This window comes from Nelumbo lutea, chromosome 1 (genome assembly GCF_056320005.1).
Source record: "Nelumbo lutea isolate HS-2025 chromosome 1, American lotus-T2T, whole genome shotgun sequence".
In the NCBI taxonomy this organism is placed as follows: Eukaryota; Viridiplantae; Streptophyta; class Magnoliopsida; order Proteales; family Nelumbonaceae; genus Nelumbo; species Nelumbo lutea.
Window position 1 is genome coordinate 8,592,327 of NC_142684.1, and position 134,474 is coordinate 8,726,800.

The following is a 134,474-nucleotide window of genomic DNA, read 5'->3' on the forward strand; positions in this document are numbered from 1 at the left end:
AGAGCAAGGATGCCGTATTTCGCTATTAGCTATTGTATGGTGGTGAGTGTTTTACTTTTATACTTCATTTCCTTGTTCGCTTTTTAAGGGTACTTACCTCTGCTTTCTTTTTGCTAGGTGAACTCAGGAAGCCGAGGAGAATGCTCAAAAACTTTACTGCAAGCTGGACTTAGCTGAGGGTGATGTTCTTCAGGCTAAGAAAGGGGCTCAAAGTTAATAGAAGCTTATCCTGGCACTGACTAAGGAGAAGGAGAAGCTCCAATGCGAGAACGAAAACCTCGATGCGATGATCAAAGAGTGCACCGAGATTTTTGAGACCGCTATTCAAAAGGCGCGAGCTGAGGAGGGAAAGCGTGCCATCGAAAGCTTAAAGGAGTCTCCGGAGTTCCACAATCTCTAGGTCAACTACGGATCGAGCACATACCGGTCTGGCTTCAAGCTATGCAAATATCTGATGCGGTAGAAGTTTACCGAACTAGACCTCGGAGTTGTTTCGAGGTTTGACCTCACTCTCGAAACGGTGAAGGCTGCCAATGAAGAACCCGGCTCCTCCGAAGAGGAAAGCAATGATGAAGTCCCTGAGGTGGGCCCATCAGGTCAAGAGGATGCAGAGGAGGATCGCATGGAGACCGACTTGCTCGGTAGTTTGAATGCATGATTTTTGCTTCTCTTTTTGGACCTTTATGATGTACACCCCGAGCCTCTGAAATCGGTTCATAGTGAAAGTTTCTCTTTTTTCTTCTCTTTTTTTTTGTACTCAAAACTTTACATCAATGAAATACAAGTATTTTGGCTATCTCTGTGCAAAAATTTTTTAAGTGTAAATAACTCCCAAACTAGCAAATTATACCAAAAATAAGAGTAAACTTTTTTAAGTATTGGTTACCCCGAACTATCAAGCTAACTAGTTGGACTACGAGTAGGGGTAACTTCACATGATTGTATACCGAGGTGGGTGGACACTGTAGGGTATATACCTGACCTGTCTGCACATGGCCTACTCGCTCAGGTGTTGGTTATCCCTTAGTGCCGAGCCATTGGGCCCGACTTCAAAGGCGATTAACTTGTCGTTATATGCCGAGGTGGGCTAGACATAGTAGAGTTTGTACCCGAACTGTCTATGCCTTAGGCATGAGAACTGATTTGCCTATTCCTGCACCACTTCCTTATTGGTTGGACGAGCCATCGACATCGAGAACCCAGGGCTCCTCATCCCAGATTGGACCTGCTCTGATCGGGACCAGAGCCACACTGGTTGATGCTTCCATCATCTGTTCAAGCTCGATCAACTCGGGAGTTGCGGTACTGAACGTGCATTCTTCCACAAAGTCGGCCAAGGCTTAGGCTTTGATAGCCATCCGAGGTTCATACCAAATGTTGTACTCAATCAGTTCAGTAGCCCACTTTGTTAATCTGTCAGACACCTCAGGTTTGAGAAGGATCTGTCTCAGAGGCTTGTTGGTGAGGACGACGATGGTGTGGACTTGGAAGTGTGGACAAAGCTTGCGAGCTACTATGATTAGCACGTATACTAGTTCCTCGATCTCCAGGTACTTGGTTTCTGTGTCTTACAAAACTTTGTTAAAATAGTAGATGGGTCATTAGACCTGATCTACCTCTTTGATTAGTACTGAGCTGACCACCTCGCCACTCGCAAAGAGGTACAACTTTAATACATTCCCTTCCTCGGGTTGGGTCAAAACTGGGGTGCTAGCTAAGTATCTTTTTAGCTCATCGAAGGTGAGCTAATACTCTGCAGTCCACTCGAAGTCTCTACTCCTTTTTATGGCATTTTTAAAAAAGGGTAGGTAGTGCTCTGCCGATTTAGACATAAAACGGTTTAGGGCGGCTATCTGGCCATTTAGCCTTTGAACCTCTTTTAGTTTGCGGAGTTGTCTCATATCTAAGATGGCCTTTATTTTTTTCGGGTTGGCTTCGATGCCACGTCGGTTGACTATATAGCTCAAAAATTTACCCGAGGTGACCCCGAAGACACACTTGTTAGGATTTAATTTCATATTATATTTTCATAAAATTTGAAAAACACTTTGCAAATCATCTAGAAAAAAATTGAATACTGGGTCTTCATGACCATGTCATCAACATAGCATTCGACTTTATTGTCGATTAATGGCTCAAAAATTTTGTTTAGAAGTCTTTGAAAAGTTGCCCCGGCATTTTTTATTCTAAAGGGCATGACCTTGTTGCAATACAAGTCGAGCTCAGTTACAAAGGCAGTATTTTCTTCATCGACAGGGTCCATCCTAATTTGGTTGAAACCGAAATAGGCATTCAGGAAGTTTAGCAACTCATGCCCTGAGGTCACGTCCACTAGGCGATCAATCTTGGGTAGCTGGAAGTTGTCTTTCAAGCAGGTTCTATTTAGGTCGGTGTAATCAACGCACATGCGTCATTTGCCGTTGGCCTTTTTAACCAGAACTGGGTTAACTACCCAGCTCAAGTAATGGACTTCCCTGATTAAATCAGCTGCTAAGAGCTTCCCGACCTCTTCATCGACTATCCTCCAGCATTCTAGGGTGAGGTTGCGTTTTTTTCTGTCTAACTGGCTTGACTAAGGGATCGCTGATGAAGCATACCAAGGGAGTATCTATCGGCTTTAGATCGCTTTTCTAGAGCTGCAGCTTGTCGAAGGTGTCCTTGAACAATATGTCTGCCGAGCTACCTGAGTCCACCAGGATGCGCTTGACTTCGAAGTCATTGAGTCTCAGTTTTATCACCAAAGCATCATCATTAGGATACTGTATCCCGTGCGCATCATCCTCTGTGAAGTAAATTGGGTCTTCAAGTCGGGATCCCTTTGGTGAATTCTCCTCTTCATTTTCTAGTTCGTGGATTGAGGTTCATCCGATTGCTGAAGTACACCCTATGATGATGGACCCTCCAGTAATCATATTGATTACCCCGCGGGTCAGTCTCTCCTCAGGTAACTACCGTAGCGGCTATTCGTTCTGCTTGTTGCTGGACTTAGGGGCATTCCTTCTCTAGTCCCCCTACTGATCTGCTTGTCGGTCTACCTAGTTTCTTTATTCTTGTTGTACAAAGTTTTTCAAGTACTTGTGGCAGATGAACTCTTCTATCTCGTCGCAGAGGTTTCTGCAGTTTTCTGTACTATGCCCTTGGTCTCTGTCGAAATGATAGTAGACGTTCTGATTTCTTGTTGCCACCTAACAAAGGAGGAGTCTTTGATGGCCATTAAGATTTCTCCTCGCTTAGCATTGAGAGGTGTATAGTTCGTCCTTTCAATAGGTGGTGTCCTAGAGTGCCGACCTGACTTGCGAGATCGCGAAGGAGATCGGCTCTCAGACTTGTTTCCTCCCCTGCTCGAGGAGTTACTATCTCTTCTTTTGTGCTCATCATTACCTACGTTGTCATTGTCTCTTTTTCTTTTTTCTGTCGGGTTGTTCATCTTCCGATTCATTTCCTCTTCGGTTCCAATGAACTCGTTATCTAGCTTGAGGAATTCTGTGATGTCCTTAGGTTTATTAGCCACCACATGCCATTTGAACTCTTTGTGAGTTATTCCTTTCTTGGATGCCGTGAGTCTTACCGCCCGGTCTAAGTCGGGGATCTATAGGCAGGTGTCGTTGAAGCGCTTGATGTAGCTTCTAATCGACTCCCCTTCTCTCTGAACCATGTTGAAGAGGCTCTCCTACGACCTCGGGCACTTCTTGATGGTAGACCTATTCATGGGCCAGGCCAGGCTGGGCTTTCACTCTGTATTAACAGAATTTTCTAAGGCTTGAGCTCGAGCCCAGCCTAACCATCAGGCCTACAACTTGAAACCAAGCCCAGAACTCATAAAAAGCCTAAAGCCCGAGCCAGAAATTTAGCCCATTTTGTTACTACTAGTGAAGCAGCTGAATAGAGAGAGAGAAATTATAAAGAAAATAATAAAAAATGTATATATTAAATTATAAATATATATTTTAATAAATATTATATTATTTATATATTTTATATAATATACAAAATATATATTAGATATTTTATGAAATATATAGTGTTGAGTCAAACTGGGCCGGGCTTTTTTGACAAAGCCTAAGCCCAGCCCAAAACATTGTTGGGCGTACTGTGTTTGGCCCGAGGTTAGGCCTGCAGGCCTAATTACATGACCAAGCCCGACCAGGGTGCCGGCCAGGCCATCAGGCTACCCGGCCCATGAATAGGTCTACTTGCTGGTGATGAAATGCAAGGTAAACAACTCTGCAAACTACGCCCAACTTTTGATTGACCTTGTGTCATTGGGGTTGGTACATTTATATAGTTGAGCCCTCGCGGGTTTTGCGGATCAGTTTTGGGATCTTCGTCTTGACGGGATCCATTTCCACTTTAATTGGGGGGTAATGTTATCAACTAATAAAGATTATCAATTCCACCCGATCTGGGTGGGAGAGGATTAGGCCCGCCATTTTGCAGCGTGATCCTGTGAGGTTCAGAGTTTGTTGGAGAGACTTTCGGGATTGTTACGTGGTGGTCTGGGTCAGTAGCCCCAAGTTGATACTTCAATCTTTTAGTTCCAAAATGGATTGAATGGCAAAGTGGCTTGATACCGAGGTGACTCTATGCCGAGGTGATTGAATACCCGAATTCAATTATTGCGAACTTAGATTTATCGGGTTGAGTTGTCATCTCTTAGTCACGCTAAATCACCTTTCATTATTAGTAAATACGTGCAACATGGAAAATGGTCCACAGGCTGCGTCATCATTATGTCCTCGACAAACATTTAAGGCTTCTTTCTCGTATATATTGTTCTTTACATTGATGATTAACAAACAAAAAAGCAGAAAAAAGCATCTACATTGGCAACGAAACTCGAAAGGAAAGAAGAAAACAAATAAAATAATTTATTTTTTGCGGTGAATTCTCTCACCAGGCAAGCTGGCTTTTTCAGGATGACAAAATGAAAGATAATCAATCAAATGGATTGAGTAGTTATCTTTTCTTTTCATCAATTGAACTTTTATTATTAGATTAATTTAATCTAAAGGCCCATTTGGTCAGGGGTCTAGAATTTTTTAATTTTAAATGTTTGATTGGGTAGAATCAGAATCTCATTTCCATTTCTGTTGGAATGACAATTTCCATTTGACTATTTGAGTCAATGGGTATTTTCTTTTCCCTCTCCCTTAGAACGAAATTCTATTCCAACTGATTTCAATTCCCATTTGATTCCTGTATAAATCAAACAGACTATAAACCAAACAGACCCTCAACATAAGATTACTAAACAAATAACTTTTCTTTTGACTGATAATCATTGCATATGTCTGTATGGAATTCATCCCAATTTTTGGCACACATAAAATTGAAGGAAGAGTTGATGGATCGGTCAAATGCCCAGCCAAGGAAGTTGCAGATCCAAACGATCCATCAAAGTGTAATCAGAGTGTAATCAGAGGCTCGGTTCATGGCACAGGCCCGGGCTGTGCCATTCCATGAGCTGGATTGGCCCGTGGGCTGAGACTTGTGTCAGGTTGGATAGTAGACCAGGCCAATCCATGAGAGGTATATTTTTTAAAAAGTTTAAAAAATAAGGAAAATTTAAAAATAGATAAAAAGATGAAATAAAAACTTATTTTTTTTATTTTATATGAATTTTGATGTATACAATTGTTTATATATGAAATAATAAAATGAATTTAAAAAAATATATAATACAATTGGAATAAAATAGTATAATAAAATTGAAAATTAAAATTATATATATGGGTCAGGTTGGGTTGTGTCGGGTCATATCGGCATGCAGGCCACAAATGGCACAATCCACTCGGTCATGCCATGCCATGCCAGCCCATGGGTTTGGAAATCCAAGCCCGGCACGACCTATACATTTGTGTTGTGCCCGACATAGACCGCATGTCGTCTTTCTAGAACATGCCAAGCCCAGACTAAAACTGTGCCTTAACCACAACATCAATTGTATGGAAAGCTCTCAAGCATGCCTTTACATCTCCATCACTTGTACGGATTTTATAGTTTAGTTTTCAGCTTATGTACCGTCTTGGACGGTACATATACGTTAACATGTCTCTCCTTTGAGGGAAGCTATCAATTAATTTTCTCATTTTTTTTTGTATTTTTATTTTATTTTGTTTTAAAATATAAAAAGTAATAATTGCCTATATTAATTAGATCAATAAAGCTTCACACTATTATAATGAGAGAGAGACATTTGGGTTTTCAATGGCCTCTTATTTTAATGCATATCATTATTATATTTAAAAAAGACATTTAAGAGAGAGAAAGAGAAAGGGAGGGAGGGAGTAGCAATAATAATTACTATATTTTAAAATTTCCAGTATTAATAATACTTACAATATTTTTAATAATTAATAAAAATTTTATTAATTAATAGTATTAATCATATTTGTTAAAAATAAGATATTTATTAATTAACAATATTTTAAGTCATTAACAATATTTATTCATAAAAATTATTAAATAATGTATTTATTAATTAATATAACATAAGCTAAAATTTATTAAAAACAATATTAACAACTACAATTTTTACTCATTGATAGTAATTAAATAATTACAGTATTATTAATTCATTAAAATTATTTTTAATAATTACAATATTAATAACTATCAATATTTTACAATATTTTAAATAATTTCAGTATTATTAATTACAGTATTTATTGATTAATGATGTTGCGTAGTCCGGTCACTCCTAGCTGGCGACGGTGAAAGAATGGTAGGATCCATCTAATGGATGCCATGAAGGGTGCGGAATGGGTGGGCGAATTTCAAAAAAATTTCCTACCTTCTTCCAACTAGGAATCATATTCCCTAAATTTAGAATACATTATTCAAGGATTCTACTTAAACCATAATCAAACCAGATCTGAACCAAAAGGAAGTAGGAAAGATAATACCTGATCCGAAGAAACAATATCTCCCAAAGTTGGTGTTCACGCCCAAAGAAGAAACCAAGATCCGCTCCTGTTGAAGATGACACAGCTGTGGATGGAATGGAACCAGCAGGGTGCGTCCTACAAACTGGATTCTTCGCAAGAATCCCCTAGAAACCTTGAACACCGAATCTTTTGGTCTTTCTTGCAAGACTATTGTCAAGAACTAATTTCTTGACTTCCTGTTGCTGCAAAGATCCAATCTTCCAACAAGGAATGGCGGCAACTGGAGGAGGAGAAATCCAGGGATGAAGAGGGTAGAACTGTCTCTTCTCTCTGGAGTCTGTGAGAGATCAAGTCTCAATTTGCAGGAGGTGTCTCTTGCATACACAAAACCCCTAGTTCGAAATCTGATATTTCTGTTAGGGTTTTTCTCTTCTTTCTTCTTGATTAAGAAACCTCCCAATATTTTGGGAGTTATCCCAATCCAAATCAGTATTTGGATAGGGGATAATCTTAATCCTATTTGCATATTGAGTTAGTTAACTCCTGATCTTATCAGAAGGTTACCAGATTCAAATCTAATTTGAATTTGGTCTCTTAGAGTGGATAAGGTTAAAGACCCAATCCTTTTACTAACATTAATCTCAGATTCGCACCATGAACAGGTGATCATATCAGCCCAGTTCGAAATGGGCTTTTGGCCCATTAAGTGTTCAGTGTTTAACCAGTTTCCAATCTGCTGCCCAGTTGGGCTTCTTTGTATGGCGTGGGACCCAAGCATTGATCTACACACCAGCCACATGGGTTTGGCCCAGCCATTATTACAAGGCCCAGCCGAATTCACTGAAAGACTCAGTGACCCCCTTGAGCCCATCACATGGATCCTATGGGCCCAACACTTACATTAAGTGGTCCTTGGGCCAAGCCATCTTATAAAAACCTAGGGACTGTGGGCAGGTGCAAGATTAGCCCATCAGGTATTACCCTAAATGGTCTTACACTTAACCTCTCAGCCCTTAATGATCAAGCACTGCCCGACAAGAGAAGACCTCTCCCTCGGCTGCAAGGAACAGTGCCGCACTCTCCACTCACATGGATCTCGGGAATTAAAACGTTTTGCAAATCTTTTGAAACCGTACATATACATATATATATTAATTTTGCAAAACAAAATTCCAACGATTGAAATCAACTGTCGGCAGTTTGGTTTCCATCAGAGAGAGTGTATTCCCAATCATTACCATTGTTCGACAAAGGGGCTGATCCTGTCACTATGACCACTCACTCAGATGAATTCTCAGACTACCCCAACATGTCCAGGTTTTGACCCCCACTAAGGATCTCACTGATTGACACATCAAAGGTAGCCCGATCCGACACCTAGTGATGTGTCATAATCGAGTCTAGGGGTCAGGTGTAACTTTCCAGTTTTTCCCATTTGTCTCCAAGGTCTAAGGCAATACTGGAAATCTGGTCTGGTTCAAGGGTTCAAGCAATCCCATACTGCATGTGCCTTGGGTCTTACCCTGATGGCCGAAACAAGCCATCCCAACACTTGGTGGCACATCAGTATCAGCCTTGGCAGGATAAATCTCCCCAGACTTATCCAATGGCTGTGAACATTTAAAACTAACACAAGTTTCTATAAGTGTCCAGTTTTAGGGTCTTACACAGAATTATACCAAACAACATGAATCAAACATGCACTTTAATTTATTTCCACTAAATAACAAAAGTACATCAAATCCGATTGAAGCTAAGGGCATACAAGACTATCTAATAGAAGGATGGTACCTGAGGTGAAGAAGATGGTGAAGGATTCCCGAGGAGCTCGCCCGGCGGGAACACTCCGATGCTTAAGTTAGATCTTAGAGAAGAAAATAGAGAATGCAAGTAGCTAAGAGTGCATATAGCGCAAATACCATTACCTTCACCCCTGGGAGTTGGGGCTCTTTTATATTGGAGCTCTGTCAAATCAGGCGTAACCGCCTCTGTCAAGTCAGGCGTAACAGCCTCTGCCTCTCTACCATAGCCGTTACTACCAGTGCTAAGTGGTGGGCACAGGCGGCCGTTGTAGGGTATGGACCTACCAGGCATGAGACACCTTTCAGAGATGGCAGGCACGACGCCGCCTAACGAGAGAAGTGGGCACAGCCTCCAGATTCGGCAGGTACTGTTGTTAGGCAGATCTTTCTTGTAGGTTGCCGAGCTACCTTACACCGAGATGTTGGGGATGCGCCGAGGTACTTATGCTTGAAGCGGGCCTTAGGCAAAGTATGAAGTGTTAATGGTGCTGAATCGAAGTGTTTCCACTCCGGGATACTTAGCTGTGGGTTAGGGTGTTCCCTTCTTAGGAAGAGCTCGGGGCTCAATAGGAGGAGCTCGGGTCCCTTCACTGGGGGGGAGCTCGTTTCGCTCCACCCTTGGAGAGAATTTGGGGTGAACTAGATGCTATCTCTCGACGAGTTGCCTTGTCTGCCGAGCTATTAGGCTAGGCTCCAATGAGTTCATTATGCCGAGTTATGCCCAAGTTGTCACAATGAGTTGTCACTTATGCCAGGTCATGTCCATGTGCCCCCATGCTATGAGGTCGGGTCAAATCGCCCTCCTTCAATTGCCCCCACTCCCCGTGTTAAGGGTCCTGACCCAGTGCGGGGAGTTCACGGGATGACGGGTGGATTTGACCCGTAGCTCAGGCCGTCCAGCTAGATAACTCATTGGTCGGACCAGTTCGCTGCTCGACTCAATCAAGGGTAACCCGGAACGCGTACAGTTCATGCGTGGACGTTAGGCGAATTATGGACTTCGTGGACGTCAAAAAATGTGCTAAACTGATTTCACGTCGGGGTTGCGTAGCTGGTTTTCTCGAGAGCCGTCAGATCATCTTGATCTTGACCATTGATGCCCGAGCATAGCGGCTATAAATAGTGGGGGTCCTGGTCATTTTTCCCTTGCCATAAGTTCTTAGCATTTGTCTTGAGCTCGCATCTAAGGTCTTCAGCTCGGGTCAATTTTCTCCTGTTCGGTTGCTTTTCCTTGGTGAGTCCCCTTAGCTTTTCTCAGTTTCCATATTTCTTCCAGTTTGTTTCTCCCTTTATGTCTGGTTTTGATAGCCAACTGGTTGAGCTCGAGGTGGGTACCTCGGCTCAGGGTGGCCCTACCGAAGTTTAGTCTCACGAGGTGTGAATGACCTCGGGTAATCTGGCGTCCACCTCTCACCGAGGTTGGATGCCGGATAGGTTCGGTCCTTCCACCATGATCTTGGAGAGGCTCCGACACCTCATCCAATAGTATAACTTACCTAGGGAGTGCACCTACAGTCTGCCTGCGGGTAACTTCCCGTGGGAGCATGGTCCTGACGAGATTGTGATCTTCTGGGCATAGCTGGGCTCCGCCTTCCTCTCCATCCCTTTATCATAGTGGTTTTGAATCAATTTAACGTCACAATAGACCAGCTCCACCTGAACTCCATTCGTAATATGGTTGGGACCATTTCCCCCTACTTTGATTATGCCCTCCCTTTAGACTTAGATATTTTTTGTTCAATTCTGTCAATAAAGAAGAGCGCTTCAAGTGTTCTCCCCGAGCATAGGCGGGCCTACTACTTGTCCCCTCGCCCGGGTTTCAACCTACTACACAAGCTTCCTAGCAAAGTCCCAGCCTGGAAGCAGGACTACTTTGTAGTCCGAAACACCGCGGGGTGGCCCTTTCCCACTCATTGGAGGGCGGCTATTCAGGACCCCGACGTCATATTGGACAAGGAGACAAGAGAGACGCTCTAGTCCTGGGTGGAGCTCGGGTTCAATTACAAAGATTATATTGCTGAGAAGAAGCTCATCCAAGCCGGCTTAAGCCCGGGTAGGTCATCTTACTTACTACCTTAGTACCTTAGTACCTTAGTCACTTGGCTTGTACTTTCTAAGTTTACTGATGCCGAGCTCTGTTGCAGGTCCCATGGAAGCAAAGAAGCTTAAGGGGGAGAAGCTTTTTAGCCACATGAAGAGGAGGAAGAAGCAAGCTGGCAAGAGGGCTCGCGTCTAGCCTCCACAGGCCCCCACCTCGGAGCTCGAGCTTCCGTAGGCCCCTACCTCTGAGCCTGAGCTCCTCGGTGTACCTCCAATCATCGACTTGGAGGAGACCTTGCCACCTCGAGAGCCCGAGACGTCGGCAGAGCTTGTTCCAAAGGCAGCCCGAGATCACCACCAAGGCCACTAATGCAACAGTTGAAGCTCCCGCCAAGCCCATTCGCACAACCAAGATGGCAATTTCAAGCTTGGGGAGTCAAGAGGGAGCCCAGAGCATCATGATCCCTCAGTGCAGCCTTCGAAAGAGCAAGGGGGCTGTCTACACCGAAGAGGTCACCGATTGGGCTGACCTCACTTCTGCTCAGCTCGGAGCCCGAGCTACCACCCACTCAATGGTGATAAGTTTTTTTTTTTTTTGGTGGCTACTACCTCTCCGGTGCTAACCAACCTCCTCTTATTAGGTGAACTCCGTTGTACATGCCCTGACCCTGCAGTCCGAGAGGCTACTGAAATGGGCTCTGGCTGCCGAGGACTTGGCTCGCGTAGCCCACACCAACCTAAGGGCAACTCGCGGTCAAATCCATCGGCTGGAGAGTGATGTCGAGGCTTAGAAGAACGTCATTGAGGCATTGATGGTGGAGAAGGAGGAGCTGGCCCGCAAGAGGGATGAGCTAAGGAGCGAGGTGAATGCCCTTAAGGCGGAAAAAGAGGCTTTGGAGCTCAGGGTGAAACACAAGGAGGCCTTGGAGCTCGAGGTAAAAAGTCTTAAGGCGGATAAGGTGTCCCTGGAGTGTGAGGTGGTGTACCTGAAAGATGGGGTCAAGGAGTAGACCGAGATCTTCAACCAAGCTATTATGGACACCAAGGTCAAGGCTATAAGGACTATGTCGAGCCAGACAAGTTCGATGTCGTGCTAGGGGGGCTACCACAAGGGTTTCAAACTCAGCAGGTGGCTGATAAGGCACACATACTCCGACCTCGACACAAGTGCCATCACTACCTCTCGGATCACGAATGACATAGCTCATCAAGCCACGGAAGATCCGGACTCCGAAGAGGAGGGAGACGAGGAGGTTGATGCCGCTGACCTGACTGAAGCTTCTGAGAAAGCCCCTAGCAACGAGCCCCCAAAGTGACTTTGTACCTTGAGCCTACGAGCTCAGTATTAGTTTTTTTTTTTTTTTTTTACTGAGCTTATTTGTACAAAACTTTTATCAATGAAATTTTCCTTTTTTCGCTAAGTGTTATGTTCTTTTGTCGAAGTGATTGCTTTACCCGAGCTATTAAAGTTAAGTGCCCGAAGTAAGGTTTCCCAACTATCGTCACCCTGAACTGACTCCAATACTTAGTAGGGGTGACTTCACAACGTACACCAAGGTGAGCAACATAGTAGGGCGTATGCTCAACCTGTCTATGCTTGGGTTACTTAAATTGATGTTGGTTGTCCCTCGCGGGTCCAACCTATTGTGTATCAAGGCTAGCTATGCATTTGTAGGGTTCGAACCCGAGTTGCCTACGCCTTTGATATTATACTTGGCCTATGTTGACGAGGTGATTAGGTCTTGTATGGTGCTGAGGTCCTTAGTTAGCTCGGTATTTTATCCCTTAGGATGAGGGAGTGACTTACAGTCCACTCCTAGAGTTTGCCCATGCCATAGAGGCGATTGGGTCTTATGGTGCCGAGGTCATTGTTAGCTCAGCACTTCGGCCCCTAGGCTCTGGGGGCAACTCGGTTTACCCCCTTTCGGAGTTCACCCATGCCATAATGGCGACTAGATCTTATTGTGCTGAGGTCTTTTGTTAGCTCGGAATTTTGGCCCTTAGGCTTGAAGAGCGACTTACAGTCCACTCAGCTCGGTGATTACAGGTGATATTGTCTCAAGTTGACAATATTCCATGCCCGAGGTACTTGCTTCCTTTCTAGGGTTTCTAGCTCGTATGTTCCTTCCCCGAGTACCCGCTTTACTCGGTAGGGTTCCTTCCAATTTGGGCTGAGTTTACCAACACTAGGCTCAGGTACCATAACTTTACGAAGAACCAGGTCTCTGACGCGGAGGTTCCTCTTCTTGACCATGGCGTTATAGTACTGGGCTACCCTCTGCTGCTAGGTCGCGGTCGTTATGTATGCGAGGTCCTGTACCTCGTCAAGTAGGTCGAGGTTGGTGCATAGTTCATCTTCGTTTGCCTTATTGTCATATGCTTCTAGGCATAATGTGGGGACCTTGATCTCGGCTGGGATGACTGCTTCGGTGCCATATGTGAGGTTGAAGGGAGTCTCTCCTGTCGTGGTCTTCACTGTGGTCTGATAAGCCCATAATACACTAGGTAGCTTGTCTGCCCATAGTCCTTTAGCTCGGCCCAAGTGTGCCTTCAGTCTGTGGAGAATGGCTCTGTTCGTAACTTCCGCCTTACCTTTTTCTTGGGGGTGTGCTACCAAGGTGAAGTTTTGGTGTATCCCCATGTCCTTGCACCAGTTCTGGAATTTGATGTTCTCGAAATGTTTACCATTATTGGAGATCAGTACTTGGGGTAGTCCGAAACGGCATACTATACTCTTCTAGAAGAAGTTTTGCACATTCTGAGTTGTGATCATTGCGAGGGGTTCAGCATCAACCCACTTAGTAAAATAGTCGACTGCCACCACTAAGAACTTTCTCTGCCCTATTGCTGGTGGGAATGGTCCGAGTATGTCGACCCCCTACTACTCGAAGGGCCACGGGCTGGTAAGATATTTCAGATCGGCGGTAGGCTGGTGGTGGATGTTGGCATGCTTCTAACACTTGTCACATCATCTGATGAGCTCGATCGCATCTGCCTTCATCGTTGGCCAGTAATACCCCTATTGCAGTGCTTTCTGGGCGAAAGCTCTGCCCCCCAAGTGTCCGCTGCATAGGCCCTCATGAGTATCGTGGAGGACGAGCTCGACCTCAGAGGGTTGTAGGCAGCGTAGATAGGGGAGCGTGTAGGATCTTTGGTACAACCGTCCATCTATCATGACGTATTTAGTTGCCTGACGCTCTACCCTTCTAGCAGCATTATGATTTGCAGGGAGGGTTCCGTGTAGTATGAAGCTCACGAGCGGATCGATCCAGCTTGGCTCTACTTGAACGACGAGAGCGACCTCCTCTGCCCCCCTGAGAATGCTAGGCCGAGGTAAGTTCTCTATATACATGGTCCTCATGGTGTTATCACTGGTGCTAGCTAACCGGGATAGGGCATCAGCCTCAACGTTCTCTGCTCTTGGGATCTGTTGGATGAAATATGACCGGAAGTTGAGCAGAGCCTCTTTTACTTTGGCCAAATAAGCGATCATGGTTGGCTCACAAGCTTCGTATTCACCCGTAACTTGGTTGACCACGAGTTGGGAATCACTACAGATGACGATATGCTTGACTTTCACTTCCTTGGCTAGAGCCAGGCTAGCTATTAACTCCTCGTATTCCGCCTCATTGTTGGATGCCGTAAACTCGAAGCGTAGTGCGTACTCTAGTTTTGTACCGCTTGGACCGTACTGAACGATTCTGGCTCCGCTGCCCTACTGGTTTGATGAGCCATCTACGTGAAGGATCCAGGGATCCTCATCCCAGTTCTCACTTGGCCTAACTAGGAGAGATGCCACACTGGTTGCTACTTCACGGTGCTCGAGCTCAACCGGCCTAGGAACTTCGGGCTCACACGAGCTAGAGGCGTCGTGTTCGACCGGCCTGGGACTTCAGAGCTGAAAGTGCATTCCGCGATGAAGTTTGCTAAGGCTTGGGCCTTGATAGCAGTTCGCGGTTTGTATTGGAGATCGTTCTCGTTGAGCTTGATGGCCCACTTTGTCAGCCTACCGAAGACCTCGAGCTTGAGCAGAACTTTCCTCAGAGGTTTGTTGGTAAGGATGATGACAGTGTGAGCTTGGAAGTACGGACGAAGCTTCCGGGCTGCAATAACTAGTGCATAGGCCAGCTTTTCTATCTCTGGATATCTCATCTCTGCTCCTTGCAACACTTTGCTAACATAGTAGATAGGTCGTTGGACCCGATCTACCTCTTTTATCAGTACCGAGTTGACCACCTCGTCATTTGCCGAGAGGTACAACTCTAAAATATCACCCTCCCCGGGCTGAGTTAAGATTGGTATACTAGTGAAGTACATTTTGAGCTCGTCGAACGCGAGCTGGCACTCTTCGGTCCATTCAAAACCTTTGCTTTTAATTGCCTTAAAGAAAGGCAAGCAGCGATCTGCCGACTTGGACATGAAGCGGCTCAGAGCGACTATTCGGCCATTCAGCCTCTGAGCATCCTTCAGTTTCTGGGGTGGTCTCATATCCAGGATGGCTTTAATTTTATCCGAGTTGGCCTCAATGCCATGCCGGTTGACGATGTACCCTAGGAATTTTCCCGAGGTGACACCGAAGACACACTTGCTCGGATTTAACTTCATATTAAACTTACACAGAATCTCAAAAATAGAGTGCAAGTCTTGTATTAATTCATGCAAAATTTGGGTTTTGACGACCTTGTCGTCTACATAACATTCTATCTTTCTACCAATCAATGGCTCAAATAATTTATTTACAAGTCTCTGAAAGGTTGCCCCGACATTTTTTAATCCAAAGGGCATGACCTTGTAACAGTACAGGCCGAGCTCGGTTATGAAGGCAGTCTTTTCTTCGTCAATTGGGTCCATCCTAATCTGATTGTAGCCCGAATAGGCATCTAAGAAACTCAGCAACTCATGCCCTGAGGTAGCGTCCACCAGACGATCGATCTTGGTGAGTGGGAAACAGTCCTTTGGGCAAGCTCGGTTCAGATCGATATAATCGACACACATGCGCCATTTACCGTTGGCCTTTTTTACCAAAATGGGGTTGCCCACCCAGCTCGGGTAATGGACTTCTCTTATAAAGTTGGCTGCGATGAGCTTCCCGACCTCTTTGTCGGCTGCTCTCCATCACTCTAGGGCTAAGTTGCGTTTCTTCTATCTAACGGGCCTAACTACAAGATCAGTATTAAGCTTGTGAGTTATGATGCTAGGGTCAGTTCACCATGCCCCTCACCACGGATAGAGTTCCTACCTTGAGGGCACCTTATTGCATGGCATCGGTGATTGCTCCACTCCCTTCGCCGATAGAGGCAACCTTCGCAGAGCCTTCTTTCCCCCTAGTGGCTGGAACGAACCAACTCGAAGATCTGATGAGCTGCATGTGGGCCATACAGGGTGAACTGACCAATGCAAACTGAGGGGAGCTGAAGTCATTCTCTGAAGGTATTTCGGTTGGCACTTCATCCGACATTGCTAGAGGAAGCCATTGGAGTTTCTGCTGGAAGTTGCAGAGTTGAGCAAAGGAAGGCTTCTCGAAGTGTTTCCCACAGACAACACCAAATGATGGTGCGCAATCCGGTCACTCCTAGCTGGTGGTGACTTGGCTCCTAGCTGGCGGCGGACGGTACCTAAGGTGAAGAAGATGGTGAAGGATTCCCGGGGAACTCGCACGGTGGGAACACTCTGATGCTTAAGTTAGATCTCTGAGAAGAAAATAGAGAATGCAAGTAGCTAAGAGTGCAGATAGAGCAAATACCATTACCTTCACCCCTAGGGGTTAGGGATCTTTTATACTAGAGCTCTGTCAAATCAGGCGTAACCGCCTCTGTCAAGTTAGGCGTAACCGCCTCTGCCTCTCTGCCACAACCATTATTGCCAGTGCTGAGGTGGTGGGTGCAGGCGGCTGTTGTAGGGTATGAACCTGCCAGGCGTGAGACACCTTTTAGAGATGGAAAGCACGATGCCGCCTGACGAGAGAAGTGGGCGCAACCTCCAGATTTGGTAGGTACTATTGTCAGGCAGATCTTTCCTGTAGGTTGCCGACCTACTTTGCACCGAGCTACCTTACACTGAGATGCCGGGGATACGCCGAGGTACTTATGCTTGAAGCGGGCCTTAGGAAAAGTATGGAGTGTTAATGGTGCTGACCCGAAGTGTTTCCACTCTGGGATACTTAGCCCGTGCGTTGGGGTGTTCCCTTCTTAGGAAGAGCTCGGGGCTCAATGGGAGGAGCTCGGGTCCCCTCGCTGGGGTAAGCTCGGCTCGCTCCACCCTTGGAGAGAATTTGGGGTGAAGTGGATGTTATCTCCCGGCAAGTTGCCTCATCCACCAAGCTGTCAGGCCGGGCTCCAGTGAGTTCGTTACGCCGAGTTATGGCTAGGCTGTCACGCTGAGTTGTCACTTATGCCAGGTCATGTCCACATGTCCTCATGCTACGAGGTCGGGCCAAATCACCCTCCATCAGTTAACAATGTTTATTAAAATATTTTATTTATTAAAAAATATTAATATTTTTTATTAGTTCATTAATTAAAATTTTTTAAATTGTTAATTAATGTAAGTATAATTTAAATTATATTTTAAATATCATTTCTGCTATAAATAACAAAAATTACATTTAATGAATACAAATTAGCCAAGAAAATAACCAAAATATAACATACCAATAACTTTTTCATAATTACAAAAGAATATCCAAGAAATTACCAAAAATGGATTAACATGATTTCTAATAAATATGATAAATTAGCAAAAATTAAAATATATAACCAATAAAATTACTTTTTTGAGAGAAGCTATTTATCTATTTTTTCATTTTTTTTTGCATTTCTCCTATTTTCTTTTGTTTTAAAATATAAAAATGTAATCATTGCTTATATTGATTAGATTAATAAAGCTTCATACTATTAGAGAGAGAAACCTTTAGGTTTTCCAAGGCCTCTTATTTTATTGCATGTTATTATTACATTTAAAAAACATTTAAGAGAGAGAGAAAGGGAGGGGGAGGGAGTACTAATAATAATTACTATATTTTAAAATTTACAGTATGAATAATAATTACAATATTTTTAATAATTAACACTAGTTTTATTAATTAACAGTATTTGTTCAAAATCAGTATTAAATAATGTATTTATTAATTCATATAATGTAAGATATATTTTATTAAAATATAGTATTAACAATTACAGTATTTATTAAAAAACAGTAATTAAATAATTATAGTGATTTATTAAATAATAGTATTAACTGTACTTTTAATTAATACAGTATTTTCAGTAATTGCAGTATTATTAATTACAATATTTATTAATTAATAGTGTTTATTATTGTACTGTATTTATTAAGAAATATTAATATTTTTTATTAATTCGTTATTTAACAAATTTTTAAATTGTTAGTTAATGTAAGTTATAATTTATATTGTATTTAAAATATTATCTAAATTATATTTGAACCTAAAAGTAATATAATTAAATTTTAAACTGTAATGAAATTTATTTATATTTAAATTATTTAATGAACAGAAATTAGCCAAAAAAGTAACCAAAATTAAATTACAAATAGTTTTGTCATAATTAAAATATTGTAATTTTCAAAGTCCTTGGACTTAATGCATCACTCAACGAGTGCCCTTTTCCACGTTAATCCATTTTTGGGGAACAACCCAAAAATGTTTTAATTGTCCAGGAGCTAGTGCCTATTCCCACGTTAAGGTGAGCCTGAATTCACCACTCAACGAGTTGGGTTCTTGGGGAACGATCCAATCCTGCAAATAAACTAGACCTGGAAATTGGGTTGGGTGGGTCAGGTTCGGGTTGGGCCAAGACCATTTGGGTTGATTTTGGGTCGGGTTGAATTTTGAGTTGGGTTATCAAATGCTAGACCCTAACCTTAAATGCTCGGATTAGGGTTGATCCATGGGTCAATTCGAGCCAACTCAAAAAATAACTAAAATTAAAAAAAAAATAAAGAAAAGCTACATAAAAATGTCAAAATTAAAAGAATTAACCTTAAAATTCCAAATATAAAATAAAAAATTTGAACATTTAACAATTGAAAGAGTAAACAATAAAGAGTAAGACTAAATAGAAAAAAATTAAAGAGTAAAAACTTTTAACAATATATAAATAGTCCAAATTAGACTTGACAATCGGGTCAATAGGTTGACCGATGACCCAACCCAATTTTTTCCAGATTAGGTCATATTGGGTCATTCTCATATTCAGATAACTAAATATGAGACCCTAATCCTGTTTTCTCAGATTGAGTTGGGTCGAGTTCGCAGGTTGGATCAACTTTTTGCCAGGTCTATGGAAATCTTCTTTCAGCCCGTCGATGTAGCCCATCGGGAATGCCATGGTTTGGCCATCCACTACATTCTCAAATAGTAAGCTTGGAATGATTTTCCATCGCCTTGCCTTAACTTCATTAACTCTGACGGAATTGGTCGACACGCTTTGTTCTATGGTAGGCCTGGATGAAGGCAAATTTGATGTACTCCCAACTGAGAGACAGTTTCAGCTCGATATTAAGGTTGTACTAAAGAAAAGCCTCATTGTCGAGGGTAACAAGGAAGGTTTTCATCATCATGTAGATAAACCGTGCATTTGTTTATGTGGCTGCCAAAACCAGTGGAGTTATTATCTAAATTTTTGGAAAATGGAAATTTAGAAAAATCTAAGATCTTTTAAGGAAAATAATTTGTTTTCTGGGTGATTTATTATCAAATGGGATAGAGATTCTTAGGGTTTGGAGACAAAGGTTCGGTACAAGAAGGTGTTAGGTATCCTATATGTGTCTAATTAAATCAACCTCTACTTCACCAATGTTCTAAGGAATATTTAATAATTTTATAGTCTTTTTATATTAGAAATAACACACACTAAAACTAGTAATCAAAAGGAATAACAATTCTAACTATTCAACTTATTAACTAAGAAAAGGAACATGTAATAACGAAGAGATGGCAATACTAAAGAGAGAATAATTTAGTAATAAATAATGCAAGCAAGATATGATTTTCTAACAAATGAATTAATCTATTGAATTTGGAATGAATATGGGATACATGAACCTAAGTGATGTGTTTGAATGCCCTTAAATTCTTTGTTACGAACTTGAAAGAATTGATTTGATTTCCTAAAAGAGAAAAAGATGATAAAATGGATTGCCTAGACGGAAAATTTAGGCTACTGTAGATACAATTGTAATGTTAGATTTATGTATGTTATGACAAGAGGATTAGAACAAGAAATGGATGCATGGAACTATGCTTAGTACATTGAACAAAACACTTGCTGAAACGATGGTAGAAAAAATGCCTAGGTGGGTGGTGGTTTTGTCAAATGGACCGGACATTCAAGTGGAATTCAGGGCTAAGAGCAAAATCTCCCTGCGAGTGGTGTGGTAAGGTTAAGTGTGGTGGTCTCTTTAAAGGGCTAAGGAAGACTGGAAGCAAGGATAAGTTAAGAGCTTCTATCGATAGAGTCGTGCGTTCGTTATGATTCATGCCTCCTTTTATAGGGAAAAATCCCAGGGTCCTAAAAGGAATGAGCCAAAAGAATTTGATTCCCATGTTGAAATGATGTCTTTGATTCGGTGTTACTTGTCAAGAGAACATTGTAAAGGGTTTTCCATGTGTCTTATGAAATCTCTCCAAGACAATTTTTTTTCATCTAGGAATTCTCATAATTCACGTTACTTCTTTTTGCGGGTCTTCTGTACTGACGTGGCATGGATGATGTCAATGCTAATATAATGTGTCCTTAATCCTACTAGGTGTCTTGTCACAAGCAATATTAGGTGGTCATTGTATTTTCATTCATCATCAATTTGTGATAGCTTTGAGCTTATCTCAGGTTTGTAATGGATTTAAGCTCATCGTAGGTTTGTGGTTACCTCGAATTTGTCATAGGTTTGTGGTGACTTTGAACTCATCACAAGTCTATATTGGCTTTGAGCTCATTGCAAATCTATGGTGGCTTTGTACTCATCACAAATTCATGCCAAATTGTAAAGTGTCTTTTATAGTATTGTTTTAGTACCTTAATTACCATTGCAATTGTAGTAAATAACATGTCCCTACACTCCCTTAAACATTAATTAATTAACGGCTATAATACAGCTTTCTAGATGTATCCTAATGTTCTAAATGTGATTGTAATGCATAAAACCATGTGTGAATTTCTACGGAGAATAAGGTGAGGTATATTGTGAAAATGTGGAAAAGAAATTGGGCTGGATGAGTGAGTAATCAACATGTGCTTTAAATGATGCCAACAATAAAATAGTGAACAGAATTAGAGAACTGAGATCCTAATCATGGAGAGGGAATCGGACTAATGAGTTTAAGATTAACTAAATGCAACAATGTTATTATTCATTAACCAAGGAATAAGTGAATAAAAAAAATGGGAGTGCAGTGGTATCAATTGATACATGGTGATGCAAGGATCATGCTGAAGATTGAAGTTAGGTGAAGGTTAAGAGAGATGGTATTATTAAAAACTAAAAATGATGATAATGCAATCTTACTTTAACTAATTAGTTTAGCATGAAGACTAACTGAAGTTAACATTATGCAAGTGAATAGCTGATATGGCTCAAATTTATAATTAGAAGTTGCTAAACGAATAGTCAGAGGATGTCCTAAGATTTTTTTCTAAAATTTCTTCTCCTCAAGCATGTGTTCTTCAACAACACCTTATTACTTGCTTAGAGACTCTCCTAGGCACGAACTTCAGCCCCCCTTTAGTTGTTTTCGATGATGGTATGAAGCCCGAGCAGCTGTATGGAAACTTGTTGGATGCCTTTCTAATTTTCTGCTATAGTAGTTGGACTTCAAGCAAGATTCAACCTCCTTCCTTTGACTATAGGATCGGTTCTAAAGAAGAAGATGGGCTTTCAATGCTTGTGGATGAAATGGAAATATGTTGGGGTTGTGGGTTGCAATTCCTTGGCACCTAAGACATGTGGGATGGGTGGGTTGTAACGACCTACAAGTAAACACTGACCTGTTATAAATTACAACAATATCATAGATGGATTTAGTGAATATTTGGACATGGTAGAAGTATTTTTATGAGGTTGGGTGTGGGTAAGAGTACGCTGGAGTTGCTTTGGACGTAAAGGGGGTAATGTCTGGGCTAATAGGTGTAGAGTTTTCTTCCTAGGCCAGAAATGTGTGTTTTGTGTGAGAAAGGATGGGTATTTATAGAGTTTTGGGGAGGATTCAGAAGGGAATGGATGGTTAAAGTTTAAAATGTTTTTGGATGGAAATCAAATGTGAGAAAGGGCTGGTATGATAGCTTTGTGAGAAATGTTCTCAATCAATTAAGACAATATATGGTATGCCTTACAAATTTGCCTAAATTGAATATTCTAAGTTTAAATGATTAGAGATCTCTACCTAGTTAAATTTAAATTTAAAGATGATTCTAGAGGTTGAGAATAAGATCTGGTTGTATGGGTCCCTAGGTTCAAAGTTGTAGTGAAGAAGATTCTAAACAGAGGGTCTAATCAAGTCTCTAGCTTTGGGTCTCAAGATTGAGATGTTAATGATGTTGGAATTGACGATCTTGATGATATTGAACTTGGAGTTTTGAGCTTTATGCATCTAGAGGGATGGAATAGATGTGAAATAAGTAGCGCCAAGGTATTAGTGATGAATGGAAAGTATATATTCGCAGGTTCAGGTGAAAGTGACAAGAAGAGGGGGGGGGGGGGGGGGGGGGGGAAAGTAGGGGTGTCAATTGGATTGGATGTGATCCAATCCTATCCAGCCCAGTGTGAGTCCATTACAAATGGACCAGGTCCAATCCAACTCAATGAATATTTTGGACCATCTTGGACCGGTTCAATTCAATGTCCAGACCATCCTATCTGTTCAAATTCATTTTAATTTAGATTGATTTCAACCCAAACCCAGTCCACTGACACCTATATTCTTATCTTATATCAATGGACCGGATACTGACTTAATCCAATCGAATTCAATATAAATTTATTACGGATGGATCAAGTCTAATCCAATCTAATAAATATGTTGAACCGAATTGGTCCAATCCAATATATCTTGTTAGTCCGTCCAATCCATCCAAATTGATTTTGGTGACACCCTTAGTAAAAAACCACAAGGTGTTAGTCATGTTGAGGTGAAACTGCCATTTGCCCTCTAAATATTTGTAAAGTCTACACGTACAAAAATTAACATGTAGATTAACAAAGAAGAAAATTGGACATAAGACCACTGTTACGGTTTATCACATCTAGCAGTAAGATATGGCCTCTTAATTATTTGGTCATACTAAGGTTTAAAAGTATTCTTATCTCTTATGATCATGGTTATTGGTTATTAAAACAAATGTTACTACTTTCAGTACTCAATTTTTGTTGGATTTATCCTTCACATCCTTAAAAAATCCAGAAACCAAGATTTGATTTAAAATCCACCAAATTCCCCTATCTACACTTCAAATACAGTATTACACCAGCAGTCCTAGAATGATCGAATACTAAATGATACTGAATCTTAAACCCAAACACCCGAATGCCTCGTTCACTTTTTGGAAGTTATTTATTCCAGTAAATGCATTTATTTGGGTAAGTGTTTTTTGAGAAATAATTATTTACGTAAGTGTGTTTATCCATGTTCTTTTATTTCTGGAAAATACCTATTTAGGTAAGTACTTTTGTCCATGTTCTTCTATTTCTCAAGTAAATAAGAAAATGACTATTTTAGCTATAAAAAGTCGTTACACTAAAAGGGTAATTTTGTCCCATCCAATTGTTGACAGCTTTCTCCCAAGGTGCTAAAGTTAATTACTCCACATAGATCTAAGAAAATAACATAGGTATCTTAGTCAATTGAAACCAAAATCCCATTAACCAACTTTTTCCCTTTTGAAAATCCAAAAAAAAAAAAAAGAATGACCCTAAATTTATTATTAAACTGGCCTAATCTCAATCCAATGGCCCGCCAAACACCACAAATATTTTCCTATAAAATTTCATTAAAAGTATCCATCTGATCCAACAACATTAAATCAAGTTTCTATTCTGAGATGATACAATCTATAAGTGACAAAAAACGAAACCACATTTCTAAACCTTAAATGTTTGCTTTCGCACTTTTAAAAGACCCTTCCAACACGAAACAGAACCAAACAAAACTTCGATCCTGCCACATTAACAAACAAAAAATCCACCATCCAAACATTGTGTTAAAAATCAAACTTCAACATGTCATCCATAATATCCCAAAACCCCTAACCATTCCCAGTTACCTATGAAAACCCCACTACCATCTAATCGGTAAAGATTCTTTTCTAAACCGATGCAAAATTTATTACTTCTTTTTATTCTGTACCCTCCATAATATGACATGAACCACTTTTGTTCATTTTTATTACGATAAAAAACTTGAGCCTCCCTGTTAAATGATGTCATCGGATAAAAACCTCTCCTCTGTTTGGAATCTGTTACAATCCGGTTGCATGTGACCTCACATACGGATAAACTTTTAGAAAAACCCAATATTGCCTTTGTTGGTGCTCATCTATGAAGTCATTTTCCGGGGTTATTTACAATCAGCGTGATATGATCCTTAAAAGGGTTTCCAGTGAGTTGATGTTTAGCGACAGATTTTGTGGTGGTTTGAACTTAGTAGAGCAAAATTGCATTACAGCTCGCAAATATGTTAATTCAAGGTTTTCAAAATTTTTTGGTCCATGGCGGAGGTTCCAAGCCTTCACTTGTAACAAAAGGATGGAATGGCAGAGTTTGAGGACCTGGTTTCAAATCCATCTTTGCCTTTTGTTGGGAAAATAGTTACAGCCAAAATTATAATTTAATTTTTGTAAATATTACTTTTCACATTACTTATTATAGACATTTAAATATTAAATTAAAGAAAAATTTTCTCTTAAGTGGATCAATGGTTAAGTGAGACCATGGTCTTTACAACCATGACTGCTTATGCTCAAATCTTCACATTGTCAAAATATTTTGGAAATTATTTTAGAGAAAGTCCAGTTCCAAATCTGGTTCCACCAAGTTCAACCAAGGCTAGTGCCACTCAAGTTGCCGGTTATCTAGGTCGGTTCGGGTAGGGTAAACCCCCTCCTTGGAATTGGCCTGAGTGATGATTAATTCGAAGAATTTGAAACCAAACCCTTTTCATTAGTAGATTCAGTAGAATCGGTTCAAGGCTAGTTCAAGATTGGTTCCATTCGATTATGGGTAGAACTTGCCCTTTTTTTGGGGAGTTATTTTAAAAAAAGTCCAATTCCAAGATTGGTTCCACCAAGGTCAACCAAGGTTAGTGCCACCCAAGCCAACTAATTCCGGTTATCTAGGTCAGTTCGGTAGGGTAAACCCCCTCCCTAGAATTCACCTGAGTGAGGATTAATTCCAAGAATTTGGAACCAAACCCTATTTATTATCAAATTGGATAGAGTATAATCAATTCAAGGCTTGTTCAAGATTGATTCCATTCAGTTATGGGTAGAACCTACCCATTTGCTCACCCCTACATATATGACACTATTTATTTGAATAATATGTCCACAAATTTTTAAAGTATTTACATGGCATCAGAGGATGGCCTAGTGGTATTTGGTTATGCACTTATGCCCAATGATTAAAATATCAATAAAATATGCCTGATACTAGGTGTATTGTATCAGTTTTGATCATGGTTTTTGAACCATCATTGACTTAGATAGTAGAACCATTTGCCTTGGAAACTGGTTAGGAGATTGGTTCTATATTTACCCCAAACTGCTTTTTGCCCAAAATCCATTGAATTGGTCAGCAACCCATTGACTCGTGTGGCCAAACCATTCGACCTAGACAACGACTTTTGGGCATTTCTATTTTAATTATATATATTTTTTACTTTTTACTTTTAAAATTGTCACAAGCTGATCCATTCAAATTGGGCAATTGAACCACTGACCCAGAAACTAGTTGCCAAAATGGTTCTAATTCCTAATCAATTTCTAAAACATTGGTATTGGCACCGATGCAGATTTTTTTGAACATTTAAAGCATCTTAGCCCTATTCCCCAACCCCCTGATTATTACAAAATAAAAAAGATAAAGAAAAAATAAAAGGTGAGGATCAATCATATCGATGCACATCAATACCCATATACCCATATTTGAGTATACGGCATATGGATATTATAATCCGGGGTACCTCTAATCTAAAAGGACCCTATTTCAATTCATGCTAAAAGCGAGATGAAATTTTGTAGACCATATTTAATAAGACAATAAACAGAAATAAATGACAATTAATATTATAATTAATGGGCTTAATTTGAAAGTGAAAAAATGCCATAATTAATATATGATTAACTAGAAGAACTTTGACAAATCAAAACAAAAGAAAAAAAAAATGAAAAAGTAGAGACAGGTTAAACGCAGATTTCTGATTTTCATTACAGAGCTATAAATATTTAAAATGTCAATAACCCACACTCTATACATCAATTCTGCCCATGAATTAGCATCAATTCTGAACTGGCACCTACCCCAACAGTATTTTGGACTTAGAAATTATGACCCTGGTCTGAACCTCAATTCTCCCAAAAATATGAGAATTTCGATAATACCCACTGACTACCAGTTTAGACATCAGTTGATTGATCGTAAGTTTTTTAAATAATATCATCATAGTGAGACCATTTGGCTGTATTTGTCGAATATGTAACAATTCAAATAAAAAACCATGTCGCATCACAAGTTTGAATTGAATCAATCAAGAGGCTGCTTATAACAGAATATAGTATCTATACATATCAAACCATATCATATGATACGTATCAGTCAGTTTTCAGGGTCACCGATACATAAAATACATGGAGTTTGGGATTTTTAATAATAATAATAATAACATATTTGTAAATTATCAAACTAAAAAAGAAAAAAAATAAGATATGGGTATTGATCTTACAAGACATGATATATAAACTACCCGAAACGAAAAGCTTCATAAAATCCACCCAAGGTTTAAAACTGGAACTTATCATAGCATTTATTCCTGCCATATTTCTTGCGGTAGCCATCATCCTTGTGTCCAGAAAATGTACCAAGTAGCATTTGTTTTTTGAATTGCTGATGGTAGCAAAAATTAAGTTCCAAAAACCATTTTTCTCCTTATGATAAAGGATAATCAACTTTAAAATCGTATTATGTTATGTCCATAAGAAAAAGAAAAAAAAAAGAAAAATAGAACTTCTAAAATCATATTCATTATTTCATTTCCACCGTCAAATATCAAAACTTCAAAAGCAATATTAGAACTTGTGGCATTGTCATTTATGTATGTTTATTCTTTTCCCATGCAATAAATTTACAGCAGAAACAAAAGCTTCATTTTCATCAACTGCTGCAAAGAATCATTAATGTTTCTCATGTGACCTGATTGCACAGCATCTGAGCTGAGTAATAAATCCCAGGTATGCTGCCATAACACCTCGAAGACTATTCATTGATACAAAGCATCCGAAGCGACCAGGTAAAATGTAGACACTCTAGAACATCATGCAATTCTGCCTCTTAACATAATGAGTCAAAACTCAAAAATAAAGCATATACAATTTTGAATATTTTAATATCTAAGTTCTTCCTGCTTCTGTTGTATTGGCATCCTCTGCACGACTGCCTAATTTGACAATGTCCTCAACGAGAATCATTCCTTCTGTTGTGAGAAATTTTAGGTTACATACTTCATAAGGTAATAAGTATTGGTTGAATTCAATAAGCAAAGAAAACAAGAATGTGAAATGAGCAAATCCATCAGTCCTAGTGCAGTACCACATTTGAGCTCATGGTGAAAAACCCATCATTCATGGTGTAGATAAGAGATCTCATAACATAAAATTCTTACGAAAGCTTAGCCTTGAATTATTTTTATCTTCTTACCTTCTATTTATCAACATTTTAAGAAAATGCAACAAATTAGATAATTTGACTTGGCTCAAGAGATCTCTTGGTTGTAAAAAGACATATATTCAGTAAACAAGAAAAGGAATCAGATTACAGCAGGAAAGAATATTAAGTGACCAACCTCTATCTTTTGAAAGGTTGTTTATAAGCTCTTCAATCCCATCCTTGCCTAACGTGTCCTTGAGGTATAAAGCTGCAGCAGCCACCTCCTCTGGAGTAACTTTCCCATCACGATCCCTGCATCATATAGATGAAGTCAATGAGATACTCTGATAAGTTTTTGTCTATATGCTGAATGAAATGAATTGCATAAGAAATAGGTGTTCATTAACACCAATTGTCTCACTATATTCAGACTTCCAAGTACATAAATTCCAACAAATTTTATAAAATCTGGACGCATTGCTCAAAAACACAAACTAAGGACCACTAAAATTTCAATATCAAAATTACATCATATTTGTAATAAATTAACTGAACCACTGATTTGATAAAGAGAAAGAACATAAAATAGAAAAGGAGAAAAGGAATAGAAAGAAATTGGTGGAGAGAAAAAAGATCAGTTTCCATATGCTGGTTGCCAACCAATTACAACATAAAATACCAGTCACTACTGAGCAGTCGAGCTGTGTATATGTAAGCAAGGGCAAAAATACCTTTCTGCCTACACAAGGACATTCCAACATAATTTCTAATACTCCTAACCAGATCAATAATATAAAGATCAATTAATTGTGTCCCTCATATGATCAAGTTTCAAGCTGATAATTTACATGCTTTACATGATTTATGCAGTTGTTTGGACATGATAGTTATCTGATATATTACTTGGAATACCACTTGGACATTTACAAGGTGTATTGTCTATATATTACAACAAATTATACTACATATAATTTGTCAATTCTACCAGTTTAATTAAATTAGGCAGGACATCAGAACTTTAATTATTTAGTAATTGTTAGAATGCTCGAGTCAGGGGTATTTTGGTCATTTTGGTGTATCTTTTTGAAAGTGAAAGGTCCAGTGTATCTGAGTTTAATTTATGTGTCCCATCTTCTATGAGAGACAAAATTGTCTTTCTTGTAACTCTAAGTTTTATGAATAAAATTCAAGTGGATCGGCTAGGAGAGTGATTTTTTATATTCTCTCTTCTAGTCTGGCCGAATATTCTTCTTCTCTCCTTCTTCTTTCTCTTTTCTTTCTTCTTTCTTCTTCTCTACTTTGACCTAGAATCAACTAGGGTTTATTCACATGGTATCAGAGCAATAAGGTCTTGTGTTTTCTTGCTGCTGTCTTCTTCTTGGGTTCGCCGCCAGCTTCACAGTAGGCTTCATCATCCTACAGCTGACCTGATTGAAGACTTGATAAAGGGCTGAAAAGGAGTTGCCGTTTTGAGGGCCTAGAGGTGAGAATGCCTCTAGCCGGTGCTGTGGTGGTCGTTGAAGTGGTATATTAGACCCTCTATTCAGTGTACGAAGAGGGCTGGACGTATATAGGTATGGACACTGCTGTCGTGTGTTCAGAAATGAACTGTGAATGCTAATTTTTGTGCTTCAAAAGTTAGTTGTTGTGGTGCTGGGTGAAACTGATACACATATCAGTCATTTTCCTTTGTTTTCTTGCTCGCATGTGTGCTGAAAGAAGAGTATTAGGCTGCTGATGTCAACGACAACAGTGGTGTGGTGATGGTTGTGTTGTGGTGGCTGACATATCTATGATTCTAAATGCTTAAAAGTGAACCCCTAGACCTTGTGTGTAATCACTTCTGCAGTATGAAGAACAGGTGTTCGATGAAATGACTAAGTAATTTCAGCCATGGTGTGTTGATGGTAAATGATCCTGCAGTGTGCAGTCCAAGTGTTTGATGTGTTGACTGAATGATTTCAGCTTTAGAGTGTTGTGTGTAATGTGCAATTGAAGAAGGTGGAGTTGGTGGTATCATAAGTGAGATAAGTCTTGTGAAGAGTGTGAGATTGTGGTGTATATTCAAAGGTGAAATAATTGAGATGGCTTCATCTGTAGATGGGAATGACAACAAAACCGGCATCATGCTTTCTCCAGATTATCTAAGTGTTCAAATGACATCCATCAGGTTGAATGGTGAGAACTATGTACCATGGGCAAAATCTGTGGAGGTGTTCTTGAAGGCCAAGAGGAAAGTAAAACATGTGAGGGAGGAGAAACCTCCCTCTGATTCCCCTGGGTTCAGTGATTGGGAACAAGATGATGCATAGATAATGACATGGCTTTGGAACAGCATGGAACCAAAGATTAGTGTGAACTTCATGTTCCTAGATACAGCCAAAGAGATCTGGGATCATGCTAAAAAGTTGTACTGTGGACAAGACAATACAACTAGGGTATATCAGTTATACCAAGAGTATTTCAATTTGAAGCAAGGAAGTCAAAGCTTAGAAGAGTATTATGCAAGTTTGAGGAACATCCACAATGAGCTAAATGTGTATCACCCTCTAACATATGTCCATATCCAACAACAGCAACATGAACAGCTTAATGTGACTAGGTTTCTTGTGAGCTTGAAGGCTGAGTATGAGCCTGTCAGAGCATAGATATTGGGGGGATCAACTCTCCCCTCACTTGAAGAAGTTTTTGCCCATCTTAAGAGGACATCCATTGAGCCGGTGGAACATTCTTCCTTCTCTGATAGATCTGGTTTGGTAGTGACTAAAGGGAGTGGCCGTGGAAGTAGAAGTGGTGGTAGCAGCAGTGGCCCTCCAAGCAACTGTGGTGGATACATGTTTAACCGGGCTAGTGGCCGGATTGGAGGCCGAGAGTCAGGGGGAGGCCGTGGAAAAGGAAGGAGTAATGCTCAGAGAAAATGTACACATTGTGGCTTAGAGGGGCACACAGTTAATGTCTGTTATGATTTGCGTGATCCACCCAACACTTGGGCTAACAATGCTACATCTAAGAGTAGTAGCACAATTACTGAAATTTCCTACATGGTGATCTTGTTGAGTAGGTGTTTATGGAGCAACCACCAGGGTTTATTGCTCGGGGGGAGGCTAGTAAGGTGTGCAGGCTCAAAAAGGCAATCTATGGACAGAAACAATCTCCACGTGCATGGTTTGGCGGTGAAGGCCTTTGGGGTGAAACAGTGTCAGGTTGATCATTCTATGTTCAGCTATAACTCAAAGGATGGGAAAATCTTGCTAGTCGTGTATGTGGATGATATTTTCATAACTGAAAGTGACAGCAATGGAATTGACAGGCTGAAAAAATTCTTACAGGACCACTTCAATACAAAAGATCTGGGGATGCTAAAGTATTTCCTAGGAATAGAGGTTGCAAGGTCAAAACAGGGGATCAACCTATGTCAAAGAAAATATGTTCTTGATCTACTTGAAGAAACAAGGTTGTTAGGTGCTAAACCAGCAGAGACTCCTATGGAACTCAATGCCAAGTTAAGTGTGGATGCAGGTGAAGAGTTTGATGATCCCGGAAGATACAGAAGGTTGGTGGGAAAGTTGAACTACCTGACCATTACCCGACCAGATATATCATTTGCTGTGAGTGTGGTGAGTCAGTTTATGCAACATCCCCGGGTTCCTCACTGGGAAGTTGTTCAGAGAACTTTTAGGTACCTAAAGAGTGCTCCAGGTCGTGGTTTGTTATACCAAAAGGGAGGAACTCTTGAGATAGTAGGGTGCACAGATGCTGACTGGCATGGCTCTATATCAGACAGGAGGTCAACGACAGGGTGTTGTACCTTCCTAGGTGGCAATCTTGTAACTTGGAAGAACTACAAGCAAACAGTGGTGGCAAGAAGTAGTGCAGAAGTAGGTGCAGGGCTATGGCCCATACCACATGTGAACTAGTATGGCTGAAGAACTTACTATAGGAGATGGGTTTCTCAATTGACAAACCCATGAAACTATACTGTGATAATCAAGCCATTGTTCACATCTCATCCAATCCCGTCTTCCATGAAAGAACTAAACATATTGAAGTGGATTGTCACTTTTTGAGAGAGAAAGTGTTAAGCGGGGTAATAACTACATTTCATGTGAGCTCAGGAAATCAGTGGGCAGATCTCTTCACAAAAGGATTGTCTCGGGGAAGAATAGATTACATTTGTAACAAGCTGGGACTATATGATATATACTCTCTAGCTTGAGGGGGAGTGTTAGAATGCTCGAGTCAGGGGTATTTTGGTCATTTTGGTGTATCTTCTTGAAAGTGAAAGGTGTATTGTATCTGAGTTTAAGTTATGTGTCCCATCTTCTATGAGGGACAAAATTGTCTTTCTTGTAACTCTAAGTTTTTTGAATAAAATTCAAGTGGGTTGGCTAGGAGAGTGATTTTTTATATTCTCTCTTCTAGTTTGGCCGAATACTCTTCTTCTCTCCTTCTTCTTCTTTCTCTTTTCTTTCTTCTTTCTTCTTCTCTACTTTGACCTAGAATCAACTAGGGTTTATTCACAGTAATCAACTAGGCAAACTGCAGGAATTTTGGACCCCCTTAAAACTAGTAAAGAGGACAGAATTTAGAAGATCCCTACTAGTTTATTGACTGATATATGCTTTTGGCCTTTCAAGATACAGAATCATGTTTTTATTTGTGCAATTAATGTTCCATCCTCCATATCGTATATCCCCTCACATGTTAATAGCCCCCTATTAGCGTTTTTCTCTAATTGTGGTGTTAATTCTGTCATCATATTAAACAGGGCATTCATATCTATATGTGTAATATAGATCTCAAGAAATATAGACATGGTCAGATATAGTATAATTTAATGCAATAATGCATCTTGGAAAAAGTGGAGACCATTCAGGTACCAATGCCAATATATGCTTGCTGAGTGATATACCTCTAGAGCAATATCAACTGATAAAAATATTGGGATTTATTTTAATACCTTCAATAAATACTGCTAGTTATTGTTCATACAAACGAAACAAATGAAATCATCAAATGTAGCATGGAAAGGACAAGGCATGGCGATTAAGCTACAAAATGAATCTCCACCTGTAAATCATGACTTCCACCAGAGGAATGAACAATAAGACTTATCAATGTGATCACTTGTGTCAACTATATTTATCCAAAGCGGCTCCTCCAGATTATAGATAGGGCCCAATAGAGGTGCACCAGTCGCTTTTTTCATGCTTATTCTCATCGGAAGTAATCATAAAATCATCCAAGGCCCACAACATTAAGCATGCTTACAGGGAACAAAAGACATTACTAGAAAATGCAAGTTGCTATGGGAAACTGTTCTGAGCCCAGCCTATAAGTTCCGGGCCTAAGGACTAGACCTATGTTTTCATACTGGCCTACTTGAGCCCACATACAAGACAGTTTGGCCTTGAACCTAAAACTTCAAGGCCAAGCCCATGATCACTCCTAGAATTTACACAAGATTAATTGACAATATATAGTTGGGAGGGGGTAAATGGCTCAGATGATGATGATGAGGACATGACCACAATGATGTCTGACCATGCATGTCTCTTCTAGAAGGTTGTATAATCTTTCTACTAGAATTCTTATTTCTTTACGGAACTGAAACTATGGTAAAAGAAGATAATACCTTATATTAGATTATTATTGATTTTAGATTCCCATACCAGCCCTGAATGAGAAACCAAAGGGGCCATTGTTTAGGCCTATAAATTGGTTAAAAGTCTTGAGGGTGGGCCTTGGTGCAACGGTTGGGTTGCTCCATTGCGATCTGCTGCCCTTTATAGGAGTCTCGTGTACTGGCTGCCCTTTATAGGTTGGGTTCCCTGCATTAGCAGGAGTCTCGCGTACTGCATGCCCTTTATAGGTTAAAAGTCTTGTTCAAGTCTATCATTAAGCCCATAACTAGGTGTGAGAGGGTGGAGTCAGTCTTGTTCCTGGAAGACCTGCATCACGTGAGCCCCTGATTAAGACCTTCATGCAGCAGAAACATGGAGACCAGGGAAATCATGTGGGATAGACCTCGTATCTCTGGACACATGTCTCTACCGGGATGACTCCCATGAACGTCTGCAATTGGTACAATGGTCCCCCAGACAACCTTTTTCCTTTACTGAGGAAAGTGGGATGTGTTCCCCACTTTCTCACAAAGTAGAGAATGTTCTAGAACAGTTTCAGCTGTGCATGGTAGCATGGCGAGCTTCCTCTATAAATAGAGGACTTGGGCTCCTGCTGAAGGACTTTTGGGAGGCTTATTTGGGGGGCAGGGAATTGAACTTCTGCTGCTCTTCTCTGTTCAAGCAATGTTGTGTTACAGACATTGGAACCATGTCCATACTCCACCCAAGATCATGAATAGTACCATTATCCAAACTATATCCAAACAAATACCCAAAAATTATTTCCATACCAAGATCAATAACTCATTTTTCGAATTTGTAAACCTTGAAATCATTAATTAGGAAGTGAATGCAGTGTAGTGTTGGTGTTTTGGTATTAGAAGTGTAGATAAGGCATATTTCTTGGAATTAAAATAAGGAATAGAGAAAGACAGCATTAATTCAAAGTGATGTGCGGTCAAGTACATGGTCACAAAGAAATGTATGGAAAGTTGTAGTTTTCTAGGAATATTAGTTAAGAAGTAAAACTTGAGCTCTAATACTAGTTTCCTTGTGGCAAGATTGGTCTATCATGTGAATTTGCTCGTTTTCTGTGATCAATTGAGTGAATGACAATTGTTTTTAGCACTTTGTTCTTTGATGATGCCACTCCAACTATCTCAAGATGTATGATATGTGAAGAAACTCCCTGATGTACCATTTTATTGTAGTCCTTATTGTATTGCCCTAGAAGGGCCTCCTTGTAAATTCTCTAAATTGTGTTTCCCTAGAAGGGCCTCTTTGTAATTTCTGTAACTTTCACTTTCTATATAAAAGACCTTGGGGTAGGGTCGAAACATCTGTTCTTCATCCCAGAATTTTGTATTCTTCTCTGGGTCTGTTGACATGGTATCAAAGCAGGCCGCTCTGTAATCAGCTCTTGCTTTATACTCTTTCTCTGATATCTCAAAGGCTGCTGGCGTCTGGGTGCTTTGTCTGAAGATAGGGCTGTTCTGATCAATCCTAATCCTTTCTCTCTGTTCTGAGATTTCTGCAAGAGAGGTCTTCATGGAATTCTCTTGGAATGCCTCTGTTTGTAAAGAAACCTGATTGATTGCGTTGCCCTGGTCTGTTCTTCTAACTCAGAAGCTTTTTTCGAGATTGGTCAAGCTTTGGAGGAGTTCTGGTCTTCTCTCTAGGGCGGCAGCAGTTTTCTTCTTCTTCTGGTCTTCTCTGAAGGGCGGCAGCAGTTTTCCCTTGGACTGCTTTATTCTCAGGCCTTCTCCAAACTTCCAACATTTCGTTCTTGACTAATGGTGCTTCAGATTGAAGGGTTTCAACAGACTTCTTCATTCCCTTCAATCTGCTTATCTGAATCCTATTGGTGGCTGATTTGAACTGCATACATCAGGTTGGTGAATCTCTCTTGTAACCCTAGTTTTCTTTGTGCTGTCCTAGGGCTACTTGGTAGGAGCTGTGTTCAGTACTGAGGGCATTCACTCCTCTCCTTAGTTCAACAGTCCTGGAACCATCAGGTTGGACTGTCAACACAACTAGTTGGAGTTGTTCTGGATAAATTTCTTGGAGGATTTTGATTCCTCTACAGGGTAGCAAATCTGTATAAAAAATATTTGACTATATTTCTCTTTCAGACCAGATTTATTGCTGTTTGTCTGAACTGTTTGCTGCAACCTTGATTGAACTGTTGACTTAAACTGCTATTGAATTAAGTGAAGTGGTTAACATCCCTGAACTTCGAATTTCGGTGCTACTACTTTTCTTCCTGGGTTGCCTTTATTTATTCTTGATGGTTGACAAAGTAGATTTTCTCCCTGTAAAATTTGATGGAACTAATTACAATATGTGGAAGTTCCATTTTGATTTCTATGTTGAGGGAAAGGGACTTGAAGGTTACTTGAATGGGACTGTAAGTACACCTGATGAGGATGAAGCTGATAGTAAAGCCTATACACAATGGAAGCTTGACAACAGAAAGTTAGTCTCATGGATTTTGAGCTCCATTGCGCCTCACATTAGTGTTCCTATGAGAAGACTAAGGACTTCCTATTAGATGTATGCCTACTTGAAAAAGGTGTATTATCAGTCCAATATGTCACAGCAATACCGGATTGAATCTGAAATCTTTGCTTATTGCTGGGGGGACAAAAAGATTCAAGAATACCATTCAGGCTTTATTGATCTTTGGGCTAAATATGAACTTGTTCATACTGAACCCTCTGATCCTGTTGAATGTGTCAATTATTTGCAGAAACATTTTGAAAATAGGAAAGTTAACCAATTTCTCATGAGGCTGAGACCTAAGTATGAAATAATCAGGTCAAATATTTTGAGTAGAGGAACTCTTCCAGACTTAGACTCTGTAATGGGAGAATTGTTGAGGAAAGAAACTAGACTCCTAACTACTGCAAACATAGAAGGGAAACATCCTGATTCAGGGAGGTCTTTCTTGCACGAGGGAATAAGAAATCTGGTGGAAAGGACCATTCTAGATTGCCCAATTTGTCCACCCAAGGGACCCATGAAGAAGAATCAGCCACATGATTATCAAGTGTCTGGTCCAATACCCCCATTTCCAAGGGAGAATCCTTTGCTTCCATGAATAAAGAAGAGATACAACAACTGGTATCTTCTGCCATCTCATCTACCTTTTCTGCTATTGGCCTATCTGGTGAGTTCTCCAGTTATTGCTATTCTCCCGTTTGGATAATTGATTCTACTGCTACAAATCATATACCGGGGCCTATCCTAAACCTTCAAACAGATTGTCTGAAACCAACCATAGACACATTGTCACTGCTAATGGTGAAAAACTTGACATCATTAGGAGTGATAACTTGTGTATCAAACTTTCTCCCTCAAAGTCCTTTTCCCTTGCTAAAACCTTCATTGTTCCTAATCTTACTGCCAACCTTATTTCAGTTAGTCAATTAGTTGATGAAGGTCATATTTTAACCTTTTCTTCTGATGGTTGTTTGATTCAAGACCAGTGCACTGGGAAGGTGAAAGGGAAGGGGCGTAGGATGGGCCACTTGTTTGCATTGGAGTTTAAGAAATCTCCATCAGCATCATCCTCTGCTTTTTTGAGCTCTTCTACATTGAGTCCTATTTTGAGTTAGAGAAACTATGTTTGGGATTTATGGCATAAACACTTGGGCCACCCAAATTTTGATAAACTTAAATACTTGTTTGAGTCTGGTTTTATTAAAACTAAAATTCCTTCTATGAAATCCTTTGATACATCTTGTGTTTCTTGTTGTTTGAGTAAGAGTCATATTTTACCATTCACTCACCGAGCTGAGCATGCTACTTCACCTTTTGAAATTATTCATAGTGATGTTGGGACTTCTTCTGTTGTCTCTCAGATGGGAAACATGTATTTTGTGCTATTTATTGATGATTGTACCAGGTACACTTGGATCTACTTTCTCAAACACAAATCAGAAGTGTTTTCAACCTTTAGGTTGTTTCATAACATGTTTCGAGTTCATTTCAAGTGAATGTACAATGACGGAGATTTTTTGGCTTACCTGAAACATCTTGGCATACAAGTCCAACAATGCTGCCCAGACACTCCTTAGCAAAATGGTGTGGTGGAGAGAAAGAATGGCACATTCTCAATGTTTTAATGACTCTCCTACAAGAATCACATGCACCTCCCACATTCTGGGTTGAGACCACTAGCATTGCAGTATATCTGATCAATTGTATCCCATCACCTGTGCTTGCTAACATTTCTCTTCATCAAAAGATGTTTGGATCCCCCCAAGATCTTTCTCGTCTTCATATCTTTGGGTGTCTATACTTTGTTCATCTTCCTCCTCGTGAACGTTCAAAGCTTTCAGCTCAGTCTGTCATGTGTGCTTTTGTAGGGTATAGCCCAAGCCACAAGGGATTCATTTGTTACGATCCCTCATCACGTCAAATTCGTATCTCTCGAAATGTGATTTTTCTTGAGCATATCTCTTTTTTTTTTTTAGGAATTGCCATGTTATTTGCACCCTTTGTTTCAGTTTTGAATGATTTTGAACAACAGGTTCTCCATCACCACTGCTAAGAAGGAAATTCTTGTCTTCTCTTGCAAGCGGGTTCATAGTCCAGCTCTTATGCCTACGACCCCTCTTCCTCCTGGTCTGGATCCCTCGCCCATCACAGACCACCTTGTAAGTGATGCTCCAGCTTTAGATTCCTCAATTATTCCTCCTATTCCTTAATGTCGTTTTGCTTGTATCTCCAAACCACCTGACCGCTATGGGTTTCCTTCAAACCATAGCTCCTTCTCTACTGTTTTGACCTCTACAGATATTCCCCGCTCTTACCAGTAGGCTAGTAGCAGCCCTCAGTGGCAAGAAGCCATGGATGTAGAGATTCAAGCTTTGCATGAGAATGACACCTGGGACCTTATCCCAGCACCTTCAAATGGCTATATTATTGGGAGAAAATGGGTCTATTCCATCAAGTTGAAATCTGATGGGTCTCTAGACCGTTACAAAGCTAGGCTTGTGGCACAAGGATATAAGCAGGAGCATGGAATTGACTATGAAGAGACTTTTGCTCCAGTAGCCAAGATTACTACAGTCTGTGTTCTTTTAGCTCTCTACTACTCACTCTTGGACAATCTTTCAACTGGATGTGAAAAATGCCTTTTTACATCGGCATCTAAAGGAAACAATATATATGAAACCTCCTCCAGGGTACTGCAGTGATCCCTCCCTTGTTTGTCGACTAAAGAAGTCCATCTATGGGCTTAAACAAGCCCTTCGAGCTTGGTTTGAAAAATTCAGAGATGTTGTCGTGCAAGCCGGATATAGCCAAAGTGCATCGGACTACTCTCTCTTTGTTCGAAAAAGACCCCAAGGCCTTACCATTCTCTTATTGTATGTGGAAGACATACTATTGACTGGAGATGATATAGATGGAATCCAAGACCTCAAGTCTCTTCTCCATAGTTCCTTCCACATGAAGGATCTCGGCCCTCTTAACTATTTCTTGGGACTTGAAGTGCAACAGAGCTCCCGAGGTTATTTTGTCTGCCAACACAAGTTTGCCTTTGGTCTCGTTAAGTTGGCCAACCTTAGTGATAATAAATAGGTTGATACTCCCTTGGAGTTGAATGTCAAATTATCCAAATCAGAAGGATCCCTGCTTCCTAATGCTTCCCTCTATTGGCAACTTGTAGGATCTCTCATCAATTTGACCATGACTTGTCCTAATGTCTCACATGCAGTTTGGGTTGTTAGTCAGTTTGTCTCTGCACCTAGTCAACCTCATTTGACTGCGGTTCATCGAATTATCCACTATATTCAAGGTTCTTTATCATAGGGTCTTTTCTTCTCTTCATCTTCTTCTATCCAACTGAAAGCCTATGCTGATGTAGATTGGGTTGGATGCCCCGACACATGACGCTCCACTACCGGATGGTGTGTCTTCATGGGTGACTCTCTAATATCATGGAAGTGCAAGAAACAACAGACTGTTTCCAAGTCCTCTACGGAAGAAGAATACAGGGCAATGTATCTGTTTGTATTGAAGTTCTTTGGCTTCAATCTTTATTTCAGGAGTTGGAACATTCCTCTCCTATGCCCATTCCTCTAAATGCGGATAACACTAGTGCTATTAAAATTGCTTCTAATCTTGTCTTTCATGAAAGGACAAAGTGTATTGAGGTGGACTGCCACTTTATCCGTGATCTGTTTCTTGCGAACTCAATCTCTCTCCCTCATGTTGCCTCTGATATGCAAGTTGCTGACATCTTCACAAAGGCCATGAAGAGATCCAAACACTTATTTCTTGTAAGCAAGCTGATGCTCATGCCTTTGCGTCAGTTTGAGGGGGAGTGTGAAGAAACTCCCTGATGTACCATTTTATTGTAGTCCTTATTGTATTATTTTCTTATTTCTTATTATTTTCACTTCAGCCCTGCAAGGGCCTCCTTGTAAATTCTCTAAATTGTGTTGCCCTAGAAGGGCCTCTTTGTAATTTCTGTAACTTTCACTTTCTATGTAAGGGACCCTTAGGGTAGGGTTGAAGCATCCATTCTTCATCCCAGAATTTTGTATTCTGCTCTGGGTCTGTTGACATGATATTCACTGAATGATTAATACCAGTCCAATCTTGAATTGTTTCAAGTTAAGATATTGAAGATTCTTGCTTAAAGCTGTGTTACTGATGCTACTATCCCTCTCTTTTCTAAATGCTTCCCCACATCCAACCATTCTTAGCTACTCACCTAAGCCTCTTATCTTACTGCATCATTTTGGTAGTAGAACTCTTGGTTCATGCTACGCACTTAGATAATATCTATATCTATCTGTATCTGGATCATTTTGTGTGTATACAAGAAATCATTTCTACCTAGTTGTGGTTATTGAAGGATCTAATCAATCACCTAGATAAAAGCAAGTACTAGTTGCTCATTGAATGAGAGATTACTTGCCTTACCAATACTCAAAATTAAAATCCATGAATTTTAAAGCAGAATATCAAGAATATCATTAGTAAATTTAACAGTTTGGTCTATAACAGAAGCAATGGCCATGAGTAAAGCAATGATATATGCGAGACAAATATAAAAGTACGCCCCAAAAGCACTAACCTGTCAAGTAGTCTCCAACGGTCACCAATTTTGGCATCCACATCATCAATTTCCTTTTCAAGCTTTTGAAGCATTGCATCAACCTGAAATCCAAGAGCATGGCTAAGGTACACAAGGAGAGTACCACAATCAATAAGCTAAACAACAAAATATGCATATATGAAGAATAGAAACTCGATATTGTACAAAAGGTTTCAAATTTTTTGAGAATCTCTTACCCTTTCTATAAGAGCTGAAGAAACTTTGTCACCTAATGCCCTTTCAGCAGCATGGTCACTCTCCTCCCTGGCAGCTCTATATGCCCTTTTAGCTTCTTCTTCACCATCTGTTCCCTCTTTCTCCACCATGCTATTGTACAGTTCTATCTGCGAGGAAAAACATTATAGAATTAGATTTCAACAAAATACAACTTGTTACAAAATATAAATTAGGTACTTCACATTTTAATTTTCAGAAGCGAAACACATATATAACTAAAATAGGAAAAGCATTAGATCTGTCTAAAATTTTGGTTTTGAATGTACCAGTCACATGTATGGCACAAAAATTGAATTGTTACTGAGAAGAAGTGGCTCAGGTTGTCAGAACCTTAATGGTAGTCATTGTGTTTGTTAGTGTTACGAAATTATAGGCTGTAAATATGTAGTATTAGCCCAATTAGGAATAGCTTGATTATAGGAATTATTCTTTCTTTGATTTTCTTCCTATTTTAGTATCTACAAGGCTGTATGATTTTCTTCCTTTTTTGTATCTGCAAGGCTGTATGATTTTCTTCCTTTTTTGTATCTACAAGGTTGTATATATATGTACTACTTTCTCAATAGAAAGACATCAATTTCTTCTAATTCTTGTTCTATCACATGGTATCAGAGCTGGAGACACCAATTCCAGTCTGAAACTAATTTCTGCTTTTCTTCCCTCTGCTGCCCAAGTGAGCAGCTTTGAATTCTTTACGTTGCCCAAGTGAGCAGCAGCTGCAATCTCTGGGTCACCCATTCCGAGTGACATCTGCATCTCACCGCCCCTACCAGTGGAAGCGGAATCCCAGATCGGCCTACCCACCTTCACCCATCTCTTCTTCACTTCGATCGGGAGAGGGCTTTCAAGTCTGCAACAGGTCGGAGAGTAGCACAGCAGCCTCGGTGTTACTGCTGTGGTGTTTGTTTGCCCATCAGGAAAGTCTTTCTTCTTTGTTCTTTTTATACAGTTGATATTTCGGTGCTGCCAGTTGTGGTTTCTTGCTGTTTGGGTGTTGCATCTGCTGCCAATTCTGTTTTATTGGCTTTGCTGGTTGTTAAAAGTTTATTTTCCTGTGTTTATGATGGCGGTTGAACAAAAGAACTTGGCTATGCCTAGTGTTATCCCCATTCTGTCTAAGATCACTGAACAAAAACTAAACGGAACTAATTATTTAGACTGGAGTAAGATTGTTCGTTTGTATTTACGGAGTATCTCTAAGGACAACCATCTGACTAAGGACCCTCCTACTGATGAGACCCGCATTGAATGGCTAAGGATTGACGCTCAATTGTTTTTGCAAATCCGCAATTCTATTGAGAATGAGTACGTCGGTCATGTCTCTCATTGTGAGTTTGTAAAAGAACTAATGGAATATTTGGCTTTTCTGTTCTCTGGTAAAGAAAATATTTCCCGTATTTTTTATGTTTGCAAGACATTTTATCGGGCTGAACAACAGGATCAATCTCTTCAGACCTATTTCATGAATTTCAAGCGCACTTATGAAGAATTGAACGCCTTGTTACCTTTCAGTACTGATATCAAAGTTCAGTAGACTCAACGTGAACAGATGGCTATTATGAGTTTTTTGGCTGGCCTTAATCCTCAATTTGATGGTGCTAAGTCATAGATTTTGTCTAATCCTGAGATTACCTCTTTAAAAGAGGTCTTTAGTAGGGTCCTTCGTACAGATACTGGTTCCCATACCTCACCTGTACAACAACCTAGTGCACTTGTCAGTCAGAATAGTGGATCAACTGGCCGGTCTCATTCTCAGGATAGTAGCAGAGGTGGCAGTAATTGTGGTTGGAATGCTGGAATAGTTTGCTACTATTGTCATGAACCAGGACACACTAAAAGGACTTGCTAGAAATTGCTAAAGAAAAACCAGAAGTCTTCTGGGTCTCAGTCAGCTCATGTTGTAACTACGAGTGATGCTCCTCATCCATCGTCAAATCAGACCATTACAATTTCTGTAGATGAGTATGCGAAATTTACCCAGTATCAAGAGGCATTAAAGAACTCATCTCAGCCCATCACTGCCCTTGCTAAGTCAGGTAAAACCAATACATGTCTTCTTTCTTCTTCCTCTCAGTGGGTCATTAATTCTGGTGCAACAGATCATATGACAGGTAATCCTAGTCTCTTTTCCACTTTCCAATCACACACTTTTCCTTCTTCAGTCACTTTAGCAGATGGTTCTATTTCTTTTGTCCTTGGTTCTAGCACTATCAATCCCACACCAACACTTTCTTTGTCATCTGTATTGAGTTTACCAAAATTTTCTTTTAATTTGGTATTTGTTAGCAAATCCACTCGTACTCTTAACTGTTGTATCTCATTCTTTCCTGATCATTATCTGTTTCAGGATCTTATGACGAAGAGGATTATTGGTAAAGGACGAGAATCAGGAGGTCTGTACATTTTGGATACCCAGGAACCTCTGACCATTGCCTGTTCCAGTACTTTATCTCCTTTTGAAGCTCATTGTCGGTTGGGGCATCCATCTTTACCTTTGTTAAAGAAGTTATCTCCTCAGTTTCATGATGTATCTTCTTTAGATTGTGAGTCTTGTCAGTTTGCAAAACATCATCGTCTATCGTCTGTTTCTCGAGTTAATAAAAGGGCTAGTCATGCTTTGGAGTTAGTACATTCAGATGTTTGGGGACCTTGTCCTATTATGTCTAAGACTGGATTTGGATATTTTGTTACCTTTGTGGATGATTTTTCTCGTATGACTTGGCTTTATTTAATGAAATCTCGTTCTGAGTTGCTTTCACATTTTAAAACCTTTTGTGCTGAAATAAAAACCCAGTTTGATGTGTTTGTACAAACATTGCGAAGTGATAATGCCAAAGAATATTTCTCTGATTCCTTCCAGACTTACATGACTCAAAATGGAATTCTCCATCAATCATCTTGTGTTGATACTCCATCTCAAAATGGAGTGGCTGAGAGAAAAAATAGACATCTTCTTGAAACTGCCAGGGCTCTTTTATTTCAAACACATGTTCCTTAACAGTTTTGGGTTGATGCTGTTTCTACAGCGTGTTTTTTGATTAATCGCATGCCTTCCACTGTTCTAAATGATCAGATCCCTTATAAGATTTTGTTTCCTAATAAATCCATGTTTCCTGTTGAACCTCGTATCTTTGGATGTTCTTGTTTTGTTCGTGATGTTCGTCCGCAGGTTTCCAAATTGGACCCCAAGTCATTAAAATGTGTCTTCCTGGGATACTCTCGTCTCCAAAAAGGGTACAGGTGTTTTTCTACTCTCTTGAACAGGTACCTTGTGTCAGCTGATGTTACATTCCATGAACATCTTCCTTTCTTTACTACTCCATCTACACCTGTGTGTCCACAAGAGGATGATGATCTACTAGTGTATCATGCCACCGGTCCAGACGCTAGTGTTGTTCCAATACCCCCACCACCACCTTCTCAACCAAAACTACCTATTACTCAAGTCTATTCTCGACGACTTAATCCTCCTATGACAAGTCCGGCACCGGTCTCTTCTTCGTCATCAGATCCAATGCCTAGTGATATTGATCTACCCATTGCTCTTCGGAAAGGTAAACGTCAATGTACTTATCCAATTTCCTCTTATGTTACCTATGATCGTTTGTCCTCTACTTCTTGTTCGTTTGTTGCCTCTCTTGATTCTGTAGGGATTCCCAAAACTGTTCACCAGGCTTTATCCCATCCTGGGTGGCGTGATGCCATGCTTGAGGAAATGAATGCCTTGACTAAGAATGGTACTTGGGATCTGGTCGATTTACCTACTGGTAAGAAAGCGGTTGGATGGAAGTGGGTCTTTGTAGTCAAATTTAATTTTGATGGATCAGTGGCTCGCCTAAAGGCTTGCCTAGTGGCCAAAGGCTATGCACAGACATATGGAGTGGACTATTCTGATACTTTCTCCCTTGGCAGCTACATATGATTTATTTATTTCTCTGGCAGCTACATATGATTGGCCACTTTACCAGCTTGATATTAAAAATTCTTTCCTGCATGGAGTTCTTCAAGAGGAGGTTTATATGAAGCAACAACCTCGGTTTGTTGCTCAGGGGGAGTTTGGGAAAGTTTGTCGTCTTCAAAAATCATTGTATGGACTAAAACAGAGTCCTTGAGCTTGGTTTGGAAAATTCAGTCAGGTAGTAGAGAGGTTTGGGATGAGGAAGTGCAAATCTGACCATACTGCTTTCTATAAGCAGTCCACATTGGCATCATTCTACTTGTTGTATATGTAGACGATATTGTTATCACTGGGAGTGACACGAAGGGAATCTCATCCTTGAAATCTTTCTTGCAGAGCTAGTTCAATACTAAAGATTTGGGCCACCTAAAATACTTCTTGGGGATTGAGGTGGCAAGGAGTAAAAGAGGCATTTTCCTGTCTCAGAGGAAGTATGTTTTGGACCTATTAACAGAAACTGGGAAACTGGGAGTCAAACCATGTAGTACTCCAATGCTTCCTAACCAGCAACTCACAAAGGATGGAGATGCTTTTGATGATCCTGAACGATATAGAAGATTAGTTGGAAAGTTGAACTATCTCACAGTGACTCGTCCAGACATTGCTTACTCAGTTAGTATTGTAAGCCAATTTATGTCCTCTCCTACAGTGCATCATTGGGCAACCTTAGAACAAATCTTGTGTTACTTGAAAGGAGCTCCTGGACGGGGGATACTGTATCGGAATCATGGTCACAGTAACATTGAGTGTTTTTCTGATGTGGACTGGGCAAGTTCCAAGATTGATCGAAGGTCCACTACTGGCTATTGTGTTTTCGTTAGTGGTAATCTGGTTTCGTGGAAGAGTAAGAAGCAAAATGTGGTGTCGCGATCTAGTGCAGAATCTGAGTATAGAGCAACGACACAAGCTTCATGTGAGGTTATGTGGGTTTCTCAACTCTTAACTGAGGTCGGTCTTAAAGTCTTAGTTCCAGCGAAGCTATGGTGCGATAATCAAGCTGCGATTCATATTGCTTCGAATCCAGTTTTTCATGAACGAACTAAACATATCGAGATAGACTGTCATTTCGTTCGTGAGAAAATTCAACAAAACTTGATCTCTACAGCAATGTGAAGACTGGAGAGCAGTTAGGAGATATCTTTACAAAAACTCTTAATGGAGCTTGGATTTCTTATATTTGTAACAAGCTGGGCATGATTGACATCTATGCTCCATCTTGAGGCGGAGTGTTACAAAATTATAGGCTGTAAATATGTAGTATTAGCCCAATTAGGAATAGCTTGATTATAGGAATTATTCTTTCTTTGATTTTCTTCCTATTTTAGTATCTACAAGGCTGTATGATTTTCTTCCTTTTTTGTATCTACAAGGCTGTATGATTTTCTTCCTTTTTTGTATCTGCAATGCTGTATGATTTTCCTCCTTTTTAGTATCTACAAGGTTGTATATATATGTACTACTTTCTCAATAGAAAGACATCAATTTCTTCTAATTCTTGTTCTATCACAGTTAGCATTGTATACAAGAACATAAAGTAATAATAAAAATAAAATAATAATAATAATAATAATAATAACACAAACTACAACAAATAGCAAAGAAGTATTCTACCATAGAAACTGTTTTATACATGTAGTACAGTCATTGAAGATGTTTTGGAGCAGCTATAGTAATCCGAACCAGTGAAGAAGGAAGAAGATGAGGAAGGATACAAGAGAAAGAGAGAACATGAAGGTTTAGTCGAAACTGATTAGTTTCCCATTCAGTCGACCCCCTTATGTTTATTAAGTTCTAATTACACTTACAAAGAATAAACTGCCCTCACTTAAGTGTGGGGCAGAGTACTCTAATAAAACAGCCACATAAGCAAAGTACTTAACTGACATGAGATTACTAAACTACCCCTATTCGGCTCACTCTAACACTCCCCCTCAAGTTGGAGAATATATGTCATATAATCCCAACTTGTTACATAGATGGTTCACTTTTCGTGAGTTTAGAGATTTTGTAAACAAATCTGCCCATTGATCATTCGAGCCCACATGTTCTGTGTTTATCTCTCTAGCAAGGACCTTCTCCCTCACAAAGTGGCAATCAACCTCTATGTGCTTTGTTCTCTCATGAAATACAGGATTGGATGAGTTATGGAGTGCAGCTTGGTTGTCACAATACAGTCTCATAGGTTTATCCATGTGAAATCCAATTTCTTGTAGAAGATTCCTCAACCACATTAACTCACAGGTAGTATGTGCCATGGCCCTATACTCAGCTTCAACACTACTTCTGGCCACAACCGTCTGCTTTTTACTCTTCCACGTCACAAGATTTCCTCCAAGAAATGTGCAATAGCCCATAGTAGATCTTCTATCATTCACTGAGCCTGCCCAGTCTGCATTTGTATACCCCACTACTTCAAGTTTTCCTCCTAGTTTATACAATAGTCCACGGACTGGAGCTCCTTTCAGATACCTCACAATTCTAAGAATTGCATCCCAGTGAGGTATACGAGGGTTCTGCATGAATTGGCTCACCACACTGACTGCAAAGGATATGTCGGGTCTCATGATAGTCAGATAGTTCAGCTTCCCCACTAGTCGTCTATACCTTCCAGGATCTTCAAATACTTCTCCTGTATCACTGCAACTTAACATTTGGTTCCATAGGGGTCTCAGCCGGTTTTGCACCTAACAGTCCTGTTTCTTCCAATAGATCAAGAACATATTTTCTTTGGCACAGATTTACACCTTGTTTTGACCTGGCAACCTCTATTCCCAATAAATATTTCAATGTTCCAAGATCTTTTGTTTGGAAATGATTTTGCAGAAATACCTTTAATTTGCCAATCCCCAATTTATCACTGCCAGTAATGACAATATCATCCACATAGACCACTAATAGAATCTTCCCAGCTTTTGAGTCATAGCTGAACACTGAGTGATCTACCTGGCACTGCTTCATTTCAAAACTCTTCACCACTTTACTAAACTTCCCAAACCAAGCACGCAACGATTGTTTCAGCCCATAAATTGCCTTCTTCAATCTGCATACCTTACCATCCTCCCCCTGAGCAACAAACCCAGGTGGCTGCTCCATATATACCTCCTCCACAAGATCACCATGGAGAAAGGCATTCTTTATATCAAGCTGAAACAGAGGCCAATCATACATAACTGCCAGGGAAATTAGTACATGAACAGAACCAATCTTAGCCACCGGAGAGAATGTCTCCATGTAGTCCACTCCATACAACTGTGAGTAACCTTTAGCAACAAGTCTGGCCTTCAGACGCTCCACACTACCATCTGGCAAGTATTTCACAGTATACACCCATTTACATCCCACGGCATGCTTACCAGGTGGGAGAGTAGTAAGTTCCCACGTTTGAGTATGTTGAAGAACAGAAAGTTCCTCCTCCATTGCCCGCTGCCAATCAGGTGAACTGAGAGTTTCTTGAACATTGTAAGGTATGGAAATAGAGGATAAAAGGGAAACAAACTGGTGATGTGATGTAGAAAGACGAGATAATGAAACAAAATTGGAAATGGGATGGAGGGTAGAACTACATTTACCTTTCCGTAAGGCAATGGGTAGGTTAAGGTCTGAAGGTTCAACAATAGAAGCCATGGGAGGATCCGCAGATGAGGTAGAAGCTGGAGGAGGGGTCGGTGTCGTTCAACGTGTATACACTTGCCGGATTGGTGGACGTTCGGTGGTGATCTGAACGGGATGAGGTGATGAGTCTACTCCAACAACAACTCTGGAACTGGATCACTAAAAGGGAGAGGAAGAGGAAGTGCGGGTGGAGACGAAGGCGCTTCAGGACTTAAGAAGAAGGGGACTGACTCAAAAAAGGTGACATCAGGGCAGACATAGCACTTCCGGGTAATGGGATTATAACACTTGTACCCTTTTTGAGTCCGTGAGTAGCCAAGGAAGACACATTTAATTGAGCGTGCATCTAGCTTGTCTATTCTAGGGCTCAGATTGTGGACAAAGCACACACAACCAAAGACACGAGGAATTAATGGGAAGGGAGATAAAGTGGGAAACAAGATAGAGAAGGGGGACTGACCATGAAGGATGAAGGAGGGCATTCGATTAATGAGAAAACATGCAGTGAGTACAACATCACTCCAAAAACGTTTAGGAACATTCATGTTGTGAAGAATAGACCGAGCAGTTTCAAGAAGCTGACGGTTCTTCCATTCAGCTACCCCATTTTGTTGAGGGGTGTATGCACATGATGTCTGATGAATAATGCCATGCTGTTCTAAATATTGTTGAAATGAAGTAAGAAAGTATTCATGACCATTATCTGAACGGAGAATTTTGATTGGAACACCAAATTGTGTGCGTATTTCAGCATGGAATTTTTGAAAAATGGAAAACAATTCACTTCTTTCTTTCATTAAGTAAATCCATGTCATTCTTGAACAATCATCAATAAAGGAGACAAAATACTTGTACCCATTATAAGACTCTATTTTGATTAGACCCCAAACATCTGAATGAACCAAAGAAAAATGACTCAACATACGACTCTCAACTCTTGGACTGAAGGACACACGACGATGTTTCCCAAACTGACATGACTCACATTGCAAAGCTGACACATGACTCAATGACGGGACCAAAATCTTGAGAGCCTTGAGAGATGGATGTCCCAGTCGGCAATGCCATTGTAGAGGAGTAAGTGAAGTCTGAAGAGCAATTGAAGATCCACCACCGTCAAGATAATACAGTCCACCAACTTCATGCCCCCCACCAATCTTCCTCCCCATCTTGAGATCCTGAAAAACACAAGTGGAAGGATAGAAGGTAACAGAACAGTTAAGAGCTTTGGTTATTTTACTAACAGACATAAGATTGAATGGAAACTTAGGGACATATAAAACAGATGATAAGGGCACAGAAGCCATGTCAACATTACCAACACCACATATGGGAGATGAGGACCCATTGGCAAGTGTAACAGTTTGTGATGTGGAGGTTTTAGAAAGAGAAGAGAACACACCTGGAGTCCCGGCCATATGATCTGAGACTCCAGAGTCAATAATCCAGGGAGAGGTTTTAGATGACATGCAAGCAATACCTGATTGGGCAAGTCTGGCAGTGGTATGCTGTGAAGTAGTTTGAAGGAACCGTTCATACTCATCATGCGGTACGCTCACCATTTCCCTCCCAGAGGTAGAGGTAGATGTAGATGTGGGAGGAGTTCGGTCTGCTGGTTTACTGTCACTGATATCAACCTCACCTGCTATAGCATGATTAGCCCATTTAGAGGGAGGGCCATGTAGATCATAAGAAAAATTCACTGTGTCCCTCTCTACCACAATGAGTACATTTCCTTGTAGAGTTATTCTTCACTCTGCCACGGCCTCCCCCTGAGTCACGACCACCCTGACTAATAATGGAACTGCCACGGCCTCCCCCTGAGTCACGATCACCCCGACTAATAACGGAACTGCCACGGCCTCCTCGAGGAGCATGACCTCCCCCTCTTGTACTATGTCCAACCCCTCTAGCTGTCACAAGTGCTGATCTATCAGACTGTGTAGAGTTCTCTGTCTATCCTAAAGAAATTCTACGAACCTTTGAGAATACTTCCTCAAGTGTAGGAAGAGTAGAGCCCCCCTAATATTTGGGCTCTAACTGGTTAATATTCCAACTTCAGCCCCACTAAAAATCTTGTAACATCTAGTTGCTCCCTTTGCTATTGCTGAACTTTAATATCTGGAGTAAGGGGGTGATAGACATTGAGTTCATTCCTTATATTCTTCATGCTGGCATAGTACTCATCTAGTGTTTTGGTTCCTTGTTGTAAATCAAAATACTCCTGATAAAGCTGATACACTCTTGTTGTGTTATCTTGTCCAGAATATAGCTTCTTAGCATGCTCCCATATATCCTTAACCGTATCTAGGAACATGAAGTTGGCACTAATTTTGGGTTCCATACTATTCCACAGCCAAGTCATGATTTGAGCATCTTCTTGCTCCCAATCATCAAACCCTGGAGAGTCCTCTGGTGGCTTCTCATCTCTTACATGCTTTACTTTCTTCTTTGCCTTGAGAAACACTTCCACTGATTTAGCCCATGGAACATAGTTCTCCCCATTCAACTTAATTGAGGTCATTTGTACCCCTAGGTAGTCGGAGAAAATTACCACATTAGGTTTCTGATCATTGTAGCCATCTCCTATTGCTGCCATTGTACTCTTTCACAGTTGCCTCTAACTTTACTTCTCAGCTACAAGCTGATTGATGTTGTTCACAGTTTGATACTTCAGCACCTATTGCAGCCCCTAAACACAACAGTGGGAGCACACACTTGTTCTTCTTCACACTACTGCTGACTTCACACACCTACAACCCACATAAGCATCACAAGCACCACAACACAACAGTAGGCCCTCTTACAACCACTCAATAAAAAAAATTGTACATCACAAGCACCACAACACAGTCAAACTGCTACACCTAGTTCAGATTTGTTTAACACACTTAAGAGGGCACTACACAACCACAAGGAGCTTGGCAAGGTCACTGCATTCCACCTTACACCACTCGGCCACCTACAGCAGCCTTAACACCACTCAACAACTCACAGCAGCCCTACACCATTCGGCTACTGCACACACAGCCCTTCGTAGGGCAACAATGAACCTAGTTCTCTAGGTTCTAATCAGTACTAACTGATTCTTGAAGGGTTCCCACCCAGAAACACTAGCAACACAAGAGGACTAAATAACCAACCTTCCTTTGAGAGTATCAACCAACCATTCACTGCTGAAATCACCTTCCTTGATGAAGAAAACTGTGCGCAGCAGAGAGCAACAAGCTGTGATGTCTCAGACCTAGGGCAAACCAGCTCTCTCCATTAACTAACCAGAAACGAAGAAGAGGGTGTCACGAACACAGCTGAGATGCTTTGCAAGCAGAAGCAGGTCAGAAAACTCGCTCTGATACCATGTTTTGGAGCAGCTACAGTAATCCGAACCAGTGAAGAAGGAAGAAGAAGATGAGGAAGAATGCAAGAGAAAGAGAGAACAGGAGGGTTTAGTGGAAACTGATTAGTCTCCCATTCAGTCGACCCCCTTATGTTTATTAGGTTCTAATTACACTTACAAAGACTAAACTGCCCTCACTTAAGTGTGGGGCAGAGTACTCTAACAGAAGACTAATCGGCTCACTCTAACAGAAGACTAATCAGATGAATTCCCCTTAGAACATCTCCAAAAGAAAACAGAGACATGATTATTTAATAACCATCTAATAGTGAATTTTTACTATTCTATGACAGCAACAATAGACTGACCACCACAGAAAAAGAAGAAAAAAAGGAAAAAAGAAAAATAAGTAACAGAGTAAGAAAGAAATGTAGAATTCAGAGGGTTCCATATTGGTAATGCATATTTTGCAGTCCACAAGACACCTATTAGATTTGCCTCCAATGAGAAAAATGCCCTAATTGTGAACAAAGGAGGAGAAAATGAAAAAAGAATAAATATGGATAATTATCAAATTTTAAGGTGAGCCCTATGCAGTAACCTCCAATGACCATGATTTTCTTGAGTTACCAGGATCTAGACTAAAATTTCACATGCACAAGGAAGATAACAAATATAAGAAATGCACTTTAGCATACCTCCTTATTGACCAAACTCAAAAACTCTTCACGTTCCCTGCTTACTGACTGCACAGTTTAGAAACAAAAAGAAACATTTAAGATTTACGACAGATGGAAGGAACATCAGGCCAACATAATTTGACAGAATCTTCAAAAGAAATAAGTGCTCTTAGAGTCAAAGTCCTTACAGATACAGAAGCTAGAACAGCCAATGCACGGCTAAGCTCACAGAGCTGTTCTTGCTTCTCCAATGTTTGTGCTATTGCCTGCTGTTGTGCTTCTCTTGCTGTTGATAAAGCCATCTCCTTCAAAGCCACATCTTCATGACTAATTGCAGATTCCTTCATCCTGGCTTGCTCTTGTTCCTCTTTCACTTCTTCCTCCTATAATTTATTTATTCAGAACCACCATTTAGAATGCCATTTCTCACTAATCAAACATCACATTAGAAAACTATGAAACTAGAAACTCATATGAGTGTATCTCTAAAATTGGGCCATCCATTCAAAAGCATAGATCATGTGGAAGAGACAAAACTTGGTTGTTATCTAACAACTAGCAGATTAGTCATATTAAAATACTTCTCAAATGTTTAGTGTATTACATTTCAGCCCAAGTTCTATGTCAATCAAAAGACAGGCATTGTTATCAGTTACTAGTAACCCACATGAAAGAGCACAAGGCATGGGATGCAAATATGCAACAGACAGTAAATTTGTCACGGTCTTCTAAGATGCCTGCACAATGAAGGACTTGAAGAAAAGACATACTATCAAATATTTTGCAAATATACCCTCTTGTTGATATTTTATAAGAAAAATATGATATATTGATAAGACATTACACATCAAAGAAACCAAAAACAGAAGCACCAGATAATCAAGACAAAACTCCTAACATGATACAAGGCAGAAATTCTATCAACCTTAATAAGTTCTTCTTGCATTTCTAGGAACTCCAATTTCCTCCTCCGTTCAGAAACAGAATCTTCAGATGGCAAAGCTGTTACACCAACAGTATCCACAACCTCATCTGGAAGAGAGGATATTGTAGCTTGAACAGCCTCCTCTGGCCTTATCTTTCCAGCAACAGTGAAGGCTCTGCAGATTTTATGGACCACAATGATAAAAGCTACATTGACCAAAATGTTGAAGAAATGAACTAAGAAGGTATCTTTACCTAGAAAGGATCAGCAAAGAAGATGGCACTGAGTGGTTAAGAGATAAATCAAGCCAATCATGGAGCTGCAAAGAGAAATTACTAATTAATTGTCACTAATTTTCCTACTTCCACAACAAAGGAATTGGCAATATATTAAAACTTTAATATTTCAAATAAAGTTTTTAACTTTTTCTCTTTTGATGATTTCTAAATGCATAAACGAGTACATAACTCAGGAAAATGTTTTGAATCGTAATAATTCTTATTAATTCAAATTAAACATAGCCACTATAATAGATATATCCCCACCCTTTGAAAATTACACCTACAGTAATTCAGATAATGCAAGAAAAGAGGAAAAGAGAGAAAGAGAAAGAAGAAAAGAAGGGAAGAGAGAAAAGAAGAATTCGAGCCTCTCTCTCTAGCCCCCTTTCATCACTTTTATTAACAATTCTAAGTCTGAGACTCTAATTATAATTACTTGGATGCCCTTAATGGGGCGGCCATCACTAAAGAAATAATTAAAGAAAATAAAAGAATGCCCAGAACGCCCATAACTAAGAAACATAACTTTTAAATACTACTTAAAAGAAATAAAAACACTAAGGTTCATTCAGCCCATTCTCACTACACTCCCCCTCAAGCTGAGCATAGATGTCAATCATGCCCAGCTTGCTTACATAATGTAGAAGCATTGCCTTTGGGACTCTCTTAGTTAGAACATCTGCTAGCTGCTCTTCTGAGGCAACGACAGGTAGGCACACCTCTCTTGAAGCCACTCTCTCCCACATAAAGTGTTTGTCTACTTCAATGTGCTTAGTTCTATCATGCTGAACTGGGTTGTGAGCAATGTTAATAGCAGCTTGGTTATCACAATACAACATCAGTGGCTCATCACATGAAACACCTATCTCATTAAGGAGAGATCTAAGCCATAACAACTCAGAAACACCATGGGCCATAGCTCTATACTTTACCTTAGCTAAAGATCTAGCAACCACTAATTGCTTTTTGCTTCTCTAGGAAAAAATATTTTCGGCTACCATAACACAATATCCTGATCTGAATCTCCTGTCTTCAACATTTCCTACCCAATCAGCATCTGTATATGCTTCTACCTTCATGTGTCCATGTTTAGCAAATAATATATGTTGTAAAGCTTAATTGTTCTTTATAACTGCTGTTAGTAGGACAGTTTCAGCGACTAGCCTTTTTTTTCTTTCTTTTCTTATTGTTCTTATCCTAGGATATGCCGCCAGGGGCATACTTGTAATTGAATCTCTTTTATAAAGATTAATATAAATAGAAAACTGGCGGCAGCCAGTACTGATTTTTTCTCCTCTCATCTGTACCTCTCTTTCTTTCTCTCTCTCTCTCTCTCTCTCTCTCTCAATCACCACAAGTGACCACATGGTATTAGAGCAGGCTTTCTGGGTTGGAGGAGACCTACGATCCTAGCTTCAGCCTTTCTAAAAGTGATTGGACGTGGCTACCTTTACAGAAACCCTAGCGGCAGCTTGTTTTCAGTCCTCTCTGGTGGCTGTATCTGCTGAAACCCTAGTGGTCCCTAGCGGCGGTTTTCTGAGAAACCCTACCAGTTTCTGGCCGTAGGGTGGTGCTGGTGCAATGAAACCCTAATCGAAGAAGGGTGTTGATGGTGCAAACTCCTCGGTTATCCAGTGCTGAACAGGTGTGTTTTTGTTTCAGTTTCTCAGTACTCTTTATCCAATGGTGCGTAGGGCTCATGCCTTGATTATATGATTACTAGTTTGGACATTGGATGGTTAGAGTGGGGGAACCACATTCAGACTGACAGTAATGTTTGTATTGGTGGTGCTGAACCGATGACCGGACTGTTTACTATTCTGTTTGGACGTTGTATTGACTGAACCCTTATTCTCAGCAGTAGTCCCTGTGTTCTCAGCAATTTTCAATAATTTGTTGCTCACATTCTAGGAGCAAACCCTGAGTTGCCACATACTAGTTGTGGCGGCTGTGCTGTTGGGTGGCATTTGGACTGGTTTTTTTGTAGTATTCAATGGCAAGTCATGAATTAACCTCAATGGGGAATACGCCAACCCGCAACACAGCAGGTATGGGAGGTGAAAACATGGTTTTTCCCATGCCAATTACCCCCTTGAATGGTCTGAACTACCTGGAGTGGACTAAGAGTGTAAAACTCTATGTAATAGCAAGGGGTAAGGCTGGTTACATCAATGGAAGGGTGAAAGAACCCAACGTGAGACGGCCAAACATGATAGGTGGGACCAAGAAAACAGTATGGTGATGTCTTGGCTCATCGCAGCCATGGAACCTGATGTGAAAAAGAATTTTATGTGGGCAGACACCGCTAGTGAGATCTGGGAACAGGCCAGAATTACCTCTTCTGAGCAAAGGTATTATGCCAAGGTTTACCAATTGCAAGCTGAGTCCTCAACATGTAAACAGGGAAACCGTAGCTTGTCCTCATATTATTCAGCCCTTACCTCCATATGGAAGGAGTTGGACCATTATCAAGCCATAGAGTGGAAGCACGATGATGATGCTAAGTCCTACAGGAAGCTGGTCTCTCAGCAACGAGTGTTTGCTTTCTTGTTAGGGCTGAACCCTGTATATGAACCATCGAGGGTGCAGATCCTAGGAAGCAAAGAATTGCCTTCGGTACACGAAGTATACTCCCTTGTCCAATCTGAAGAAAGCAGGCGGAGTGTGATGGTTACAGCTGAGGGGGAGCAACAAATTGCCTTGGCTGCGATGAATAATAGCTCAACAGGAAAGAAAGGTGATCCTAAGAAGGCAGATGATAAAGATAAACTATTTTGTACCCATTGTAGATGGTCATGACATACACTTGACACTGGTTGGGACATCCACGGGAAACCCAAGTGGGCAACAAAGAATCAAGAACAAGGTAAAGGTCATTTGAAAAGAACAAGCACAGCACATGTGGCAACTCAGGACACTCAAGTTGCTGGTAGTACCTGGGACCCCCCAATAAGCCAGACCCCAAGGAGGATATAATGAATTCATTCAGAGAGCACCTGGAATCTTATGGTAGGGCATTGCGGCAGGGAATGAGGTCCGGAATAGTCTCAGGGGAACTCTGCATTCCTTATACTCCTTCCAAGATGCAGATTGCAGATGTGCTAACAAAAGGGCTCGCTTGAACAAAATTCTTGGACTTACTTGGCAAGCTAAAATGACTGACATCCATGCTTAGCTTGAGAGGAAGTGTTGGTTCGGCTGATTTAATGTATATGTTAGTCACTGTTGGGTCTTAAGTCATTAGTTATTGGGCCTAAACTTGTTTAATGTTTTATTTGTCTAGGTGTCCCATCACTAATCAGGGGCATTCTAGTCCATTCATGTAACACTATGTGATAAACATATATGTAAGATAGTAGGGTCGGATGAAAGGTTTTGAACCGCCATTCTCAAACTTTCTCCTCTTCTTCTTCTCTTCTTCTTCTTTGGCTACTGTGTTCCAGCAAACATGCACAATACTTGATAGTGAAAACCCACTTGCTGTCAATAGGTTTCTTCCTAGCTGGCAAGTCAACAATATCCCGGGTATTGTCTTTATGAAGGGCTTCTATTTCAGTACTCATAGCATCCCTCCAATCTGGTGTGGCTAAGGCTTCTGAAACAGACTTTGGGATGGATTGAAAGGAAATGGAGGCGAGAAAGGCATAGTAGGAAGGGGACAAGCTATAGGAAAGGTGTTTGGAAATACAATGAGTTGTACATTTCCTCTTACCTTTTCTCAAAGCAATGGGTAGGTCAAGGTCTAGAAACGAGGGTGCTAGTGAAGGAGGAAATGGATATGTCCTCTCTTCACTAATTGGGAGAGCCTGAGACTCAATTGGAGCTATGGGATCAACCTGTATTTCCCTTAGCCTTTGCCACTAGTACCACCTCTAGAGAATAGGATGAGTGGAAAAAACTAGAGGACTAGCAGGAGGAGAGGGAGGAGCAGGTGCGGAAGACCTCAAATGAGAGGATCCCTCTACAGAAATGAGGGTAACTGTGGAGAGCTTGACACAAGACTCAACTATGGTTAGCAAAGGAAGGGATGAAGAAAACAAATCGAGAGATCTTTCTCCTTCAGAATGATGGCTACAAAAAGGAACCAACTCTGCAAAGGTGACATCAATGGAAACAAACCGGGTGGCACTAATGGGGTCAAAACAATAGTACCCTTCCTATGTGGAGGCATAAACAAGGATGATACACTTTTGAGACTTGGGGTCAAACTTGTGTCTATTGGAACAAGGAATGTGGACATAACAAGAGCAACCAAAGACCCTCAAAGGAATAGAGAGAATCTCAACATCAGGAAAGAGGATTCCAAAGAAAGATTTTAACCCCAAGACTCGAGAAAGCATGCAGTTAATAAGGTATGTAGCTGTTAAAACTACATAACCCCAAAACTTCACATGAACATGGGTAGCAAAAAGGTTACTCCTTGCAACTTCCACGATGTGTTTATTTTTCCTCTCCACTACTCCATTTCGTTGTGGAGTGCAGGCACAAGAACTCTGATGAATAACCCCAAACTTCTCAAGATAGGAGGTAAGGTCCTTCTCAAAATATTCCTTAGCATTGTCTGACCAGAATATTTTGATGCGAGTATTAAACTGAGTATGTGTTCATGGAACTGTTGCACAAGTTTAGGCACTTCAGCCCGAGAGCGCATAAGGTAAATCCAAGTATATCATGAAAAATCATCAATAAACAAGATGAAATATTTATACCCACCCATACATGGTAAATGGTAAGGCCCCCACACATCAGAGTGAGCAATATTAAAAGGAAAAGTTGATCTTTATTACTTGAAGGATAAGTGCTCTTACAATGCTTTGAGAACTCACAAGACTCACAATGAAGACTCGATTGAATAATTCCTTTAAAAAACTCTGGAAGCAAGTGACTCAATGAAGAAAAGGAGAAATGACCCAAACGACTATGACATAACATAATATGATTAGTGGGCTCAGAAACAAATGCAATTCTCTTAAGTTGTACTTGGCTCTACTCAGGCATGTCTAACAAATAGATACCATTCGCCTCATGGCCACTCCCAATCATCTTCTGAGATTCCATGTCCTGAAACCCACAATATGAAGGAAAAAAGGTGACACTGCAATTAAGGGATTGTCAAATTACTAACTGAAAGCAAATTAGTATTAAGCTTAGGTACATGAAGAACATATTATAAGGTCAGGGCATTAGAGGTCTTAATGTCTCCCTTTCCTGTGATAGGGGCTAGGGAGCCATTAGCAAGGGATATCTTATCCCGACCAGAAAGAAGTTGGTAAGAGGTGAATAACTATGAAACACTAGTCATATGGTCAGAAGCACCAGAATCAATTATCCAAGGGGTTTTATGTGTACCTGAGATAGAAGCATGATGTGTAGTGGCACGAATACTTGAGTGAGCATATGCAGAGGAAGGAACAGTCTCTGAAGGATCTGTAGCAGTGGACTCCAAGTGACTGATGATTCGTCCATACTTCTCATATTCAGCCCTGGCAGCTACAAGCTGTTCTCCCACTAACATCTCTCCACCCTATCCTTGTTCACTTTGTGAAGAGGTGGCTACATTTGCATTAACACCTTTTCCAGTTTCAACCCTTTTTCCACCATTTTCTTTCTTGAATCTGGTAGGAACAAGCTCTAGATGCAGCTTCCAACATGTGTCTTTAGTGTGTTTAGGCTTCTTGTAGTATTTATAGATAACATCTTTCTTCCCAATGCTAACCTTCGGCTTCATCCCAACATTAGCATAGTGATCAACCTACGGCTCAACAGACTGAACCTATCTTCTGCTCTCCTCACTGCTCACCGTAGCATATGCCTAAGACAAAGTCACCTAATCCTTTTCTAAAACATTCTGCCTCACAATATCATACTCCTAGTTGAGTCCGGTGAGGAACTCAAAGACCCAATTTCTCTCCACCGACCTCCTATATGTTTCTGCATCCTTTGTGCAACCCCAAACAACAGTCTCCATCAAATCAATCTCTTGCCAAAGAGATTTTAGCATAGAGAAATAAATTGCTAAGGGCTTCTCCCCCTATCTAAGATTATTCGCATCATGCTTCAAATTGTAAGCCCGAGCAACATTAAGCTTTTGGGAATAGGTCTTTGTGACACTATCCCACACTTCTTTTGCAGTTTCCATCCATAGGTAATGTTGAGTAATGTGTGGTTGCATAGAATTCATTAACCAACCCACTGCTGTGTAGTTGTCCTGCATCCACCTTTCATAGGTAGGATCATCCTCCTCTAGTTTCTTCTTGCTCCCGGTAATATAACCCCATTTTCCTCTACTACACAAATGTATCTTAATAGATTGAGACCAAGCTAAATAATTGGTTCCATCTAGCTTCACAATAGTCACAGCTCCAAAAAGATTCTCTATTGACCCCCCATATCGAAACCTAGAATTTGCGGAATATTTGGTCTCTCCTCTAGTTTTCTCCATTGAGTAAATGGATGCAAATGAAAATCAAATTAGGGTTTTACTAAGTTAGATTTACTGTTCTAAGAAAAGAACAACCTTTCAACCCCCAAAATTAGGATTTCACAGGGTCTTACAGAATGGGGAGAAAGAGAGAAACTTCAACCGTCCCTTCCAGAGGTTCCAAAATTTAATCCACCCAAAACTGCCCCTAATAGAAATCAAAAGGCTTACCTCTGATCCCCAAGTGCCTAGTTCAAATTGTCTGCACAACCTATAACAAGGTTTCTCTAGTTATCCAGGGTTTTCAGGAAAAATCTCCAAGAACCTGCCTTGGGCTTCAACTAAGGATGAAAAACCTCCACAAAACTCTCCAAAAACCTTCCTAACTGGGATGCATATGTAGATGATTAATCAACCAAACAGTTCTCCATACACAATATGTATGGGCAAAGAAAGGACAAAAAAGTCGAAAGTGAAAACCCACTCTAAAACCAAGTTGAAAATTACACTTACAGTAATTCAAATAATGGAAGAAAAGAAGAAAAGAGAGAAAGAGAAAGAAGAAAAAAGAAGTTTCAGCAATAGGCTGTGGAAGAAGAAAAGAAGGGAAGAGATAAAAGAAGAATTTGAACCTCTCTTCTGCCCCCCTTTCATCACTTTTATTAATAATTCTAAGTCTGAGTACAATTACTTGGATGCCCTTAATGGGGCAGCCAGCACTACAGAAACAATTAAAGAAAATAAAAGAAGGCCCATAACTAAGAAACATAACTTTTAAATACTACATAAAGAAATAAAGAACACTAAGGCCCACTCGGCCCATTCTCACTACAAAAGGGTTTGAGGTAGTGCCCAAATCTGAAATTGTGGTCCATATATAAAGGGGTTTGTTTTGTGATTTTTGTCATAATTCATTCTATTTTAGGATTAGGTATCAGATATTAGTTGCATTATTGTTTCTTCATTAGAAATTTTGCTAATTGAGATCGTATTTGTAAGAAATAAGATTTCATGTATTTAAAAAGATCTTTGTTTTAGTTTATTTTGAAAGTTAATAGAGCATTACTAGTGTACAAATAACAGAATTTAGAATTTGTTAAGCCCTTCCATGGGTGTGAAACACATAAGAATCTACAAAACATAAGAGCTCCAAATTCCAGCTATGGGGCCTTTCTCCCCAAAGCCAAGCCACTTTCCAGCCAACATATCCAGGAACCCTTGAAGGATTATCAATGCTACACAAGAAGGCCAACTATCACTATACCTATATTTAAAACATTTCAGATGATTGACATAATAATATCATTGAAATCATTCCCGCAATGTAGATTATCTAATATGGAATGATTGCAATTTGAAATTCGTTAATGAGAAAAAGGATAAGTAAATAAAGTTTAAGCTCAAAGAAAAACCTGTTGGTGCATTTCTTCAGTGGACAGCATTCCAAGTAAGCCTCGATCCCTACAAGCCTGACGAAGTTCAGCTTCTGAAAGGGACTCAATACCCTCTGCTTGAATCATTCTATCATCATTCTTGATCCTAATAACAGAAAAATAAATCCCCTTATAATGACTAATGTACAACCAACATGCAACTCAATTACATAGATGTTCAGATATGATAAAGTCAAAAAATTCTAAAGCAGTCATAACGTGATTCTATGAACTTTTGCTAAGGAGATTCTACATTGTTTGGTTGTCCAAATGCATTTATAGAAAGAGCCACCAAAAGAAAAGTAATTGAGAGAGAGAGAGAGGATCAACACATTAATAGGGTTTAGAAAATTATATTGAAGTAATGAACAACAGAAATGTAAATGGATGTCTAAATCTTTGGTTTTCCTGTTAGCTTCGTGCTTCATGAATTCATAGGAATAATCAAAATTTGGGAAGAAAGAAAGGAAAAAGATGGAAACTTAGAGAAATTCCATTCTCTATGACATACATATCAAAATTTTAATAGGTCCTAAGGTGAGGACCTTCTGTTTAAAAGTATACCACTTGGAAATTAACACTTATGAGACACATCAAAGAAAAACACCAGGTTGGTGTTTATCTCCTCACATCCACATCCTTTTTTAGTTTTTGATCAGTAACAATCAAGGAGTTTATTAATACCTATAAAACAGAAATTCCAAAGAGGCAATTCTTGTAAACTAATAACCACTATCTATCCCAATTAATCCTTATATCAGGCTCCACTCAAAACTTCACCCTGAAATAATTTTGCTCCATTTACCCCTTGTCTTGCTAAGGCATCAGCTATGCTGTTAGCACATCTAGGAACCCATGAAAGTTGAAATTGTAGATCCCACCTACAATAATCTGAAATAAAATAGTAAATAGAAGGGAAGAAGAAGATTGAAGAAGATGGAAGAGAAAGAAACAATGGAGAAAGAAGATTGAAGAAAGGGAAGAAGTAAGAGAGTAGTTGGATGCTCTCTCCTGTCCCCAAAGTTATCTTTTATTCTTTAATTGTAATATGAGCACAATTACATGAATACTATAGTAGGGCGGCCAGCACTAAAACAGTTATAAAAAAAAAGGAAACAGACCCATAACTAAGGCCCACTACTCATAAACATAAAACATAAACATAACTAAATAAAAGAAAGAAACTAAGGCCCATTCAGCCCATTATCTATATACTCCTCAAGCTCAGCATAGATACCAATCATGCCCAGTTTGCTTACATAGTGTTGTAACTTTCTCTCAGGGACATCCTTGGTTATAACATCTACTAATTGTTGCTTTGAGCCAATGAAGGAAGAAAAACTTCTTCGGAAGCCACCCTTTCTCTTATGAAATGCTGGTCTACTTCAATTTGATTTGTTCTATCATGCTAAACTGGATTGTGAGCTATGTTAATGGCAGCCTGGTTATCACAGTACAATATTTAGGGTTTATTATATGCAATACCATCTCCTCTAGAAGTGACCTGAGACATAACAACCTTGAAACTCCATGTCCCATTGCCATGTACTCTACCTCATCTAAAGATCTGGCTACTACTACTAGCCCAATTGACATCTATATAAGCCTCTAGCTTTATATGTCCATGCCTAAAGAAGAGGATACCCTTTCTCAAACCCTAATGGTTGCTCCATGTAAACTTCTTCCAGAAGATCACCATGTAGAAGTACATTTTTAATGTCAAGCTGAAAGAATACACAATCATACATAGTTTCTATTGACATCGAAATACGAATTGAACTAATCTTAGCAATAGGAGAGAAGGTTTTCATATAGTCTACTCCATACAATTAAGAATAACCCTTAGCAACCAGCCAGGCTTTTAATCGCTCCACCCTACCACCTGGTAAGTATTTAACAATATACACAAATTTAGAACCTAAAACATGCTTACCTAGAGGAAGAATGATGAACTCCCACGTATAATTGTGTTTAAGAGCAGAGAGTTGCTCTTCCATGGCTTGACACCACCCTATTTAGGTAAGAGCTTCTTGGATATACTTAGATACCTCATAAATATAGAGGACAAGAGAGAAACATAACGGTGATGTCAAGTAGAAAGGTGAGAAACAAAAACAAAACTGGATAAGTACAACTACGTTTACCTTTCTACAATGCAATGGGAAGGTCAAGCTTAGAAAAAGGCAACATTGGGGTAGGAACAACTATGGGATCCACAAACGAAGTAGAAGCTGGAGGGGCCGGTGTCTATCGATGAGTATATACTTGTCGGATCAATGATCATTCAGTACGAATCTGCACTAGAGGTAAGAATGAGTCACAATAGGAACAACCAGATGGGATCGTCAACTGGAATTGGAAGAAGGACCACTAGAGAAGAGTATTATTGAAATGAAGTAAGAAAGTATTCTCCTCCATTATCTGAACGAAAAACTTTTATTTGAATACCAAATTGCATTCATATTTCAGCATGAAATTTTTTGAAAATAGAGAATAATTCACTTCTTTCTTTCATTAAATAAATCCAAGTCATCCTTGAACAGTCATCAACAAAATTGACAAAATACTCGTAATCATTATAGATAGGCCTCAATTCTACTCAGACAAACATCTAAATGGACTAAAGCAAAAGGACTCAACATAAGAATATTAACACTAGGACTAAAGGAAACCCGATGGTGTTTCCCATACTGGCACGACTCACACTACAAAGACGAAAGACAACTTAATGAAGGGACAAGTAGCTTGAGAGCCTTGAGAGATGGACGACCAAGCCTGCAATGCCGCTGGAGAGGAGTCAAAGCAAAGGAAGAGCAAGAGAGTGATGGGCGAAAATCACTTATTGCCACCTAAGGTAGTATTATTTATATGTTCAACATAACATTAGGTAAAAGGACAAAAATGCCCTACTACCTACAATAGTACAAGTAAGCAAGCATAAAGGACAAAAATGACCTGCTACCTACAATAAGAAATAAAAACTGAACTTATGGGACCACATAAACAAGGAACATCATGTCTGGTCCATTGTATCACTGCACTCCCCCTCAAGTTGGGAATATCTATTCATCATTCCCAACTTGCACAAGTTTGGTTCCAATTTGACTTTAGTGACTGCTTTGTTGAAGAGATCAGCAAGTTGTATATCAGAGGCAACATAGGGCAAACAAACATCTTGAGAAGCAACTTTCTCACGGATGAAATGATGGTCAACCTCAATATGTTTAGTTTTGTCATGCTGGATGAGATTATGAGCAATATTGATAGAGCTTCGTTATTACAATACAACCTCAACGGTTTCTCATACTCAACCCCTAGTTCCTCGAGAAGAGGTCTCATCCATAACACTTCAGCCACACCATGGGCCATGAACCTGTATTCTGCCTCAGCAATTGAACAGGCAACAACATTTTGCTTCTTACTACGCTATGACACAAGGTTACCTCCAACAAAAGCACAATATCCTGAAGTCAATCTTCTATCATCAACACATTCGGCCTAATCAGCATCAGTATACACCTTGATTTTCATATGACCATTATTTTTAAAGAGTATTCCCCAACCTGGACATTTCTTTAAGTAAGCAAGGATTCTTTCCACAACCAATAGATGAATGGTTCTAGGAGTGCATGTATTGGCTGACAACACTAACAACATAAGAGATGTTAGGGCGAGTAAGACATAGATAAAGGACCCCAGTTTCCCAGTGTCCTTCCCAGCGCTTATCTTATGACTCAACTCAATAGGTGTGTCTGTGGGTTTAACCCCTAGTTTCCCAGTGTCCTCAAGAATATCAAGGGCATATTTCCTCTGTAAAAATAAAGATACCATGTCTAGAGCGGGCCACTTCAATTCCCAAGAAATAGCATAGACGACCAAGGTCTTCCACTTCAAATTCCGCATGAAGGAATTGTTTGAGAGAATCAATTTCATCAGGATCACAACCAGTCACAACAATGTCCTCAACATACACTACAAGAAGGGAGAGAGAGAAGCACCATTTGTCTTAATGAAAAGAGTATGATTGGAGTGGGCCTGTACATAGCCAAACCTTTCAAGAGCCAATCTAAATCTGTCAAACCAGGCTCCTGGAGATTGCTTTAAACCATAATAAAGCCTTTTTCAATTCGCAAACTTTCTTTCCTATAGCAGCATCATAAAAACCAGGAGGAAGTTCCATATACACCTCTTCCTGCAAGTCTCCATTAAGGAAAGCATTCTTGACACCAAGTTGGAACAGAGGCCATGAGAAATTTGCTGCAAGGGATAATAGAACTCTAATGGTATTCATCTTGGCAACAGGTGTAAAGGTTTCTAGGTTTCTAGGTAGTCAATGCCACAAGTCTAAGTATACCCCTTTGCCACCAGTTGAGCTTTATACCTTTCAACTGAGCCATCTGCATTACACTTCACAGTGAACACCCATCTGCACCCAACTGGTTTTTCTTTCCTTCTGGCTTGTCAATTAGCTCCCAAGTCTTATTTTTAATGAGAGCACCCATCTCTTCTTCCATTGCATTCTTCTACTCAAGTACTACAAGAGCTTACTGTAGAAACCCAGGAATAGGTATAGCAGAGATAGATGCCAAGAAGGACCAATAGGATGGTGAAAGATGATCATAGGTGATAAACTAATATATGCAATGAGCGGTAGATGAAGTGCATGACGCTTTCCCTTGCAGACTGCAATGGGAAGATCAAGATCATCTAGAGGGGGTAGAGGATCAAAAGATGAGGGTAATGTATCAACAGGCAAGGAGGGAGAAGTACTTGAATCTGGAACTGCAGAGGAGAGAGGAACTGGCCTGGACTGATTATGAGCACCAAAATCAACTTGCCTCCACCTCCTGTGGTAAACTCTCAACTCCTTACACTTCTGACAAGCACCTTCATTACAACACTCTCCTTTAAGAATAGGGATAGGTAGAGGAACTCCAAGACAATGACGATCCTTCTCATTATTCTCCCCTTGAGAAGAAACACCTAGGTAATAGGGGACATCCTCAAAAAATGTAACATCCATGGATACAAACCGAGAACCAAAACTAGGATTATAGCAGTAATATCCCTTTTGATTCTGTGCATAGCCAAGGAATATACATTTAGCAGCTTTAGGATCAAACTTAGAACGATGGGGTTCTAGAATTTGAACAAAACAAGTGCACCCAAAAACTTTAAGAGGGATGGTGTACAAAACTTTCTCAAGATACAATAATGAAAAAGGAGTTTTCATATCCAGAACACGGGAAGGGTTTCGATTGATGGGGTACACGGTTGTATTAATAACATCCCCCCAAAAACGAAAGGCAACATGAGAATTCAACATAATACTTCTTGAAACTTCCAAGATATGCTTATTTTTTCTCTTAGCTACCCCATTTTGCTGAGGTGTATGAGGACAAGTACTCTGATGAACAACCCCATACTCAAGAAGATATGAATTCAAATGTTTAGTGAAATATTCTTTGGCATTATCAGATCTGAAACTTTTGATTCTGATTTCAAATTGAGTGAGAACCATTTGATGGAAGGCACGGGTTAAGTTAGGAATCTCATCTCAAGAACGCATAAGATAAACCTATGAGAAACGGGAGTAATCATCAACAAACAATAAAAAATACTTGTACCCCCCCCCCCATAGAAAGAATATGATATGGCCCCCATGCATCAGTATGCACAATTTCAAAAGGAGTATTGCTTCTTTTATTACTCAAAAAATAGGAAGATCTACAATGTTTTACAAGTTCACAACTCTTACACTTCAAAAAAGGCATCTGAGCTAACTTAAACAAAGTAGGAAACAAGTTTTCAAAGACCCAAAAGACAAATGACCTAAACGATTATGCCAAAGCATAATTTGACTCACAGACTGAGAAATAAAAGACTTTGCAACTCCTTTATCACTTCCAGGGGGTGCTCAAACAGGTAGGTTCCATTCATCTAATGGCCGGTCCCAATCACCTTCCTTGTCACCAGATCCTAGAAAATACAATGGTCAGGAAAGAATGTTATTGGGCAATTTTGGCTTTTTGTAAGGCTACTAATTGAAAATAGATTAGTACTAAGCTTAGGTACATAAAAAGTTGAGGATAAAGTAATGGCATCAGAGATTCTGATGTTTCCCTTGTCAGAAATGGGAACAAGGGAGCCATCAACTATGGATACTTTATCCCTGCCTGAAGACAAGTTGTAAGAAGTAAATAATGAAGACAAACTTGTCATATGATCTAATGCACCAGAGTATATAATCCAAGTAGGGTTAGTGTTACCTGGAATAAAGGCATAAAAAGTAGTGGCTCTTGTACCTGAGTGGGCAAATGCTGATGTGGAGGAAGGAGGTGCAATAGTAGTAGAGATAGACTGAGATGATCCTACAAGCCTAACTTCATTCAACAACTGAGTCAATGCTGCCCCGAATGCAGCTATGGCCTCCAAAGAAGTGGATCGAGGCCCCTGAAGGGAAGAACCATTTGATGTAACAACAACATTTGCATTTCCTTTTGTTAGTGTCGAGTATGTAGGGGTATTTCTGTCTTTATACTTATGTTGAGGTTGCTGATGTGTAATATTATGTTAGAACTAGTGTCCCTCACTTAAGTAGGGGCACATGTGTCTTTTCAATTATGTTAGTAATATAAAACATATCTGGCTGAATGAGAGAGGTAATTTTTCTCTCATTCGAACCAGACTTTTCTTCTCTCCTTTTCCTCCTCCTTTCTCTCTCTTTCTTTCTTCTTTCTTCTTCTCTCTTCTTGGTTGTTATCAGATTAACAAAACTCAAGGGTAGGCCAAATCATAATATGGCATCAAAGCACAACTAAGCAACTCGGATCTGCCCAGATTTCTGTTTTCTACACACCCAGTCTAGGGTTTTCTCTTGGTTTCTTTGCCATCGGTTGGAAATAAGGGAAAGGGCTGAAAAGGAGTGGTTGCCCTCTTCCCTTGGAGGTCTCTATGCCTCCAGTTGTGCTGTTCGTGGTTGGTTGCTGTGGTTTTTAAGAAACCCTCCCCTAATCAATGAGGAGAAGAAGGCCGATTCGTGTGGTGCAGTGGGTGTCTTGTATGGTCTGATTTTTGTGTAGTTAGATTTTCGGGTGACGAGGTAAGAGATTTTTATGCATTTTTTTTGTTATGAATCAAATAAGAAGTATGTTTCAGATCGTATGGTGGGATTTTAGACTGTAGTGTGCTAGGGTTTATGCTGTTTTCAGTGTGATTTGAATGGGGAGTGGTCCTCATATAGTGTGGTGAGATTTCAGGTAGTTATGGGGTCGGGTTTGTGGTGTAAGTGCAATCTTCAGCAATAACAAGTGCTGAAACCAGTGTAATCAGTGTGTGGTGTGGTCTAGTGCGTAGTGTGCCAAATTCAGCAATAACAGAATTCAGCAATGGGAGATAGCAGTGATAGCAAATCTAATGTGATGATACCTACTGACTACCTAAATGTTCAAATGACCTCCATTAAACTGAATGGAGAGTGTTTGCTGAAATAGATCTGTCGAATGAGAGAAGAAGAAGAAGAAGAAGAAGAAGATATGAGATGGGCGACAGAATTGTCCTCAGCCAGCCCTAATCTATTATATGTAAGAACATTACATAATGTTACATAAATAGACAAGAATGCCCCTGATTAGTGATGTGACACCTAGTCAAAATAAACACTAAATAAGATTAGGCCCAGTAACTAAGGCCCAATAACTAATGACTTAAGACCCAATAAAGATAAACATACAAATTAAGACAGCCGAACCAACACTCCCCCTCAAGCTAAGTATGGATGTCAATCATGTTTAGCTTGCCAAGTAAGTCCACAAATTTCACTGTAGCTAGCCCTTTAGTCAGAACATCTGCAATCTGCATCTCAGAGGGAGTATAAGGAATGCAGAGTTCTCCTGAGACAATTCTTTCTCTAACAAAGTGACGGTCTATCTCAATATGTTTCGTTCTATCATGTTGCACTAGGTTATTTGCAATGTTGATGGCAGCCTTGTTGTCACAATACAACCTGAGAGGACACTCAATCTTTCACAATTTGTGGAACTTCATCTCGAAATCGCATAGGATAAACCCAAGTGTATCGAGAATAATCATCAATCAGCGTAACAAAATACTTATAGCCAGCCGCAGTAGGAAGAGTAACAGGGCCCCAAACATCAGAATAAACAATATGAAAGGGAAATTCAGATCTTTTATTTCTTAAAGGTAAAGAGCTTCTACAATGCTTACTCAACTAACAAGTTTGACACTGTAACTGACTTACTGACAAGGACTCAAACAACTTTGGGAACATAACTTTTAACGACGCAAAAGAAAGATGACCTAAACGACTATGCCATAAATAGGCCTGACTCTCACTCGACGAACTTGTGGACTCAGTCGCCACTAGACCAGCATTATTCTCCAACACGTAGAGACCATCCACCATGCTTCCTCTACCAATCGTCTTCACCGAGGTCAAATCCTGAAACACACATGAAGACGGAAAAAAGGTGACTGAGCAGTTCAAAGAGTGAGTAATACTACTAATGGACAACAAATTAATAGGTAATTTCGGAACATGCAGGACATTTGGAAGAGTAAGGCCAAGTGGGAGAGATATGGTGCCTCGGCCAGCTATGGTAGAAAAAGAACCATCAGCCAGTCTTACCTTATCTCTCCCAGAGAGAAGGTTATATGTCTGGAACAAATTTGACTTACCGGTCATGTGATTTGAGGCTCTGGAGTCAATAATCCAAGGTGAATTAGTAGTATGAGATGCATTACCTGATGTAGACGCAAATGAGGTAGGAGTAGGCCTAGAATCCACCTGGCGGAGAGTCCTACCATACAATTCCAAATGTTCACGGAAGGAATTGATAATATCTTCCTTAGGGTCAGAACTGGGATGTCTCTCCTGAGTTACGGAAGGACTAGTCTCTATCGATGCCAGATTAGCTAAGTTATACCTTCTTTGATTCTGCTGGCCTAGTTTCTTGCCCTTATCCGGTGTTGACTTCTTACCCAAATCCTGTGCCCATTTAGGTTTTCCATGGAGATCCCAGCATGTATCTTTAGTGTGTCGTGTCTTCTGGTGGTGAGTGCACCAAAGCTTGCTTTTATCTTCTGTTTTTTTCTGAGTGTCACCCCTTTTAAAACCACTTCCGACATTTGTATCTGAATTTCCCCGGACTGCTAGGGCAACTGACTCCCCTTCTACACCATTCATCACACTTCTTCTGCTTTCTTCTGACTGCACCAAGGCATACACCTCCTGAACTGATGGCAAGTCTTTACTACCCAAGATCTGTACCCTGATGGACTCATATGACTGATTCAGCCCTAGGAGAAAGGCAAACACGCGTTGCTGTGATACAGGTGACTTATAGGCTTTTGCATCTTCATCACACTTCCAATTCACGTTCTGATAGTGATCAAGTTCTTTCCATATTGATGTCAAATCAGAATAGTACATCGAGAGACTCCTCTCCCCCTGCTTGCAAGTAGAAGATTCAGCTTGTAGTTGATATATCTTGGCATAGTGTCTCTGTTCTGAATAAGTGGACTTCGCTTGTTCCCATATCTCACAAGCAGTTTCAGCCCACATAAAGGTCTTCCTTACTTGTGGCAGCATTGAAACCAAGAGCCAAGACATCACCATAATGTTCTCTTGGTCCCACCTATCATGCTCAGCACTTCCATACTTCGGTTCCTTTACTCTCCCATTGATGTATCCTATTCGCCCCCTAGCAGTGATGTAGAGTTTTATCCCCCTAGACCACTCATGGTAATTCAGACCATCAAAGGGAATGACAGCCATGGGAAAGCTCATATCCATTCCCCCACTCACTCCATTGTGGCTCCCTGAGATTTCTAAAGTAGCAGAATTCTCAGTCGACATGGTCAAGCAGTTACTCAGTCCCACACACTGGATTTAGGACCCCTCCTTACTCCACAAAGCAATGCTCCACTCAGTTCACACCCACACACTAGGGTTTACCAACCAGATTGTGCACAAACTGTACCAAATTCTGGACAAAACTGAGGTAGTTTCAGACCTGCCTATCAGAATTCTAGAATAGCTAACAGTCACTAATCAGCAGGAGAGATCCTTCTTGCTTATGGTCAACTCAAACCATTGAGAAGACAGGTCAGCATTGACCTACAGGTGTCTTAACACACCAACAGGATCACACGATCCAAGACAATTAGGGTTACACAGGTTTGATAGCATTCAGCCGCCCCAGATTCATAGGGTTTTCACTCGGCCCATGATCAAGGAGAGTAAAGAGGAGAAAATTAGAGGGAGAACTATACCAGTCGTAGCTATTCTGTAGTCCAGAATCAGATTTCCTTTCTGCTAGTCTGTTCGACCTATTCTTTGGGTTGACCGATCTTCGGTCTGCTCTCTTTTAATCAGTATTCCCGCTCTGATACCATCTTGATAGTGTAGCCGGCCAGAGATAGGTGAAAGAGGAGAGAAGAGAAGAAAAGAGAAGAGAGGAGAAAAGAGAGGGTTTGCAATGCAACAGTACTGGCGGCGCCAGTGTTTATTTAATATATATAGGGCGACAAAAAATAACAAGGGAAAAGACCCTTGTGCCCCTGAGTACAATAACAGACATAACAGAAATAAAAAACGAAATAAAAAACACTAATTTGGACAAACAGGCCCTAACAACTGCAAATAAGTTATTCTGACATTATTCCAACAGTTATCATTCCCAGTAATAACAATATCATCTACATACACCACCAAGAGTATTTTTCCTCCCGGAGAGTCATGACTAAATACAGAATGGTCAACCTTGCACTGTTTCATGCCAAACTTCTTTACCACCTCACTGAACCTACCAAACCATGCTCGAGGAGACTGTTTAAGCCCATATATAGCCTTCCTTAGTCTGCACACCTTACCATCCTCCCCCTGAGCAACAAACCCTGGAGGTTGCTCCATGTAGACCTCCTCGAGTAAGTCACCATGCAAAAAGGCTTTCTTGATATCAAGCTGATATCGTGGCCACTCATACATGGCTGCAAGAGAGATCACAACACGAACTGACCCTATCTTAGCAACTGGTGAGAAGGTCTCTGTGTAGTCAATGCCATAGGTTTGGGAGTACCCTTGCAACTAATCGTGCTTTCAGGTGTTCAACACTACCATCAGGCAGGTACTTAACCATATAAACCCACTTACAACCAACAGCTTGCTTCCCAGGAGGAAGAGCAGCGAGGTCCCAAGTATGATTATGATGAAGGGCTAAGAGTTCTTCTTCCAAGGCACGGCACCACCCTGGAGAGGCAAGGGCTTCCTGGACATCTTTAGGAACAATAACTGATGATAACAAGGTAACAAACTGGCGATGGGAAGCGGAAAGATGAGTAAGAGAAACATAATTAGAAATGGGATGAAGGGTGCAAGTACGTTTACCTTTCCGCAAAGCAATGGGTAGATCAATCTCAGATGCCAAGGGAGTTCTGGTGCCGGATCCGTTGACGGAGATGTAGCCGGAGGAGTTGTAGCCGGTGCACGTGGGCGATGTGTATACACATGACGGATAGGTGGGCGTTCAACAGTTGGTGGCACCGGAGGCAAGGATTTGGTCACAACTGGAACAAACTGAGGATCGGCAACGGAAAGTGGAAAGGGAGGAGGTGATGAGGAGGAAGAAGCATCACCAGACCCCAAAAAGAATGGAGTAGACTCAAAGAAACTGACATCAGCACACACAAAGGACCGTCGAGAACCAGGATGGTAACACCTATACCCTTTTTGGGTCTAAGAATAGCCAAGGAAGATGCACTTGAGAGAGCGGGCATCAAACTTGTCGTTCCCAAGACCCAGATTATGGACAAAACAGACACACCCAAAAACTCTCGGCGTAAGAGGGAACGGAGACAAAGAGGGAAACAAGACTTGAAACGGAGACTGACCATCAAGGATGAACGTGGGCATCCGATTAATCAGAAAACAAGAGGTAAGCACTGCATCACTCCAAAAGCGTTTGGGAACATGCATGTGATGCATTAGGGATCTTGCTGTTTCAAGGAGATGGCGATTCTTTCTCTCAGCCACCCCGTTTTGTTGTGGGGTGTAGGTACACGAGGTATGATGTATAATGCCGTGTTGGTCCAAGTATTCCTGAAATAATGAGGATAAATATTCGCGGCCATTATCAGAACGAAAAACTTTGATGTGGGTACCAAATTGGTTATGAATTTCAGCATAAAATTTTTGGAAAATGGTAAACAATTCACTTCTTTCTTTCATTAAATAGAGCCACGTCATCCTTGAAAAATCATCCACAAAAATGACAAAATATCTGTATCCATTATATGACATTACTTTATAAGGACCCCAAACATCTGAATGAACTAAAGAAAAAGGACTCGACACACGGTTATCAACCCTAGAACTAAAGGGAACACGATGGTGTTTCCCAAACTGACACGACTCACAATCCAAAACAGAAAGTTGACTCCAGGACGGAACCAAGGACTTCAAGACTTTGAGTGACGGGTGACCAAATCGGCAGTGCCACTAGAGAGGAGAAAGAGATGACTGGAGAGCTGTTGAAGTTCTACCACCACCACCGTCAAGATAATACAATCCACCTGCTTCATGCCCTCCACCAATCTTCATCCCCGTCTTGAGATCCTGAAAGACACACATAGAAGGATAAAAGGCAAGGGAGCAGTTAAGTGATTTGATCAGCTTACTAACAGACATAAGGTTAAAAGGCAATTTAGGAACATACAGAACTGATGAGAGGGATACAGGATCTAGGTCAACATTACCAACAACACAAATTGAGGATGTGGAACCATTAGCAAGGGTGACAGATTGTGATGTTGAGCAATGAGATAAGGAGGAAAACACACCTGGAGTTCCAGTCATGTGATCGGAGGCTCCAGAGTCAATGATCCAGGGATTGGGTGTAGATGCCAGACAAGCCATACCTGAGTGAGCAAAAGTTGTCGTGTTCTACTGTGATTGGATAAACATCTCATATTCATCACGGGGAACACTCACCATCTCCTTCATGGGACCATCTGTGGATGTAGGAGGCAATTGGTCAGATGAATGATTCTCCTGTTTAAAGCTGGAACTTGAGTCACCAATCACGGCATGATTGGCCCAGGTTGAGGGAGGACCATGTAAATCATAACAATAGTTGATGGTATGTCCATCCATACCACAATGAGTGCACTTCCTCGGGCCTGAGCTACGTCCTCTACCACAGGCTCCCCCTGAATCACTGCTCCCAGTACGACCACCACCACGATTATAAGTAGACCCACCATTGCCACTTCGGCCATATGCAGAACCACTACCAACACCACGGCCAGACTGAGCTCCTCGAGCTCCACCTCTACCACCACGGCCCCTCGATGCAGCAAAGGCAGATCTATCTGAGATATTAGAGTTCTCAATAGATCCGATAGAAATCCTCCGAAGTTGAGCAAATACCTCTTCTAGGGACGGAAGAGCTGATCCCCCTAATATCTGAGCCCGTACTGGTTCATATTCAAACTTTAGTCCCACCAAAAATCTAGTCACATCAAGCTGCTCTCTCTGTTATTGCTGAATCTTGACATCAGAAGTGAGAGGATGATAGACATTCAACTCATTATGTATGTTCCTCATGTTGGCATAGTACTCCTCAAGACTCTGATTGCCCTGTTGCAGATTAAAGTACTCTTGATAAAGCTGATAAACTTTGGTTGTATTGTCCTGCCCCAAATACAATTTTTTCGCATGGTCCCACACGTCTTTGGCAGTATCAAGGAACATAAAGTTCACACTAATCCTGGGTTCCATACTGTTCCACAACCATGTGATGATCTAAGCGTCCTCTTGCTCCCAATCTTCATACTTGTGAGAGTCAGAGGAGGGTTTCTCCTCTCTGATATGTTTTACCTTCTTCTTTGCCTTTAGAAAGACTTCAACGGATTTAGCCCAAGGCACATTATTCTCTCCATTTAACTTAATGGAGGTCATCTGAACATTCAGGTAGCCTGTAGGCACCATCACACTAGGTTTATAATCATTACTGTCTCCCATTATGTTATCACCAATTCTGCACACTTGCTGAATTCTATTATCACTGAGATCTGCACACTACACACCACTAGGTCACACCTGTCACACTGATTGCAGCACTAATTGTTGCTGGAATGTGTGCTCTTTACACCACAAACCCTGCTCCTACAACTACCTGAAATCTCACCACTATATGATCATATTTCTTCCTTCAACATGCACAAAGAAATCAGCATAAACCCTAGCTCTTACTGGCCAAAACACTAGCAAATGATCTGAAACACACCTCCTATTTAATCCATAACTGATATCAAGAACTGAAATCTCTTACATTATCGCTGAAGTAACACCCATGCGAGCAGGAGAGCAGTCCACACACAACAGCCGCTTCACACACAACAGCCACACAGTTCGGCCCTCTATTCTTCCTCTACTAGGAGAGGGTGATCTCAGAAATCACAGCAACCGACCACATACGACCTGATTGGAGGCATAGAGACCCCCAAGGGAAGAGGGTGATCACTCCTTTTCAGCCCTTTCCCTTATCTCCAATCGAACACAAAAAAAAAAAAAAGAGGAAAACCCTAGATAGGGTGCACAGAGAATGAGCCCTAGGCAAGCAGAAATCTAGGCAGATTTAACCTGCTCTGATACCATGTTAGAATTCAGGTCTGCCTTAGAGTTCGGTCTGACTAAGTTCAGTTATGTAGAAGAAGAAAGAGTGATAGAGAAAGAGAGAAAGAGAGAAAGAGAGAAAGAGAGAAGAGAGAATTCTGGTTCGAACTGAAAGAGTCAACTTAACTTCTCCCAATCGGCCAGTAAGTATTTATATTATTATTAAAACATAACTGAAAAGACCTATGTGCCCTTACTTATGTTAAGAGCACATATTTCAACACAACATTACAGATCAGCAACATCAATCAAGGTATAAAGACAGAAATACCCCTACGCTAACAACCCTCTTTGGACCTTGCAACTTCAATCCCAAGAAAGTATCTCAGTTGGCCCAGGTCTTTGATCTCAAATTCAGCAACCAAAACCTCCTTTAGTCTTTTAATCTCTTCCTAATCATCCCCTGTAATTACCATATCATCTGCATAGACAATAAGTGTCATAAGTTTGCCATTTCTCTTCCTTATGAATAGGGTATGATCTGCCCCACTTTGAGTGTAACCCCCTTTCTTCATGACCCCACATAGCTTCTCAAACCAAGCTCGAGGGGACTGCTTAAGGCCGTATAGGGCTTTTCTCAGTCTACATACCTTCTTGCCAAAACCATAACCTGGTGGAGGATCCATGAACACCTCTTCATGCAGGTCGCCATTCAAGAAAGCATTCTTCACGTCCAACTGATGTAGCTCCCATGAGAAATTTGCAGCTAATGATAATAGAACTCGGATTGTGTTGAGTTTTGCCACTGGAGCAAAGGTTTCTTTGTAGTCAATCCCTTCTTTTTGAGTAAACACTTTTGCTACCAGTCTAGCCTTGTACCTCTCAATGGACCCGTCCTCCCTATGCTTCACAGTGAACACCCACTTGCATCCAACAGTGCCTTTCCCTTCTGGTAGATCCACTAATTCCCAAGTCCTTGCTTTCATTAAGGCCTTCATTTCTTTGTCCATAACCTCTTTCCATTTTGGGTCAGATACTGCCTCAGAATACCTGGTAGGAACATGCACAAAAGAGAGAGCAGACACAAAAGAACAATAACGAGGAGACAAATGTGAGCAAGACACAAAATTAGCAATGGGGTGTCTGATAGTACACGAACGACTAGACTTACGAAGGGCAATAGGAAGATCCAAGTCAGAGGAACTGATAGGATTACCTTGAGTTTCTGAGACAGGTTGATCCGAGTCTAATTGGTTGCTGTCATGAGTTAGAGGACCCTTCTTCCTTCTGTTGTAGGTGATTCTGATATCTCTTTGCAGCCTGCTGGAGTCTTCAGTAATATTTGCAACATCACTAGTAGTAGCTAGTACAATGGGAGCCTCACTAGATTCACCCAAGATACCACAACTAGGTGGATTAGGAGGAGAAGATGGAAGGCCTGAGGTAGAGAGAGGTACAAAGAATGGGGGAACAGAAGAATCCTCTTCCATCCCACTAGTTTCCCCCTGAAGAGGATTCTGGGAAGAATGAAAATAGGATTGAGACTCAAAGAATACCACATACTTTGTGACATACTTTTTCTTGGTGACTGGATCATAACACTTGTATCCCTTCTGAGTAGGGGAGTACCCCAAAAAGATTCCCTTTGTAGCCTTAGGATCCAATTTGGTCTTCTTCGGATCCTTGATATGTATAAAGCATACACAACCAAAGACTCTCGGTGGAAGAGAAAAGTCAAGAAGATGAGGGCAAAGAACAGAGAAAGGAGTTTTCATCCCCAATACCTTGGATGGCATTCGATTTATCAGATATGATGCAGTAAGGATTGCTTGAGACCAATAGTTTTTTGGAACTTTGTGCTGAAATAGTAAGGCTCGAGCAGTCTCCAATAGGTGCCTATTCTTGCGCTCAGCAACCCCATTCTGTTGGGGGGTACTAGCACAAGATGACTGATGAATCATTCCAGCATCCTCCATAAACAGATTCAAGGACCTTTCAAAGTATTCTATAGCATTATCTGACCTGAATTGTTTGACCTTCGTACCAAATTGTGTTTCAATCATTTTGCAAAATGTCATGGTTACCCGCAGCACTTCTTCTCGTGCTTTTAATAAGTAGATACATGTGCATCGAGAATAGTGATCAATAAAACTGATAAAGTATCGAAAGCCATCAACAGAAATAATGGGAGAGGGGCCCCAAACATCAGAGTGGACTAAGTCAAAAGAAGCTCAAATTTCATTACTCGAAGTTGAATAAACAGTTCTACATTGCTTTGATAGTTGACAGACTTCACAAATTAACTCTTGACTTGAAACACCTTTGAATAATTCTGGAAACAACACTTCCAAGATGAAAAAGGTAAATGACCTAGCCTAGCATGCCACAGATGTAACCTAGCTATTGACTCCACATTGGACTGACTACAAGTAGCAGATGTTTGCAAGGTCGAACTGATGTCTGCATCAAGGTAGTAGACACCTCCACACTCATGACCGCTCCCAATCGTTCTCTTCGTCAGTCTGTCGTGAAAGACACAATGAGTAGGAAAAAAGGTTATGCTACAATTCAAATTTTTGGTAAGCTTTGAAACAGATAAGAGATTTGAAGAAAGATTGGGAACATGCAAGATAGATTTGAGTGAGAGGTCCTTGCTTAGGTCAACCACTCCTTTCCCAGAGATGGTAGGGAGAGAACCATCAGCAGCCCTCATTTTATCTTGGCCAGACATTAAATGATAGGAAGAAAATAGAGAAGACATGTGTGTCATGTGGTCAGTTGCACCAGAATCAATAATCCAAGAGGCAGGATCAATAGTACTAGTTGCACTAAAGGGAGAGACAATACCTGATCTGGCAAGGGAGGAGGATGGAAGAGAATTGGTCTTTAGACGGGCTAGGCCCCGGCTAAGTACCTCTACCTCATCGGCAGTAAAACCCAAGGACCCGGTTCGAGGGGAATTAGTAGTCTGTCCCATGGAAGAGGAAGTAACTGTAGATGAGTGTTTTGAACCATCATCACTTTGACCCGTAGCCAGATTCACACTTGCAGATTGACCCTTCAGATGCTTCTTATCTTTCCTCAATGCACCTGGCTTCAGATGCAGATGGAGAACCCAACAGGTCTCTTTCACATGCCTTTCCCCTCCACAGTGGGTGCACTTCAGATGTCTCTTGTCAGAGTGACTGTTTCCCCTTTGATTTGTAGAGATTAGGGCCGAATGTTCCACAGACTGTTCAGCTAGTTTTGTTTGAGTATCAACCTGCATCTCTTTTCTTCTCACCTCTTCATTCCTCACAAGGTAGTAAACATGATGTAAGTCTGGCACTTCATCCCTTCCCAGAATTTGGGACCTTATGCTCTCATATACAGGATCTAGGCCAGCCAGAAAATGCTTTTCCTTGTCTCCAGCACTCTCCCAATCAATAATAAGGTGGTGATCTAACTCTTCCCATAGTCCTTCTAGTGTAGCAAAATATGTTGCAACACTCATATCTCCTTGCCTCAAGGCAGCAATGTCTTGATTCAGTCTGTAAATTCTGGCATTATTCTTTTTCTGCCCATAGGTTCTAGAAACTTTTTCCCATATCTTGGCAGCCGTGGAGAAATGTTGAACAGTCCTACCTACTCTTGGAGTCATTGAGGCAAGTAGCCAGGACATAACTGTAGCATTCTCCTTGCGCCAAGCTGCATATTCAGCACTCCCCACTTCTGGTTCCTTCTTCTACCCGTCCAAGTAACCAGTGAGTTCTTGGGATGTGATGAAAAGCATGGCTGAGACAGACCATTCTCTGAAGTTGTACTCATCCAACAACACACTTGTGATCTGTAGGCTGTGCAGATTTGGATTCTCCAGATTAGGAGACCTCCCACAAGCCCTAACATCTCTAGAAGACACTTCCCCAGATATGGAAGACATCTTCACTTACTCGTAAATGTCAAGACTGTAAACGCAATATATAGTGAACTATTTCACACTTACGGAACTTGCTGCACTGTAAACTCAGTCCTGAGAACCCGACACAGAGCTGAAACACCGAGTACTACACTGCACACTGTGCCCTAATTACTGCTGTCACAGATTATACTCTGTTGTGCTACCTTCTGCTGTGTTCTAATCACTGTTGCCGCAGCCTGCAACTTGCTATGTTGCTTCTACTGTGTGCTAAGCACTGCTATCGCAGGTTATAACCTCACCCACGAACAGTTCTAGGACTGCTGAGATTAGTCCTTCTGCCTATATCTGTTCTACACAAATCTATCTTAGCCAAATGGCTACAGTCTGCTATACTGCGTCTATTACGGCATCAGCCTCTGGGTCTAACTCCCCTTGGGCCCTACAACCAAGGGAAACCCTAGATGTAGGTCTAGTTGTGTTCTACGACCAACCCTAGGGGTTCTTTGCAGCAACCAAGAAAAAAAAAGATGAGAGAGTTAACTACGAGTAGAAGAAGAGGTGGCTGTTGTAACCAGTCGAAAGATTAGTGCTCTGATACCATGTTTGCTGAAATAGGGCTGTCGAATGAGAGAAGAAGAAGAAGAAGAAGAAGATATGAGATGGGCGGCAGAATCGTCCTCAGCCAGCCCTAATCTATTATATATAAGAACATTACATAATGTTACATAAATAGACAAGAATGCCCCTGATTAGTGATGGGACACCTAGTCAAAATAAACACTAAATAAGATTAGGCCCAGTAACTAAGGCCCAATAACTAATGACTTAAGACCCAACAAAGATAAACAAACAAATTAAGACAGCCGAACCAACAGAGAGAATTATGTACCTTGGGCTAAACCTATAGAAGTTTTTCTAAAGGCAAAGAAGAAGGTGAAACACATAAGGTAGGAAAAACCCTCCACTGATTCTCATGAGTATGATGACTGGGAACAAGAGGATGCACAGATTATCACGTGGTTATGGAACAATATGGAACCCAAGATTAGTGTAAATTTCATGTTTCTTGACACTGCCAAAGATGTGTGGAATCATGCTAAGAAGTTGTATTCTGGTCAAGACAATACAACCAGAGTATATCAACTATATCAGGAATACTTTAATCTGCAATAGGGTAATCAAAGTCTGGAGGAGTACTATGCTAGTATGAGAAACATTCGTAATGAGTTGAATGTTTATCACCCCCTCACTTCTGATGTCAAAATTCACTAACAGCAGAGAGAACAACTTGATGTAAACTCGATTTTTGGTGGGGCTGAAGGGCTCAGATACTAGGAGGGTCAGTTCTCCCTTCCTTAGAAGAGGTGTTTGCTCGACTTTGGAGGATTTCCATTGGATCTACTGAGAAATCTAATGTTTCCGATAGATCAGCCTTTCAGAATCGAGGGACTGTGGTGTTAGAGGTGGAGCTCAGTCTTGCCATAGTAGTAGCAGTGGTCTGGTATATGGCCGGAGTGGTGGTTGTACTGGAGGTAGAGATTCAAGGGGAGCCCATGGCAAAGGACGTGGTTCGGGTCCGAGGAGGTGTACTCATTGTGGTATGGATGGACATACCATTAATTATTGCTATGACTTGCATGGTTCACCCTCAACTTGGGCCAATCATGCCATGACTAGTGATAGCAGTTTCAGACAGGAGAGTCATTCAGTTGATCAGATGCTTCCTACATCCACAAATGTTCCCGGGAAGAAGATGATGAGTGTCCCCCGTAATGAGTATGAGAGGTTTGTCCAATCCACATCTCAGCAGAACACAACTACTCTCGCACACTCAAGTATGGCTTGTTTGGCATCCACACCCAATCCCTGGATTATTGACTCTGGAGCCTCCGATCACATGACTGGAACTCTAGGTGTCTTTTCTTCCATCTCTCATTGCTCAACATCATAATTTGTTATCCTTGCTAATGGTTCTACATCCTTCATTTGTGGTATTGGCAATGTTAACATGACCCCCTTATCTTTATCCTCAATTTTGTATGTCCCTAAATTTCCGTTTAACCTTATATCTATTAGTAAGTTGACCAAGTCACCCAATTGCTCTATTATTTTTTACCCTTCTTCGTGTGTTTTTCAGGATCTCAAGACGGGGATGAAGATTGGTGGAGGGCATGAAGCTGGTGGATTGTATTATTTTGACGGTAGTGGAAGAACATCAACAGCTCTCCAGTCATCTCTCTCTCCTCTCCAGTGGCACTGTCAATTTGGTCATCCTTCGCTGAAAGTTTTAAAGTCTTTGATTCCTTCGTTGAGTCAACTTTCTATTTTAGATTGTGAGTCATGTCAGTTGGGGAAACATCATGGTATTCCCTTTAGTCCTAGGGTTGATAACCGTGTGTCAAATCCTTTTTCTTTGGTTCATTCAGAGTGATGGCATACAATGGATATAGATATTTTGTCATTTTTGTTGATGATTATTCAAGGATGACGTGACTCTATTTAATGAAAGAAAGGAGTGGATTGTTTACCATCTTCCAAAAATTTTATGTTGAGATTCGCAACCAATTTGGTGTTAACATTAAAATTTTTCATTCCGATAATGGTCGTGAATATTTCTCTTCATCATTTCCAGAATACTAGGACCAACATGGCATTATACATCAGACCTCATGTACCTACACCCCACAACAAAATGGGTGGCTGAGAGAAAGAATCGTCATCTTTTGGAAACAACTCGATCCCTCATGCATCACATGAATGTTCCCAAACCCTTTTGGAGTGATGCGGTGCTTACTTCTTGCTTCTTTATTAATTGGATGTCCACATCTATCCTTGGTGGTCATTCCCCATTCACTATCTTGTTTCCCACCTTATCTCCATTTCCTCTTTCTCCTCAAGTTTTTGGGTGTGTCTGCTTCGTCCATAATCTGGGCCCTGGGAAGGACAAGTTAGATGTACACTCCATTAAGTGCATCTTCCTTAGCTATTCCCAGACCAAGAAAGGGTATAAGTATTATCATCCTAGTTCTCGACGTTCCTTTGTGTGTGCTGATGTTACCTTCTTTGAGTCTACTCCGTTTATCTTGGGGTCCGGCGATGTTTCTTCCTCCTCATCACCTCTTCCTCTTCCTCTTCCAGTTGCGGATTTTGTTCCTCTTGTTCCAGCTGTGACCAAGTCCTTGCCTCCAGTGCCACCACCTGTTGAACGGCCACCCATCCGTCAAGTGTATACACATCGCCCACATGTACCGACTGCTCCTCCAGCTCCATCAACATCGACAAATCTGGCAATTGTCTCTGCACCATCCACAAACCTAGTATTTGATCTTGATCTTCCCATTGCCTTGCAGAAAGGTAAACGCACTTGTACCCTTCATCCTATTTCTAATTATGCTTCACTCACTCACCTTTCCACTTCCCATCGCCAGTTTATCTCTTTGTTATTCTCTGTTGTTGACCCTAAGGATGTCCAGGAAGCCCTTGCCTCTCTAGGATGGTGTCGTGCAATGGAAGAAGAACTCTCAGCTCTAACTCATATTCATACTTGGGACCTCACCACTCTTCTTCCTGGGAAGCAGGCTGTCAGTTCTAAGTGGGTTTATACTGTTAAGTATTTACCTGATGGTAGTGTAGAGCGACTGAAAGCTAGATTGGTTGCAAAAGGGTACTCCCAAACCTATGGTATTGACTACACAGAGACCTTTTCCCTAGTTGCTAAGATAGGTTCGGTTCGTGTTGTGATCTCTCTTGCTGCTATGTATGGTTAACCCCTCTATCAGCTTGATATCAAGAATGCTTTCTTGCATGGTGATTTGCTCGAGGAGGTCTATATGGAGCAACCACCGGAGTTTGTTGCTCAGGGGAGGATGGTAAGGTATGCAGACTAAAGAAGGCTATTTATGGGCTTAAATAGTCTCCTCGAGCATTGTTTGGTAGGTTCAGTGAGGTGGTAAAGAAGTTTGGTATGAAATAGTGCCAAGTTGATCATTCAGTCTTCAGTCATGACTCTCAGGCAGGAAAAATCCTATTGGTGATGTATGTAGATGATATTATTATTACCAGGAATGATAAAATAGGCATTGATAGGTTGAAGACTTTTCTGTAGGAACATTTTCAAACAAAGGACCTTGGTAAATTGAAATATTTCTTGGGGATAGAAGTAGTAAGATCTAAGCATGGTATTAATTTGTGTCAGAGGAAATATGTGCTTGATTTGCAAGAGGAAACAGGTTTGTTAGGTGCTAAACCAGCTGAAACACCTATGGAAACAAATACTAAGTTGAGTAGTAATATGGGTGAAGTGTTTGAAGACCCTGGCAGATACCAGTGACTTGTAGGTAAACTGAACTACCTAACCATTACTCGGCCAGATATTTCTTTTGCGGTTAGTGTGGTAAGTCGGTTCATGCAGAAATCTCTGGTTCCTCATTGGGATGCGGTTCTAAGAACTGTGAAGTATTTAAAAGGGGCTCCTAGTCATGGTTTGAAATACAAAAGTGGTGGAAAACTTGAAATAAAAAGATATACTGATGCTGATTGGGCCGGTTCTATGTCTAATAGGAGATCTACCACAGGTTATTGCACTTTTCTTGGGGGTAATCTGGTGACATGGAAAAGTAAAAAGCAAACAATCGTGGAGAGAAGTAGTGCAGAGGCAAAATATAGAGCCATGGCACATACTACTTGTGAATTAGTGTGCCTAAGGAACCTTCTACAAGAGATAGGATACAATGTTAACACTCCAATGAAACTCTACTGTGACAATCAGGCTGCAGTTCATATTTCTTCTAATTTGGTGTTTCATGAAAGAACCAAGCACATAGAGGTTGACTGCCACTTTGTGAGAGAGAAGGTGCTAAGTGGAGTGATAGACACAACATATGTTAACACAGGGAACCAGTGGGCAGACTTATTTACTAAAGGGTTGAGTCGGGGAAGAGTGGAATACATATGTAACAAGTTGGGATTATATGATATATACTCACCAGCTTGAGGGGGAGTGTTAGTGTCGAGTATGTAGGGGTATTTCTATCTTTATACTTGTGTTGAGGTTGCTAATGTGTAATATTATGTTAGAACTAGTCTCCCTCACTTAATTAGGGGCACATGTGTCTTTTCCGTTAATATAAAACATATTTGGCCGAATGGGAGAGATAATTTTTCTCTCATTCCAACCAGACATTTCTTCTCTCCTTTTCTCCTCCTTTCTCTCTCTCTCTTTCTTTCTTCTTTCTTCTTCTCTCTTCTTGGATGTTATCAAACTAATAGAACTCAAGGGCAAGCCGAATCATAATACCTTTCTTATTCCTGAGTCTTTCCGATACAAGATTTTGGCGAAGCTTCCAACAAGTGTCTTTTGTATGCCTATGTTTCTTGCAATACTGACAAAACACACCCTTCATTCCTTCATTCTTCATCTCTTTCTCCCTCTCACCACTATACTTGTGTCTTGTAGCAGCTAATGCCACTTCCATCTGAGAATTTTGAAGCATAACCTTCCTTGTACTCTCTTCACTATGTACTAGAGAGTAGGCTTGAGAAAAGGTAACACTTTCCCTAGTGAGAAGCTGTTGTCTAACAATGTCAAAATCAGAATTCAGACCCGCAAGAAATTCAAAAACTCTATTTCTTTCAACCAACTTGTTAAAGGTTGTTGCATCTTTATTACTATCCCACTCGATTGTTTCAAGATGATCTATCTCATGCCATAGGGATTTCATAGTGGAGTAATAAACTGATACGGGTTTCTCACCCTGCTTCAAATTGTTAACTTCAAATTTCAACTCAAAAGCCCTATGTTAGGAAGTAGAAGATTGACTCTCTAATTGATTCTCCATAATGTTAGGTCCATCAGTTTAGGGTTCAGGTAACCCTGGAAGGCAGTGAACAGCATTCCATAAGTAAGTTTTATTTAGTTTCCAGAGACTGCTATCAGTCGAGATAGGTTGGACCTATCTAGAAGGAGAGGCCGAACTGCTTTCAAGTTTTTTTCTTTAATCTAGGGCTTGACTGTTGGGCCGAACCCCCTTCTCTCAGAGGTGATCAGTTTTAGGGTTTCATATTGGCCCTACGACAGGTCCTAACTGTACGGACTGCTTGGAGAGTGCGGCTGAGCACTTATTTCAGACCTACGATTGAAACCCTAATTCTGCTCCTGCATCTCAGATTGCTCTCTAAGCTGGTTTCAGAAAATAGCATCTCAGATTGCTCTTCTAGGGGATAAAAAACTTGACAGACTGCCTGGTACTGTGCTTGCCGATTGATTTCAGATCAGATTGGCATTGGTTTCATGCATATACTGTGATTACAGATTGGTTTCAGATCAGACCTGCATTGATTTCATACTGTTTTCTGGTTGTGACCGATTGTCCAAGTGCTATTTTCTGGTGTAGTGGCTCTAATAGTTTGTAGCTACTGATTCTTGACCAAAGATGAGTTTAAAAATCAGGGAGAAAGTAGTTTTGGAAACAACAGTTATGGTAGTGTATCTGAAACTGGGTTTCAAATTACAACTGTGAGATTTGATGGGTCAAATTACTTGGAATGGTCTCAATCAGCCATGATGGCTATTGGAGGAAGGGGAAAACTGGGTTACCTCTTGGGAGATGTGAAAGAACCTTCCAAGGAGGGCCCAACATACACCAAGTGGGTTCAAGAGAACTATTTGGTTATGGCATGGCTGTGTAATTCTATGCAGCCACATATCAGTTGAAATTACTTGTGGGAAAAGACAGCCAAGGAGATATGGGATGTTGTGAAAGAAACTTATTCCCAACCCCTTAATGTTGCCAGAGCCTATGAACTGAAGTGTGAGGTGAACAGCCTTAAACAAGGAGAGAAGCCAGTTTCGGTCTACTTCTCTACCTTGAAATCCTTGTGGCATGAGATTGACCATCTAGAGACCCTTGAGTGGGAGAGTCCCGAAGATGCACAGACTCACAGAAAGCAAGTCGAGACAAATAGGGTGTTTGAGTTTCTGGCTGGCTTGAATTCAGAATATGACATTGTGCGGCAATAGATACTGACCAGAGATAGTGTGACCCTCTCTCAAGCATACTCCCCGGTGCATAGTGAAGAGACCAGGAGAAAAGTCATGATGTAGCCTCAACCCCCTTTCTCGGCCCTGACAGCTATTAAACCTAAGTCAGGGGGTGATCCAGAAAGGGACCGGAAGAAGGAAGATAAATGGGACCTGGTATGTGAACATTGCAAGAAACCCAAGCACACAAAAAATACTTGTTGGAAGTTACATCCTCACTTGGTCCCAGCAAAACTAAGAAATAAGAAGGGCAATGCTCATGTGGCCGTGAACACTGATTCAGCATTCTCATCAGGCACATCCCTAGAGACCTTAGCCGTTGTTCGGGTTGCCCTCATACAGTTGGAAAAGGAAATTGGGAGTTCAGCTCAACCGTCTCAGTCATCATCAGCTCCGACCACATCTGCGTTTGCACATTCAAGTACTCGAGCCTCAGCTTACCATGCCTCATCTCCAGGTAATACTGACCACTACTGGGTAATAGATTCAGGTGCATCCGACCATATGACTAGCTTGCCATCATTGTTCACTTCTTATCACTTGTCCTCTGGCTGAGATAGAGTATCCATTGTTGATGGCTCTCTTGTTCCCATTTCGGGCAAGGGTGACATCAAGCTATCGGATACTATCTCTTTATTTTCTGTCTTACATGTTCCTAAGCTTGATACTAACCTGCTTTCAGTCGGTAGTATTACCAAACACATGAACTGTTCAGTAACCTTTTTCCCTGACCGATGTGTTTTTCAGGAATTGGAGATGAGGAAGGTGATTGGGACTGGCTGTGAGACGAATGGGATCTATCTGCTTGGAGAGAGTTCTCATCGGGAGGAGTCAGTGGATAAGAAGTCTTTTGTTTCTCAGTCTGTGAGTTCGGTTATGCTTTGGCATAATCGATTAGGCCATTTGTCTTTCAGGTCTTTGAAGAGTTTGTTTCCTGCTTTATTTGAGTCTGTTGAGTTATAAAAGTTGAGGTGTGAGAGTTGTGAGTTTGCCAAACATTGTAGAACTTCTTATTCTTTGAGTAATAAAAGGAGTAATTCTTCTTTTGATATTGTGCATACTAATGTTTGGGGGCCATATCACATCTCTTCTATGGGTGGGTATAGATATTTTCTACTATTTGTTGATGATCATGCCCGCTTTTCTTGGGTCTATCTTATGCGTTCTCGGGATGAGGTTTCTGCTATGACCCAAAACTTCCATTAGACAATTCTCACTCAGTTTGGGGCCAAAATCAAAGTCCTTAGATCTGATAATGCAAAGGAATACTTTGCTAAGCCATTGACCTCCTACCTTCTTAGCCATGGAATTCACCAGAGCACTTGCCCTCATACACCGCAGCAGAACGGCGTTATCGAAAGGAAGAATAGGCACATCTTGGAGGTGGCTAGAAGCATTATGCTTACTTCCAATGCACCTATTCGCTTCTGGGGTGATGCTATCCTCACGGAAGTATATCTCATTAATCGGGTTCCTTCCCGGGTTCTTGATATAAAAACCCCTTTTTCCCTTCTATACCCAGACGAGGAGTTGTTCATTGTTCCCCTTAAAACCTTTGGTTGTACCTGTTTCGTTCAGCTTCTCAAGCCTCATCATTCCAAGTTTGAACCTAAGGCCTCCAAATGCATTTTCCTCGGTTATGCACAAACTCAAAAGGGTTATTGCTGCTATGATCCGGTTTCAGGGAAAAGGTTTGTCTCCATGGATGTCACCTTCTTTGAGGAGACACCCTATTATCCTAGGGTTTCTCCTTAGGGGGAGAGCAGTGAGAGTGGGATTTTGAGTCTCTTTCCTCAAGGGGAGCGCAGTGGGAGGGGCTATTCGCGGTGGGAGTGGGGCTGTTCCTTTACCTATTCCACTGGGTGATGAAGGTTGTAGTGGTGAGGGTGGTCAAAGGGATCAGGAGTTGAGAGTCTATCACAAGCGATGCAGGCAAGTTGATCCTAGTCATCGGCAGTCCCGGCCAGCTCCAGTTCCTTCTGCAGCTCCAGATCCAAAGCCTACTAAGACACCTTCCACTGTTGCCACTTCCCCTCCTGTGGATGATCTTGATCTCCCTATTGTCGTCTGCAAAGGGAAACGGCATTGCACCACATCTACAGCTCACAGCATCTCACAATTCTTATCCTATGATCGCTTATCTCCCTCTTACCGGTCCTATCTCACTTCCATTGCCAATGTCCAAGAACATTGCAAGAAGCCTTATCAATTCCAGAATGGAAAGATGCAATGCAAGTTGAAATGGATGCCCTGTTGAAGAATAATACTTGGGCACTGGTTGACCTACCAAAAGGAAAGAAACCGGTTGGATGTAGATGGGTATTCACTGCGAAGCATAATGCTAATGGCTCTATTGAAAGTTACAAAGCCCGACTGGTCGCAAAGGGGTTCACCCAGACTTATGGTATAGACTACTTGGAGACCTTTGCCCCAGTAGCCAAGATGACCACCATCCAAGTTCTATTATCCCTCGCAGCAAATCATTATTGGCCCTTGCTCCAGATGGATGTTAAAAATGCCTTTCTAAATGGAGAGTTATAGGAAGAGGTCTACATGCAGTTGCCTCCTAGATTCTACGATACAGAGACAGGTAAGAAGGTTTGTCGACTGAACAAGGCATTGTATGGTTTGAAGCAGTCACCTAGAGCCTGGTTTGATAGGTTCAGATTAGCCCTTGGAAAGTTCGGTTATGTACAGGCCCAGTCAGATCATACACTGTTCATCAAGAGGGTGGAGTCCTCTTTGACACTATTTGCAGTATATGTTGATGATATTGTGGTGACAGGAAATGATAGCCATGAGATTGAGTCCCTCAAACAGCTCCTTCATCAAGAGTTTGAGGTGAAAGATCTTGGTGCACTATAGTATTTTTTGGGTATTGAGGTTGCTAGATCTAAGCAGGGGATTTTTATCTCTTAGAGAAAATATGTTCTAGATCTGTTGGCGGAAACTGGAAAGTTGGGTGTTAAGTCTGCTGATACACCCATCGAACAAAATCACAAGATTAGTGCAGAGGGCGAGGAGCCTCTTGAAGACAAAGTTATGTTCCAACGGTTGGTTGGAAAGCTCCTATATCTCTGCCTCACTCGGTCAGATATCAGTTATGCAATTAGTGTTGTTAGCCAGTACATGCAGTCCCCTAGAACTTCTCATCTCCTTGTGGCAAAGAGAATATTAGCATACTTGAAGAGATGTCCGGGTAGAGGTATACTGCTCAAGAACAATAATCACATGAAGGTGGAGGTCTATACAGATGCCGATTGGGCTGGGAGTGTTGATGACAGAAGGTCTACCTCCGGATATTGTGCCCTTGTGGGAGGTAACCTTGTCTCTTGGAGGAGTAAGAAGCAGAATGTTGTTTCCCACTCTAGTGCTGAAGCGGAATACAGGTCAATGGCTAACGGAGTGGCTGAGATCACTACTTGAAGAGTTGGGTATTGACTATGAAAAGCCCTTAATGTTGTATTGTGATAATCAGGCAGCTATTAATATAGCCCACAACCCAGTGTAGCATGACAGAACTAAACATATCAAAGTTGATCAACATTTTGTGTGAGAGGGTCACATCACAAGAAGTGTGTCTACCGTATATCACATCTAATATGCAGCTCACGGATATCCTCACCAAGGTTGTACCAAGGAAGAAGTTAGAGACAGACCTATCCAAGTTGGGAATGATAAATATCTACTCCCAACTTGAGGGGGAGTGTAGAGAACACTGATGTGGGCCCCACAGCAGTGGTCCCCACTGTGTTCGTAGGACAGCATGTGTACTTATTTGTTTCAGTCATAGTAGTGTCAGTTGGGATCAGTTTGTTATTTCAGCTGTTGTTTATTTCAGTTATTTACTTTATTTGTCATGTAAGTACTAAGGGCAGATCTGTCCTTTCCTCTATGTACTGAACATAACCTATAAATACTAAAGAGAGTGGCGGCGGCAGATGAGTTAGAATCTGTCCCTCCTTTCAAACCCTTGTGTTCTCCTGTTTCTCGTCTCTTCCTTCTCCTTTCTCTCACTTTTCTTTTGCTTTCCTTAACCTAAAATCTATTAGGGTTCAAGACTGATTGCAGTCTTGATCTTCTACTGTATTAGAGCTGGTCACAACCTAATCTACACATAGTATCTCTTTGGTCATCTTTGCTGTTGCTGGTTCAAGAACTCTCTAACAGTATTTGGGAGGTTCTTGAGTGTCCTTGATTCTTCTTCGAGATCAGCTATAGATCTGAACTCTACAATTTTTTCTTCTTCTGGACTGCTGCACCATCGGATTCATCCTTTTTCTTGGATCTCTTTGTAGAGACATCGGATCAGTCTGAAATCTTAGATCTTCTACTGTATAAGAGCTGGTCACAACCTAATCTACACAAAGTATCTCTTCGGTCATCTTTGCTGTTGCTGGTTCAAGAACTCTCTAACAGTATTTGGGAGGTTCTTGAGTGTCCTTGATTCTTCTTCGAGATCAGCTATAGATCTGAGCTCTACATTTTTTTCTTCTTCTGGACTGCTGCGCCATCGGATTCATCCTTTTTCTTGGATCTCTTTGTAGAGACATCGGATCAGTCTGAAATCTTAGATCTGGTGTTGCCCAGAGCAGATTTACTGAACTCTACATTTTCGATCCACTCTTCAGTTTGGCAGAGCATTACACCCGCCCAATATGTTAGAAGCCCACCATATCAAAATGAATTGATTGTACTGTCTTGGAAGGAGCATATACACAGCTTTATATAGAATTACAAAGCTAACTTACAGGGTGATAAAATAGGAAACTAACTTTTCCTAGAAAACTAATTTCTATATCAGTGGGATTCTCCAATTAATATCCCATGATTCTAGGAAACTAACTTATGTATGTTTCCTTAACTGATGGACCTAAAACTATGGAGAATCTATCAGAGAGTCAATCTTCTACTTTCCAACACTCCCCCCTCAAGGTGGTGAATATGCATCTTTCATTCCCAGCTTGGAGATAAGTCCTTGGAATGCCACACTGCAAAGCCCTTTTGTCAGCACATCTGCCAGTTGACCATTCGTTGAGACATATGGAGTGCAAATTAATCCGCTATCCAGCTTTTCCTTTATGAAATGCCTATCTATCTCAATGTGCTTTGTCTTGTCATGTTGGACGGGATTGTGAACAATGTTAATAGCTGACTTGTTGTCGCAGAATAATCTCACTGGACCTTCCCATCTGATCTTTAGGTATTCCAAAATTATCTTGAGCCATAGTAATTCACATATTCCTTGAGCCATTGCACTGAATTCTACCTCCGCACTTGATCTAGCTACCACATTCTGCTTCTTACTCCTCCATGTCACAAGATTTCCTCCAAGGAACATACAATAACCTGTAGTGGACCGCCTATCCACGGGAAAGCCTGCATAATCTGCATCTGTGTATGCCTCTAGGGCTAACCCAGTATTTCTTTTAAACAAGATTCCTTTTCCAGGATTAGCCTTTAGATAATGTAGTATCCTATAGACCGCCTATAGGTGAACCTCTTTCGGGTTGTGCATAAACTGGCTAACCACGCTCACGGAATACGCTATGTTTGGCCTTGTGTGGGCAAGATATATAAGTTTTCCTACTAATCTTTGGTACATTTCCCTATTCATGGCTGGATCTTCATTTGCTTCTCCCAATTTGTGATTTGGCTCAATCGGTGTGGAGGATGGTTTGCATGCTAACTTTCCTATCTCTCTTAAAAGATCTGTTACATATTTCTATTGTGAGATAAAGATGCCTTCTCTAGAATGAGCTACTTCAATCCCTAGAAAATACTTCAATCTCCCAAGTTCTTTTATTTCGAATTCTCTGACTAGGCATCTTCTCAAGGCTTCCTTCTCCTTTTCATCATTTCTTGTCACAATTATGTCATCGACATATACAAGAAGAGTCGTGACTCCCCCTGCATCCGGATGCTTTATAAAGAGTGTATGATCTCCCTGACTTTGTTTGTATCCGATGGCAAGCATAACTTTAGTAAATCTTCCAAACCACGCCCTAGGTGATTGCTTGAGACCATATAGTGCTTTCTTCAACTTGCAAACTTTATTTCCTTTTAGATTTCCTTTGAAGCCCGGAGGAATATCCATGTATATCTCCTCCTCTAAATTACCATGAAGAAAAGCATTCTTTACATCAAATTTCTCCAAGTACTAGTTGAAGTTAGTTGCTAGTGACAACAAAATTCTTACCGTATTCATCTTAGTCGTTGGAGTGAATGTCTCCTGATAGTCAACACCATAGGTTTGTGTATATCCCTTTGCCACGAGTCTTGCCTTGTATCTTTCTAGAGAGCCATCTGACTTGTACTTTACTATGAAAACCCACTTGCAGCCCACGAGTTTCTTTCCTGGTGGTAGGTCAACAATTTCCCATGTTTGACTCTTATCTAGAGCCTGCATCTCTTCTTCATAGCATCTTTCCATTTCTCATCAGATAATGCCTCAGATAAAGTATTAGGAATATGAATGGTGTTTAGACTAACTAGGAAACTCCTATGTGATGGTGAGAATTTTTTAAAGGACACAAAATTTGCTAAGGGATATAAGGGATGTTTAGTGCATTCTCTTGTGCCTTTCCTAAGGGCAATAGGAAGATCTTGGTTAGATGCTAATTCAGAAGAAATTTCTAGAACTGTATTTACCTCATTCTCAGGATTAGGAGTTGAATCTTGAACCTGCACAAGATTAGGATCCTGGTCTCTTCTTCTTGAATATACCTGCAATCTCATAGAGACAAAGTTCATCATTATCTTCCATGGGTCTAGTATGAATGGGTGAAGAAGTTGGTTTGGTTTGAGGTGGTTCGATAGGTGCAGACACAAATTGAACTGGTATAGATGCTTAGTTTGGGTGTTGAGAAACTATAGGTAGACCAAGCGGGAACAAATCTCTATCCTTATCTTCAATGAATGACAAGGACTCCCCCTAAAGATAAGGTTGAGTGAAATATGGTGTTTTTTCTTCAAAAGTGACATCAATAGAGACAGAATTTTTTGGTAGGTGTGTGGTAACACTTATAACCCTTTTGGGTGGATGAATAACACACAAAAATACACTTGACGGCTCTTCGATCTAACTTCCCTCTATTATGGCTATGGACATGGATAAAAGCAGTGCATCCAAAAATTCTTGGGGTGAGATTATTTGTTGTACGTAGATCGGGATAAAATTGAGAAAGTGTTCCATTGGTGTTTTAAATCCCAACACCCTCGAAGGTAATCAATTTATAAGGTATACGGCTGTAAGCACAGCTTCCCCCCAATAGGTTTTTGGAACATGCTGGTGGAAAAGTAAGGCTTGGGTTGTAGCTAGTAGATGACCATTCTTCCTTTCTGCTACTCCGTTTTGTTGTGGAGTATTAATGCAGGAGGATTCATGGATAATCCTTTCTTTTTGAAAATATGGGGATAAAGTTTGGTTGAAATAATCCTGTGCATTATCCGATCTAAATCTTTTGATTCTGACCCCAAACTGATTTTGAATCATGTTATGGAAATTTGGGAGTACACTACTTACATCTGATTTAGATTTAAGAAGAAAGATCCAAGAGACCCTAGTGCAATCATCAATAAAAGAGATGAACCATCGTGAGCCAAACACATTTGGAACTGTGGAGGGTCCCCATATATCACTATGGGTCAAAAAGAATGGGACTGAACTTCTCTTGTTACTGATTGGAAACGGCACGCGCTTGAGTTTTGCAAATTCACACACATCATAATGAAAATATTCAACACTCAATCCTTTAAACAAGGAGGGAAACATAGTTTTCAGAATTCCAAAAGATGGATGTCCTAGTCTAAAGTGGTGAAGCCAAATGGTGTCTTTGTTGGGCGATGAAAGGAATGGCAGAGATAACTTATCCTGGACAATATTTGATTTGCATGATTCTTCAAGATAGTAGAGTCCATTCTTCTCCCTAGCAAGTCCAATCCTCTTCCCCGAATCCTGGTCCTGAAATATACAGTAAGAAGGATAGAAAAACACATTACAGTTCATGTCATGGGTGAGTTTTTGGATGGATGCCAGGTTAGTGGACAATTTGGGAACATTAAGGACATTTTTTAGTGTAAGTGATGGATTAATATGGATATCCCCAAGGCCAGCTCCGGTAGTAAGGAAACCGTCTGCAATGGCTATTTTTCGATTGCTTGGGCAGGGGGTATAAGTGCTAAAATGTAGTGAGGAGTGAGTCATGTGATCTGTGGCTCCTGAGTCAATAACCCATAAATCCTTAATAGATTCATCTGAGACATTTAGTCCGTGAGGAGTAGAAAACTTACCCTAAGATTGCAAGAGAGCCTGCACCACTAGGTTTCTCCAACGATCCCAGAAGCCCCCTTAACTTTTCGATCTCCTCCTTATTGAACTCAATCTTTTGGAGGCTTTTCTTGGCTCGGATGATTCGTGGTAAAGTTAGCTTGATTTCGACTCTTCTGTTGTCCTCCTCGGTAGCCCCATTACCTGTTCGACAGTTTACCATTCAGCTTCCAACACTTCTCTTTGGAGTGCCTTGGTTTCTTGCAATAGGTACACCAAATAGACTACTTGTTGTCCTGTGCAAAGGACAAATTTGTCTTCATTCCTTCTAGTATTTTCGGTTGTTCCATCCTTGTAGCCATGGCTGAACCTTCTAGTAGTCGGGGTTCAAGCATAACCCCCCTACGGCTTTCTTCAACACGAATCAGAGAAATAGTCTCATTTAGAGATGGTACCTCTTCTTTGGCGAGAATCTGGACCCTAACTTGATCAAATTCTGTGTTGAGTCCTGCAAGAAAGTCATAAACGCGATCTTTTTCGATAAAACTCCTTAGGATTGCCGCATCCGCTGCACATTTAGTCTCAATGCACCGATAATGATCGAGTTCTTGCCACAGGTTCTGCAGTAAATTTGCGTACTCAGTAACTGTCTTGCTGCCTTGTTTAGTCGCTCCAGTCTTGACTTTAATTTCCTCAACTTGTGCTGCATCATGTGCCTTTGAATATGTTTGTCGGATGGCATCCAGATCTCTTTAGCCGTGGATAAAAACATACATGTGCCGCTGATTTCAGGGTTCATTGAATTCCATAACCATGACATGATCATGGAGTCAAATTTGTCCCATGCATCAAATCTTGGATCTCCTTCCTTCGGTCCCGTCCCTAAGAGATGGCTAAGCTTTCCTTTTTCCTTTGAATATGTTCGAACCAACTGAGACCACTTCAAATAACTTTTCCCGTTCAACCTATATGCTGCCTGAATGTTTTGCAGGTCGCCAGATGCTTGATGGGAGGAGACTTCTTCTGATTGTGCAGTGGTATTTGATACGGTGTATATTAGGTCATGACCAGCTCTGATACCATGAGAGAATTTGAGAAAAAGTGATTTGATTGTACTGTCTTGGAAGGAGCATATACACAGCTTTATATAGAATTACAGAGCTAACTTACAAGGCGATAAAATAGGAAACTAACTTTTCCTAGAAAACTAATTTCTATATCAATGGGATTCTCCAATTAATATCTCATGATTCTAGGATGTCCCATGATTCTAGGAAACTAACTTATGTATGTTTCCTAAACTGATGGACCTAAAATTATGGAGAATCAATCAGAGAGTCAATCTTCTACTTTCCAACAATAAGAAATAAAAATTAAACTTATGGGACCACATAAACATGGAACATCATGTCTGGTCCACTGTATCACTACAAAGATAATATAATGCACCAGCTTCATGCCCTCCACCAATCTTCTCCTCCATCTTAAGATCCCAAAAAATACAAGATGAAGGGTAAAAAGTGATAGAATAATTAAGGGACTTGCCGACTTGGGTTAATTTGCCAATAGACATAAGATTGAATGGAAATTTTGATATATATAAAATAGATTTTAAAGAAAGAGAAGCAAGATCAACATTACCAACACCACAAATAGGAGAGGTAGAACAATTGGCTAAAGTAACACTTTGTGATATGGAGGATTAAGAAAGGAAAGAAAACACACCTAAAGCCCCAGTCATATGATCAGAGGCTCTAGAATTGATAATCCAATGGGAAGGTTTGGATGTCAAACAAGCCATACCTGAATGAGCACTTGTGGTAGTATCTGTTGTAAGGGTGTTTGATCATTCTACTGATTATTAGCCACTTCACCACCAACAATAACAGCATGGTTAGCCCATGGGAAGGTGGTCCATGTAGATCATAACAGAAGTTAACTGTATGTCCCTTCATTCCACAATAAGTACACTTCCTAGGAGTGCTACCTCATCCTCTACCATGGCCTCCCCCTGAATCACGACCTCCACTACTTTGACTACCATGATCAAACATGGTGGTACCACGACCTCCTTGAACTCCATGACCTCCACCTCTATTCCCACAACACCCTGTTGCTACAACAAACATTGATCTGTCAAAAGTAGTAGTACTCTTTGTAGGTCCTAGAGAAATCCTACAGAGTCGAGCAAACACTAACTCAAGAGTAGGAAGAGAAGATCCACCCAATATTTGTGCTCTAACTGGTCCAAACTCTGACTTTAACCCCACCAAGAACCTAGTTACATCAAGTTGTTCCCTCATTTATTGCTTAATTTTGACATCTAAAGTTAAGGGATGATAGACATTGAGTTAAATTGCTGAATTCCTGAGATTTCTCATACTGGATTAGTACTGTTCAAGGGTCTGATTTCCCTACTACAAACTAAAAAGGTCCTAGTAGAGCTAATATGCTCTTGTAGTGTTGTCTTGTCCAGAGTAAAGTTTCTTAGCATGATCTCATATTTCCTTGGTTGTATCTAACAACATAAAGTTTACATTTATCTTGGGTTCCATATTATTCCATAGCCATATCATAATTTGAGCATCCTCTTTCTCCTAATCACTAAACCTTGGAGATTTAGATCTTTTTCTCCTCCTTCATTTGTTAGCTTGTACTGCATCACAAATCCAATGTCTTTTTCTCCAAAACCAAAACAGAAAAAAAAGTATAACTACATATGGAGATTTATATTTGTAAAAGCACTAAAATTATAATAAGATGATAAAATTAAAAGAAATCAGAGAATAAATGAATTAATATACTTAGAATGTACATATAGATCATACCAACGAAGTCTCTTACGTAGCATGTAACGTAGGTATGCATCTGTTCCATAAGGGTTGATTCCCATATATTTGCACATGTTTACCAGTCGGGACCTAAAAGCGACAAAATGTTACCTTGAATGCAAATAGTGATGTTAAATCAATGCGAATGGCTAGATGAGCAAAGATGCATCAAAATGGTAAATTCTTTTATAAACATAGAGGTAATAATAGCAATTCTAACCTTCTGACATTATCCAATGTAAGCTCATCATTAAACAATTTAGCAAATCCCAAAATCTCCTCATTAGAAACACGACCTCCAGTCCTAACCTATTTGAAGGTACAAAAATTAACAATGTATATTAAATAGAAATATCAATCTAAAGGAAGAAAAGGAACTACCATCTTCAAAAAAATTAAAAAAAAAAGAAAAAAAAAGGAAAAAAATAGAAACTACTAAAAAAATACAGCAACAAAAAGTACCTTGTTTAAAAATTCATCAAGATCTTCAGCTGTTTTCTTAATTTCTCCACTTCGTGAGTTCTGGACTTCCTTGGCCATTTCTTTAACTGTGTCTTGAAGAAACTTTGCATACTGTATTCTCACAATAAGCCTCCTTTTCAATGCTTCCTAGAAGTCAAATATCTAAAGTAAGGGAATCAAAGAAACTCCAAGGGGGAATCATCACCTAAGCATATAAACACAATGATATTGAATACCCAAAACAAATAAATGAATAAACACAAAGATGCTAGAGGTGCCAATAGTATAGGATCTAATTTTTGCAACCCACTGTTGACCAAGCCAGTCAGACTGTTCAATAATAATCAGAAAAAAAAATGTTTGTTTGACCACCCAAACTTAGAAATCTTTGTTGAGTTATTGGGCCGATGTTAAGTTATTAGGCCCAGCTTTGTTTTATTTTTATTTACTTTATTTAGTTAGGAAGTTATTGGGCCTTAGGCCCGTCAGTTTATGTTAGTTTAAGTTATGTCTTTTCAACTACTTACTAGTAGCCGACCTACTAAGGGTATTCTTGCATTTGTACATTCTTTTTTTAAAAAGTATATAAATCAAAGGAAGGGGGCAGCAGAACCAATTATTTTTGGCTACCTCTCATTCTCTTCTACTTCTTCTTCTCTTTCTTTCTTTCTAGCTGAAACCTTTCAGTATCTTCTTCTTTTCTTCACAAAGTTTACATTAAAAACAACTATCAGCTTTTCTAATTAGTATCAGAGCTAACTGAAGGTTACTTGAGCTGCTCCATCATGCAGCCCTAGATCAGCCGACTACATGGTGAGGTGAGAGGCTGATCGAAGACCTCAGGTAAGCCCAGTTGTTAGATTTTTTGGTGGATCTGCATTGCCTTGTAGCTAGTCTAGGGTTTTTCACCAAAATCAGGAAGAACTGGAGAAAGGGAAAGAGTCATATTTTTGTAGGACTTCATTTTTGACCTAGGAAGTGGTGCCCTAGTTTTTTAGTGTTCCTTAAAGATTTTTTAAGGGAGCGATTCAAGTCCCACCTGTTTTAGAGGACTCTGGAGGGAGCGGCTACTTCTCTTTCTTCTCCTGCTCCCATGAAAAAGGAATCTTTGGATAGAGGAGCTTCTACGGTACCAAAAGGGTGTTTTTGGTGCCTGAAGGAGATACATACCTTTTTTTCATCTCAAAATGATTTTTAACCCTCTTTTGAGAATAATGGAGGGCCACGAACTTGAAAACAAACCAGGTAGTGAGATGGGACAAGGAAGATGAGGTGTTGGAGACCTTTTCGAGGCAAGGACCATCACTACAGTTAAGTTAGATGGTACAAACTATTTACAATGGTCACGATCTGCAAAGATGGCCATTCTTACTCGTGGGAAGTTGGGGTATGTCACTGGTGAGAAATTGAAACCCAAGACCAACTCCCGATGGGTACAGAAGAACTATATGGTAATGACTTGGTTGTGCAATTCTATGCTGCCCCATGTAAGTAAAATCTTTTTATGGGCTAACACAGCTAAGGAGATTTGGGATGGGGTTGCAGAAACCTATTCACAGAGTGAGAATGTTGCTAGAGCCTACAACTTCATAGGGAGGTTGATTCCACAGCAAAAGAACCCACATCACTTCTTATCAACTCCTCGGAGACTCTAGATTCGACGGACACTAACCCAGGTATGCCTCTTTCTTCCTCTGATGTTCTAGTTCCTATTGATTCCACTAACCCCATTGCAGATGACCTTGACCTTCCTATTGCACTCAAAAAAGGGAAGAGAAAGTGTACTGCTCATTGTATCTCACACTATCTCTCCTATAGTGGACTTTCACCTTCTCACTGAGCCTTCCTTTCTTCCCTCGATTTCATGTCTATACCCAAGGGTGTCAGTGAGGCTCTCTCCAAACCTAAGTGGAAGACAGCTATGCAGAAAGAAATGGAAACTTTGATTAAGAATCAGACTTGGGAGATTGTGGATCTACCAAAGGGCAAGGAGACAGTTGGATGCAGATGGGTTTATACAGTGAAATACAAGGCAGATGGAAGTATAGAAAGGTATAAGGCAAGGCTGGTTGCAAAAGGGTACACTCAAACCTATGGCATAGATTACCTAGAGACCTTTGCACCAGTTGCAAAAATGAACTCAGTTCGGATCCTTCTCTCTCTTGCTGCTACATACTCTTGGCCCCTCTTCCGACTTGATGTGAAAAATAATTTTCTCAATGGGGACCTACAAGAAGAGCTATATATGGATCTTCCTATTGGTTTCTACAATGATACAAAAAAGGGAAAGGTATGCAGATTAAAGAAGTCCCTATATGGTTTCAAACAATCACCCAGAGCGTGGTTTGATAGGTTTAGAAAAGCCTTGGCTGCATTTGGCTATACTCAGACTCAACCAGATCATACTTTGTTTGTGAAGCGGAGGGATTCCCTAGTGTCAGTTCTGATATTATATGTGGATGATATTGTAGTTATAGGAAATGATCTGAGTGAGATTGATAGCTTGAAGAAGAATCTGCATAGAGAATTTGAAATTAAGGATCTTGGGGAGCTAAGATATTTCTTGGGCATTGAAGTGGCAAGATCAAAGCATGGAATCTTCATCTCACAGAGGAAGTATGTTTTGGATCTTTTACAAGAGACAGAGAAACTTGGGACAAAGGCAGCTAATACACCTATTGATTAGAATCACAGGATAAATGCTTCAGAAGGTAAACTCATGAAGGATGTTGGGAGATATCAAAGACTAGTGGGGCAGTTGTTATATTTATGTATGACAAGACCAGACATCTCTTATGCAGTGGGTGTGGTGAGTCAATACATTCATGCCCCACAGAATCATAGGATAAATGCTTCAGAAGGTGAACTGGTGAAGGATGTTGGGAGATATCAGAGACAAGTGGGGCGGTTGTTATATTTATATATGACAAGACCAGACATCTCTTATGCGGTGAATGTGGTAAGTCAATACATGCATGCCCCACGAGTTCAGCAATGGGAGGTCGTTGACAGGATACTTGCTTATTTGAAGGGACACCTCGGTAGAGGCATACTATTTGCTAACCATGGACAATTGAAGCTAGAGGCTTACATAGATGTTGATTGGGCAAAATGCTTAGATGATAGGAGATCTACATCAGGAGTTTGCACTCTTGTTGGAGGTAATCTAGTTTCATGGAAAAGTAAGAAACAAAAGTCGTGGCAAAGTCAAGTGTAAAAGCTAAATACAGAGCCATGGCATAGGGAGTTTCAAAGCTCCTTTGGATCCATTCCTTGTTAGGAGAAATCAGGATTGAGGCAGAAGAACCTATGATGCTATACTGTGACAATCAAGCAGCAATTAACATTTCACACAACCTGGTTCAGCATGATAGGACAAAGCACAATGAAGTGGACAGACATTTTATAAGCGAAAAGGTGACTTCAGGGGAAGTTTTCTTACCATATGTTGCATCTGATTTGCAGCTTGCTGATGTTCTTACAAAACGTGTTGCAAGAAACAAACTGGAGCATGATCTACGCAAGTTGAGAATGTGTGACATTTATTCCCAACTTGAGGAGGAGTGTTGAGTTATTGGGCCGATGTTAAGTTATTAGGCCCAGCTTTGTTATATTTTTATTTACTTTATTTAGTTAGGAAGTTATTGGGCCTTAGGCCCATCAGTTTATGTTAGTTTAAGTTTTGTCTTTTCAGCTACTTACTAGTAGCCAACCTACTAAGGGTATTCTTGTCCTTTCAGCTACTTACTAGTAGCTACCTCTCATTCTCTTCTACTTCTTCTCTTTCTTTCTTTATAGCTGAAACATTTCAGCATCTTCTTATTTTCTTCACAAAGTTTACATTAAAAACAACTCAGCTTTTCTACTATCTTTAAAAAAACATTGAAAAAATAGTAAATACAGAGAAAACTGAGAAGGTAGAGAGAAAAAGAGATTCAGCCAATAGCATAAGGGGAGAGAAAAAAATAGAGAGATCGAGTTAGTTAACAGCATGGGAGCAATGGTATTTTGTTGGCATGCCAACAACATAGAGAAAGGAGGAGGGACATACCTATGAATTGGACAAAAAAAGAAAAAAACTGATAGCAACATAGGACAGCAATGGTGGTAGGTCCCACCACTTCTTCTCTGGTCTCTCTTTCTTTGTACAAACTAAATAACCAAAGGTATAAAATATTTAAAATAAACTTAGTAATCCTATCCAATGACCAAAATAGATTAATGGTCTGACCCATTCTAGATAGTCAAACCAATGAACTGTCACCTAAACAGAAAACCAGTTCAACCAGACAACCTGTAGATCTTAGTAAAAAAAAAAAAAAAAAAAAAAAAAAAAAAAAAAAAAAAAAAAGAAAAGAAAACTGTTTGAATCCAGATATACTGAATTACTAATACCTGAGTAGGCTGGACAGGTCCATGCCATAGGAGACTCGAGCCCAACCCACCAAATAAAAAGTCCCATATAAGGTAAATGGTATTGATGAACACTTGTAAAATAAAAAATAAAAGAAATATGAAACCTGAATTCTTAGTAGCCAATTAGTCATGTAAAAGGAGAAAAAATATGCAAAGTTTAGTGATAATATCATTTACCCAGGTTCAAAGTGTCACTGCAGTTTGAAACAGATAAACTGAACAGATTTGTGGCGTGTCTAACTGAATAGACCACACCAAGAGAAAGATATTTATATTAATGAAGAGTAAAAGGACAAATATGTCCCTAGTATACAAGATGTATAATACACAGTGAAAGAATAAAGAAATATGTACAACAACAAATAAACTTACAAAATTAACCCTCATTGTCCCTGTCTCTACACTCCCCCTAAAGTTGATGTAGAATAACATCAGTTTTCTCATAAGAACGGAATATCTTGCTCTAGTCATAGCTTTGGTGAGGATGTCCACCAGTTGAAGATTGGAAGATACATGAGGAAGTGAGATGCGGCCAAGATTGTCAGAAAATAGGGGCACTGGAGATGACTGATCAAGATGGAGATCATGTAGGAGAGATTGAAGCGAAATGATTTCACTGCATGCTGAGCACATGGCTCAATATTCTGCCTCTGTGGATGATTTAGAAACTATCTATTGCTTCTTACATTTCCAGGAGATGAGAGACTCCCCCATAAAGATGCACCATCCTGTAGTGGACCATCTAGTATCTAGACAGCCAGCTCAGTTAGCATCAGCATAGGCTGACAACTGAAGAGGTGAGGAGGAAGGAAAGAATATGCCATAAGAAGCAGTCCTCCTAACATAACGAATGATATGGTGTACAGCTGTCATATGAGATTGATGAGGAGTCAAAACAAACTGGCTGACCATTTGGAAAGCATAAGAGATATCTAGGTGAGTCATTGTGAGGTAAACAAGACTCCCCAGAAGTTGACGGTAGAAAGTGGCATCCTCTAAGAGTGGACCGTCATCCTTACTCAACTTCAAATTGACTTCAAACAGTGTATAAACTGTCTTGGTTTCAATAAGATGAGCAAGCCACTAGAATTGTGGTGCACTTCCAATTCTAGAAAGTATGTAGCTGGTCCAAGATCATTTCATTTTGAAGGATTGACTAAGGATTGACCAAGGTGCACTTCCAATTCTCATCCCAGTGATGAGAATATCAACATGAAGTAGCAACAGTGTGATACCTTGAGGGCCCTATGAGGTGAAAAGAGAGTAGTCTGAGGAGCTTTGAGTGAAACCAGCATCAGTAATAACAGATCTAAATCTATCAAACTAGGCACAGAAAGCCTGTTTGAGACCATAAAGGGACTTGAGTTGCCAAACAAGATGTGGATCATCACAGTAGCCTGGAGGGGGTTTCATACAAACTGTCTCCTTCAAATATCCATGTAGGAAAGCATTTTTGGCATCCATCTTATGGATAACCCAACCTTTCATAGCTGAAATAGAAAGGAGAAGACAAATTGTGGTCATCTTGGCAACTATAGCAAATGTTCATCATGTCCAACTCCATACTCTTGCTTGTACACCTATGCAACCAATCTAGCCTTATATTTGTCCAAGCTACTATCAAACCTCAATTTAACTGAATACACCCACTGACTTCCAATAACTAAAGCCTCAGGCGGAGAGACTAACTCCCAAGTATCATTCTCTAAGAGAGGATCAATCTCAAAGTCCGTGACACCTCTCCAATGTGTGTGAGCAATGGCTTGCTGGTAGGATCTAGGAATATCTATGACAGACAACACAGTAGAGAAAGAATTATTGTTTGAAGGAAAACCACAACGATTAGGAGGTTTGGAAACTCTAGTAGAACGGTGTAAGGTAAGAACATCAGTAAATGGAGAAGTTGTTGTAACAAAAGGAGACGGCATACTTACAGGGGCTGGAGTGGATGAAGAACCATGCTTTGGAAGAGGCAGAGAGGTTAGGAGCGTAGGAACTGGAACAGCTACTTACTTTCGGAAATAAGTTTGGCACAACAACTGAAGAAGAGATGGTGCTTCTAAAGGACATGCAGGCTCAACGTATTGCAAAATGGACACTAAAGGAGAAGGAAATTTGATAATATGCTGAAAAAGAGATTTTTAACAAAAATTACATTTTAAGAAATTCGAGTCCAATGAAATTTAGGATCATTGTAGATAAATCCCTCATGATCAAAACTATATCCCAAAAATGCACATAACACAAACTGAGCAAATAGCTTAGTACGCTCATGAGGAGGGAAGTGTACAAAGCAAATACTTCTGAACACACGAAGTATAGAAAGAACAAGAGGTGTTTTAAAAAGGGATTGATGTGGGGATAGGTTACCAAGAACAAAGGATAAAAGAAGGTTGATAAGATGTACAGAAATGCTGGCCGCCTCCACCCAAAATGTGGGGGAGCATGGGAATCCAAAAGGAGGGTTCTCACAACACTCAACATGTGGCCATTCTTGCTTTCAGCAACTCCGTTTTGTTGAGGGTTCCAGGACAGGATCTCTAGGTCTATATTCCATGATGCTGCAAATAGGTAAGAAACTCCCCATCCATGTACTCTCCCCTTGAATCCAAACATAAGGTACGAATGTAGCATTGAACTATGTGATAACCTTAGCATTAAAGAGTTTAAACACAAAAAAGGCATCTGCCTTTTCATAGAGAAAATATATCCAAGTATATTGAGTATGATCATCAATGAATGTAATGAAATATCTAAATCCCATTTTGTATATCACAGGAGACGACCAAATCGCATTCTCAATCAATCTCACTTCTCCTTCCACCACTCTTTCCACCTTACCCTCTTTAATCACCTTCACAACTTCCTCCTCTTCCTCCCTCAAACCAATCCCCACTTCCTCACAATCTTCCTTATGGCCTTACCAAACTGCTTGCTAGAGTTACAGTCGCCTTCTTGAACAAAAACGGCTTCAGACTCCTTATCTTCCTCTACTTCTAAGGATACCACCAAGTCATCCACCATACGATCACAACAAACCAAGGCACAACCAATATCAGAGTCAATTCGCAACAAACCAACGTACGATCTTTGTTCGAACCAGTCTTCTTCCCATTCTAAACATACTTGAAAATCTCCCAAACCTATCTTTCTTTCTTCCCTTTTTGCTTGTTGCTCAATTTTCTTCTCCTCAACTTCCTTTGCTTTTGACATTTGAAGCCACATAAGTATCTTTTGTTAGCCTTTAAGCATGTGGCTCTAAATTGTTTCTTGAAATTCCTTCTTATTAAATTCAAGGAGTAGGCCCCTTTTGAAACTCCAGGCCCCTTACCCTCCCAATCCACCTCTTCTTTATCTAGCATCGGAAATTTCCCCCAACCTTTACCCTGCCCCACCCTATCCTTTTTCTAACCCTCCACAGGTCCCCTCATTAAAATCTTTCCCCCACCGCCCCCTTCCTCATTAAAAGAGGTTTCCACTTCATTACATTTCTTGGGCCAATTTAGATGGTCTCCACCATTCGGTCCACCTCTCAAAATCTTCCTAGTGTCATTATTATTACAGTCCATCGAAGCGGGACCAACATTTTCTATAATTCTGATAATGCCCTTATCTTCAACCTCGAGCCCTCTTTCAAGAGATTTGTTCTTCTTCCCACCATTTGTAGCATTTTTCTGAGGGTTCTTGCTCAACTCCTCCTAGTTTGAACCTAGATTTTCAACCCATATCACTGGGTACGAGCTTTCTACTCCAAGTCGTAGCATTTTCCAGTAAAACAAGGGAAAAGAGAAAATGGGACCATATGAATCTCATCGACTTCAACTAGGGTACTAGAAGTAGCAACCAAGGGGTACGAGAATTCCAAAAATGTTTATCCAGATCAAACTTGTAGGACCCAAATCTCTGGTTGCACCAACCAAGGGGTTCCATCGCCCAATTCTAAGCTCTGGAGACCAAACTTGGTTTTGTTCCTCAAAATACCACTCTCCTCCACTTCACTATTGAACGTGAAAAGAAAAAAAAAAAGCTAGCATTCAACTTCCTGACATGGAACGGCTTCCTTGGAAACCAAGTAGCATCACCAAGTCACCAAAACTCTCTTCATCTGGATCAGAATTCTCAAAACACCCAACCAAACTCCTATTCAAGACCCTGAATCTATCATGAATATCTCCTATCAAATTCACAACCACTTCAGAGACCATGGCTTCTAAAAGAAAATAGTGGGTAACAGTGTAAACTAACACCCATTAGGAATTAAGAAGATGACTCAGATTCACTATCCTATAAAAATGAGAAACTCATACTTGAAATTTTAGAATAGCAAATTGTGGGCATCCCCTACCTTTTCTCTTCACTATTTCAACTACACTTTTATCCATCACCAGTACAGGCTTCCTCAACTCAGCAATCTCCTTTCACTATACAAGTCCCTCATTCAGTTCAATTTATCTTGTTTGTGGATGGAGGTATTATTTCCCCCATTGAAAGCACCTATGATATTATTTGGCTAACTCAAACTTTATCATTTTTAGGAACATCTGGAGGAAGGTTTTTGGTGGGCTTAGGGGCATGGAAGGAAAGGTTTTAGCACTATTGTCATGCCCTATTTGAGTAGGCAATTCCATAGGGGTAGAACTAATGGCTACACTGCAAGGGCTAAAACTGGACAAGTCTCTGTTACACTAAGGCTCTGTTTGGTTTGTGGGATAGGAATGGGAAAAAGGGAATATTCCAAAAATATTCCTCTTTCTCTCATTTGTTTCAAGGGAAATAGGAGAATGGGATGAGAAAAAAGTGGGATGCGAGATCCCAAATTTGTGTAAACGGAGTCGCACCAAAACCATGCGACCCCGGTGGAAAAACTCGAGAAAACTCGAGTTTCGTCTTCATCCTCATTGCTGTTGGTAATCGCCGCTGCTGGTAATCGCCACCACCGCTGCTGGTAATCGCCGCTGCCCTTCTACCTTCTTCCTCCACCACCGCTGCCGGTAATAGCCTTTGCCCTTCTCATTGCTGCCGTCACCACCGCTGTTGGTAATCGCCGCTACAGGTCAGCAAGAGAAGCTAGCTTCTTCACAAACTCAGGGTCATTCTTCTCTTCCTCCTTGTAAAACCTAACATTCTCAAGGGGTAGAACACCTCCTTCTGGGATTGCAGCCACCAACTTCTTGACTTCCTCACCGATACAGTCATTGGCCATCTCACAATTCCAGTTTCGTGAGATTGCAGCCATCTCACCGATACAGTCTGGGATTGCAGCCACCATCTTCTGGGATTGCCCTTCTCGTTGCTCCTTCTGGGATTGCAGCCATCTGTTGACTTCTCGACTTCTCGACTTCCTCTGCCTACATGGTAGAACCTAAATCGGAGGAATTTGCCGATTCTAGTTTCACATGAGGTAACACCGTTGATGACGATCCTCACCAAGGCATTCACCGGCGATTGAGGGCGGATTGATCTCTGCGGATTGAACCTCCAAGATCTCTGTTTTGTGTTGGGTGATTTTCCTACTATTTTCCCATGTAAAACCAAACAAAGGAAAGTTAAATTTTTACACTTTCCCATCCCATCCCACCCAAATTTTCCCACAAACCAAACAGAGACTAATAGAGTGGTTAGAAGGGGATTCTAAAACCATGGTGAGATGGTGTAAGCAATCTGGGATATCTAGAACTGGTGGCATGTTTAGAGGAATGGAAGACAATGCTTTAGCACTATTCTCAGGTCCAGTTTCAGTAGCTAACTCCATAAGGGTAGAACTAATAGCTACACTGCAAGAGCTAAAACTGAGCATGTCTTCTTTATAGTAATATAGTGATGGAACAGGATTCTAGAACTATGATGACATTGTTGCAAGCCCTAAAACTTGCTAAGAATTCTAACTTCAAAAACTTGGAAGTTGAAGGAGACTCAAAACTGGTTGTACCCTGGACCACTACTAGGCTCAATGTATGCTTTGAGGGAAATAGAAAGCCTATCAAAGGACCTGGACACTACTTTTGCTTGGGTAAGAAGGACTGCAAATGGGTTGGCTGACATATTAGCAAAGAAGGGAGTCTATAAGCAGCAACTGTTTTGGGCATTATTGTAACTCTTTTGATCTTGGGCACATAGTTTCCAAGGCACCAAGGCGAGGCTAGGCAATAGGGGGGCACCTTGTCGCCTAGGCTGGCGCTTAAGTAAAAACATGTAACCTAGGTAGTTCCCTAGGTTCCATAATCATATTTCCTTAATAAATATCCATAATTTTCATAAGAAAAGTATAAACTTCACCTCAAAGTATAGAAAATCAACATATTCATGAGAAGAAAAAGAAGAAAGAAAAGAAATTCAAAAAATATAGGGACTGAACCCCTATTTCTGTTATAGGAAAAGAAGAAAAGAAAAGATGGAAGATGAAGAAGAAATTAGTATATTGTTGGAATGTTATCTTTATTTATTATGTTTGTATTCTGCTGAGTTAGGGTCTGTTTGGACAAATTAAAGCAGTTGTTTCTTTTGTTTTTTATGCTGTAACTTAAGTTGGGGCATAAGGGTCCTTTCCCTTCTAACTATGGTCGTCCTATATATATTAATATAAGCTGGCACCGCCAGCACTGTAGCAGACTCCAAATCTCTCTCTTCTCTTCTCTCCTCTCTTCCTCTTCTCTTCTCCTCTGTTCGGCTGTTAATATGGTATCAGAGCGGTTCTGCTAGGCCTGTGAGCAGATTGAACAAGCTTCAACCTGCTGTCTTCATCAACTGAGATCAAAAAGGTGCAGACCTATGACTGGTACAGATTTTTTTTAGTGTTTTTTTCCTTTTCCTTGGTCGTGTACCAAGAAGAAACTATATGACTCCAGACTGCTGAATGTTTTCTGAGAAGCTGTGAGGTTCGAACCTATTTTTTTATGGATCGTGCAATCCCATGTCTGAGAATTCAGATCTGTAGGTCATGGATGACCTGATCTTTTAACCCTTGTGGTGTAACCATACTGGTTTATGACCCCTCCTAGCAGTCGATGTGTTTGGGGTGTCTAGAAGTTGGTGGAGTGTGACTGCTAGGTCAGATCAGCTCTGAGATCACCCTAAAATCTTGCCTGTTTTGGACAATCTAGGCTGGTTTGTGGTCAGATTGTGTCCAGATTGCAGTGTGTGCATGTGGGCTTCATCCTTGGTGTTTTTAGGACTGTTTGTTTGGTGATAGGAGGGATCATAAGGTGTGTGTAAGGTCTGAAAGGTGTTTCAATCATGTCCTCTGAGAATTCTGCAACTTCAAGAATTTCAGGAGGTCAAAATGGAATGAGTGGGGGGGATGGATATGAGCTTCCCCATGGCTGTAATCCCCTTTGATGGACTGAACTATCTTGAATGGTCTAGGGGAATTAAACGTTATATTACTGCTAGAGGAAAAATTGGGTATATTAATGGTAAAATCAAGGAACCAAAGATTGGTAGTGTTGAACATGACAGATGGGACCAAGAAAATAGCATGGAGATGTCATGGCTCTTGGTTTCCATGCTGCCACAAGTAAGGAAGACCTTTATGTGGGTCGAAACAGGTTGTGAAATATGGGAACAAGCAAAGTCTACATATTCAGAACAGAGGCAATATGCAAAGATATATCAATTACAAACAAGATCCTCCACTTGCAAGCAAGGGGAGAGAAGTCTCTCGGTGTACTATTCAGGCTTGACATCAATTTGGTAGGAACTGGATCATTATCAAAATGTGAATTGGAAGTGCGATGAGGATGCAAAGGCCTACAAATCACTTGTTTCCCAGCAACAGGTATTTGCCTTTCTTTTGGGGCTGAATCCTACATATGAATCCATGAGGGTACAAATCTTAGGAAGTAAGAACCTACCTTCAGTCCAAGAAGTTTATGCCCTAGTTCAGTCTGAAGAGAGCAGAAGAAGTGTGATGAATTGTACAGAAGGGGAATCGATTGCACTAGCTGTCCGAGGGACTACAAGTTCAAATGTTAGAAGTTCTTTTAAAAAGGGAGATTCACAGAAGAGAGTTGATGACAAAGACAAACTTTGGTGCACTCATTGTCAAAAGTCCAAGCACACTAGAGACACGTGTTGGGATCTTCATGGCAAGCTGAAATGGGCTCAAGAATTGAGTAAGAAGTCTGATCCGAGTAAGAAGCCAACCCAGTAGAGTCAAAAGAAATATAACTCAGCAAATGTGGCATCTCAAGAGACTAGTCCCATGGTACCCCAAGAGCGACACTCTGGTTCTGACCCCAAGGAAGAGATCATCAACTCCTTCCGTGACCACTTGAAATTATATGGTAGGACACTTCACCAGATGGATTCTGGCCCTACTCCTTCTACCTCCTTTACGTCTACATTAGGTAACACTGCCACTGCCTTCCATGTGTCATCTCATACATCTGATTCCCCTTGGATAATTGACTCTTGAGCCTCAAACCACATGACTGGTAAGTCAAATTTATTTCAGGTATATAACTTCCTCTCTGGGAGAGATAAGGCAAGACTGGCTGATGGGTCTTATTCCACCATAGCCGGTCAAGGAACCATCTCCCTTCCTCTTGGTTTTACTCTCTCAAATGTGTTGCATGTTCCTAAATTACCTATCAATTTACTTTCCATTAACAGTATTACTCATTCCTTGAATTGTTCAGTGACCTTCTTTCCTTCTTCGTGTGTGTTTCAAGATTTGACCTCGAAGGAGACGATTGGTAGAGGAAGCATGGTGGATGGCCTCTACATGTTGGAGAATAAAGCTGGTCTTGTGGATACAGAGTTTTTAAGTTCTTCTAGTGAGAGTCATGCCTACTTGTGGCATAATTGTCTTGGTCACCTTTCGTTTGGGTCTTTAAAACTTATGTTTCCTGAGTTGTTTAAGTCTTTGTTAGTTAGTAAATTGTAGTGTCATACATGCCAATTGAGCAAACATTGTAGAAATTCCTTTCCTTTAAGAAATAAAAGATCTGAATTTCCTTTTCATATTGTCTATTCTGATGTTTGGGGACCTATTTCTCTACCTACTGAGACTGGATATAAATATTTCATTACTTTGATCGATGACTACTCTAGATATACTTGGGTGTATCCTATGCGATCAAGAGATGAAGTGCCAAAGATTGTAAAAAACTTTCAACGAATGGTTTTCACTCAATTTCAAACTGAAATTCACATTTTCCAGTCAGACAATGCAAAAGAGTACTTCCATAGTGATCTCAGAGAGTTCCTTGCTTCATGTGGATCTCTTCATCGAAACTCTTGTGCCAGGACACCTCAACAAAAAGGTGTTGCTGAAAAGAAAAATTGTCATCTACTTGAGGTAGCTTGTGGTTTTATTACTTTATATGAACGTTCTGAAACGTTTTTGGATGGATGATGTTATGTGTGCTGCATATATCATCAATCGTATGCCATCTCGGTTACTAGAGTATAAGGCCCCATATCAACTCTTGTTTCCTACAGCTCTGTTGTCCCCCATTCCAATGCATGTCTTTGGGTGTCGTTGCTTCGTTCATGATTTGTTTCCTACTGGCGGTAAACTTGATCCCCATGCCACACCTTGTGTTTTTCTTGGCTATCCGTTATCTCAAAAGGGTTACCACTGCTATGATCCTGCTTCACACAAGTACTATGTCTCCATGGATGTATCATTCTTTAAGAGTCAACCTTTCTTCTCGGTTTCTCCTTAGGGGGAGAGTAGGGTTGAGGAGAAACACACTCAGGTTCAACTACCTCCTCTTCTCGACCCTTCTCCATTTCGGATCTTTCTTCGCCATAAGAGCCAGTAGAGTTCAAGAGCCGTGGAACCTGAAACTATGCAACCAATATCATCGGACTCTCTAGAGGTAGATCCTCCTCATCAGCTAGGTACACTTGTTCCCATTGATATGCTTGAATCTCTTAACATTGATCCTCTGGTTGTTAATGATCTTGATGTTCCTATTGCTAAGAGAAAGGGTGTTAGGTCTTGTACTACTAATCATCCTATCTCTCACTCAGTGTCCTATGATCATATTTCACCTTCATACCGTGCATTCCTTTCCTCTATTGGCAGTATCTCTGTTCCTAAGAATGTCGCAGAAGCTTTATCCAAACCTGAATGGATATATGCAATGAAGGAAGAAATTAATGCCTTACACAAAAATGGCACCTAGGAGTTAGTGGATCTTCCTGAAGGGAAGGAACCAGTGAGTTGCAAGTGGGTATTCACAGTAAAACATAGAGCTAATGGTTCAATAGAAAAATACAAAGCTAGATTAGTGGCCAAAGGATTTACACAAGTGTATGGAGTAGACTATCTAGAGACCTTTGCTCCAGTAGCCAAGATGAATTCAATCAGAATCCTCCTCTCACTGGCAGCTAACCTTGATTGGGAACTTCATCAGTTGGATATCAAGAATGCATTCTTGAATGGTGACCTAGAGGAAGAGGTTTACATGACTCAACCTCTAGGTTTTTGTGCCAAAGGTAGTGAGTAGAAGGTGTGCAAGTTAAAGGAATCTTTATATGGGTTGAAGCAATCACCTCGGGCCTGGTTTAGTAGGTTTCATTTAGTAGTGTAATAGATGGGATTCAAACAATGCCAGTCAGATCATACTTTATTTGTGAAAAAAGGTGAAGGGAAAATTGTAGCTATAGTTGCCTATGTTGCTGACATAGTAATCATAGGAAACTGGAAAACTGAAATACAGAAGCTGAAAAAATTCCTAGCCACTCAATTTGAGGTGAAAGATCTAGGCCTCTTACGTTATTTTTTTGGAATTGAAGTTGCCCGCTCAAAAAGGGGCATCTTTATTTCCCAAAGAAAATATGTACTAGATCTATTAGAGGATATAGGCAAGTTGGTAGTGAAACCAATTGATTCACCCATTGAACCCAACCATCAGCTAGGAGATAGTCAGGGGGAGTGTTTCAATGATGTAAAGAAGTTCTAGAGACTTGTAGTGAGACTCTTATATTTGTCTATGACCAGACCTAATATTGCCTATGCAGTGGGTGTTCTTAGTTAGTTCATGCGTAATCCTAAGACAACTCACTTTGAAGCTGCAGAAAGAATCCTTAGATACCTTAAAAAGTTCCCATGAGCTGGTTTGCTTTTCCAGAAACATGGGCATTTGAAAGTGGAGGTGTATACAGATGTTGATTCGGCAAGAGTAATTGATGACAGAAAATCTACCAGTGGGTATTGTATTGTGGGAGGAAACCTAGTCACCTGGAGAAGTAAGAAGCAAAGTGTGGTGGCTAGATCCAATGCTGAGGTAGAACTCAGAGCCATGTCTCATAGAGTTGTTAAATGATGTGGATAAAAAATTTGTTAGGAGAGTTAGGTTTTGCAGTTAACAAACCTATGTCACTCTACTGTGACAACAAGGCTGCTATCAACATTGTTCTTAACCCAGTCCTCCATGATAGGGCAAAACATATTGAAGTGGACAAGCATTTTATTAGAGAAAAACTTGTGAACAGAAAAGTGTGCACTCCTTATGTTAGTCCAGAGGAACAACTTGCAGACATCTTCACCAAGGACCTTCAACACATGCGGCATAATAATTTGTGTGACAAGTTGGGCATGATTGACATCCATGTCCCAACTTGAGGGGGAGTGTTGGAATGTTAGCTTTATTTATTATGTTTGTATTCTGCTGAATTAGGGTCCATTTGGACAAATTAAAGCAGTTTTTCTTTTGTTTTTATGTTGTACCTTAAGTAGGGGCATAAGGGTCCTTTCCCTTCTAATTATGGTCGCCCTATATATATTAATATAAGCTGGCGCCGCCCAGCACTGTAGCAGCACTGTAGCAGACTCCAAATCTCTCTCTTTTCTTCTCTCCTCTCTTCCTCTTCTCCTACCTCTCTTCTCCCCTGTTTGGCTGTTAATATATATAAACAAACAAAAATAGTAAAGGAAAAGAAGAAAATGTGTTGATTGGACAACATTTTATGTTCTTCCTTATTTATTAGTTTAGGTTTCAAAGTCTTTGAGGGTTCAATACATGAATATTTTACTTTAGCAAAATTAGTAAAGGAAAAGAAGAAAATGTTCAGGTTTAGCAATGCTTGTGTTGATTAAACCCTAACAAATAAGAAAATAACAAAAAGAAATTAGTATATAAACACACAACATGAATATTTTAGCTTAAAAATGTTTGTTTTATAATTATAACCTAAAAAATTAAGAATATAAATGTTTTTTATAACACACTATAGAAAACGGTTTGGTGATTAGGCGAGGCAAGCCTCCAAGGGCGCCTTGTCGCCTAGGCATCGCCTTCACAACTATGCTTGGGAATTGTATCTTTTCCTTGTTTATCTTTGGGTGACTGGACACCCACTCTACAGTAATTTTGTTTCTACATTTTAATTCAAATAATATTATTTTTCTGATCAAATAAAAAAGTGAAGGTCAATGGATATATAGAATACAATGAGGGAGATAAAAGATTGGCGGTTGAGATGAATGTAACTTTTACATGGACAACAGGTCAGCTAATTGTGTGGCTAAAAGGCTGGCAAGACAAGGAGCAGAGTTCCTATACTGGGGAGTGGCTTTCCAAGGGAGCAGTTTGTAAAGCAGGATGAAAAGTAGCAACAAATGGGGGGAGGCACAGCACATACCTATACACTTTTCTCTTTTTTCTCTTTCTTGGTAATGTGCTACACAACAGGGGGTAGCCCTCCTCCAAACCCTGAAAGACCCCCCCCCCCAACCCAGGTGAAGGTGGAACTTGATCCCAGGTATGCGCTACAACCAGCTAGAGACTTTACCAGCAGGCTAGCTCGCACCTTTGTACATACCTGTACATAGTCCATTCTTTCTCTCAGGTAATAAAGTGACCAGCTTGTTATCAAAAAATGGCGTTATTTAAGCTCAAAATCCAGTAATCTACAACATTTCTCTCTTAAGCCATGATACCAGATACCTGCACAAGGGTGCCATATCATGTTGGCTTTAAGTGTAAATTCGAAATTTACTACCGTCCAGCTGCGTCTTTTCTGTAGCTAAGTAATTTTTTTTTTTCTTTTGAATATGTAAGGTAATAGAAATGGAAATATGATTCAAGTAGATGTTTACAAAATTAGGTGCTATATTGAGAATCTAAATCTTTTTTTATAGGTAACAGTAACTTTCATTGATAACTATAATTAAAGATTACAACTGTCATCATCCAAAGGCTCGATGGGACACCCTTAGGCAAAGTCATTCTTACAAACAGGCCCAAAACAATTCCTGCCTGTTGACTCCTTGCTTAGATAGAGAATCAGCCGTTCCATTTGCTTATCTAATTGCCCACCTAAACTGCACCCCAAGCTCCCTTGCTAGGTTCAAGATTTCTCTTAGCTGTTGTCTGAAAGGCCACGTGCCCAAACTTCCTGCTTGCATCCAACCCATTACCATCTTGGAATCTCCTTCCACTTCTAACTAATGCATTAGCATTGCTTTGCTAGTCTGAGACCTTGGAGTATAGAAAAAACTTCTTCCCTTAAGGAGTCTCCCACCCCTATTGGACCTTAGTAAAGGACCACCACTTTTCCCTCCTCATTTCTGAAAACACCCCCAATTCCTAAGGGGCCTCGGTTACCTAGAGAGCTTCCATCAAAGTTCAATTTCAGTCTAAAGCAAGGCAGTGGGGACCAACTTTCCTTAACTATAGTATAAGAAGATGAGGAACCAGCTATAAAAGCCAACCCTCTAAGAAGTCAGTAACAGAGAAGCCCTTGAAAAGTTCCAAAGCTTTCAGACAATGAATAATCATGATGGCAATGCCCTCAACAAGTGCTTCCTTAGATCTTTCTTGCCCTTGGAATATTTTGTTATTTCTCTCCTCCCACACCGACAAATGACAGCTACTCTTATTGTTTTTCATATCACCCTACCCCTCTTCTTTGGTTGTTCGAAGAAGCTAGAGTCAAAAAGGTTCTGCACAAACGAAAGGAGATTTCACCTGCAACCAAAGAGAGAGGAGAGCCAATCCCAAATATAAGAAACATAAGCACAGGAGATAAACCAACCAATGTAGATATGCCAAGCAAACTTAATTTTATTTCCACATACTCTCCTTCCAACCAGGTCTGCTACCCACAAAGAAAGATGCTACAGCCGCACATCTGGAATATGTTTCATACTTGAGTGTTGTCATTGATGGGGATTGGGGACTGATTCCCAATGTGCGTCTGTAGCTTCTTGTGGGTAGAGTGTAGGTAGTGTCTTTTTGGTAGCAGATCCAGATCCGATTCCACCAGTAACTGAACCTGTAAGGCTGTAGCCATTACTTCTTGCAATCAAATCTTCAATCAGGCATTACAATAAAAGTGATCAATCAATTCCTGGAATAGGAAATCCAACAAACCAAACCTGGTGACAAGGCATTAACAGATCTAGGAAACCACATGCATGAGCAATCAATCCTAAAAGGATGCTAATGCCTTAGCTTCTCCAAGGGAAAAAGGGAGGGGCCAAGGACAGCTTCCTCTGAAAACAACCAATTTTTCACCATTTGGTAGTCTCCCTCAATCAACAAGCTGCCCAAACCTGAAGAAGACCAGATACAGTCATTGTAATAGTGTCAATAGTTCAACACCAGAAGAATTTTCCTCCCCAATAGATCTAGAGTAACTCATAAGATCATTCCCAATTTCATAACTCAGAAAAATTGCTTAGAACAACCATCAAAGTTAACTCTGATTATCCAACTTTCCAGGGAAGCCCAGGATCATTCTCTGCTTAGCATCCTTAATTGCAATGAGATAAATAATAGATCTAAAGAACCATGATCCTTACATTGTTAAAACCTACTAAGCAACCCTGACTGCAATGAGATCAACAATGGAACTGACTTCTTGTACTTTGCCCTTTAAGATTCATTCATTCATTCATTCCAACCATTCCATAGAGTAACTGCTCTTATACATCTCCACAAGATCTTCCTTCTTTCGGTACTTATGAGGAAACCAGACTTGAACAAGTTCAAGATGTTATTTGGAGGCACCATGAAGCTCCAAAAAGAGGGAAAAAACAGTTCCAGATATTATCTAGGAGCACAAGTGCAAGACAGGAATATTCTCTCCACTATTCAAGCAAAGGGTGAACAATTGAGGGGGAAAAAACCAAGTTTTTTCACCTAATTTCGAGCATCTCACTAGTATTAATAATCTTCAAAATGGCTTCCCTTTGGAATGCTTTGATAATGGGAAGAGTCAGGAGTAGGGCTATCTCATAAGGCCTTAATTAGGAAAGGAAAACCTGACAAAGAGATGCATCAAGAAATTTAAAAAACTAGGAGCAAGAAAATCAACCCAAAGACTCCAAACTCCAAAACCATACAGGAAATTTAAAAGAGACAATGCTTCATCACATTCATGATTCCAAAGACCCCTTCTAAAACCAAAATCTAAATCCAAACCCAGAGGAGAATGAATAACCAATTCAGAAATGTTTTGTTCTCTCCACCATCAGTCTTCCAAAACTTGATTATTTCTTTTGTTTTTTGTTTTCTTTTTCTTTTCTTTTTTTTTTTTGAAAGGTAAAATATCCATCTGGTAGAACTTGACTTTATTATTAGAAAGAAGGCAATGATCAAACCAACCACCTCCTCCACAGTCACTAAATCAGAATTGTCCCTATATTCCAAACTCAACCCTCATCTCCAACACTAGTTCCCTCGCCATCTCAAATGAATTTCTACGCTGCTTGACATAGAAGGCGCACTTTGCCACAGGTAAACCAAATCACAGGGTCTCTAATAGAGGAGCTCCACCAACAAGAACATAGGCGTCCTCCAACTGCTAGGTGGACCAGGAATTCCACTTCTGGGACCCACTGATAGATTAAACCTTTCCTTGCCATCTGTTAAAAGAACCTATCTGGTAAAACTTCTTGTGGATTTGTGCACAATCACTGAACAGTGCCAACATAAATTTGGGCAATTGACAATGCAACCAGGAGAACCAGTAGCCACATCATTCAATTCCAGGTAACACAATAAGTTGAGAAAGGGGTTTGAAAAAATACCCATGTTGTTAGGAAAATCATATAATATCTCGGTCCCCTTGAACAGATTTTATTCCCTTTCCAAGTTTGGCCAGAAATATAATGGATTCCACTAGGATAGGTGTAAACCTGTGAATAAGGATTTTACATTATTTGTATCTAGCACCGATTTCAAATCTTTGGATGTTGCCTTGCTAACCAGTATCTCTGACATAACTTTGTCATTGAAAGAAAATGATTGAAAATATTCCCCTGGTGGGAGATCTAAGCTCTTTGATGCAATTAGCACTGCCCTTGCACAGAGACAATGGAGACAGCTTCTTCTGACAGAAAAGTTCCTCAAAGACCAAAAACAAAAACATGATGGCAACTTGAGGAAACAAATAAAATGAGTATGTGTGGGCATGGTTCACTGAAAGAATAGTATATTATGCTGATATTAAGATAATACTCAACCGGAAAGCATGCACTAATAGCCTAAGTAATTTCAGTCTCCAAAGTACTACAGAAAGGGTAAAGTCTTTCAAATTCAAAAGGAAAGGTGAAATGAAATCCAATTTACAGCTTACACAGTTCATTTCCAGTGAAGCAGCAACCATATTATGACAACAGCCATCACGACCAGTACCTGTTCTTTCATCTTGTCCTGGAACGTAGATGGTAACATATTGGGAAATAATTTCAGGAATACCGGCAGCAAGAACTCCATGAATGGAACTATGACAAAAACTGCAAAAGGAACTAGCCTGAAAATATCAGCCATAGTGCGTGTAAGTTGTTGCTTCTCCCTCCTAGAGAGATTCTTTCCACCAGAAAGCTTTAGTAGTAATCTTGAACTGATCCTAACATCAGCCCAGAGTAGCTTGGTACCCAGCCAATAATGTTGCATAGTTGCCTTAAAGTCATCTTTCCAATGACGGAGTTTTTTGGCCCAATCCTCCCTGAAAAATAGAAAACAAAATGTAAGGGAATGCCTACACATGAAACCGTGTTGACAAATTACACAAGAAAGACAACTGGTTTCTAACCTGCTCATAGAAGCAACTACTCTCAAAGCCGGACCAATCCCCAAAATCATAGCCCATACTCTTTGTAGCATGGACTTTTCACTCTTTTGGGGTTCTTGTAACTGCTTAGCTTTAGCTTTAGCCTTTGCCGAACTCAAACCTTCAACAGCCTGATCACATTCCTCAGGAGATGCCTCCTTTATCTGTTTAGCAATTTCTTCATCCCTACAGCTCAATTCAGGTTGCCTAGCTGTGGCAGTGGATGCATTAATAATTGATTGTGACATCCACCTAATCGCCAAAGGGGACATAAACTCTGGCCTTCCATTTTGACAACGCAATATTGAAATTCCAAATGAATTACACTTAATGAATCGTGCTTCTGAAAAGCTAAATAACTCATCTTTGCCTACCCAACCTACATTCTCCTCCTTTCTATGGTTAAAATCTGCACATGGATTATATGACACCCGACTTGAAACCCATGAATCCAAACATTGGGTTAATCGGCCATGTCCAAAACTCAACAATCCTTGAATTGACGGAGAGTTCAAGTAATCAAAAAGAAATCTTTTCCTTCTGAGAAGTGCTCTACAAGTCATTGTTGATATTTTCTCCCTTCCCAAGGAGAACTATGGTCATATCTCTCACAACCCTACCCAATTAATCTGATAAGCATAAAAGAAATAGGATAAATGAGTTCAAAGTAAAAAAAGCATATAATTAGCAATGAAGCCCACAACATAGAAAAGAACCAAACCACCAAGACACTATCAAAGTGCAACCGACTTGCTTCTACCAAATCTCGTGTTCCTTTTAACCCGGATGCTATATTTCTTTATAGAAACAAGAATAAAGACAATGAAGCAGAAAAAAAAAAAAAAAAACATAATTTAAAAAAGAAATGTCATGTTTCGGACAACTGGAAAGTTTCTGAGCAGTTCATTCTGTGTATAAAATGTATGTTTCCCCGCAAAGGAATAAAAAATTCTAGAAGAACATAAAAATAAACAAAATAAGTTAAAGAAGAAAATGCAGAATAAAATAGACAAGAACCTGTATTCCCAGAGACGTCTTCAATCTTCTTTTTCAACATTTACAACTCGTACAGAAAATTTATCAAATCCTTAGAAAGAAATATGCCATTTATATAGACAGCACACGCCGTGAATAACAGTAATAAGCTTCTACAACTCACTGCTTTTTAGTGGAAACACATCAAATGATTGAACTACGAATTAAATAGAACTACTCCAAATTTCGTTTCAACAAAAATCTTATCAGAAAGCTACCAGAGATACTGACCTCTGATGAGGGAGCAACTTGCTTATTTCCCTGAACCAAGAATGATCACTAATCAATAGCAAATCAAATTAACCAATTACAGAAAGCGACATTAAAAGGATCCTGGAGAAAAAGAAACTGATCGAAATTTATTCGGAGAGAGAGAGAGAGAGAAGCGATAGCAAAACAAACAAAAAATTCGGGTCTCCCGAGTCGTCGCGAGACGAGAGCTTTCAGGGTCTGAGCGAACCATTTTTGGAACGTTGGCTATATCCACTTGATTCTGCCACGTTGATCGTTAAAACGAGTTACCGGTTTAAGCAATCCCTTTGCTCTGGTCGTAAACCAGGCGAGCTTTACCGATTTAATCGATCCCCTTTGCCGCTTTGGCACGAGAAAAGCTAGCTCGACTCGGGCCAATGGTCCAGAAGATCCGCACTGGAGCGTTGGGTTTGGGTTAGCCCGGAATTCAAATTGATTCACGTGGTCGGAATAAGAATTGAAAACGATGTGAAAAATAAATAAGACCACGTGTGATTATGGAAGTATTGGGATAGACAGTTAGGCACTGATTCATGGGCCCCATAGTATGTGAAAACTGAAAAGATCATGCGATCAGTCATCACCACCTGGAAGGAATGAGGTAGGTGAACGCTCCAGCTTAAAATCGCAAACCCTCACGCCTGGACCTGGAGGGGATAATGTAGACGACCATATCACAACATTATTTTTGGTGGTCAACCAGCTTTCACCACAGAGGGACATTCTTCATTCACGTCTCCTATCTCGCCTGCCATGGAATGTTTCCCAATCGCTTGATTACTTTAAGGGTCCGTTTGGTTCGTATTGGAATCTGAATTGGGATTGGAATCGAAATTCTCTGGAATTGGAATGGTCCATTCCCATAATCTGTTTGGTTCAGATAGGAATGGAAATGAGAATTAAAATCAGCTGGGAATGCCCATTCCCTCAAATAGGGTAATGCCATTCCAGCAGGAATGGGAATGAGATTCCGATTCCGTCCAACCAAATAGTTGGAATCAGAATAGCCCATTCCGATTTCGATTCTAGACCCCTATTCCTGCAAACCAAACGGACCCTAAATTGGAAAAAGTTTTGAACAAATGTTTTAAAAACGATCCAAAATCGGAACCACTTTGGTCATCGATTTCTGAGTTAGTAATCCAACCATCCAATCTAAAAGGATAGTCCATTGTAATTTAAAAGAAAATTGAAAAAAAAAATAATAAAAATTTGTTGCTTGGGGCAAATGGTCAACAGTTCGACCACCTAGGTCATTGGGTTGCTGATCAAGTTAATGGTTTTGTGGCAAATGAACGATTCAGTGTTGAAATGGAATTTGTTGCCTAGATAGTTGTTGGGCCGAACCATATGACAATTTCAGTCAATGTTTCAATGACAATTTGAAAATCTATGTTTTGAACCAATTCCAACTGTTATGCATTTATAAATTTTTTATGTACATTAAATTAAAATTTTAACCAATCCATTGTGAGTGGTGTGGTAAAATTATGTACGGGGATCTCCTTGAAGGACGAAGGAAGGCTGAGGGCAAAGGGTAGGATAAAGGTTCTAAGTGACTGAATGGTAGAATGATGCTCTCATTATGAACTAAACCTCTATTTATAAGGAGAGATCCCAAGGTCCCAAAAGGGATGAGCTAAAAAAGGGTTTGATTCCCACTATGAAAGGGAATCCTTGATTTGGTATTAGTTGTCAGGGAGCACCATTAGGGTTTTGCTATGTTTCTTATGAGATATCTCAATGACGAGGTTTCCATTCGTCTAAGGATGCTACTTCCTTTTGCAAATCTCCTAGACTGACGTGGCATGGATGACATTGCTACTAATCTTACGTGTACTTTCTAATCCTATTGGGCGTTCTATCACGTGCAGCATTGATGAAGCACGTGTTTCTTTGCTCGTCTCTGACCTGTGGTGGACTCGAGCTCATTGCAAATGAGCAGGTTTGTGATGGCTCTGAGACTCATGATGGCTTTGATCTCATCGCATATATGCAATGGATCTAAGCTCACTACAACCTCGTGATGGCTTTATGTTCTTCGTAGGTTTGCAATGGTTTTATGATTGTCTTTAGTATTAAAATTGTGGGTTGTTGCAAACCTGCCGTGGCCTTGAGCTCATCACAAGCTTGTTTTAGGCTCTGAATTCATTACAAGCTTGTGTAGGCTCAGAATTCATCATGATTTAGCACCCTTTGTACTATTACAATTGTGGTGACCAACATATACCTACACACGTTAAAGATGCCATATTGTTCATTTATATATGTAGTTCATGTAGCATACATGTTACCTTCAAGAGGAAATGGATAAGAAATTTTCGTTGGACTGTATATTTACATTCCTTAATAAGAAAACTTTTTTCTTGCTATCAACATCATCATCGTCATCATATCCCAACTATATATGAATCTTATTTGTCCATTTTGTTTGTCTTGTCATTTACATCAAGGGAAAAAATTCAAAGGGAAAAGAACAGAAATAATAATTCAAATATCTTAATATGAAAATAGAAGTTATTGTTATTTTTGAAAATAGAAGTTATTTGAAATATGATCGTAAATTAAGTCATTTGAAAGAATTTATGAATAGATCCAATAGGTGATATAATGAAAGAAAGTAAATTAAGATGAAAAGGGGTAAGGATAAATAAAAAAGGACATGGGTCAAGGTGGTTAGAAATGATTGTGGTACATATAATTTAACAACATATTAGACTTTGAATAGAACATCCAATAGAATATGTCCAATATTCAAATTCAATTTGAATCAGATAGGATATGCAAGACCTAAGTTCGAATTGGATTCAACAAATAAGCGAATATCCGCTAACAAATCTAATTCAATTAAAATATCTTGATAAAAGAAATCCGAAACCAAAAATAAGAGAAAATTAGAAGAAAAAAAATAAGGGTAGAACAAAATCATGGAATGAAGAAGGCATATGTGTACCAGAGATAACATATTTGAAGTTTGAAAATGGTTGTTTCTACTCATAGGAGTGAGAGACATCTAGTTTCATAGGAGTGAGCAAGATGAAAACCAAGAACCAGAGGGGACTCATAAGAGAAGAGAGAGAGAGAGAGGGAGAGTCGTTTTAGTGAATATCTCTGCTTGTGCTTCCTTAAAGACAAACAAAAAGAGAGATATCTAGTTCCAATATTTCAAAGGAATGAAAACGGGTTTGAGTAATAGGACCAAAAGAAAGTGGATAGTAAGATTAGGTGAATAGGTCCTGTCTTCATTTATATCCAAATTCACTTTAATTATTATTAAATGGATTGACGCCATGTTTGAGAGTGTTTATTTAAAATAAGTGCTTAAAAACAAGTGTTTATTCGAATAAGCACTTATTTGCATTTGGGACCTAGCTTTTTCTAGTGTATTATATATTGAACGTTTGGTGGTCTTTTTCTCCAATAAGCATTTGTAGCTCTTTTGTCCTTCATTTTCTTTCAAACTTTCAAAATATCTAATCCAAAGTGAATGAATAAAAGTACTTTGATAGAAGAACTTCCATAAAAGTATATTCACAAAAGTGTTTTTGTATTCTTAAAAGCTTTTTTATAAAGTACTTCAGTAAAAGTATATTTATAAAAGTACTTTCATAAAAGTGTTTTTGTAAGAGTACTTTTGTGAAAAATGTTTTTTGTAAAAGTACTTTTATAAACAAAGTACTTTTGTAAAAGTGATTTTCTAAAAGTACTTTCGTGAAAGTACTTTTATATAATTGTGTTTATAAAAGTGCTTTTGTAAAAGTAAATTTATAAAAGTGCTTTCAAAAGTACTCTACTTTCCTAAAAGTAACAATATTAATTGTTGCTAAAAGTAACAATATTGAAAGGGTATAATTGGTATTCTAAAAATTTATCAAGGACAATTTTGAGAGAAAAAAATTGAATAAGTTCTTACTGTATGAGAACTTAAAAAAAAACTGGAAATTTAGGCTTAAAAAATAAGCCCTTATTTTTAAAATAAGCATTTATTTTAGGCTTATTTCCCAAACACCAATAAGTGCTTAATGGTGTGGTCCTAGTCCGAATAAGCACTTATTTCAAATAACCACTCCCAAACATGGCCTAAGTTATTTACCGATTTGATCCATTTACGCTTAGTTTGGGAAGAGTACAAATACAAATATATATGGTACAAATACATATAAAGTAATACAAAATATAAGGTTTTGCACTCTACATATTTGCATTTATACTCCTTCCAAACTGAGCATAAATGAATATCTAAATCGGGTTTAATCAGATTGAATTTGAATTTGAATCGAACCTGATGGAGGAAGATTTGACCTGACCCCTTGGCCATACGACATGTGGAAGCAACCGAGAGTGACCTGGTAGAAATGCCAGTTCGGCACAACAGCGGGCCCCACAACCCGAGCTTCGAGCTGAAAGTCAGCTCCCCCAAAGGGGAACCTACAACCCGAGCTCCCTAAAGAGGAACCCGAGCTCACCCTTCAAGGTTCTGAGCCTTACAAAAAACACAAAAGGCAAAGACCCGAACTGCCCACCCAAGAGCAGTTCGGGCCATACTTCTGTCCGAACTCAAGACCACCTCGCACACCACTTCGTCACCAAGTCGCCTGACTGAACCGTACCTGACGCCCAGAAAGCCCGTACATGGAGGCGGTGCACCTGACTGATTAGGGGTCTGACACATGACAACTGCCCCCCAACGGCCACCTGCCACCGCCATCTCAGACATGGCAGGGACAGCCCTGACAAGGAACAGTGGAGGTTATGACATCCGAAATGACCCCCGATCTGGCAGAAGAAGCGACCCGATCTGGCAGAGGTAATGATACCCGAACTGACAGGGGTTCGGAAGTAAGTATACGAGGTGACTATAAAGGCCCCCGTCTCATGGGGAAGAAGGCATGTGATATTTTGTGCTTTCTAGTCTTGGAATCCATTGTTTTCCTCTTGCCTTCTCAAGAACACTAAATTGAGCTTCGGAGTGTTCCAACCGGGTTCCTCCCCGGAAGTCTCCAGTTCCTTCCTTGTTTCAGGCAACTTCAGCTCTGTCGGAGGCGAGATAACCGGCGACTAGGACTTGACCAGATCGCGCATCATCAGAACCAAAATCCAATTCATTTACAGCCTTCCTAGTGAAAAGGTGGTGGTCGCAATTGACACTATTAAAAATGAAAATGGAACGAGTTTTGCTGGAAAGTTTTTCTCTATCAATAATGGTTCCACCAAGTAACTCTACAGCTAAAAATTCAGATTTGATCAACCCCCACTTAAGTTGGTTCTTGCAAAAGTTTGGTGATGCATGTAAAATGAGTAAAGAGAGCTATTTCTACCTTGAATGCATAACATCAAATACCACGTACTCAAGCTGGAAAGTGGACTCCTTTGTGTATGCTCATACAAATACCGTTACTAATATGCTCAAGATTGGTGTAATGAGGCTAAGCGCTAGTCCATACTTGCTACTTCTTATGCTCCTAGTAAAGAAACATTGATGAGCTTTTGATGAGTTCAATGACTTAACTTTTCGATCTAGTTTCAAATGCATTAAGTGGACATACCTAAATTGGGTTTCAAGACCCACCAAAAGGCATTGTGAGTTTATGGTAATGCCTTTTCGGACTCATTGATGCACCATCGACATTCCTAACAAAAAGAGGAAAACAAGTATTTGGGAAAAGGTGAATGACTCTGTTTAATGAGTCATATATTTATACTATTCTATATGATATATGTACATCTGTAAAGATATAGTTGCGATATATAATAGAATACAAACATAGTACAAATAGATGAGAACTAGATGGCTAGGAATGATAAGGTTGGATAGAGTTTGAGTTGAGATACTTCTCAAGTTCCTGAAGTCTCGATGAGCTGTGGTAGCTATTTGCATGGGTTTTGACTCTTATCCTTCCGGGGAACCACACCACTATCAACTTGGAAGTAAAGAGGCCGAATCAAGGGGTGGATAGTGGTTTGGTTAAAACATTTTGCCACTTGTCATTAGGGGAGATAAATTTAACACTAAAACGCTTCTTGATAACTTGTTCACGTATGAAGTGGAAGTCTACTTCTATGTGGTTATTACATGCATGGAATATAGGATTTGAAGTAAGGAACATGGCCCCCGGATGTTAGATTGTGTATGCCATTATGTCACAGGTGACTCCTTTGTCGCGCCATCAAGCACATACAGTGAGCCATCTGAGTGCCAACCGCGTGCCTTCATGGTGTCAACATGTGTGTCATGGGTGGGGTTTGCTTATATTTTGTAAGGGGGACCGCCAATGGTGTTATTGTAATTACTTAGTATGCTTTTCCATCATTTTGATGTCTCCTATTGTCACTCCCCCAAAAGTTTAACGTACTCTTTGAGGGGAGGTAGGTAGTCGAGTGAGCTCATAAGCGTGTAAAGGTTAAGCACGAGATCCCCTCGACACTGTACTGTGTGCTTGTGCTTACCACTGATTGATGCAATACAAATAGCCTTTTGCTAACTCGTGTGCCATCTTGTTGCCTTTGTAGTTGTGTTTTCTTTGTTTCGTAGGCTTACTCGCCCATTTCGAGTGCCGCACGGGGCCCCAACGACTACCCCCGTGACAGTTGGTATCAAAGCAGGTGCTCCTACAAACACTTTGGACCTTGTCTTCGTCCCTACATCAACCCAATGAAGAGCAATTGGGGCATTTCCGATGACACACCACATGGGCGGATTCAAGCCCACGACATTGATGAAGCTCCACTTGACGAACCTACCAAGACACAAGCCCCAAAGGGGCGTACAACCAAAGCTAGCAAGCACGACAAATCAGTCGACCAACTAGCTACCGTGGACATGCGCCTCCTACGTTGCGAGGTGACAGTGGGAGAAACCCGAGATCGGGTTGATGAACTCCACCTCAACCTAGAGACGGTTGAGAATGCAGTGGTGGAACTAGAAGGACGTTTCAATGGCGCCTTCAGAGACATGCACACCACCATACAGAATTCGGGAGTTGGGCCGTCCCAAAGCAGCCTGCAGGGCTTGCTAGACAGATTCCAAGCGCAATTGGATGAGATGACTCTCCTAAAGAGGGTTGTGGCCAACACACCAAGCACTCCCTCCACCCTATCTTCCATGAACATCAAGATCCGAGAGCCAACACCTTACTCGGGTGCTCGGGATGCTAGAGAGCTTGACAACTTCTTGTGGCAACTGGAGCAATATTTCTCTGCCACTGGCATCATTGACAACCAAACTCAGGTACGTACAACTGCTATGTATTTGACTGATGTCGCAATGTTATGGTGGCATAGGTGTTGCCAAGACATCGAACGTGGAACCCGTACCATCGACACTTGGGTTGGATTTAAGCGTGAGATCAAGTGGCAGTTCTACCCAGAAAATGTGGAGTACTTGACGTGCCGAAGAATGAAGAACCTCAGACATCAAGAATCACTACATGACTATGTCAAGGAGTTTTCGGCCTTGACGCTGGAGATCACTGACATGTCAGACAAGGATCTTCTGTTCAATTTTATGGATGGTCTCAGGCCATGGGCTGAGCTTGAACTCCAGCAACGTGGGGTTGAGGACCTCGCCACCGCCATGGCCATAGCTGAACAACTTGTTGATCTGAGAACACCTAAGGAAGATGTGCAAAGACCATCCAGCTCAGGTACCATGAGTTTGAGTGGGGGAGACCCACAATCAACCCCTACAGAGGAGAAGCCAGTGCCCACGAACAAGCCCTACAATTACCAACAAGGGAAGAAGCCACAAGGAGGCCCAAGCTACCAGGGCCACCAATCCACTAGGAGACCTCCTCCTACGTCATGTTACCTTTGCAACGGGAAGCATTGGACGAGTGACTGTCGTACTCGAAAGAAAATAACTGCCCTCATCGCCAAACTCAGCGATAGTGAAGAGAGCGATGAGGAGAAACCCACAGCAGCGCCAAGAGTAGGTGCCCTCCAACTCATCAATGCCATGGTCAAGAAAGAGGCCACATCAAAGCGGCCCACCAAAGCCTGCAAGGGGCTGAGTTATGTAGACATCACCCTCGGCGGGAGGCCGACTCAAGCCTTGATGGACACTGGAGCCACCCACAACTTCATTTCGCTTGCGGAGGCAAAGCGACTCTGCTTGACCACCACCAAACAAACTAGATGGGTCAAGGCTGTCAACTCTGGGGCCAAAGCAGTAGAGGGCACGGCCCGTGGAGTAGAACTCTGAGTTGGACCATGGAAAGGGCCCATCAATCTATCTGTGGTTCCCCTGGATGATTTTCAGGTGGTTCTTGGAGTGGAGTTCCTCAAACAGGCGGAAGTAGCACTTATGCCCCACATCAACAGTTTGCTTATTTTGGATGAACACTGCCCTTGCATGGTTCCTGTCTCATCAGCCTTGCAGATACTGGGGAAGCAGCTTTCAGCCTTGCAGTTGTACCAAGAAACTATCAACCATGAAGACAGCTTTGCAGCAACAAGGAAGAACCCCTGCCAAGTACCTCCCATCGACACGAGAACTGGTTGGGAAGTCATCACCAGGAGGAAGTCACCCCCCAGACAGTTCCATTTTCAGCGCCAACACCAATGCCAGTGCCCAAGTCAACACCAGCAGCAGCATCAGCTTCAATGCCAACCACATCAGCAGGAATTGACTTCGCAGCAGAAGCCGCAAGTGGCCGCAACTGGTGGGCCCAACAAAAGAAGACCCAAGGCCGGGTCAAACCTTGCCCACATCTACTACCACAACCACTGGGGAGAGTGAGTGCCACCCAAGCCATCTAGGGACCACATTCACATCATCCCTAAGGCTAGTTCCCATAGTAGCCCTATCAGTTACCCTTTGGGAAAAATGCATGGGAATCCACACCTTAATAATAATCCAAAACACCATTTTGATCCTTACCTGGCACAAACCTACCCCTTAACCAAACAGAACTAGCCACTAACCTACCTTGAGGCTGCCAGGAAAGGACTTAGCCATAAGAAACCCCAACAGAATGAGCCAACCCGACCATGCCACCAAAATATACACCTCGGCCTTGGATGATTACCGGTTCACGGAGCAGCAGAAGAACCCTCCTTCCGCAACAGTGACTCTAAGGGACCAGCCGAAGCCGATCTCCGAGGACGTAGATCGAATTGAGTGGGGGAGAATGTCACAGGTGACTCCTTCATTGCGCCATCAAGCACATATAGTGAGCCATCTGAGTGCCAACCGCGTGCCTTCATGGTGTCAACATGTGTGTCATGGGTGGGCTTTGCTTTTATTTTGTAAGGGGGACCGCCAATGGCATTATTGTAATTACTTAGTATGATTTTCCATCATTTTGATGTCTCCTATTGTCACTCCCCCAAAAGTTTAACGTACTCTTTGAGGGGAGGTAGGTAGTCGAGTGAGCTCATAAGCGTGTAAAGGTTAAGCACGAGATCCCCTCGACACTGTACTGTGTGCTTGTGCTTACCACTGATTGATGCAATACAAATAGCCTTTTGCTAACTCGTGTGCCATCTTGTTGCCTTTGTGGTTGTGTTTTCTTTGTTTCGTAGGCTTACTCACCCATTTCGAGTGCCGCACGGGGCCCCAACGACTACCCCCGTGACACTTAGCTCCATCAGATTGATGTATAAATGCATTTAATGTAAATGAATGAGAATACATTATTGTTTCATGTTATTATTGGTATATTTCTATGAAATTACCCCTTAAACAGGACACTTATGAGACTCGTGTTATTTTACAATGTTCTCAGTCATTTGATATACTTGGAGAGTTTATCCTACCAAGGCTAATATTAATGTGCTGCCAAAAAGTTTTGAGTAATTTATCTTACGTATTAGGGTTAGACCTGGAGCAACCCATACGGGTATGAATAAAGTATGGTATTAGTCTAACCCAACCCTCCCCGACTCACATATTGTTATAGAAAGCATATAAATTCTATGTATTAGGTGTTGAATTAATTTAGTAATATATTAAATTTTATGTGAAGGATAATCGATAGTTTGTGTTTTTCACATGTTTTAATCAAATAAGTGACGATTTTGTTATTTGTTTGTATTATTTTACTTATTTATGGCTTATAATCATGGTTACTTAAAATTTTCGCCAAAAATTTTATTGACAAGGATATGAACGTAAAACCATTATGTCGTGCTTGTTTTGATCAAATGGAAGTGATCGACCATGTGTTCATTGATCACATGATTGCTAGTTTAGCGTGGTAGATGGTGGAGTAAATGGGATTTGATCCCAATTCTAATGAAGGTACTGTTGGATGTGTTGGAGAATATGGGGTCACTGTAACTTTGGAGGAGAAGCTCTGAGGCACATCTGAAGACACTATCTTTAGAATGTTATTTTCCCCCACTCAGTTTTATTGAGTTTGTTGTTGGGTTACAGGCAAATTTGTTCCCATGATACAACAGAGCCTTGGGCGAGAATCTGCAACCAACAAAGTTGAAGAGTCTCTAGAGAAATCTTCTATGAGACTGTAGCAGACCAGACTAAGAGAGAGAGAGAGAGAGTGAATTTCAAAATTGTGTGTTTTGGAGTCTGATTCATGCTCCTTTAATAATTTGTGAAGAGGTATGAAGAAAATGTAAGTGTTGGTTTAGAGAAGGCACCTTGAACAGTCACATTTTCAAACATTGTGACTGTTTAAAAAGTAGTTAACAGTTGGTGATTGTTAACCTTGAATTGTGCCTCTTGATCACACCTAGTCGAATCGTGACCGTTGATCTCATCAACGGTCATCAATGCACCAAAACTAGAGCTACCCATCGCGAGCCACGCGGGTGTGAGCAAAGTGCGCCTTTAAAGCGCCTCATTGCGCCGCACACATGCGCGCGCGCGTTGCACGGTATCAAATCCCCATACTCTCCTCTACTAATTCTAAGGAGTGTAAATCAGCTCCTATTGAAAAATTGAAAACAAAACTTATAATTTTCCAATGTGGGACAAGTTCAAAACTGGGTTTTTTGTAAGAGAAAAATTGATTTTTCAACCAAGTGTGCAGGTGCAATTTCTCATGTAATTGACCAATCAAACCCATTGGATTTAATCTCTTATGAGATTAAAATCCAACAATCCCCCCACATTGATTGATCAATTACATAGTTTTCTCTCATTCTAAACTACTATGACATAGTTATGCATACAAAAGTTGTTTATCAACTTAAGCCTCTTGTTAGTATAGTTATCTCAGTGCCTTGTCAAAGTTATTGGAGGTAAGACGTTAAACCAACTACTCTCAAGACAGACCGGAGACACCTATACACATAAAAATGTTCAGTCTCTGCAAGAGTTTCAAGTTTTGCTTAGCACTATTATGGCCATGTGCTTCTTTCCTGGTTTCATGAACAATCCCGAGAGCAAACCCAAACCCTCATGAGAAGCGGCACCACTTCTATGTTCACATAGGTGAAGTTCCACTATGTGCTCTGTTATTTGGCACATTTCAGAACTTCATTAAGAGTTTATCTCAACATCTCATCATAACGGACAACATTGTTTATGTTGTGATGGGAAAATTCTCAATGTCAGTGCTAATAGTCACATTGTTGTAACTTATTGTTACCCATTAAACCCAATACTGATGGTTTTCCAGTTCAGGTTTGGTTACCATTACAGGTAACTAAGTAAAGGGTTTTAAACTCATCTCTTTGGTTGTCATTCTTACCAATTCTCTGACCAAGCCCTTGGTAAGAGGATCAACCAAGTTTTTACTTGACCTCACATAGGTTATAGTGATGACTCTATCTTGAATCAATTGCCTAACAAATTCATGTCTCAGACTTATATGTTTGGACTTACCATTGTAGGTACCACTATAGGCCCTTGACAGAGTTGCCTCACTATCATAGTAAATGGAAATTGGAGGCATAGGACTAGGCCAAAGTTTTATATCCAATAATAAATTTCTAATCCATTCAGCCTCTTTTCCAGCAGCCACTAAGGCTATGAATTTAGATTTCATGGTCGAGTGAGATATACAAGTTTGTCTCTTGGATGCCCAAGAGATTGCACTCCCACCAAGGATGAAAATCCATCCAAATGTGGACTTGTTATCTCCATTACCGGTAATCCAACTTGCATCAGTGTACCCTTCTAGTACAGCTGCATAATCACAGTAAAACAAGCCAAGTTCCAATTTTCTCTTAAGATACCCAAGAACTCTCTCAATTGCCTTTCAGTGCTCTGCACCAGGGTTACTTGTAAACTGACTGAGTTTACTTACTGCAAATGCAATATCAGGTCTGATACAAAGCATAGCATACATCAAGCTTCCTACTGCACTAGCATATTTAAGTTATGCAGTTGCTCTACCAGTATTTTCTACTAGCTTTATACTAGAATCATATGGCGTGTTATATTCTTTAAACCCTAAATGCTTAAATTTCTCAAGTACTTTCTCAATATAATGTGGTTGGCTTAATGCATAGCCCCTAATATGCTTTTTAACTTTTATTCCCAATATGATATCTACTTCTCTTAAATCTTTCATCTTGAAGACAAAGGATAAGTAGTTTTTAGTTTCATTTATACCAACCATATTTGTACCCACAATAAGCATATCATCAACATAAAGACATACAATTATTCCATAATTTTCAGTGAATTTTGAGTAGATGCATCTATCAGCACTATTATGTTTAAACCAAAAGCTAGGATGCAAGAATCAAATTTCTCATGCCACTGTTTAGGTGCTTGTTTTAATCCATATAGTGATTTAACCAGTTTACAGACTTTCTTCTCATTTCCAAGAAGAACAAATCCTTCTGGTTGTTCCATATAAACCTCTTCATTTAAATCACTATTTAAGAAAGTGATTTTAACATCCATGTGGTAAACAGATAAGTGATAAATGGATGCTAATGCTATGAGTGTTCTAGCCACTGGTGCATAGGTGTCAAAGTAATCAATCCATTCATTTTGACTAAATCCTTTGGCTAACAACCTAGCCTTAAAAGTTTTGTACAGTTTCATTAGTGTTGTATTTTCTTCTAAATACCCATTTACATTTTACTAGTTTTGATCCTGAATGCAGATCTACTAGTACCCATGTATTATTTGACATTATTGAATCCATTTCATCATTTATAGCTTCCTTCCACAAGGCAGCATCTCTAGAGGTCATAGCCTCATTATAGGATTTTGGGTCATTTTTAATGTTTAGGACAATATGTATCTTATTTAAAATCTTCTCTCTATTAGCGTCAACCAAAAATACAATTGACTAAGTAGAGATAAAATCTGAACCTAAGTGTTTCTTCGTTCTTTGTCTTTGACTTCTTCTAAATCCTATTGTAGGTGTTACAGTTGTGTCATTTATTCTTTCAGTCTCATTATTATCAAGAGGTATTGAGATTTGAGTTTCTCTATCATTTTCTGTGGATTCATTTTCTGTAGGTTCAGAACACAATTTATTT

The 134,474-nt window shown here is 40.5% G+C and overlaps 1 protein-coding gene and 1 long non-coding RNA gene across 4 annotated transcripts in view; one reads left to right on the forward strand and one right to left on the reverse strand.

Annotated features, from left to right (window-relative positions):
- Positions 1–796, forward strand: part of LOC148873423 (uncharacterized) — a 1,458-nt gene extending 662 nt beyond the window's left edge. The window contains exons 2-3 of the long non-coding RNA XR_016107411.1: positions 1–42; positions 118–796. The exon at positions 1–42 is cut by the window's left edge and continues 297 nt beyond it. This is a non-coding gene — a long non-coding RNA (uncharacterized LOC148873423). The remainder of the gene's footprint in view (positions 43–117) is intronic.
- A 26,164-nt stretch (positions 797–26,960) lies between these two features.
- LOC148873424 (uncharacterized) lies at positions 26,961–121,353 on the reverse strand. 3 transcript variants are annotated; one of them, XM_088976353.1, is made up of 16 exons: positions 121,279–121,353; positions 121,050–121,079; positions 119,766–120,412; positions 119,366–119,678; positions 98,355–98,501; positions 98,113–98,201; positions 97,890–97,982; positions 61,200–61,326; positions 53,340–53,404; positions 53,086–53,260; positions 52,349–52,543; positions 52,179–52,226; positions 40,534–40,680; positions 40,316–40,398; positions 27,795–27,910; positions 26,961–27,425 (listed from the first exon to the last, which is right to left on the reverse strand). In XM_088976353.1, the coding sequence occupies exons 3-16, from the start codon at positions 120,344–120,346 to the stop codon at positions 27,343–27,345; spliced, it is 2,262 nt and encodes a 753-aa protein (XP_088832479.1). In that variant the 5' UTR covers positions 120,347–120,412; positions 121,050–121,079; positions 121,279–121,353; the 3' UTR covers positions 26,961–27,342. The 3 variants fall into 3 exon arrangements, 2 of the variants coding, with proteins under 2 accessions (XP_088832479.1, XP_088832475.1); XR_016109586.1 differs by lacking the exon at positions 121,279–121,353 and having other exon boundaries at positions 40,316–40,417; positions 121,050–121,253; XM_088976349.1 differs by lacking the exon at positions 121,279–121,353 and having other exon boundaries at positions 120,801–121,124.
- Between the last annotated feature and the right edge of the window lie 13,121 nt (positions 121,354–134,474).

Excerpts from the sequence above, each read along its gene's own strand:
- LOC148873424 (XM_088976353.1), bottom strand. The coding sequence starts at position 120,346 with ATGACTTGTAGAGCACTTCTCAGAAGGAAAAGATTTCTTTTTGATTAC. Across the intron at positions 40,681-52,178 it reads TGAGTTTGGTCAATAAGGAG|ATAGAACTGTACAATAGCAT; the intron begins GTATGCTAAAGT and ends TTTTCCTCGCAG. Across the intron at positions 40,399-40,533 it reads CTTCAGCTCTTATAGAAAGG|GTTGATGCAATGCTTCAAAA; the intron begins GTAAGAGATTCT and ends CTTGGATTTCAG.